Raw genomic sequence first — 121,896 nt, forward strand, 5'->3', positions numbered from 1 at the left:
AGAGAGACTAGAGAATATACGAAGCCGACGGTGCAGACGCTCGTTATTAGATAATTAGATAATTAGATAATTAGATAATATTTCCTTCTTCTCATGAGTCATTGACTCGTATGAATATGATATGGGCTCTCTCGTTTCATAATTCATAGTACCCATACAAATACAACCCAACCACTTCCTGACTTGCATTCATTGAACAACAACAAAGAAAATCGGATCTGAACCATTGGATCCATTTCCCAGTTTTATTGAGGTTATCGTGCATTGACGGCCGTTGATTCCAAGTGCTGCTAATTAGACGGTCTCTGATCAGTAATTTGGAAAATATAAGCATCAGACCCCTAATCCTGATTGGTCGATTCCAAGTGAACCACGCAAACCAACAAAGCAACGCTAAAGCCATTCATTATATCAACGAAGCGCCACTGGCCATTCTCATTTTCCGAAAAACACATTTGTTTCTTCTCCCCTTCTTTCATCTTGTTTTATGGGCTTCAGACTTTGTTGTACGGTCTGAGATTCTTCTTCCTCGCTTTTTGAGAAAGCAGAAGGAGAAGAACATCGCAGAAAGAAAGAACAAGCAGCAGGAGATCTCAAAACCAAACCCCTATCGTCCGCCAACCAGGATGTCGCAGTCGCGCAGCTGCTCGCAGTGCGGCAACAACGGGCACAACTCCCGTACCTGCTCCGAAGCTGTGGCCGCTTCTGAATCCACCGGTGGATTCATGCTGTTCGGTGTTCGAGTCATCGAGGGCTCGATCCGTAAGACCGTCAGCATGAACAATCTCTCGCAGTACGAACAACCCCAAGAGCCCAACTCCGACGTTAACGCCGGCTACGCCTCCGATGACGTCTGCCACGCCTCCGCTGGAAACCGCGAGCGCAAGAGAGGTGCTTTTTCAGATTTCCCATCTTGTTGTTTCTTTCTCCGTCTCTCTGTAAAGCTCTGTACGCATCTTTTCTTTGTTTAAAAGAAAGGATTTTGAATATTTCTTCGATGGTTATTAGGGGTTCCGTGGACCGAAGAGGAACACAGGCTTTTCCTAGTAGGCCTGCAGAAAGTAGGAAAAGGAGATTGGAGAGGTATTTCTAGAAACTTCGTCAAGACTCGTACGCCTACTCAGGTAGCTAGCCATGCTCAGAAGTACTTCCTTCGTCGAAACAACCTCAATCGGAGACGCCGCCGATCTAGTCTCTTCGACATCACCACCGATACGGTACTTGAGTTTAGACATAATTTACTTTATTCATATGTATTCAATTTGTTTTCTTTTTTACGTCAAGTTTATTGTTCAAACTTGCAGAATAACCTTATTTCTTAATTTATTGTTTGCTTGCTTTTTCTTTATTTGATTTTGATAGTTTATGGGATTGCCGATCGAAGAAGAAACTGTTCACCAGGAGACCGCAACTCAGCCACCGGCGCCGGTGAACTGTAACATAGCATATCCGGTGCCGGCTTTTCCGGTGACGCTCAGTCCCGTAGTATTGCCCGGTAGTGGCGAGAACCCTGCAGAGAGCCTGACGCTGGTACAAAGCGATCTAACTCGTGCGCCAACGAAACTCGTGCGCCCGATACCTGTACTGCCGATCCCACCTGCATCGAGAATGGCTAATCTTAACTTGAACCAACAGTCTTCAATGGATCCGTCGCCGTTGTCGCTTAAACTCTTCACCCCGTCATCCGATCAACAGCCATCGTCGAGACACTCAGCTTTTCAGTCCATGTCGAATTTCAGCGCCGGCGAGCTGGATTCCAACGGTGGAAGCATTATTAGTGTTGCCTGAGAATAAAAAATTCTATCTTTGTAGAGGAAAACGAGATTTAGTTGGGACTAGATTTTAGATTAGATTTGGACTCGAGAAGATAAGGTGATTCCTTGTTTGTACAGGTTAGAGAGAGTCCATAAAGAGATGCCTTGTTGTGGTAGTGGACTGTAGGGGGGGGGTTTATTCTTGTTTATTTTGTCATCTTCTGTCAAAGAATTCTGATTTCTATGTTTTACTGTCTGGTTCTGTATGGATGGATGGGGGGTAGTAGGTAACTCTAGTTGTAGTTACGTTTCTACAATGAATGGGTTGCATGTTGCTTTGCTGTCTAAAGATTTGCATGAAACAACTCAAATAAGGGTTGCATTTATAGCTCCCCTGCAACTGTTTTTTCTTTGGTAAGCAACCTATTTAGTTTTACTTGTTAAGCGCTGGAGAATGGAGATTGATTCACGTATTACTTTCTGTGCAATGGAATGTCTGGATCAAACCCACATGCACACAGCTGCTTTCCTTAAGTGAATTACAGGGAGAACTTCGGGGGTTTATAATTCTGGGTTTCTGAATATTGAAATCCACTTATGGAGATCACTAACCAGGTGGAATTCACCATCATTGTTGCAGTATTTTTTCATCAGATTCAGAGCTATCAGCTTGGTTCACGGAAAGATTCTACTTTAGCATGTGGATTTCGCAGTTTCAATAAAACATGTATGTTATCTAGTCTAGTAATTAATAAGGGGATCGACATTCATCTGGTTTTCGAATTGGTGAAGAGTGAAGAGCATGGAGTGATGCAGACTTCTTGTTTTGGTGGAGAGAAGAATCTTCTTTATTTTATTTTGAGACGCCGGTTTTTAGTGCGCTGGAGGAATAAAGAGAAAAGACGACCGTCTTTGTTGGAGATCAATTCTATCTGGACCTTCTTGCCTTTTATTCTTCTTCTTTATTGGACATAAATTGGTATAAGTAGCTCAACAACAGATTGCCCTTTGACCTTTCGTTAGTTGTTAGGTATAAAAATCTGATTCCACGATCCAATCTTAAATTTCAACAAGTGGCTTAAGATCCTACTTTTCTTCGAAACAGGAGGGAGAGAGAGAGAAGGTTAGATAATATTTACGTCAAAGAAAGAGTCATCCAAACAACACTTGCAATTGTTTCCAATTAAGTTTGAAGACCATAACCATCATAAGTCCTAACTTGTGAAGCTGTGGTGTATACCAATGTATATTTTCCACCACAAGGCACAAAAGGACAAAAAGGCTGGAAATTTTGTTTCTGAGATAAAAGGTAATCCTAATCCACCCCCTCTCTTGTAAAGCCAAATTGTACTCTTGGCTGTGTTTGATTTGAAGGAAAAGAAAGGAAAACCTGTACACAGCCTTAATGTCTACTAATGAGAACAAATATTAAGTCGATAAGGAGTTAGGACTGCTATGCGTGTTCCAACTTCCAAAGCCATGAATAAGACTGGTTTATTTATGCAAGACTTTCACCAATTATTTCAGAGGCTCCAGTTAATTTTCTCGTCTACACCATTGAAATTAGATCAGATTGACCTTCTTATAATGGGACGAAGCGCTACGCTTTTTTTTCCCCTTTTCAGGATTGAAAAGAAAAAAAATGGTAGGAACCATCATTAATGCACCAAAGTGTTTCAGTCACTACGGAGGGTGCTCAATTGGTAACGTTGACGAAGTTGTTCACCATTAGATGAAAATGGAGCCTCCGTCCTGCCTCCCTCTCTCCATGGATGATGATGGATCCGACTTGGCCACTTAGTAGTATATCATTCTCATCAAAATCTCTCAAACATATATGGAACCACAGATACAGACCTGTTGTACATATTCTTTCAAATTTTGAATTATTAGAAGAGCAGTTTGCAATCACTACTCACAGCAGTTCATCGAATTGATACAAGGTGGATTTTCGCAGCATATTGCATTGCTGGAAACCTTTAGATTATGTTTGGTTTGAAGGAAAAGGTAAGAAAACCTATACAAAGTTTATAAAGATTTTCCTATCAAACACAGCCTTAGGTTTAGTATTGACAAAAGACACTGACATTGCCTGAACTATATCCCTCGAACTCGATAGAAGCTGTTTGGTAATGGTTAGTAGTTTCTCTTTGATCTACAAAGGTTAAAATGCAAATCTTGCAGCCTTTGCTCTTCTCTATTACACATTTTTCTTTTGTTTTTTTTCTATTACACCTTGATGTTCCGGATCTCCTATCAACAATATACGTTCCAACCCCCAACCAACGTACATCTCATTCATGGCGGGTCTCACTTTTGTGGTGGCTCCCAGGTGAGATGAAGTTGGTAGGGGGTTGGATCAATGATCCAGGTCAACAGCTAACAGCCCTGAACCAGTCTGACCCTATTACATATGTCTATGTATTTTAGGCTGAATACAAAATATGTGGAGTGTAAAGAGTTCAGTGGCACCGCCAAAGAAGTCACTCCATCTAATGTGGGGCTATCACAGCAAATCAAAGGCTTTGATTTACTTGTTTCAGCAGAGGGCTATAATACCGTACACTGTCGTATAGCAATGAAGTGTAAAACCTTGTATTTTGTATTAATTTGTATGTATTTGCATTGTGTATATTTGTATTTGTACTCTTTTCTGGTCATGGGTAAGAGTGTCAATCGGACTAGATTTGATCCAATCTGAAATGGTCCAATATGAGTCTATTACATATGGATCAGGTCCAATCCAATCTGATGAATACTTAATTTGAATCGATCCAAATCAATGTCTGGACCATCCAATCTCTTTAAATTGGTTTTAATTTAGATTAGTTCTAACCCAAATTTGATCCATTGACACCCGAATTCTTATCTCTATCAATGGATTAGATATTGGTTCAATCAGAACTAATCCAATATAAATTCATTACTGATGGACCAGGTCCAATCCAATCCAATAAATACTTTTATTGGTCAATATGTCTTATTGATCCATCCAATCCATCCAAATTGATTTTGATTTGAATGGGTACATTAACATAATGGGATTGGTTGTGGGTATATATTTGGAGTTCCAATATGTATATTTAGCACATAGAAAATATACCTCAGCCTCATCGGATCAGACATGATAATCTCGATTGGATAGGGCTGGTTCTGTATCTATTCGGAACCGGGTCTACCATCATTCAGCCCAGGCCCAACACATTGGCATTCCAGCTGATCCCACCAAAGAGATTGCCTCTCTATCTGGAAATCCAATTAGACCGATCACTTCGACTAATTAATCTTAACATGTTAATTTTTTTAGTGCAACTTGCAGCAAGCTTTCAAGTGGGACGACTGGTTTAGTTGAAGAAAAGAAAGCGGAATCGATAATCCAGTAACTACTGGTGATAAAACTTTCTTAGGCCGTTTCTTTCTCTTTCCCCTTTCTATCACCAAAGTTCACTTGCTCAAACCATTAGTCTATGCTGGGCCTATTGCAATCTATTGGTCTGGAGCACTCGTTGCCCAGAAATTCGTATACCACCTGCAATTCTACAAATGGTCTCCGGAAACCGTTTATTTGGCCATCAACCTCTTCTCTTTCCTCCATCTCGACTTGCTCTGTTCAGAACTTCTGCACCTTCCAATGAACTCCAGCGATCAAATAAACGCCGTTATATACACATGCATATATCATCACTCTTCGTTACTTTTCATGCTTGTTTGATCCCGCACAGTGAATAGTTCACAGTTCACAGTTGTTGGCCACTCAGACGGCAATTCTTACAGTTATTATTTAGATAATGGTGGGGTTGTGGGGGTGGCTATGGAGCTTCTTCTAAATTCTAATATAAACTTCGATGTATATGACCAAAAGCAGCGAAATTCGCAGAAAAAGAGAAAATTAATGAAAGCCTCCTTTGACTTAACTTGTTAGTGGTCATCAATTTATGACAGTGTTAATTTTTCTTGGATCGACCTTGGGTTCTAAGTCACTGTTCGGCCGGTAAACGTGGCATCTAAGGTTCCCAAAAGAACAAGTTTTTCCATGATTCTGATGCTTGTTCCTTGTTTTGATGTCTAGTCTTTTTTGAGTTGAGTTCATCTCTAGTACTGTAGCTTCATTCCAATGGAGATTAAGCTAATTAAAAAACTTAATTTGGTCTAGATCAATCCTACAAAGCTGAAATTTCCATAAATAATTGCATACGTACAGAAGAAACATCCACAAAGTATATGCTTGTATACAATCATGTCCAAAACGAAAGGGATATGGAATTAATGTGGAATTCCATTTATGCTATCTGTAGTACTCTGTAGAAATTCCGAGTCAAAAAGGAGGAAGAAAAAGAAAAATTGCCTTCTTAAAACTTGTGCCGTGCGCTTCTGATATCCTTCCCAACTCTCAAGCACAGAAATTTCGCTATAAATAATTCAAAGAAGAAGGGCAAATTTCTTAAACTATCCTTATAGTTTAATTAATTGACTAACTCTAAACCATAAGGATAGTTTAAGAAATTTTCAGCTCTAATCTCGCACCTATTACATGCTATAAGAAATTGACGTAGTTTGATAAGGTGCACTGATCGAAATAGCTTCTTTTGATGCAAAGTAGCTTTTAAGATGAGATAATCTGGAACCCATTAATCTATAATTTCTGACACAAAACCATAAGAGCACTTGATCTCATTAATTGATTGATAAACACGGAAATGGAAAGTTGGAAAGGAATATGCACAAGAGACGACCCATATTTTACAAAGCAATGCTACAAAAGAGTCTAATTTAAATAAAGCCAACAACCCCTTCAGCTATAGAGAAGGGAATAAAGGAAACCAACAAACAGACAAAAGGACTCAAAACACTTGTTCAGGCACAAATATATATAGTATACATAATATCCCTATTACCATACTGATTTTGCTCTAATTAACAAAGCAGTTGATGAAGAAGAAACTAGAGATGAGATGAGCTATTTATAAATATATACTACTTCACTAGAAGTGGTTGTGGTTGGGGTGGCACTATCAGGGGATGTGGATCAGACTTTGGCATGTTGTGTGTTTTGTTTCGGTTCTTTTCATGAAACCTTTGAATAAAATCGGAAGCTCTGTCGTCAATGTTTGATCTTTTACTGATCACAAGTGAAGATCCATTGCCTTCAAACATCAAGTATGGAGGGGTTGTTGGACCCCTTTCTGGCTCTTGCTGTGACGACGACCTTTGGCTGCTTCCAGGATTAATGCCATTCGTCTTGCCATTAGCAGGAATTGCCCTGGTCGTAGCCCCAAGGCTCGCCTTTGATAGAGAGAAGGATGACACTCTGACGATGTTCATGGCCATCTTCATGGATTTCTCCCAGAGGGAGTACTTGTTGCGTCGTGGCTTGGTGGTCATGCCCACTCACTGCTCTGTAGCCTGTGGCCTGTAGGTAGGGAGAGATGAGCTGATTGCGGATTAACTGAGAGATGGATATTTTATATTTACATCAGCTATACATGAACCTTGTTTTTGAAGCAAATGATGAATAGACTAGAGAGACCATGCAGCTGACAATTTGTGGATTGAGTTGAGTACCAACACTACATAGCACCAAACACATTAACTTCTTCCTTACATCAGAAGAGAAATTCCCACAAGATCTTATTCCTGTGGGTCCCTTACGTATCTTTCCTTCCCCCTGCCTGACACGTGCTACCATGTAATTGGCCCACGACGAGATGGTGTGGACCAATTGATCTCACAGGCCAAATGTGATCCAATCAAATGACCCAAACAATCCCATCTTACGAATGCCTAAAACGGGAAAGATCGTCAGGTGATTAGAAAATTAGTTCTATATACACATTATTGGATGACTACGACATACATCATCTGATGGGCATATTCCTGGATGAACTTTTCTTTTCTTTTCATTTTTAGGGGAAAAAAAGAAATAGATTTAGATGGGATGTTATATTTATATTTATATATTAATAAAAAGGTACCCTAAATGCAAAACTGTATTCTAATTAAAAGAATATATAGATTCTTATTGGTTCAAATATAAAGGAAAAGGGAGTTCCGTTTCAACTTTATGTCGTTCATTCAGGACAATTCCAGCCCAAAGAGAAGGGAACTGATTCTGGGTTTATTAAGTTAGCTTTGTTGCTAATCACATGTATAATTAGCTCAGAGTTGGTGAACGCACATGTTGTTTCTTGATTGTATATAACTAATATACTTAAAATACATTATTTACTTTCAGTAAAGCGGCTGAGGGACGAGATTCTCCTCTAGTGCTTCTTTTCCTTTTCTCTACATTGTTGGGTTGGCTCATCTTTGTGGAAGGTCTCTCTTTATGCAGCTTTCAAATTGCCTTCTCTTTTGTCACCTTCTGCGGTAGGAAGTTGTAAATGGAATCCTGTTCCGTGGACTCCATCAATTAATGGTCCCTTAGGTTATGTTTGGTTTGAAAGAAAATGTAGGGATAGAGGTTTTGTTTTGTATAACTGATATATTAGATTGGTCTAGAATGTAACATCTTTGGTATATATACTTGCCTCGGCCTTACCTCCACTTCACTATCCAAGACTTTTAGTTCATTTATTTTTCTCTCTCCACTATAAAATATAGAAAAAATTCCCGATTAGTACCATATACTTTGGGCCTAGTGTTACTTTGGTACCTGAACATTAAAATGCAATAATTCAGTACCTGAACTTTCAAAGCATGACAATCTAGTACCTCAAGTAACATTTAAAAAATAAATAAATGCCCTTCAAGTGTCATCTAATTTTCTTTATCAACAATCCAAACATTGACAAAAAATTAATAGTCTAAAATCCTTACCTCTTCTATTCAAGAAAGTTTAAATCCTTATATTTTCTATTCAAGAAAGTTGGAGTCACAAGAATGCCCACTCAAGCGTGACTCAACTTTCTTGAATGGAAAAGGCAAAGATTTGGGTCTATTAATTTTTTGTCAACGTTTACATGGCATGGCTGATAAAGAAAATTGAATAACACTTGAAGGGTATTTGTATTTTTTTCAAATGCCACTTAACGACTGATTAATAGCTAGTTAACGACAAGTATTGAATTGTCACGTTTTAAATGTTTAGATATTGAATTGTTGCATTTTAAAGTTCAGGGATCAAAATGGCACTAGACCCAAAGTATAAGGTATTAATCGGGAATTTTCCCTAAAATATAACATGTTGTATACTATGGGGTATTAAGTATTGACTGTTTAGACCTTTGTCCAATCCATCCCTGGCCCATGGGTCCAAACCCTCCAAACATCAATAATTCAATATAAATAAAGCGGTCAGTTTTCATGGAATTGGGTAGCGGTTCAATCGATATGACATTAAACGGGATAGAATGAAAAACCATGATTCAAGTAACTGATCCCATATGATTAGAATAAGACTTGGATGATGGTGATGATTTTATGGTTAATCATGGCCTTAGATGTATTGTTATGACCCCACCGAAAATGGACCACAGAAATACATCAAAGGCTTTGATTTCATTGTTTTAGCGTGGCCACATTACCACAAGAGGATTTGGTTCAGACTGGATTCACATAATATGAACTCACCCAAACTTAGAACTCAGAAGAGCTTATATATGGGTCAGGTTGGGCCAATGACTATAACCAGGAACAAGTAAATGAAGACAAACTTAGAAGTATATGCATCAGGCATTAACACTTACAAACTCAATGAATTATTGCTACCCTAATACTTGGAATGGGACCTCAATTGTTCTTTCTTTACTAACAACCCCACTCTTGTTCTTAGTAAAGAAAGAAAGGATAAGCTAGGAATCCATTTTTGATGGCTTATAATATTGATGATTTAAGGGTTATTTTCTTTCCCATTCACATTTTGTCCCTTTTAATTGTCTAGACAAAATAGTTGGAATAAAATAAAAAGAATATATGCCATGTAAATTGAATATTAATAGGAGTGCAACAGGAACACCAACTCTGTATAGTGAGAGTTAGGAGAAAAAACTCAAAAAGGAGAGACTCTTGTCATCACTACGATGTAATTCCTCATAGCTTTGCATTGAGGACTGTAAGCATCAGACCTTGTTTAAATAGCCCGATAATCTCTGAGCTAGTGTCCTACCACCTCAATCATTTCACACGGTCACACCCTCTTTTTTGGCTGTCTTCCTTTTCATCGACCAGGAGATTGCTAGAGACAAAAACAGGGGAGACTATTGGTCCCGTCACAGTCAAGGGAGCACGAAAGATTCAATCTTTGAAGAGCAATAATGAACAAAAGAAAGCGAGAGAAAGAGAGAAATGTCAGATAGATCAAACCAGAAAGTTGCACCAGCGGTAGTCCAGTGCATCTTGTCCTTTCTCTACTCTTAAACTTACTTTCAATTCAAGCCTCTGTCTCTTCGAGAAGATCTTTGTGACTTTCGTTCACTGTGTTGACTTCGACTACTCATTGTTCTCATCGCCTGCTTTGCGAATTTCCAGAGAGAGAGAAAAAAAGGGTTCATCAAAAACATTGTTGAATTCAGACCACCCCAGCTTTAAAGAACCTCATAACGAAGAACCCCACAAATCCAACAAGAGTCAACAAAGCGCTTGTCACAAAAAAGCAATCTTCTGTGAGATCGCCATTCCCCGGGAACCTTGTACCACCTCTTCAGCTTTGGATACTTTCTCTCGTGAATGTGAGCCAACATTTGGGGAAGGAGGGGGTTAATAGTGGTTTGGTATGGATTCTTTTTATTTGATAAGCTATGTCATTGTCATCGTCAAATAACACTATTTATCCCATTATGTTGATTCGTATGCATAGGTATTAATAAAAGTTGGTCTCCATTTATGTGCATTCATTTTAATGTTTTTCCCAATGGCTAAGTGTTCATTTATTGTAGTTTCGCTGATGTGGTGCCTAATGGTGTCTAATGTCATCTATTTGTCAATAAATCTTAGAAAAAACGTTTACAAATCACTTTTTCTCAATTTTACAGACAAATCATATACAAACATTTATTTAATAAACGCCCACAAAATTAAACATATACAATATTTACTTGTCCAAATTTTAATCAGCCCAATTAAGGCGATCCAAATTCCACTTGTTTGTAATTGAATAAAAATTGGGTTCATCCCAATATGTTACAATCCTACCTGATAATTTTTAAGTATATTTCATTTGAATCTACATAAAATTAGAAAGTAGGTTTGAACATTTTTTGTTTACCAAACAAGTCTCATAGAAGTCATTTTTAAGTCATTGTGTTCATGATATACCGTATCAAAGCCATTTAACCATTCATATAGTTCGTTCAGTTGTTGGCAGGGGTGTCAATGGAACGGGTTTATATGACATATTGAATTGGATCAGTTCAGACTTAATACTCTAAAATATTTATTATTTATTGAATTGGATTGGACCTGGTCGATCTCGGATTTATATTTGACTGAGTTGGATAACATGAGTTAAGCCGTTGTTGGATATCTTTCTTTTAAAATGGTGTTATTTTTTGAAGTATGGGACCAAAAATATATTTCTGGGTTATGACAGTAAATAATTACATGCTAATCTATACTATATTTTAAAATGCGATTGTCCATGTCAGATTCCTTATATTGCTTTCCAACCTTTTTAAGAATTTTATGATTTTTTTTTAAAAAATAGAAAAAGTAAATATAAGACTATTTAATCACCCAACACCAAGAAACAAAATGTAATATAGGTATATAATAATAATAATAATAATAATAATAATAATAATAATAATAATAATAATAATAATAATAATAATAAAGAGTAATTGACCTTCCCAACCAAAAAGGCTAGAACCAACTTAAACATCATTTTGACTGCTGATTCCTTGTTGCAAAAGTCTGATTATCTACTCTGGTTTGAGTTTAGCAACATCCCTTCTAACTTGGGAGAATTCTAATGAAAAAGTGGGCTTCTGAAAACGTACAATTGTCCAATTTCAATGGCCTACTTAATTATATAGGACAGTTATGGACTTATGGTAGAGCTCATTAGCTCATTTTGGCATGTTCACTTTTGCTTACAACAAATCAAGATGGGAGTCGGGATCTCCTGCACTTAGTGCACTTACATTCAGTTTGTATGACATGTCCCGTCAAATGTGAGCATTTTTCTCACATGTAATGTTAGGGGACACCTGTCACAGACCCAATGGAAGTGTATGACAAATGCAGAAAGAAAAAAAAGTGGAGCAGATCCGATCCTGACCACCCCAAAGATGGTCATTGCATGTTTTGATTGACGCATTGCATTGGATTTCAGCAAAAGTGAATTCACCTCAGCCACTTTGTGAAATGTTTACATTCTTACCCCTATGGCTGTATGGCAAATGCTAATCACTCATTTGATTATGACATGGAAAAAGCATATATTTGGCTCGAGTAAGAATTCATTGAGAAGGTATTCCTCTCAAGGTCGCATTCCCTGAAAAATTGGTGTCCTATAAGATTTTAATTAATGGATCTCTAATGAGAACTTTTTTTCTCACTTAGAGGAATTAGGCAAGGAAACCCTTTCAGCTCCTATATTTGAGTGTCAAGTCTGGAGAAGTGGTCCTCATATTTCGACCCTTCAATTTATATTTATAGATGATTGCCTTATTAACTTAAAAAAAAAAAAAGTACTATTCCAATGTGTTTAAAATCAAAGAAGTTTTTAATTTGTTTATCAATGCTTCTGATCCTTGCCCAAACTTTGCTAAGTCGGCTCTTAGATTCTCCAAAAACATCCTTTTTTGGACAGCAAAAAGATGTTGTCTAGATTGACAAGAATTCTTCTCGATTCTAAGTTTGATTCTTATCTAGGTGACCCCATGAATTCAAGAAGGGTGATAAAGAGAAACATTTAGGCTGTTTGGTTTGAAGGAAAAGGAAGAGAAGAATAAGGAAACCTATACAAAGTTTGTAAAGATTTCTCTATTTTTTTCTTCAAACTAAATATAGCCTTAATGGGCTAAGAAAGAAAACCAATAATAAGCTTGTGGGATGAAAAAAAAAAGTCTCTCTCTCTCTCATGAGTTAGAATAAAGTGTGCATGTCCAAAAGATGGGATGGTTGGGAATTGAAAAATCTCAATTTGATAAATGATGCAAACCTAGAGAAGATGGGATGAAAAATTATCAAAGATAGCAATAACCTATGGGTGAGAGTGGTGACAAAATAAATACACAAGGAAAGATGACTTTTGGAATGCTAAGAAGAAAAATGGGATATCTTAGACTTTGAGAGGTATTTTGCAATCTAGAGCTATTCTTAAAAGAGGTATGGGCTGGGTTGTGGGGGATGGCAGATTGATCCATTTTTGGAAAGATAGATGGCTGGATGATTCTTTTATTGTTGAATTGATGGACCTTGTAACCCCGAGCAATGAAGAGCTTAGTGTTAATGAGTACATTGATCATGATAGGATGATTTGGAAGGAAAATCAAATATGTAATATTGGAGCAAGATTAAAACCATTTTCCTCCCATCTGGATCAAAAGAAGATAATTTAATTTGGAGGCTTAATTTCAAAACGTAAATTTACCATAAAATCAGCCTATAATAAAGCCTATTTAATGGGTTGGGGTTCGGGTGGTCCTTGTTTGGCTCTTATCAAGATTTGGAGTGTAAAGCTCCCCAAAAATTAAAGCATTTTTATTCGTACTTCTTAATTATAGGCTTCCTTCAAAAGCCTTTCTCACTAGTAGTCTAGTAGAGATGATGAGGAACTTGACCATATTTTTAAAAATTACATTGCTCCTTCACAAAGCAGATTTGGATGTTAGTGGGGCCGAATATCTTGGATCCGGAAGATAATGATAGATCAGATCTATTTTGGAGCGGTGGAACAAGATGGTCAAAAATATAATCATTCAGATCCCTCGATTATTCTAGAGCAAGCTCCCTCTACCTTTGCCAATTTAAATTTAAGCAATGTTTCAAATACTGTGATTAGCAGTAATAGAGAATGGAATCGATTGTCAAGAAATATCCTAGAGAGGGGATGATCAAATAAAATTTTGATGCTTCCCGAAATGAGAATGGGTTTTGTTCAATTGTTTCTATTGTCAGAAATCATCTTGGCAATGTTTTGGATACAAAGGCTTATTGTTATTGGCATCACGACCATTAATTTTGATGAAGCTTGGACTGCTTGAAAAGCACACAATATTGTCATTTTCTACCTTCAAAAAAAAAAAAAGATCGAGATTCCATAGAAATTAAAATTCATAGTTGAATAATGTCTCTACTCTTCCTAGTTTTGGTGTGGATGGTTGGACCGGAAAATCAGAAATTGGTTTCGTTTTATTCTAGAATTATCATTTTGGCCAGAAAACTGCTGATTTAAGTGGTCAAACCATTCGAATCATTAATTTTCTGTCAGAACGAGTTATTCATTCGGTTCAAATGATTAAACCATTCAACCTAAAAACCAATCCCCTAAATGGTTCATTGTCTGATTCAATTTAAAAAAAAAAAACTTGTATGACATGATGTTTTTGGTAATCACACCACATTACATGATTAATGGTAAAATCAGATTTTAGAACAATTCAAAATATTACAAAGCATGAGGACCCAATACCAAAGTTTAAAATTCCAATATGACATGTACGGTATGGTATCTTTTACTTATCGATGTGCCTATTCTAAGGCCATTTTAAAGAAATTTTTAATAATCTTTTTTAATAATTCAAGAACATAAAAATAACACCCTCTGAAATTTTGAAAAAAAAATAAAAATAAAAGTCAAAATATAAATAATAGTAGAGTGTATTGGTGTTTTGAACCTTGCCCACAACTATGCCTTTTATTGATATTTTTTTTTTTCATGCTAAAACACCAACGCAATAGAGTAGTTGATGGTCCAATGCCGTCGTGAGGGAAGAAAAAAATAGAAAGAAATAAAACCGCTTTCTTTAGGGGGTGTTGCCATCCGAATCGGGATCTCCTGCCCACGCCTATTCATAATACACTATTCCCGTGAATTAGGAACATTTCCCTCTGCATAATATAATACTATGCATAGGATGAGATCTATGTATGGCTGCAATAAATATGGGCAGAAGATCCCGACTCGTTGCATCCATCCCTGATTATATTGCTCCATATTTTTTGATGGATCGACTATGCTTGTATCTCTAATTATTTTCTGTGAAACCAAACACATTCTAATATGCCACCACCTCTTCACTCTTCCCCTCAACTCTCTATTTCTCTCCTCTTGGATCAAACCAAGAGAAGGATGGTCCCGGCAACCAGCATAAGCAGTATCTGGACCCAACAATAGGAAGAGCTGAAGAGTTGAATCCTACAGGGCTACACGGCCTACACCCCAGGGTTAGAAAGTTAAAACCATGGTTTTTATAACTGGATCGGACTAGATGATTGGACCGAAAAAATCAGGAATCAATCAAGTGACTGATTTCAGTTTTCTCCAAAACCAGAAATTTGCTCAAAATCGTTGATTTTGGCCAGTAAAATGTTGAATCGAATGATTAATCCTTCGAATGATTTTGACTGTTTTTTATTTTTTTATTATTTTTTATCAAAACAGACCAACCGTTTGACCCAATAACCAGACCCTTGACCGGTTAGGTCTCCATGTCGTTTTTAAAGACCATGGTAAAAACACAAAGGCCTCGCACGTGGATACGAGGGGAGAGAAGGGCAGTAATAAGCGATTGGACTACAGTTACAGGATTCTATGGTACTAAACTGCAAAAAGAAAGAAAAAAAAATACTCTGACGAAAATGTCGCAAAAAGTTGAACCTCATCACAAGAGCAATGAATCAAACCTTTCTGGCCCTCCAGGATTTGTAGATCAAGTGGTCCCCTTGAAATGAAACCCAGACTGCAGTTTTTTGAAACTTTTGAACAATTGATTGGGTGCTTCATTTTCCGCATCTGTAATTGGGAGGAAGGAAGAAAATGAGAATCATAAAAGATAAAACACCCACATATTCATCTCTCTTGTTCGTGCATCTGTAATTAACTCTCATTTTGTTCCTGTTTCAAGTGTATCTTGAAATGGGAGGAAGGAAGAAAATAGAAATCATCGTTTTTTTCACCAATAGCATGGACTTAAGTTTGAGGGGACAGATTCACCATTTGCTGCTCTTATCCAAGGGAGTATCCGATGCCAAAATCTGTCCATTCCTGATTCGAATCCATTAAATTTGATTTCTTTTATCCATCATTGGAATAACTGATGGGACCTACTAATATATTATTCCAATTCAGTAGTTCTTTTTTTTTCCCTTTTGCCATTATGAATATCAAGAGGGGGAAATGGTTGGACCAGTGTGGCTTCACCAAACCAAAGGACGCTATTAATCTTTGACAATTTAACGCAAAAATAGCTGCTCTTCAATTCAAACCCGTATTCTTTTCCATCAAGCAAGTGTCTTCTGCCTTTAATTTTTTTCTTTTGTTAATTTATTATATCTGAGATTGAATAAAATTCTGGTCAAGAAATCAGGGCGCAACTAATTGACTTTATTTTTTTTTCCCTTAAAATTATTGTTTAGAGAAACGGATATATAAGAGGAATATGTGTTTTAAAAAGAAATTGTGAGTGTATTTTTGTGCCAAGGTTATGTTTGGTTTGACAACAAAAATAAGAGAAAAAAGAGTAAGGTGGTATCTGATAATATTTTTCATATGTTGAAGTGCAAACCATTTGGTAAGATACTACTATTTGCTTAATGTTCTGTGTCGGACACATTTCAAAGCAAACCACTGAACATGATAGTTGCTCAGTGGACTGTGAAAGGTATACATCCCATATATTTTGTTAAACCTCATCACGTTCATGGAGAGACAGGATTCGATCATGAATTCTTCTCTACATTCTGAGGAGATTCGAGTCTCATTCTTAGGGGCAGGCAGCAGGCTTCTCCTCTGTTTTGTAGCCTTTTTTTTTCCATTTAACTAGCGAAGAAAGAGAAATCTTTCTCTTGCGGTCCTCTTCCTTCCATGAAACTGCCACATTCCTTGACAACCACATGTCAGTTATTAGGTCAATATTGCTTATTTGCTGCTGGTGCTTAATTAATCGCCTACGCTCACCCCTGGACTGCCACTTTGTTACGGTTCAGCACAGGCTTAGCCTTGCCTACGCTTGGCAGGCTTACGTTAGGGACATGCCCGTCATTTTCGCCTGTAAGATTTTTGGGAGAACTGATGTCATCTTCAGGCAGACCACCAGAAGCTTAACGTACTCTTTGAGGAGGGGTGGTCGACCTCCTTGGGTGCCTAACCTTGGCACTCCTAGACCTTCATCCCCTTGCGGGGCGGCCCTGGTTAACGGCTAGCATGGCTACCAGGGTTCCTCATGGGCGCACACTTGCTCATGGGGACAGTGTTGGACCGGCACTGCGCTACCGATACTCAAGGGAGGCTTGGCATGCGGGCCTGGCTCAAGCATGTCCCTTCACTTCGCCAGCCCCTTGCCCAAGCTGAGTGAGCTACCCCGTTGCCCTTAGCGCACGGGTGTGTTCCGGCCCAAGCGGTTGCCTATCATCAGGGCACACAGGTGCCTGTCATCACCGGCATACAGGAGACCCTTCACAACGGTGCCAAGTCACCTTATCGGCGCATGGTCGCCTTCCATGATGGTTGTCCCCCTTTAGCACGTAAGCGGCGCCTCCCATGGACCGGTCTGAGCCAGGAGAGTGCCCCGGCCATTGGACTTGAGGTCATGATCCAGTGCTACTGACGTTGGTGGAGCCATCCCATCGGGCAACTCCTAGCCTCTAAGCACAGAAAGGCTTGTCCTGGCCTGCCTTGGCCAGGACGCCGCACGGGTTTCTTCCGCTGTAGAACTACCCCCGTGACAGTTGGTATCAGAGCAAGTTGGCTAATTGCAATAGCAGTTGGTTTTCAGCAGATTAGCCCAGAGCCAGTTGAAGCGGTCATTTCGACAAGCAGCATTTTGTGGGGTGCGGTCCCTAGTCACCTCCACCCAGGATCGAGCAGAACTCAGATCAGGCCTGACAAGAGGCCATTTCATAGTTCGTGTCCCCATTCCAATGACACTAAAACAGCTTCCCTTGCGGTTGCAGACGCTTTGGTTGTTGTCCTCATGCGGTGGCAGACGCGTGAGCCTTGATAGGAATGTGGGTACACTACCTGAGCAGAATTCAGATCAGGCCTATCAAGAGGCCATTCAATGTTCGCGTTCCCATTCCAATGACCCTAAAACAGCTTCCCTTGCGGGTGCAGACGCATTGGTTGTTGTCCTCATGCGGGGGCAGACGCGTGGGCCTTGTTAGGAATGCGGTTACGCTAGCCGTTGGAGCATGGCGGCCCTACACCGGCAAAGTTTCAGGTGGACATGCTCAGTTTTCAGGTTGAACACTTGCAGCAGTAGAAGCTCATCTTAAGGCGAGTGCATGTTCGGCAACTCATGGGTAAAAGTTGCCACACTCGCGTTTGAAGCGGTCAGGTCTCCTTGAGGCAGCAGCAGTGGGGCCCCCTCGGAGTGAAGATGTAGCCCGAGTCGGCGAGGCGAAGCGTAGTTTCGAGGGCCCAGAGTGCATAAGCCATGGCTAGGTTTGAGTAACCCGCGCAGGGCGAGGTGAAGTCGGCAGGCCAGCATGGTGAAAGGGTACCCGTGTCATCGCCAACATGAGGAGTAGACCTATCAACGTGTTCGGTAGCATCACAGAAAAGCTACCATGAAGACGGTTGAGCCTTGAGGTAAGATGATACATGGGGCGGACCTCCGCGAAGCACCACACACATTTCTTCGAGGGCCCTTCTTCCACAGTCAACGGCATAGCCATTGCGCGGTTTGAGTAACCTCGACACTGGGGGTGAAGTCCAGGCAGGCCGGCATGGTGAAATGGTTCCGTCCCCATAAATGGACACCAATATAGGCAAGACCCAGGTTGGCCAGGCGAGCCCCGAACTGGCAGAAGAGTGGATGGCGCGGGACTCAAACGCCCATTCACGGAAGGAGTCATTGTCGAGGACGACAATGAATTGAGTGGGGGAGCCTGTTACGGTTCAGCACAGGCTTAGCCTTGCCTACGCTTGGCAGGCACATGCCCGTCATTTTCGCCTGTAAGATTTTTGGGAGAACTGATGTCATCTTCAGGCAGACCACCAGAAGCTTAACGTACTCTTTGAGGAGGGGTGGTCGACCTCCTTGGGTGCCTAACCTTGGCACTCCTAGACCTTCATCCCCTTGCGGGGCGGCCCTGGTTAACGGCTAGCATGGCTACCAGGGTTCCTCATGGGCGCACACTTGCTCATGGGGACAATGTTGGACCGGCACTACGCTACCGATACTCAAGGGAGGCTTGGCATGCGGGCCTGGCTCAAGCATGTCCCTTCACTTCGCCAGCCCCTTGCCCAAGCTGAGTGAGCTACCCCGTTGCCCTTAGCGCACGGGTGTGTTCCGGCCCAAGCGGTTGCCTATCATCAGGGCACACAGGTGCCTGTCATCACCGGCATACAGGAGACCCTTCACAACGGTGCCAAGTCACCTTATCGGCGCATGGTCGCCTTCCATGATGGTTGTCCCCCTTTAGCACGTAAGCGGCGCCTCCCATGGACCGGTCTGAGCCAGGAGAGTGCCCCGGCCATTGGACTTGAGGTCATGATCCAGTGCTACTGACGTTGGTGGAGCCATCCCATCGGGCAACTCTTAGCCTCTAAGCACAGAAAGGCTTGTCCTGGCCTGCCTTGGCCAGGACGCCACACGGGTTTCTTCCGCTGTAGACTACCCCCGTGACAACTTGCCAAACACTTTATTCAGAATCATGGCACCAATGGAACTCAGCCTAAAAAACTATATAATATCTTTTAGGATTGACTTCACATTCCAGTTGTAGCAGGGAGGGAGACGAGGTTGAAAGCAAAACTGGAACATACGTGGATGATGCAATAATCAACATCCTTCCTTTCTTTTGGTTTCTCTGCCTTCGATTTTCCTGGTCCTAGTTTCCCAGTCCCAGATTATGATGAACCGTTGTTTGCCAGATTAATAAATAATACAATCCGGTTTGGGGCAGTGTTTTACTGTTTTTTGTTTTGAATGGACTTTTCATTCATTTTTACTGGGTGAACCGTCCGGTTGAGCCACTTCCATGTTTCAATTGACATTTTTGCCCTTCCAGCGTACAGCCCATTCCACAAGTAATAGGAATTAGGAAAGATAAATGGTTAGTCACTTAGTCGCATTCGCAGGCACGATAAGAATACAGTGGCACCACCACCTACGTACTCTCGTCTACCACTCATCAAGTCAAAACTCAAAACTCAAAACCGAAGACCCCCCCTCCAATAATCCCAAGTGAAGTCTCAAACTCTGAGTCGGACCCAAATGTTTCCTGTGTCCAACTCTCAACTCCCTACGTGTTTCCTTTGCTTTGCTGTTGTGAAATGTAACAACATGGATGGTGGATCACTCCTCTTCCTTGCTCCTTTGTGTCGTCCTATTGCCTTTTTAAAAAACATTATCCTGATGAATTTCCTGTTTAAAGGCCAGCACCCCCCCCCCCCCCCCCACTCCAATGAACGATGCAGCTGCATTGTCACCAGTTCAATTTCTCTGTCAAATTAGCTAGCTGCTACGTTGTTGTTGATTGGTACTCGTACTACATCTTGTTTCGGGTTTACATGCTGTACCTCATCTCACGCCTCACGGGATTCATCCCGCCCTCATTCACTTTTTTGTTTTTTCATATTAAAATTATATTGGAAAAATGAATGACCAATTATAATTTATAAATATCCCTTTGTACTATAGGATTCGTGATTTTTCATTTGTTATAAAAACCTTCTAAGCTTTCTCACTTTACCACAAATACCTCCTAATCGTTGAAGTTAAGTTAGATGATGAAATATGTTCAATTACCAAAACGTTTACCTATACTTTTTTCTTCTCTTAAATCATTACATTGGCATAGAAAAAAGTTGTTGATTCATTTTATTGATACGAATGCCTTTCTTCATCTAAAAATATAAAAAAAATTATCCACTCTATTCTCTAATAAATCATTAAGAAACGAAATCATAAATTTATATCTATTGGAGTGAAATCGCTACCATTTCATTTGAATATTTAGCCAGCAAGGATATAGGACTTCAATGTCATATTTAGAAAATTAATCGAATTTAAGGGGATATTTATCAATAATAAAGGGGGAACTTGTTAATTTTATCAAAAATGAAAATTCGTAAGTGTGGTCCAATGGCATATGCTGCAGTGCTGCATGCTTTATTTTTGCCTTGTTTTTATTATTTTACGTGGACGCGTGTCCCAATGCACACACCCAATTAAAGGGAGCTTGTAAAGTTGTAGCCTTCGCCCTTCGTACTGTTACTACTACTCGATGGTTGTTGATAACTTGAAACGAGATAAGACGCACAGAATTGCAAATATGAAGCGGATCACAACCCAATTAAAGGACCACTTTCGAAACCGAAACGGAAACAGTTTCCAAAAAATAACCCGGGGGTACTGGGATACTGCCATACTGGGGGGATTCCAGTTCCACCGAATTGAAATTCCATCCCCACACGAATGAAATGATGAAAAATTGAATGGGCTTTCGGTAATTTTGTACTTCCCAAATCCGAAACACTAGATTGGTTGTCTGAAAAGCAGCAAATATGGGACTCATTATGGTTCGTGAAAAGTGGGAACTTGAAAGAAGGAAAACAAAGTTTCAGTTTCGTCACGAACGGCCGAATCGGCAACCCCTCGGGTTTTTTTTTTTTTTTGATTAATTTAAATAAATAAATTCCTCAACAAAGAAGAAGAAACAGTCCACGTTTGATAGTCAAAGCTGTAATTATCAATTGCACCACATCGAATTCAACAAAAACAAGCCTAAACCCGAAGGCAAGATACATTCCAGTCCTTCCCTCAAGAGAGAAGACTCTCTATTTCTCTGCTTCTCTCTCTCTCTCTCTCTCTCCTGATTTCAGAACTGAAGTCAATTCGCCGCTCATACTTCTGTTCTTCGACTACTCGCCACCATCAAAAACTGCCATCGGATCATTCTATAGATTTTGAAACCCTAGCCCCAACCTGAACTGCTCGAGGACGAGGAGAAGAGAGTCTTCCTCCCTTTCGCCATGGTGAGATCGAGAGATCGATCCCAGCTGTTTCTTCTCCTCCTCTCCGCCATGATTTTCGCCTCTATGGCTATAGAGGACGATGTGAAGTGCCTTACTGGCGTCAAGAATTCGCTCAGTGATCCTCAAGGAAAGCTCAGTTCTTGGATTTTTTCCAATAACTCGGTCGGTTTCCTTTGCAAGTTCGTCGGCGTCTCGTGCTGGAACGAGAGGGAGAATCGTCTCATCCGACTCGACCTCCCTACAATGAATCTCGCCGGGCAGATCCCCGATTCTTTGCAGTACTGTCAGAGCCTCCAGGGTCTCGATCTCTCCGGTAACAAACTTTCTGGTCAGATCCCTTCTCAAATTTGCACCTGGATGCCCTACCTCGTTACCCTAGATCTCTCCAACAACGACTTCTCTGGTCCGATCCCTCCTGAGCTCGTCGATTGCAAGTTTCTCAATAGTCTTAATCTTGCCAACAATCGTCTCTCCGGTTCAATCCCTTATGAGCTCTCCCGTCTTACTCGTCTCAAGAAGTTCTCGGTTGCTAATAACCGTCTCTCCGGTACGATTCCCTCCTTCTTTTCCGATTTCGATGCCGTTGGCTTCGACGGCAACAACGGGCTCTGCGGTAGGCCTCTTGGGTCCAACTGTGGTGGTTTGAGCAAGAAAAATCTCATCATTATCATTGCTGCTGGCATTTTTGGTGCCACTGTCTCTTTGCTGCTGGGTTTCGCACTTTGGTGGTGGTGCTTTGTTAGGTCAAGTCGTCGCCTTCGCAGGAGGAAGTATGGGACTGGAAAATATGAAGATAGCAGTTGGGTGGAGCGCTTGAGGGCTCACAAGTTTGCTCAGGTTTCGTTGTTCCAGAAACCCCTTGTGAAGGTCAAGTTGGCGGATTTAATGGCAGCTACCAATAATTTTGATCCAGAAAACATTATCATCTCCACAAGAACTGGTATTTCCTATAAGGCAGTTCTGTCGGATGGGTCGGCCCTTGCCATTAAGCGTCTCAACACTTGTAAGCTCACTGAGAAGCAATTCCGCTCTGAGATGAACAGATTAGGGCAGCTTAGGCACCCGAATTTGGTACCCCTTCTGGGTTTCTGCGTAGTAGAAGATGAGAGACTTTTAGTTTATAAACACATGCCTAACGGAACTCTGTATTCTCTGTTGCACGGTTCTGCCATTACAAACACTGAGCACAATTCGTTGGATTGGCGAACGAGGCTTAAGATTGGCAAGGGTGTGGCGAGGGGCCTCGCTTGGCTTCATCACGGCTGCCAACCCCCTTTCCTGCACCAGAACATAAGTTCCAATGTAATTCTCCTTGACGAAGACTTCGATGCTCGGATTACTGATTTCGGACTCGCAAGGCTCATGAGTTCTGCTGATTCTAACGATAGTTCTTTCGTCCATGGGGATTTCGGAGAGTTTGGTTATGTGGCTCCCGAGTACTCGAGCACCATGGTTGCCTCACTGAAAGGAGACGTTTATGGGTTGGGCATAGTGCTTCTGGAGTTGGTGACTGGACAAAAGCCACTTGAAGTAAGTAAAGCTGAGGAAGGGTTCAAGGGCAATCTTGTAGATTGGGTCAATCTGCTTATAGGTTCTGGTCGAATCAAGGATGCCATTGACAGGTCTCTCTTTGGAAGGGGCTACGACGATGAAATTCTGCAGTTTCTGAGGGTTGCATGTGGTTGTGTGGTTTCTAGGCCCAAGGACAGATCTTCTATGTACCAGGTTTACCAGTCCTTGAAGAACATTGGTGAAGGCCCGGATAGTTCAGAACAGTTTGATGAATTTCCACTTATCTATGGTAAACAAGATCCAGACCATCAGGATTAACTTTGAGGGTGAATCTATGAGATGCTTGGAAAAGAATTTCAGGTTTTGAAGATTTGCAGTCTTACAGCATCAAAGCATCATCTTATTACTAGGTTGTGCAGCCTTATTGAGTAAATGGTATGATTTTCAATTCACTAGGCTTTTCCTGTTACCATCCCCATTTGTTGGATTAAGTTGTATAATACAAGAAATTCCGTGGACTGTATCTTTCCCATCCCTGGAGAACCCCTTTCTCTCATTCTAGCAAAGGAACTTATTAAGGACTTTGATGATTGAAAAATGTACCTGCTAGAATTTTTAGAGATCCATGTTGGAGATTATTCCAGGAATTTTTATGCATTTCCATGTTGATATATTTTTTTTCTTTTGCTTAAGGGAAGCTTATTTATCATGCAACATAATCTCGATTTAACGTGATTATCTCTCTCTCCTTGATCTTATGAATGTTTATTTTTATCCTACTGCTTTATGATTCAATCATCTCTATTTTCATGCTATTAGATTCTATGATATTTAATGCATTCTCTAGGATCATTGGATTCTTTCACTATAAATGTTCAGATTGAAAACAAAACGGTGTTTGGCCTACCAAAACAAACTTGACTCCCTTTGCATGCTCCTATAGAATCTGATCCCATATGGTTCTCAATAAGTTTGTCTATCAAGATAATTTTACAGAACATATTATTTCATCACTGAGTATCCAACCTTATTAGTATTATCTTCTAGTGGTTTATTTTCCCTAAACATTGATCTTTGTGTCTTTGAGTTCAATCGATACCTTAAAGTCTCTGTACTTTGTGGCTATGCATGCTAAGCTTCAAATGTTGGGTCTTCACTGTTGCATCTTCCGTATCTGTAGGCTCAGTACCCCTAAAAGGAAAGAATGATGCATCAATGCCATCTAATAGGCATTTTCTGCCGTTCAATGATATCATGAAACAGGCAATAGAAAGATCAAAAGAAAAAACTTGTACCTGTAATCAGGCACAATAAGATGATTAGAACCATTTTGCTTGCTATACTTGCTAGGCAGAACAAATAAAATGTATCCAGAAAACAAGGACTGATGGGGGTCGTTTGATGACTGCCGATTTAGCTGAATGGGTTGCATATTGATTTGTTTTTTAGTGAATAGCATAGTCATATTAGTGGAAGTTGTAAACCTGGCATGCCATTCAACAATTGAGAACGTGTGCCCAACTTAAATACTTATTCACTAAAAGACAAGCTGAAAAGCCATTCGGTTCAGCCTATTCAGCTGTTTTCAAATGGTCCCTTCATCCCTTGGTGATTAACAACTACCTTGCCTTCTGTTAAGGCCACAGTAATTACTAAAGATTACATCCTGAGCCTGAAAAACATAATTGCCCGTGCAGGTCTAGTTATTTGGATCAAAAGCAATGTTACGTTACTTGAGGGTATTTCCTGTGGCATTTTATATTCGTTCTAGCCTATATTATTGTTAGTGAGTTAGAATACGAAGCAGTTACCGTTTCGGCCAGATTGGGAATTCTTTTAAACATAGTGAAGATTAGTAATGCTGTAATGCATTGACAATTGTTATCTTATGACCATTAGACAGTGGGGAGGGGGAGGGATGTATTTTGTATTTTGGTCCTGACACAAGTTTTGTTTGGAAGGGATATATTTGCCTGCTCTAATTTGCAGGTAATTGAATTTTCATGTTTGAATATTGTTCACTAGAACTAATGCTGCATGGACATTGCTTTGTTAAATGGATGGAATAATGCCTTGTGTATGCAATATTTTTCTTTTCCCCCCTCTGTTCTGTGTTTAACATAAATGAACAGCTAATACATATTCTAATAATAGAATGTGACCAAGTACTGAAGGTTTACTGTTAAGACCTTTTCAGTCTCTACCGGCACAATGCAACCCTTTAAAAGCAGAGCTTTTAGCCTTCATCCAAGGCTTAACGTCTGTTTTCCATGCAAGGATGGACAGATTTAATAGTAAAGCGCGACTGTCAAACAGAATATCACGGAAAACTGAAGATATAATAATTCCTTGGGCTTTATAGATATCATTAGTGAGACGGGCACAAGCCCTAGGTAACAATCAATTGTACTATTATTGTAGTGCTGTCAATTGTCAAAGTATCAATGGGTCGGGTCGGGTCTTTGCCGAGTCCGGATTCCTCCTCACAGCTAGATCTCATAGCACTTGAGCCATGAAAATGAAAAACATACGAGTAGACGTTCCTGATGCGCAGCCACCAGGGGCTGTGAGGTGGGTGTAAGGACCAATTCTGAGGAAACCCTTACTGGTTCAGTGCCTGCCTGCTGGCTGCTGTGTAGATACATACCTGCTCTGCTCTAAACACGGTTCCAAAACCTATATATTTAACAGCTCTACCCCCTATAATTTCACCACAGACAGACCAGACCTACTAATTAATAATATTACAGTTACAGGTATATATCATACGAAAAATAATAGGTATTTTAAAAGATATAAATGGACTGGGGTATCTTTGTAATACGCCGTAATTACAATTATACACATTTCCGGATCGAGTCTTAATCCGTTTGGAACAACCAAAACCGATGCTGCCCCAATTATATAAAGCATATCCAGATTCCAGACTGCCCGATCTGGATCTGTTACTTGGGTTGGATCGGTTCGGCCCTGAGTTTGCCCGATCCATTAACTGCCCTGTTCTACCGAGTGCCTAGGACTGTAGCTGTCTTCTTGTTCTTTTTTTCTTTTTTCTGTCATATCCAAAAACAAAAGCCCCCCCCAACCCGGATGCAGTTGTCTTGACTGATGCTCTAACAAAAGCAGGGGAAACAAGAAAGTGTTTTGATTCGGGAATGCCTGGGCCGGCCGGCATTGAATGTGTAGATTTTTCTTTATTTAAAGTCAAGGTGTACTTTGTATGCTTACTATTCCAACTTCCAACATAGGGGCTTTCCTTCCATTGAATAAAATCACTTCTCTTCTTTATAGATAATAAATAAATAAATAAAAGTGGGTGTTCGACAACTTGATTTTGCTTTTCAAATTTCTGATGTCAGTTATTTTTGTTTTCAAAAACGAAAGCAACTATGTTGTGGAACAGCCCTAAATAAAACAAATACTAATAAGCCTACTTCTATATGTATAATCTGCTATGATTCAACAGAGTCGGTAGTAAAAAGTGTCCCATAATTTCTGCCCCAGGAGACAGGAGTAGTTTTAACTTTTAACTTCCGAATGAATTCCTCCAAAAGCAGGCTTTAGCTTGATTAGTATTGTAGATGAATTGAGATGAGTGGATACCTCTGTCGCTGATGCTTAATTAGGATATGTATGTGATTACTTATTTGGTACCTTAAAATGGCTACGTCAGATAAGAAGTTTCTCATTATTCCATTTTCTTTGAATAGATGGGGGATTTAGGAGTTGGATTTTGGAAGTCTTGGTTGGACAATCAATCGTGAAAAAAGAGAAAGAAAGAGAAAAAAACAATAAAAAAGTGATAGCGTACGGAGGCCACAGGTGTTGTCTGGCCGTGCCTCGTGATTTTAGAGTTTGGAGTAAATCTTTTGTGCCAAGTTTGCAGCAGCACATGCAATGTTTTGATCGTCCATGTCTCGCTGATGGAGTGGTTTGGAATTGGAATAAATGGGATTTCACTTGGGACTGGGAGGCAGGCCTCCAGACTCCCAAGAGAAGGTAATATTAATTCAGATCTAATTCCAATAAAAAGGAAGCACATTCTGACACTGGGAACGTGGTGTATATTGTGGGATTATTATCTTTTAAGGAGCGAGTACTGATACTACTGAGGGCTGAGTAGATAAGAGTAGTGTGGAGGATGATGCATGGGCGATGGCTATTGGTAATTTGGTTACTTTCATTCTATTTCCGACAGTCGGACAGTCGACACCATTAATGTTTTTCTCGATCATTCTTGTTACGTCATTGATAAGACAAAAAAGAAACGGATTCTCACTTGTATTGTAGGCTCCATTTGATTGCACGTAAAATGAATTATTTCTGCCAAAACAAAATAATATAATGCTATTTTGGTTTCATGTAAAATGACTGAAAATTTTTATCAGAAAATCGTAGGCTCCATTTGGCAGTGTTAACGAAATTTACCAAGTTAAGCCGAATTCCACACTCACACCACTTATCCCAGTCTAGGCTCTAGGGATAGGGATTTGTTTCCTTCGCTTCTTATACCAAGGTAACAACCACTACTGCTCCCTCAGATATCAAATATAACGTAAGAGAATCATTTTCCGTTACTCTTCTTTTATTTCCCTCTCTCAAGTCTGAACAAGTACTGGAGCATCATCTGTTTTCTTTCCTCCTCTCTCAACATCAATGGAAAAGGACGGTTTGTCACGAAGAAACACCAGCGTCGTGGTTCCAAACGATATGGATGAAGTTGAGCAAAAGTGATGACATCAACCATCCGCATTACCCATGTGCAATGAAAAGAAATTTCAGCTCTGCTCTGCATTAACTTTGTCGACCTGACTCCACACAATAAACATGAATGTTAAATTCATCCTTTACTCGTTTACAATTTTACAATGGAGCCCCACTTCTCCCGTTTGTTTCAATTTTGGCATAGAATATCTCACAGACTTCTTTTTTTTTTCTTACTAATTACATCAAAAGGAGGGGGGGCAGAAATAATAGCTGAAAATGAAATAGTTTCCTCTTAGAAATTTTACATCCAGTTTACAGAGAAAACTAAAGCAGCCTTCTTCTTATACCCACACCAACTAAGGCTGCGCTTGAAAATGATGCAAAGAAGTGTGAATGCAAATAAGTGTAAAATGATTCGTATAAATTGTAAAATTGGATTAGTTTTGCATTGACAAATTTATCTTCTTACCAAATAGATTTTTAGCTGTAATGGATGCAAACGATTCAGAAGCCCACTTGAGTGCAAATTTACTTCTTTCTTATTGATGTACTTTTACATCTTATTATCATTGTAAATATAGCATTGGTCTTTCATTTGTCAATGCATAAATGTAATGTTGTCAAATACAGACAAAAATGAACCAGAATGCAAATTTACACTCTATTTGCATCGTTTCCAAACGCAACTAAAGGTTTAAGTATGGAGCAAAAACATAACAAAACAAAGAAAAGGAAAATTGTGGGGATGGATGAAAATTCAAAACCAATCAAAGATTGAATTGACTTGTGTCTGCTAAGGTGGGGGCCATCCAACGGCGGGTCTCCGACTCTTCCATGTGGGTAAAGCGTACAACCAACGGAACATCCCTTCCCCAAGCCAGAATTATGAACGACTTTTGTACCCTACAAGTGGATGCATTTGTCATTTGCCCTACATGTGCATGTGGATGTGCATGTGCACAGCAAATCTGCTCTCTCCCCTCTCCCCTTTCCCCTCCCAAGATTGAGAATTGATTGATTTCTCCTCTAGGTTCCAACATAAATGTCCAGCTCAAACATCATCATCATCATCCCTTCCTCTGCCTGACAGTTGTATATTGTATTGGTCAAAAGAATCTGCCAACAGATGATCTTAAGTTTTTGGATTATTTTCCATCTTTTCAGCAGATCACCTAAAGAGCGTATGACTCCCTCCACGCCAGCATCCACCTTTGCCAGGTCTTCATGAAATCCCTCCAACTCCATGAATCTCATCATCATCATCAATTAGCTCACCTTCGCATATTCAGTGTAACTTACCATCCACAATGACCCTACGGCGAATTTGGTTGGCAGATCATGCTGTTAAATCTCACTCTTTTAAATTTCTATCAAACAGTTGTCAACAATCTACAATCTTGAAATCCATGTCTGTTAAAGAAGAAAATCATGGTACAACATTACACACAAGACACCTTTTTCCAAAATAAATACTAGCTCACAGCTCTGCCTAAAAGTGTGTATCTTTTGTGTCAGTACTTTTATTTCTTCATTTGGTGAAGTGTTCACCTAGCTTGCTCCTTGGAGCCAAGGAGCAGGTGCGACGTAAGTATAACCCCTGAAGTGTTCACCAGTTGTTGTTGGTGTAGGAGCAGGGGAGTCGTCTGCAGGCATTTCCGTCCAGCACTTGTCAAAGTTGGCGGTGCAATCTCTTCCATTCACATTTGGCTTGAACTTGGGTTCCAATTGTCTAGCCTCCAACTTCTTCCAGTTAATGGGTCGAAACCATTTATGGTTTTTTATTTCATCACTTCCACTTGGGCCGCTGCCTAACCTCTTCGATGGTTCCTTTTGCAGTAGCTGGAAAAATACACACACATTAGATGTTCCTGCCCCCTTTTCAAAAAATACATGCACCCAAGCACTAGCATCTGCTTACCCCTTTAAGTAAAGAATGAGCTTCACTGCTTAAGAATGGCGGGAGCTTCACTTTTTCTCTGATGATTCTCTGTTGAAGCTTTTGTCTGTTTGCATGCGTGAAGGGTGGCTGAGAGAATAAACCCGGTTTCAATGTTAATTAGAGCAACAATCACTCAACTTTTAAAGTTAAGAACAAGTGCTTGCTAGATCCTTTTGTAGTTGTAGTGTTGTACTCTTTCCCAAACTGAGCTTCGGTTTGGGAAGAGTACAAAAACTACAAATACAAATATGTACAGTGCAAAACCTTGTATATAGTATTTGTAAACCTTGTATTTGCACTGTATATATTTGTATTTACACTCTTTCCAAACTGAGCCAGGATAATCTACTGATATCTGATGGCACAACACAATATGTTGGCTTGCAGGTACTTGGAATCCCATCACATAATACTCCATGGAATACATCCCAGAGAACATCAAAATCATGTTAACTCCAACCTACTCATTTTTGGCTTTCCATATATTCTTCATCACCGTCAAAAAGAATGAACTGGGGATGCAACTCAGGCTAGATTTGAACTAATTCAAGCCGGACCCTGGGTCTGAAATCTCAACCCTAAAAAAACCCAGCACATGGTACAAAGCTCCACAAATTTCTCAACCCTACCCAAACTTTCAGCACTATCTTCCAACTTAAGCTTAAAAGAACACACACAGACGAAAGTTACTTGTATGACAGTGAAAAGAATGCTGCAATTTAAGAATGAGAAAGATAAAGAGGAAAGCCCACCCAGATTGAGAAGAAAAAGCATTTTGCGTATCTATGAAAATAACACAATTTATGAAAACAGGTAATAATCAGAACTTCAGAATACCAAACATGAGTGGTAGAAAAAAAAGGGGAAGGGGGGATGGAGCTGTACAGAAAGAGGCAATAAAATATTAACTACTACAAGTTTTTACCAATCGGTGTAAATAATCAAGCAGAGTGATCCAATCAGCACATGAATGGGCCATGAATCTATGGGATCTTTGACCAGTTTCGATCAGTGTTTTAAAAGGCATGAGAGGCGTATGCCTGGAGGAACGCCTCCAGGCAAGGCACTCCCAAAACACCCTGAGGCGTATGCCAGAGGCGCTGACACTTCTGAGGCGTACGCCTCTTGCGCTTTTTTCATGAGGCATGCTAGAGGTGTACGCCTCATGCACCTCATGCACATCTGATATAAAAAGACAAAAAAATAGAAAAAAGAAAAAAAGGAAAGGAAAGCAAAGCAAAGGAAAAGAAAAGAAAGAGAAGAAAAAAAGATAGAAGGAAAGAAAAGGAAAGGAAAGGAAAGGAAAGGAAAGAAAAGATAAGGGGAAAGAAAGTGGTTTGCCCCCTACCCCTTTGGCTGGGGGGCTTCGACAAGACCCCCCCTTTCGATTAATGTTATGCATCTTTATTCTTCTTAATATAAAAGATTTTTATTAAAAATAAAGAAAAAATGAGATCCCCCCTTCCTCTTCATCCTCCTCCTAACCCCCTCCTCTTAAGGAGGCGTAAGCCTCCTTGTGTTCGGGAGGCTTACGCCTCTTGCGTTCTGAACTATACCTCACACCTCTGGGTAGTGGAACGCCTCGCGTCATGCCTCCGCATTTTAAAACATTGGTTTCAATTTCTTGCATTGGAATCATGTGGCAATTTGGTGCTTTTGCCTTTATGGACTCCCATAGAATAAGAATATCAAACCATTGAAAGCACAAAATGTATTGAAGATTGAATACATGCATTGCATTTAGACAGCAAACCAGAATGGTTCAGGTTGCGTTGGGCTGTTGAATGCCCTAAAACAAGTACAAACTAAGAGCACAAATCAATCCCACCCCATAAAAAAAATTGTGCTGTGCCAATAGGGTTCATGTTAAATCTGATCAAAATTCTAACCCAGGAGTAATAAATGCACCTGAACCAGACATGTTGGCCACATCCAGCAATTACTATTGTTGCACGATCTTTAGGATATATCTGGTATGTTGTATGTAATTCAAATTGGTCAACTTTCTATGCTCAAGTATACCTTAAGGATTCCAAGGATCATAAATATTGCCTAGTAAAACAAGTTTTGGCAAATCCAATGTACTTGAGAGAATCAAATTAATTAATGAGCATATTTACCTGCCCTGTTAACATTTCATACAATAATATGCCAATACTCCACCAATCTGCATCTTTGTTGTGGCCCTTTGATGATAAAATCTCTGGAGCCATATATTCAGTAGTTCCACACATAGAATTTGATCTGCTTGATTCTTCAATTTCCTTTGCTAGTCCAAAATCAGTTAGCATCACCTGTGTGATATAGATCCAGGTTATAATCATGAAACTAAGTCAAAATGAATAATAAGCAAATGAAGGAAGATCACATTCTATGACTTTTATGTATATGTCAGCAACAGCACTAGATGTATGGGCATGGCCCTTACATGCCCGTCAGCATCCATGAGAATGTTTTCAGGTTTTAGATCCCGATGCACGATCCCATTCTTGTGAAGATGTGAAACAGCAGAAACAATCTCGGCAGTATAAATTCTTGCCTGATCCTCACTACTCAAGACATACCCGAGAGCCAGAATCAAAATTTGTACAATTTAATCAAGACCAGTTGTTCAAAGGCTCAAAGGCAAGATACCTGAAAATCCCTTGTCGATACAGATGAAAGAATAGATGCCCTCCATTTATAAAATCCAAAATCAGATAGAGTTTAGACTTTGTCTGTAATCTCAATAAAAATAAGAATGATCAAACACTGAATAAATGACATAATACAGACAAAAGAAGTTTCAAAAGGAAGTCAGTTGTTAAGCATAAGCCAGTAAAGCAGGTAATCAACAGAAAAGAGGAACCAAGGGAGATAAAATATAACCAAGTGACAAACTTTTACGTCAAATCTGCATTCATAGTGTAAAACAATCTCTCACTTTCTTCCAACATCTGATTCTCCATATTCTTTGAGTTGGGACTTTGGGTTTCGTAGGGGTTTGAGGGATCATGAACTCTCCCGTGTCTCAGACCTTTTGTCACTACTGAAAGTGTTTTTCTGGACCCTTCTAGTTCTGATGTGAGACTTTGGTCTCCAAACCCAAAAGGTTACTTCACATGTGCTTCCTTCTTTAAGTCCCTTTACTCTCCCTTGGGACAAGTGGGTTTCTCAGCTAAGGAGATTTGGTCTAAACTTGTACCTCCTAAAATTATTATGTTCTGCTGGGAGATGTTCTATAGGAAAATCAACACTTCAGACTTATTGCAGAAGAGAAGGCCTTCTATGTGTTTGTCTCCTAATTGGTGTGTACTTTGCAGGGCTAATGGTGAGGATTGCTCTCACTTACTTTTAACCTGTTCATTTTCTGTTGCTATTTGGGGTTGGATCTTTGCTTTGTTTGGTTGCAGATGGAATTTGACCACAGCCATAGATCAGATCTTTGACCCTTCCTTCTTTGTGTGGCCCACAAAAATTGGTAAAATAATGTGGAGGAGCATTAGAGCTGCTGCTTTGTGGACAATTTGGGAAGAAAGAAATGTGAGGATATTCCAAGAGAACGAGAGAAATGTTCAGAATGTAAAGGATTGCATTATGACCGGGGCAATCCATTGGCTGAGATCATTAGATTCCTTTAAATTATATTCCCTTGACGACATGTGGAGGAACTGGATGGCTGTGGCTAGTAGCAGTAACAAAAAGAACAGGGTACCAGATGTGTGGGTACCTCCTTCAGAAGACTGGACAGAGCTGAATTTTGATGGTAGCAGCCAAGGAAATCCGGGTCCATCAGGGATTGGTGGGGTGCTGAGAGATAAAGATAGTAATATTTTAGCTTTATTCTCAGGCTCCGTGGGTATAGGAGACTCTATTAGAGCTGAGCTTCTAGCGGCAGTACAAGGCATTCAGATTGCGGACCAGTTAGGAGTTCAAAATTTGATTATTGAAGGAGATTCCAAAGTTGTGGGTTGGTTAAAAAATCCAGATTCAGTGATTTGGTGCTACAGGGATATTATGAGGAAAGCTAAGTGGTTTTCAGGAACATGAATGTTAATTATCAGTGGATAGGTAGAACAGCTAACACCATAGCGGATGGGTTAGCTAAACAAGGGGTATCAAGGGAACATTTATTCTGGGCAGCTTTGTAAATTTTTGTTACTAGTCTGAGGTAGTACATTATTGTTGTTGTGGAGAGGCACCAGCTCGTGCCTCTCCTTTGGGCAGGCTGTATTGTAATATCTTTTTGAACTTATTGAATAAAATTTCAATCATTTATCAAAAAAAAAATCTGCATTCATAGTGGAAAGATTCTTGCTAACCATTTTATGCTACTTAAATCGCCTCTTATAGAGTGAAGTACATCCTTCAACCTTAAGTCCATTCACCCCAAACTAGAGGTTTGAAAAGCATGAAGCTGGTCCACCATATTTCTTCCTCATTCATTCAAGGTGAAAGAACCCCTCCCCCCGCCCCAACATGCCCAAAAAAAAAAGCAAACTGACCAAAATATTGTGATTCAATCATTAGCCTCCATTTAATGGTCAGTGGTTTTCATATGTTCACATGGCTAGGAGGGGTTTACCTCTAATGCAGCCCAAGTCTTAACCCCCATGTTAATTAACATTTAATATGACTAAAACTCCTAAGAACCCTAACAAACAAGCCTATAAGTGCTCATTAACCACTATTTAATAATCCCTTTTGTTCTAGTATGCTTCATCCTATTATAGTGTTCAATGCTCCTACATCAGACTCCCCGGGTTGAGAATAATTTGTCCTTGAGTTTTGGCAACTCCATATGACCTTTTGGTTGGAAATTGATGGTGTAAACCTCCAATATGAATTCGAATTTCACCATGCCTTCTAGCTATTGAGACACAACTCTTACACTTGTAGTGTTCACTCGGAAATCTTTTGTCTGTCCTGATGTCACCTTTTTTGAGTCCGTACCATTCTTTTCAGGGCCTGAAGTACCGTCCTCTCCACCATTGGTTCCTCTTCCAGTTGGTGACCCCATTCCGGTTGTTCCTGTTATGGCTGAACCTTCACCTCCTCCTGTGTAGATTCCTACTGAATGGCCACCGATCCAACATGTGTATACTCATCAACAGACACTGGCACCTCCTCCGGCTTCTACCTCACCTGTGGATCCTGTCGTTGCTCCTGTCCCAGAACCTTCTAACCTTGATCTTCCCATTGTTTTACGGAAAGGTAAACTTAGGTGTACCCTACATCCCATTTCCTTTTATGTTTCTATCTCTCACCTTTCCACTTCACATCGCTAGTTTGTTTCTCTGTTGTCCTCTTATATTTATACCTAAGGATGTCTATGAGGCCCTTACTTCACCCGGGTGGCGTCAAGCAATAGAGGAGGAACTCTCTGCTCTTCAGCATACTCACACGTGGGAGCTCACCACTCTTTCTCCAAGTAAGCATGTTGTAGGTTGTAAATGGGTGTATACTGTTAAATATTTACCAGATAGTAATGTGGAGCGGTTAAAGGCTCGACTAGTTGCTAAAGATTATTCTCAGTTGTACGGAGTGGACTATATGGAAACCTTCTCTCATGTGGCAAAGATTGGTTCAGTTCATGTCTTAGTCTTCTTGGCGGTTATGCATGATTAGCCTCTGTTTCAGCTTCACATTAAAAATGCCTTCCGCCATGGTGACCTTGTGGAAGAGGTATATATGGAGCAACCACCAGGGTTTGTTGCTCAGGGGGAGGTTGGTAAGGTGTGTAGATTGAAAAAGGCAATTTATGGGCTGAAACAATCTCCTCGTGCTTGGGTTGGGAAGTTCAGTGAAGTAGTGAAAAACTTTGGAATGAAACAATGTCAAGTCGACCACTTAGTGTTCAACTATGATTCTAAAGCCGAAAAGATTTTATTAGTAGTCTATGTGGATGATATAGTCATAACTGGCAGTGGCAGGTTAAGGATTGACAAACTAAAGGCCTTTCTACAAGACCATTTTCAAATAAAGGATCTTGGGAAGTTGCAATATTTCTTGAGTATAGAAGCTACCAGGTTGAAACAAGGTGGGAATTTGTGCCAAAGAAAATATGTTCTTGATCTGTTGGATGAAACGGGATTGTTAGGTGCGAAACCAGTTGAAACACCCATCAAATCGAATGTTAGGTTGAGCAGTGATGCAGGTGAAATATTTGATGACCCTAGAAGATAATAGACAGTTAGTGGGAAAGTTGAACTACTTGACCATCACAAGACGAGACATCTCCTTTGTTGTTAGTGAGGTGAGCCAATTTATGCAGAATCCCCGGGTACCTCATTGGAATGCAGTCCTTAGAATTGTAAGGTACCTTAAGGGAGATCCAGGCCAATAAGTTATTGTACAAACCAGGAGGAAGACTTGAGATAGTTGGGTATATAGATGCCAATTGGGCAGGCTCAATGTCCGATAGGAGACCTACTACAGGTTATTGCACATTTCTTGAAGGAAACCTAGTGACATGGAAGAGTAAGAAGCAAATTATTGTGGCAAGGAGTAGTGTTGAAGCCGAATACAGAGCCATGGTACACACTACATGTGAGCTAGTATGGCTGAAAAATCTTCTACAAGAGATTGGATTCTCAATGGGCAGACCTATGAGATTGTACTGTGACAACCAAGTTGCAATCCACATCTCATCTAATCCAATCTACCATGAGAGAACAAAACACATAGAGGTTGATTGCCATTTTGTGAGGGAGAAAGTTCTTACTGGAGAGATAATCACAGAACACATGAGTTCAGGTGATCAATGGGCAGATTTATTTACAAAAGGTTTGAGCTCAAGGAGAGTGAACTATATATGTAACAAGCTGGGATTATATGACACGTATTCTCCAGCTTGAGGGGGAGTGTTAGAGCTGGTCAGGTAGATTAGTCATTTCATTATGGTTTAAGTTATATGATGATGTGACAATTCTATTTTGACTTTTGTAGTTCACTTGTTCCATACTTAAGTAGGGGCAATTTGGAGATTGTACACTAATTACATTATAATATAGATTATAGTTGACTAGTAGGGTTGAACCTCACTAGTTCGACAGCTTCCTTTCCTTCTTCTTCTTCCACTTCTTCTCTCTCTCTCTCTCTCTCTCTCTCTCTTTCTCTCAAAACAGAACTGGTTTGAAACCCTAAAACAGATCCTTAAAAACTTGTATAAAAAAGATGCAATCAAAACCTCCAACATGATAAGTGTTGTCTCTATTGCTTTGAAATTCGCTTAGGAAGATAGAAGATTCTTCATAAGCAATGGGTTCTTCATCAAAGATTGGAGAATTATCCTAATCAACATACACTTTCTCAATAAATTTTGTTGATAAGAATGGCCACATAAGATTGTCATCGAAATCTTCCAAGACTTTGCTCCATGAACAAAGTTGAACCAATAATAGCTGCCTATAGGAGTTTGTTTGAAGTTCTCTTCAAACATCAAGATTGACACCTTTCTTTCAACCTCTAGATAGTGATTGTAAAATTGAGGCATATGCTCCTCATAGACCTTATCATCTAGCTCTTCAAGCAGAGCACATTGATGAAGAGGGTTAGGGTTGACATCATCCTTAGAGGTGAGACCATCATCTGCACGACTTTGAGTTTCAAGGCATTGTAAATGCTGTCAAATGTTGTACTTGTCTTCTTAATTCTTCCATTTTGATATCTCAACGATTATGTTCCCACATTGGGGCATTAGCATTATTGGCACAGGCACGCCTTGGAGCCATCAGACCAATCTTTCCACAACCCAATGAATGACGTTGCTCTAATACCATCCAATGCAGCCCAAGTCTTCCACCAAGGACTAGGGGTGAAAGAACTTGAATGCTCTTTAGTATACATAGAGGATTAATAAAGGACATCAGAAAACACCCACATTTACTCAACTAAGCTCTAGGCTTCACCAACTCCAAAAGCTAGAGAGGAGGAGAAGGGGATAAGATAGCTCAAAAGCAAGGTTCAAAGTATTGATATGCCTTTGTGTATCATATCGGCAGAGATGTATCGGTACTTTGAATGATACTGCTTTTATTTTTTTTTTCAAGTTTCAGTTTTAAACATATTTTATATGTATTATTTTAAAAAATGGGTTCTCGAAAACACCTATAAACATGTGTATCGGGGACCAAAGATCTGATACAATATGCACGATATGGGACGTATCGTATCAATACTTTGAACCTTTCTCAAAAGCTACTCAAAGAAAGATTTCAACTCAAATTCTTGTATACAAAACTAACTTACTTAAGGCTACAACTTGTGGGTATTTATAGATGGAGAGATCCCCCTGTCTTCCTTGCTAAGCAAACCCTTAATCAATGCTTAATTACACCCTTTAACTATCTAACAATTAAATGCACGACTTCTAAGCTAAGAAAGTCTAGGTTCAATGCTACCTTAACCCCCATGTTAATTAACATTTAATATGACTAGAACTCCTAAGAACCCTTACAAATAAGCTTATAATGCTCATTAACCACTATTTAATAATCCCTTTTTTTAATATGTTTCATCCTATTGTAGTGTTCAATGCTCCTACATCAATCTCCTTGGTAACCAATTTATATGAACTATAAGATAAAGTTTGGCCTTCATTTCCACATCATCTGCTCATCTAGAATCAAAATATTTGATAAGTTGGAGAAGTTGAAATTCAACTTAATGGCTTGCATTATATTACAGTCTATTCGTAACCCAGATATGGCAAAAGATGCAGCTGAACAAGTTGTCAGGTACATATGCAAACTGAAAATTGAAGTAGCTGACATGATTCAGCACCCTTGTACAAGCATCCAGGTATCATAGATTCCAGTGGGGTGTAAATTTGGCTTTTTTCATGCTCCAGTTTCTCTTTAGCATAGTATCTGTGTTAGAAAAACATCTTGTAAATGTAATGGAGTTTACTGTTGTTAACCCATAGTTGTCAAGGCAAAAACCTAGGTAAGTAAGCATTTTGGGATAACCTTGTGCCTTATGGCCCTTACCTTGGTGTTTCCATATCGGATGTGTATTAATTTTATGTATAACACAGCCAAACCAGTCATATTACATAAATAAGGTAAAAGGGTGAAAACAGGTACCATAAAAGACCAATTTAGAAATAATACCGAAAAAAAGACCAATTTTGAAATTAGCCATAAAATGGTTTGGCTCTTCTTTTGTTCTTTTTTAAATCCTTTCCGAACATCTTCTCTTTATGTGACTAGAATAAAAGTCTGGCCTTTCAGTTTTCTTTTCCTTTCTCTGGAATTAACACAGTTTCATATTCTCTCTTACTCTGCTAATGAAAGAGAGAAATGCAAAGACCAGAGAAACAAGATGTCACCCAGCCTTGACTTAGCACCCTAATAACTTTGGCAATAACCCTTTTTCCTCACAAGAAACACAAGAAATGCTTCAAATGAGTCTTCTCATGGACACTGTATTTAAGCATGCCTCACCCTGAATGGTTGTACTTACACCAAAATAAATGTATAACAGTATAAGATACACAGTTTTGGCCTGAAACCACTGAATGGAATATCCCTTCTTCAAACCAGAAGGTTCTTCACCACCCGTATTTCCTCCCCTTCCTCGCAGAAAAGGGATTCACTTCCAAGAATGATGCATGATGTATGATGCAGGGTTACTTATTTTCTGTGTGCTTCTCTCACCCATTGCCAATTATAGCATTCTTTAATAGGCTAAAATGGTAAATAAAACACAGATATACAGATATGACATATCTTGAACCTGTATCCTTGTGCGGCAAATGGCAACTGAAACAGGAAAATGATAAAATAACAAATATAACATGTCTGGAAAAGTCACCTGAAAGACAAAGTTCTTTGTTTGTTTATTTATTTCTCATTAAGTGGACAGCAATTAGGAAGCACATAAAGGCTTGTCAGTAATGAAAAAATGTCTTGTTCTGAAATCTCCTTGACATTATGTTAGCTTTATGGTCATGTTTCAAATATGATCTAACCGATCAGCTACACCATTACTTGTTCTCAGATGTCACCATTATTCTTATCAACTGATATATCCATCAATAGGAAGAGTTGATTTATGATTTTTAATAAGCAGTCAAGTTTTAGCCCTCCACCAAACAATAAACGGATATGGACATGGATAAAGTGGAACCGCATACCAGGATTCAGGTAGTTTGGCCCTGGATGATAGGAATATGGATTGAAAGAGCTGAGTAGAATCAACCATGTAAGCTTCAGCATATCCCTTGGACTGCTTTCCCTAATTCATGCATCAAATCTATTTTTCCTTATGTAGTACTTGGCAACCTTCTATCAGAATCTGGAAACCCCGATCCTAAACCTACCCAATAGCATACTGCTGTAATAGAATATGTGGTTATGCATCAGACACTAGGATGGCCTAGAGGTACGCTGATTTGCCTGTACACTGAAACAAATCATCTTCTAAAGTTGACAACTGGGACCCAATTTACTGAAAACCGTATTCCAATTGGAGTGTATTAGGAGCTTGCTCAAAATGGGAGTTACAGTATGTTCCTACTGCTTAAAGATTATCCTCTAACTACTCATAAAAAAGATTATCCTCTAACTTGTTACAAATAAAAATCATCGTGCAAAGAAAGATCCCATAATTCAGAATTATTGAAAATTTTTTCATTTTTTTCCAATGTTAGATGAAGTGCATGAAATGAAACAAACATAACGTGTGGACGAATAGGCTCTACGCTTGGAACTCTACTCTCTTTTATTTTCATGGCTGTTTATCGATTTTGTAATATTTATTCGGGATATTTATTTGTCAATTTTAGTGTCCCACGATATGTCTTACACCATAACCAGCTTTCATATTTGCTTCTAACTGGAAAAAAAAAAAGTGCTGAAATATTCTTTCCCAAGACAAATCTTAATAAAAACGGACAAATTGAAATTACCTCAATTCAATCTTCCTACCTGGAAAGAGTATCGGAGCTGCACAATGAACGGATGCACCACCTTGGTGAGTATATCCCTCTCGCCCTTCATATAATCCACATGATTCTTCTTTATAATTGTATCCTTCTTCATCACCTTCATTGCAAAAATTCCATCGCCACCACCACCATTGTCCTTCTTCCTGACCTGAAAAACTTTACCGAAAGCTCCCTGCCCAATAACTCCCAAAATCTGAAAATCGCCGGGACCCATCTTATTAGTCAGAGACGCCTCCTCCTCTACTTTCTCCTTCAACTTCTCGGCATCAACATGTTCTTCTTCATTCTCTTCTTCTCCTTCAGAACCCTGTGAACAACTCTCTCCATCAACGACCTTAAACGGGAGGGAAGCCGAGTTGGCAAATCGAGGCGAAGGGCCCACAAACGAGTGGGATCGGCTGTATATTATTTCCGGGTCTCGAAGAAAAGGTGATGAAGCAGACTGTGAGGTTTGAGGGCCGAAGACATCTGAGAAATCGAAGTCCTCGCCAGGCGTCGATGTCGAAGATGGAATACTAAGTTTGTTGAGCTTCCCGGCGAGAATGGAATGGAGTGTTTTCTTCTGAACTGTGGAGGCCATCTTGTGATCTTAGAGAGATGGAAACCGAAATTGACAGTGCGAGAGAGTTGGAGAATTAAAAAAAAAAAAGATAAAAATCCCTAAAAAGAAGAAGAAGAAGATGATGATGAAGAAAAAATAACCAGAAACAAACAGAGGAAAATTTCAACAAAAACAACCATACAATAATAAAAGGAAGAAGAAGAAAAACCGGCCAAGAATTACTTCCAGGCGGTAAAGGAAGACAGTCGATTACATGGCTGCTAGCGCGGGGGGAGAAAGAAATGAGAGAATAGAAAAACCGAAACTGCTTAAAAAAAACAGGCTCCCGAAACCAAAGCCTCTGAGAGATACAAGGCAGAAAGCTACAATGAGGGCGCCTTGAGATTCAGGTGAACTCTTATTCCGCCACGTGTCTTGGCCAAGAGGATCGGGACCTGCTTTCTGATAGATGATCCCACGCTAACTAATAATAATCAAATGGACCAAGTTGGATGATTCCGATTATACATCTTTGATTAAAAAGTTACGAAGAAGGACACCCTCATTGTATCATTCTCTTTCTGCTTCCTAAATTCTATGACTCGCATTCTGATTGGTTAAATTGAATTGACCATATACAATGAGGGATTAGATAGCAGAAAATCTATGATGCCGGAAAGGAGAACGGGCTCTACCGGTTTAAGTATCCAATAAGGCACCAGGATGACCCCGACCCATGACCCATGACCCAGACCCATCCCATCCTGGACTTAACCCTTTTAGAAAGCAACAAGAGCCATTAGTTTTTCGGCTTTTGGAATATATTTATGGAATCTAGCTTGGACGGATCCTAGCTTAGGGCTGTAAATGGCATCCATTTGTTTGTCCCCATCCAATTAAGTCGATTCAAAATTTGAGGATGAAATATGGATCAATCCTTGACTTTATATTATCTTCACCCTTCATGCCTTATTCTGCTCTATTTAAAGTCATTTAAATTTATAATGAAAATGGTTTAGATGAATGAGAAAATTAGAAAATATAAGATTAATAAGTCATTCAATGGAACCCGGGAATAATTCCAATTAAGTGAGAGGATATATTTAGACGGTTTGATTATGTGCATAGGAAACCATCAACATCACTAATAATAAGAATAAGTGACTGAATTGTTAGAAATGGTAGGGAGTAGAAGGGATAGGGATAAACCAAAAAGGATTTAGGTAAAAATAATAAGAAATAACTCATGCGTTCAAAATTTAACAATGGACATGACCTTAAATAGAATGAAATGGTGAAGCAAGATTTTCTATCTCAAGCAAGATTCATGTAACTGATCCTATATAGTTGAGACAAAACTCGGATGATGATGTTGCTTTAAATGTGATAGGTCCAAATCTCATAGAAGTTATTTCGTTTTGCCCAACCTAAGCTTTCTAATGTATCAATGGATCTTGTTGTGCATCAAGATCAAGATAAGTTATATATGGGCAAATTTCTTAAATTGCCCCTACTGCTTAGCTAATTACAAATTATACCATTATTGTTTATATATTGTCTTGCACTATCTCTATTGTTTTTGACAATTGACTAGCTCTACCCCTATCGTTAGCATCCATTATTAGTATTTTGTCAAAATCTGTATACATCTGACACCATGTGAATTTAAATTTTTTTAAAATCTAATATTACCCTTATCCCCTTCTTAGGATCTAATCCTGATAAGCCAATCTATGTCTTCAACCTGTAAATCGAGCTCTGATTCTTCAGTTGCTGATTTGCTACTTCGAAACAACACCTTCAAGTTTCATTTATACGGAAAAGGGAGACCAACCATGGACTGGCCCACCAAATCGAAAATTGCAATAGGCTCTGAACTCAGGTCCAAAACTAGAAGCTTGTCTGAAAACATAAGCATCGGAGATTTAGTGATTCAAGGTAGAAACCGTAGAATAAGTTGAAGCTCAACATTCACCACCGGTGGACGTAGTAGGCGACGGTTGATATTTGGACATTAATAAATACAGCTCCAAATTCCTTTGCTGTGGCCTTAGCAAGCACTGTCTTTCCTTTTCCAGGTGGCCAATATGGTAATACCTCTTTATGAGGCCTGAGAAGCTTCCCAAAAAATAAATCAGGTCTCCGTAGTAGAAGAATCACCAGTTCAAAGAGTGACTTCTTGACATCTTCTAAGCCTCCAGTAGAATCAAACTCCACATCAATATGATTTATAACATCACATGCTATTGTGGACTAAAAAATGGAGTCATCATCCATCAAATACGGAATTAAAGGTGATGAGACCTTCGAGATAAACATCAGAAAGCGTGTTCAATTTAATAGCCACTCCAAAGCCCAAGTACTAATTACACTAATCCGAGTAAATTCGGATAGGAAAGAGAATGGGTTAGGCACCTAATAGGTGGGTCCACATAGGATATGGAACAAGCATAATAAACAATTATGTAAACAAACTAATAAAGAAGGCATACGATAAGAAAAAACCATCACAAAATAGAATCTATCTTACCAAATACATTTTTTTTACTATTATTTGTTTCATTTTCTAATATTTATTTTATCATTTATTCATTTATCTAATTTAATCCCAACAATCTCTTTTTTTTTTGCTATTTTCTTATGAAACATATTTACACATTTATTTTATGGAATTATTTTTCTATTTTCTTGCATCTTTATCTTTTTATATATTTTTTCTTTTAGTTAGTTTTATTAATTATATCTAAATTGTCATTTTTATCATTTTATGGAACCCTACTTCTATGTTTACTCGTTGGATTTATTGTCTATTACTCTATTTATCTAAAAAATTCTCAATTTCTTATCCCTGAGGCCACTCTGAGACATCAGATTGGAATCTATGCACTGATAACCCTATATACATCCCATCAGTAGATCTCGTCTCCGACTATACGGGCTACGGCTTACTCCAGGAGAGGACCCTTCATTTTACGCTGTTCTGAATTTCTGATTACAGTTTCAGCAGAGAAGAAGAAAAGGAAAAGAAGAGACGAAGGCGAGGCAAAAGGCCATGGCCATGGCGTCTTCAACTCCATCGTTATGCCTCTATATTCCTGTCCTCGTCATAGCCGTCTCCCTGATCTTGACTTCTCTCCGGAACGTAGAGGCAGCTTCACTTTTAGAACACGAGAGGTGTGTGGGAATTCTCTGTTATATGATTAGATCGATCTGTGTGATTATGACAATTGGACAATTTGGTGTGTGATTCATTGACGTTTTTTATCTGCTTTGGCAGAGAAAGACAAGTTGGAAGAAGAAGCGAAGCAGGAGGACGTCGGTTGCTGCTGAGTTTCAGGGAAACCCCAGGAGGAGGGAACGCCACTTTTGAATGCTCACCTTCAGGTCCCTGTGTTCCTTGCCTCTACTCCGAAAAGGTAAAAATTTAACCATTAGCGGGGGGGGGGGGGGAGTTCCATATTTTCAGGTTTTTTCTGCAATTATTCAATTAATTAGCGTATGCTATGATAAATGCCATCTTAAATTAATCCAGTCACAAGAACTAATTCCAACAGATTACTATTTATGGATTCTTTTTATGTGGTAATCACATCCATCGTTCTCCATTGGAATATCAAAAAAAACCATCTCAGACTAATTAATCCTCAGGCCTTTCGACCATTTTTTTATTGATTCTGTTCCCTAGATCTTCCATTCATCCATAGGCTGTAAAGTGACAGTTGTAGCTGAAAGTTGTCCAACAGTAGCGCACCTTTATTCAATAGCTTGATGATGAATACCCATGCAGACTAGACCACCTATGTTTACATCATAGATCAACCATGGTAGTCTATACTTTAAGGTGCTTTAGCTGAATGGAACGCACGAGCTATTAATCTTTTCAGCGAGGACGTCCACGTATCAGTTATAAAAGAATAGTTAAGGTTAATAAGAACTAAGGTGAAACATCGAGAAACATTACATAAGCACAAGTAACATACTGAAACATTAAAGGCTCACCTGTCTCCTATTTGATAGATGGAGAGAAAATTGAAATTCACAGGAACTTTCTGGTTGTGGTCATATATAGAGTGGAGGAACAAGTGTACCTGCTACTGATGCAGCTTCTATACACGGGTTTATATTTGCTGCATGCTACACAACTCTCTGTTGGTATAGTTTTACGCATATAAACCATTTTTGTCCTCTTGATACATGTCATCACCCTGTGCTTACTGCTTATCTTCTATAACTTTTATCTTGTAGAATGATGAGAAATATCACTGTAGCGAGACTGGCTACCGCATTCCTTTGAAATGCGTAGAAACTAAAGACAGCTCACAGAAAGAAAATGGCAAGAAATCTCAGAAAAGCCGATCAGTCTTGGAGAATTTGCATGAACTTGCTATTGCTTTAAGTCATAGAAGGTTGCTGGATGATTCATCCACATTGGAGGGTAGAAGGCAGGCTTACATTACTTATAGAAGCTGTATTCCAGCAGTAAATGAAGAGAAGTTGTCAGTGCTTGGTTTTGAGGTAAGACATTCACTGTATATTCTTTTCCAATAGAGTAGCTGACTTTTTTTTTTTTTTTGCATTCAGGTCTGATTTTCTTCCATGTTTACCCAATTGATGCATAGTGTTTCTTTGTCATCAGCCCCATTCTCTATTGATCCTTTTGGATTTGAGCTATAAGAGGATTGGTTTCAATTTGGTCAATTGTTTGTGATTACTTTCCTTGCAAATTGCAATACATCTATGTTCAGTAAATTAATCTTTATTATTGATCAAAAGAGGAAAAGGGAAAAAATGGAAAAAAAAATCATGTTCCTTATTTCTGTTGAATCAGAGAAACATGACATGCACTAAAATTGAATCATATCAACATACTTGGATAGCACAAGGAACACAGAAACAAGAATACTCTCATTATTGTTGAGACTGATATGAACCGGGCAATTATTGGTAAAACCAGTAGAGAGACTTTATATTAAGAAGATTGAGGAATAATCTCTGATCAAAGAAGCTATAGTTTAGGATTGAGAGCTACTTTTTCCTCTTACAGCAAATAAAGTAGCTCTATATGGGTATAACCTCCTTATATATAACTTAAAAGCTATATGTCCTGCCTTTTATGTTTACCTCTGCCTAGATTTTTGTTTCCAGTCTAGTAAAATCATTTCCAAGGACTTGGAGAAAAGGTGGTCCAAGTCCTGTCTTTGGAGCTCATAATGCTGATATGCTGATCCTTATGTAAAACATAAATAGAAGGATTTTTTTTTTAATGTAAAACATGAATGCTCAGAAGGTGTGATCATTGGTAAAATCAAGGGACTAATATAGTTCTTGGCTGTGATTCTTGAAGAATTCTATGGTATTAAGTATGATTTTTTTTGAGTATACAAATTAGAAGATGTACAGATCTGATTGGGCACTGCACAGCTCCTTGGTGTGCAGATTTGAATTGTTTTTTGAGTAATATAATACTTTACCTTTTATCAAAATAAAAAATATGGTTGTTTTTGAAGACAATGGGATCATATTATTATTTTTTCCAACTTGTTTTGTTTATGATCAATCATGGTGATCTTTTTGGGTGGAAGTTCTCCATATTTTTGTGATATAAAGCTATTTAAAAAAAAAAAAACTTTACATATGTGTTGGTTCTCTTGCAATTTGTATTCAAATTCCTTTTTTTTCTTATAATTGCTACTTAGGTATGTTGGGTATTGTGGTTATTGCTACTTGAAGTGCCGCCAGATCAGTGCCACCTAGGCATTTTGAGTTTGAATGCCAATTTTCTGTTTGGTTGAGACTGTTTTGAGTTAAAACAGTCATAAAATGTTTCTACTAGAAACAGAGGTTTTAGGGGAGAAATCAAATTGAATTTTCCTCCATCAGCTGCCCATTTGAAGAAACAGTCCAATGACCTGGTGGTTCTTAGTTGGCGTCCTACATGCAGTGTAAAGTATATATATTCTGCTGCATCTCATACTAGCAAAGATGGATATATGCCATCAAATACCCATAAATCCTACCTCTAAAACAAAGGTTCTCTTTTGTGTTCTATGCTTCTGATTAGATCTGCATCTAGATGTTAATCTTTGTGTAATAATGAGCCGATAGAACATTTATTTTTAAATTTGACCATTGAATGAGAATTAGTATAGGTGTCACTTTGAATATAAACATGCAATGCCAATACCAAACACCCTTTTTTTAATCAGCAAATACCAAACACCATATTGCTCAAAACACTTGTTCAACACCTAGTCAGCATAAGTAAAAAAAAAAAGTAAGTTTCATGTCCAAATACCTGTGTTGGCATTTTGACATGAAATGTCATTGCCTCTCTAAAAATTTGAGCCTGAAATGGCAGTGGTACCAAAAACAACCTTAAACATTGTTCTGTGTGTTTATACTTTTATGCTAAAACTTGACACTTTCCTCTATTGCATCTTTAATGGACATTGGACAATGGTTTATTGATACTGGGTAAAAGGGCTTTCTAGTTATGTGCTCATGGAAGACCACAGGAGAGCAGGTAGATAGTTATGGGTTTTCTGCAGTGCACTAATTCTCCAAATACTGTTTCAGAAGTAGAATTCTTATAATTGGATTTTTTTTTCAGGATGACTGGCTAACGTGGTTATGTGATATAATTGCCATCCCCCTGCATTGTTACCTTTGACATCATGACATGGGATTGGGCATATGATCATAATAAAATGGAGCCGGACCATCAAATTTAGACTTTCTTTATTCATCGTGTTTCACAAATTATGAACCTGGGCATGTTGAAACAAGAACTCTATTTGGAAATTTTCTCTTATTTACATTGTGCATAACTACGTAGCATATGCTGTGTTCCTGAAGTTAAAGGACATTTATCAGTTCCAAACCAAGGGGGATGAAAATTTCATCCTCTTATTCCATTGTTTTGTCTCACCTGTGATGGGTTTCTTATTATTTAGTATATTACTTGAAGGCGTATGAACTTCATTTGGCACCTAACCACCTTTATTTTTTCTTTCAACAGGGGATTATGTTATGTCTGTTGATGGTTAGCAGTTCAGTTTTTTATTTCAGACGAAAACGAACTTTTGCCATGTCTGGAGTTGGAGCAGCAAGAACACAAACCAACTCTAGGTTCTAATGCACACTGGAGAACATGATAATGAAGCAGCCTGCATATTCCTTTGCTTTGATTTGTTTCCTCCATCTTAGTTTGGCCTTTTTCTTCTCCTTTTTCCTTTTTTTTTTTTTTTTGCATAAATGGTACAAAAGGATCATGTACGCATTAGCATTCTCTTGTATGACAGTCGAATACAAAAGATGGTGTTAATATAGACATCAAAAAACATATTGTAAAAAATCGTTTACACCAACGCATAAACCTTCAATCATATTCTACCACAATGGAATTCAGAAAACGAATACCATGCCAACTTATTGTTGGGATTTAATAAGATTGAGAATTAAATTGAAGTTACATAAACAAGACAAAGATGCTAAGCTAATTTTTTGGTTCCTCACATTTTAATCTTTGTAAGATTCCTTCTTCCTCTGACATGTTAAGATCAAAGGAAAATGTTACTTTTCACAGATTGTGTTGTATCATACTATCATTGTTGTTTTAACCAGAAACATTTTGGATTGATTAATATAATTGTCACAGAACTGTTGTTTGAGGCTGTTTATAGTTAAAACAGGCATACCTTAAAAATGCATTTTTGGGACTGATCATTGATGTCTATTGCTGAATGTGGAAATTTTTTCGGTATTACATATTACAGTATAGAACATTGCAAGGGATTAAGTGAAAGACGAGACTTTATGTGGGCTCAACTGACCTACCACGGGCACAGAAAGTCTGCAGTTACATGGGTTGGATCCTGCACCTCCATATTTGGAGGAATGCTAAGTGACCATCTTATCTGTTGGGTGGATCGACCCTAAATGTTTCATGTAGAAACAGCAAATTGTATATTGGTACCAAACACAACCTTAGAAAAGAACTACCATAATGACCATCAACTGCAATGCTGGTGGATTTACAAGGTTTTGACTATGATTTAAACCTGAAAGTATTAGTTGGCTCAACACTGATTTTCAATAAGAAGCAACTAAAATAACTGATTCAAGTCTACTACCATGTTGATACTGTATTAGCTGATTTACGTCAACTACCATCTTGCCACCATTATTGCACACTTGAAAGTTGAAACCGTATTTCAAACTTCACAGATGTCCCGAATTCCGTGCACTTAGCGTATCATCAGTTTAAAAACCAATACTTAGTGTGATATGGTAAATTTTGAACTTGACGTCGTACTCGATTCCTAGTACTATTACAAGTCAAACCTTGAAAAGAACTCGGAAATTAAATAGAACTTTTAAAGTAACAAATAAGCAGAGATGAGAGATCGATGTTAAGCACAGACAAAAAAACGCGGTAAAAATGCACATCCCCATGAAGAGACAGGAGATACGCCTATTTGGGGTCTATAATGATATTACTAGGATGTGGGTATGATACATCGGAGTTTTTTCTCCACATGGCAGATCCCAATTCTGTAATGAAATCAACCCTAATCATCACCCAGAAGGCCATAACTAGGGCAGCTAAATATGCATTTCTTTATTGAGGTACCTTTTATTCGCCTGTTGAATGGACGGAGGACGGATGAACACAATTTTTGCTGTGAAAGAGGGACAGCTAAAATGCAACTGAAATGTTGAGAAAAAAATTTACTCTGTGAAATAAAAAAGAGCCTAAACTAAGTAGTAAATACATTAACACTGACAAGGGTAGATATAGTATAATCTTAATATTCAAATTCAATTTAAGACAGCCAAGGGTAAATTAATGAAGCAGACACGTACCGATACTTTGAACCTTAAATATATGAAGTTCGATAAATCACATAAATCAAGGAAGAAAAAAAAAAACAAAAAAGAACAAGTTTTCTAACCAGAGAAAAAGAGGGCATATGCAGATTACACCGGAAGTAGGATGGAGGAAAGAAATACATACCATCCCTCAGCTCACTCACAAATTACAATGACGAACTTCGTAATAAATGATGATTAATACACAACTAATGATGATGATGATACACAATCAAATAATTATCACTGGATTGACAAATACCAAAAATTTCTGCTATACCGGTAATACCCTGCTAAGATACAGGTGAAATGTTCAACTCTAGAGGCCTTAAAACTCCCTGAACAATCTCTTGAACTGTACGGTTACGTCGGCAAACATCTGAAAGCTCCTCAACAGGAGCTGTTAGGGCATTAACATCAGCCCCTGTTGCTGCTTCTGATAAAGCTTGGAGAAATCTTGAACGTTCTGCCTCAGTCACAGCTGTAGGTGGAAGCAATGAAACGCTCTCTTTCGCCCACTCAAGCGCCTTGGCTCCATATGCTCTGGTTAGAGCTAGCAGTGCGTACGTTACCTGGCGTAAAGGTTATGTAAAACCATAATTTCTTCTAATATGAGAATACATGGATAATAGGCAGCATTGTTTATGCATTCCCAAATGCATGTTTTGGACTACAATCATAGAAATGGGAACATTAATTTTAATTAAAGCCCAAAAAGAGTTCTTTGCCTACATTGTAGGCTGAATTTTGCCATACCAATGGGAATAAAGGGGAAGAGCTTTCAGAAGTACGAGATTGACACATCATGTGAGGAGCTTGAGACAAGAGAAACAAAAGAAAGTCATTATCCCTCCCTTCCAATTACCCATGAAAAAGTATTCTCTTTTTAGTGGTCTCTTGGGTCTATGGGCATGCAGTTGCCAGAATCCCTATCCCCCTCTCCCACCATTGTAGAGTATGACAAGAACGTTCAGGGAATAGATTCACCTGGAGTTTGATTAATTCATTAGGCAATCAGGGACCCAAGAAACATACATTGAGCATATCATGGTTCTATTGGAAAGTCCAATCTTACAAAGTTTGGTCAATTTTCTTACAAAAGGACCATTCTGTTTGATCAAAATCATTCGATTTAGGTCACTAGGCTCCTCTATTTGGCCTACCCCGTTTCTTCCAGACAGATGATGCAGCCAACCCTGACCATCCATGAGATAGCACACCCTTTAGAAAGGTCATGCTTTCACTGCCCATGTCCACATTACCTCTACATCCTAACATGTATTGCAGCTTTCCCAAAAGGTGCAAGGCATCTGAAGCCATAACCTTTTAAGTTCAAGAGGTGCTATAAGAAAGGGCATAAAATGCATATCAAGAGCTCTCTTCGCCCATCAAAATAAGATGGTTACAGAAACATACAGAGCCGTTATGGATCCCTAGCTAGGCTCATACGGTAGATTCCTGGATCATTAAACCCTTCTAAAAAACTAGTCACAAAAGCAGAGACACATCAATGTTTTCAACAACCAAATCTGGTTACGTATAATTACCGCTTCTAGTCGAGAACTTGGGAGTGCCCCTGTCAGTGAAGCTATCAAAATTCTGGCAAGGGTTGCACCCCGGGGAAGAATCACGCTATCCCTGATAGATTGGTACTGTTCTCCTCGACTGGAGTTTGAAAGATCAAAGATATCTGACAAGAATGTCAAGATGGAATTGCAGGCCTCCCTGAAATTTAAAAAGGAAAATTTAAACAACAAATTATTTGTAGATAAATGCAGAAAACAACCCAAAAACATTGGGAAGGATATGGTTATCAAAGTACAGTTTCATCCCTCAAAACTATAAAATAATTGTCATTAGTGAGTCAGCAATTGAATTGTCACATGATACTAATCCAACCAGGTTATTTTTTAGCTCTGTTCAATAATCCCACCTTGCACATATTTCCTTGTCAGCTAATGCTGCTTTCCTGCGTCTAAAAACATTCATGCTTACCACAAGCATAGTCCAACAAAGCCTGGTGCAACTTGATTTGCACTAGCATGAACCCACCCATCGCAAAAAAAAAAAAAAAAGGGATTTGATTGGGGTTGAGTTGAACATTGACTTAGGGTTAAGTTCGGAAAATACCACAAGTAATTTATGATTGGGTTAGGTTGGGGTTGAGGTCATGCACATCAATGAAATATTTATATTATTCAAAACAAGTTATCTGTAAATCTTCTAGTGGCATCAATATTTTGATGAATCATCCACTTACAAATCTCAAACACCTCAAACCGAACCCTAAAATTCCTCCATCTCATCCTTATTGCCTACAGCAGTCTAAATATTATAACTCCAAATTCCAGCGTGCTCTCATTCTTATGTCGTTAAGCTTCCTCAAACATCTTCAAGGTCAATAAATGGAAAATAAACCATCATCTGCAAGAATTGTCCATATAGAGTATACAAACACAAGCTATTTGAACAATTTTCATTTGTACCTTTTACATTTTATTGAGATATAGATAAAAATAAAGATGTAAAGCGAAAATGTATGTGCAGGTGTAAGGCGGCACAAATCTGCTCCTCCCTAGAACCCACATTGGTGGGAGCCTCGTGCACTGGGTTGCCCTTTATGTAATGCGCAAATCAAGTGTTATGGACGCCTTCCTCGGGAAGACATACCATCGCCGCCGGCAGCAACAGGCCCCGGGCCCACCGCCAGCAGCAGCAAGGATTCAGTGATGCTCATCCTACCCAGTTCGGCAACAGCAGCCTTATCTAGATTAGATTAGCTCATTTTGCTTGTTCTTATCTCTTATCTTATCTTGTTAATAGCTTATCAGATTAGGATTAGCTTAGCTTATCTTATCTTGTTAGTAGCTTATCAGATTAGGATTAGCTTAGCTTATCTTATCTTGTTAGTAGCTTATCAGATTAGGATTAGCTTATCTTATCCTTAGCAAGATAGAACTGGAAGTCTCCCTATTCAGCAAGGAGACTCCCCTTGATTAGGACTCTTGTAATCTCCTATTTAAGGAGACCCCATTATTGAATGAGATATCAAATTATTATGTCAAGAGTGAGTTAGGAGAGTTGGTGATCTCTTGGACAAATCACCAAAGGCGCCAAGATAGGTTCATCACAAGCAGGAAGGAACAAGGGAAAACAGGACGAGATCCTATTCCCGGGCCCTCAACAACTTGGTATCAGAGCAAGGCGTCATGGGAGATCTGGAGCAGCTACTTTCCAGGGTCCATGACCTCGAGCACCAACTCGTGGAGACCAACTCCGAAGTTCGTGAGATCAAAGGTGAAGTGCGAGAACTGCGGCGACTAATAAAGATGTTTCTTTCCAGCAGGGAAAGGAACTCTGATGGAGGGACAGCAGCTAACGACTGCCAGCCAGATCTGCCGGAGTCTTCCGGCGAACAGTAGTCCGTCGGCCATGGAGCAGCCATCATCCCCAAGTACAGCAGGCTGGAGTTCCATCGTACAACGGCAACGGAGACCCCCTAGGCTGGCTGTATCGCTGCGAGCAGTTCTTCCGGAATCAACGGACAAATGACCAGGACAAGGTAAGCCTAGCCGCCTTTCATTTAACAGAAGAACAGCTTTGGTTTTATCGGTTAGAGCAAGAAGAACCCGGGCTCATTTGGCCCCAGTTTAAATCCTATTGCCTTCTTCGGTTCGGACCCCCATTGACCAGCAACCCACTGGGCGAGCTAATTAACCTTAAACAGACCGGAACAGTTGCTGAATACCAGCGACAGTTCCAAACCCTCCTCGCAAGGGCATCCTCCGTGCGACCAAACCAGCAAGTAGATATGTTCACAGCAGGGTTAGCAGAACCCCTGCGAGTGGATGTCGAGATGCAGAATCCCCCAAATTTGGTCACAGCCATGAACTTAGCCCGCGCATTTGAGCGCAAGCTGCAGATCAGCCGCGGAATTTTTAATGTGGGTCGACCACCGAACTCGTGGGTGCCCCCAAGACCAGCAGCAACGACCCCCTCTTCTGTTACCAGTAGGGAAATGAAGCCTCCCACGCCCACCACCTCTAGAGCAGTGACGAGTACAGGCAGTAACATGGTCACTCCTCCCATCAAACGCTTGACCAGGGCAGAAATGGCAGAGCGCCGAGCGAGAGGTCAATGTTTCAATTGTGATGACCTCTACTCGGCAGGACATAGATGCAAGAGGCTTTTTTGCCTTCTCATAGATGAGCAAGAGGAGGAGGAAGGGGAACCCGTCACATTCGAACCAGAGATTTCTCTCCATGCGATCACCGGTATTAAAACCTCTCATACCATGCAGTTACAGGCACAGATCGCAGGTCAGCCGGTGCGCATTCTCATTGATTCAGGGAGCACACACAACTTCATAAGTGAACATGCAGCCCTGCAGTTAAAACTACCAATGGAACTCCGGCCGCGACTACAGGTAGCCGTCGCAAATGGTGAAAAAGTTCACAGTCCAGGGATTTGTAGGGACGTCCCAGTACAGGTCAATTCTGAACTAATTCTTGTTGATTTATTTGTACTCTCATTGGATGGGTTCGATATTGTTCTCGAGGTCAAATGGTTAATTACCCTAGGCCCGATTTTGTGGGACTTCAGCGCACTCACCATGACCTTCCACCTGAATGGCAAGCAAGTTTCATGGCACGGTTGCAGGGTTAAAGAAAAGACACCGCAGGTTCATGCACTCCAGACAGAACCGACAGCCATGGAAAAACTTCTCGCCGAGTTTTCAGATCTGTTCCAGGAACCGAAGGGCCTTCCCCCTTCCCGAGGTTGCGACCATTGTATTCCTTTGGTGGCGGGTTCGGCACCAGTCGTTGTCAGGCCTTATCGCTACCCTCACTTACAGAAGGATGAGATAGAAAAACAATGTACAACGATGCTGAGCCAAGGGATCATACGCAAAAGTCACTCCCCCTTCTCTTCGCCGGTTCTGTTGGTGGCGAAGCAGGATGGAACATGGAGGTTCTGTGTTGACTATAGAGAACTCAATGACCGGATGATCAAAGATAAGTTCCCTATTCCCGTTGTGGACGAACTATTGGACGAGTTGCATGGTGCCCAGTATTTCTCTAAGTTGGACCTCAAGTCCGGATATTTCCAAGTTCGCATGGCTCCCGGTGACGTGAAGAAGACTGCTTTTTGCACCCACCATGGCCACTTCGAATTTTTAGTCATGCCATTCGGACTCTCCAATGCACCATTTACATTTCAGGCACTAATGAACGAGGTATTCCAGCCCCATTTGCGTAAATTTGTTTTAGTTTTCTTTGATGATATCCTCGTTTACAGCAAATCATGGGTAGAGCATGTCCACCATTTGAGGACCGTTTTCGTACTCCTACGCCAACACAGCTTATTCCTGAAACGGTCCAAGTGCTCCTTCGGGGAACGACAGGTTCTTTACCTCGGCCACATCATCCATGGGCAGGGTGTAACAGTTGACAGTTCCAAGATTCAAGCTATAACAGAATGGCCCAAACCTCAATCCGCCAAGGCCTTACGCGGGTTCCTCGGTTTAACGGGTTACTACCGCAAATTTGTACAGAACTATGGAGTGTTGGCAGCCCCGTTAACCAACCTGTTGAAGAGAAACTCCTTCCGGTGGGACGACGCAGCTGATGAAGCTTTTCTGTCACTGCGAAATGCACTGTCTTCAACCCCTGTCCTGCAATTACCTAATTTCGCCCTCGAATTTACAGTCGAGTGCGATGCTGCCGGAGTGGGTATCGGGGCCGTACTACAGCAGCAAGGGCATCCGATCGCTTTCTTCAGCCGCAGATTGGCCATCCAGCACTGAAGGCCGTATTTGTGGGGACGGTCGTTCATCGTCAAAACGGATCATTACAGCCTCAAATACCTGTTAGAGCAGCGTCTCACCACTTCCCCTCAGCAGCATTGGGTTAGCAAACTGCTCGGGTTTGACTTCCGGGTGGAATATAAGGCGGGATCCTCTGATCGCGCAGTTGATGCCTTGTCTAGGCGAGAAGAAGATGCGATGGTCCTATGTAGCATTTCCCAACCTCGGATCTCTCTGTTTGACGACATTAAGAAGGCAGCACCATAGTCCCCGGAATGGTCGCTCTTACTGTAGAAGATCCAGACCGGCACGACCGACCCCGATTGGTCACTTCACGACGGGTTGGTTCCCACCATCATCACCAACATCCATAACTCCACCCATGAGGGCATTCAAAAAACACTACACCGCATCCGGACTGATTTCCATTGGCGAGGTATGAAGACTTTTATTCGAGATTTTGTCCAGAATTGCTCCACATGCCAATAGCACAAATGGGAAAACCTACACCCGGCAGGCCTCCTTCAGCCCCTTTCCATCCCGTCGCAGATCTGGGCCGACATCTCCATGGACTTCATTGAGGGACTTCCCAAGGTAGGGGGCAAATCAGTTCTCTTTGTGGTAGTCGACCGCTTCTCTAAATATGCGCACTTCATTCCTCTATCACACTCGTACAGTGCCACTTCGGTTGCCCTCGCCTTCTTTACACATATCTTTCGCTTACATGGGTTGCCGGAATCCATCGTCAGCGATAGAGACCCGGTCTTCACTAGTGCCTTCTGGAAAGAGTTATTTCGACTACACGACACCACCCTAGCCTACTCATCAGCTTACCGGCCACAAACCGACGGTCAGACGGAAGTGGTTAACCGCACTATCGAGATGTACCTCCGTTGTTTTGTAAATAAGTCTGCCCACTGGTTCTCTGTGTTAACATATGCAGTGTCTATCACTCCATTCAGCACCTTCTCTCTCACAAAGTGACAATCAACCTCTATGTGCTTGGTTCTTTCATGAAACACCGGATTAGAGGAAATATGAATTGCAGCCTGATTGTCACAATAGAGCTTCATTGGAGTGTTAATATTGTATCCTGTCTCCTATAGAAGGTTCCTTAGCCACACTAATTCACAAGCTGTATGTGCCATAGCTTTATATTCTGCCTCTGCACTACTTCTCGTCACGACTGTCTGCTTCTTACTTTTCCATGTTACCAGATTACCCCCAAGAAAAGTGCAATAGCCTGTGGTAGACCTCCTATTAGACATAGAACCGGTCCAGACAGCATCAGTATACCCTTCTATTTCAAGTTTTCCACCACTTTTGTATATCAAACCATGACCAGGGGCCCCTTTTAAATACCTCACAATTCTTAGAACTGCATCCCAATGAGGAACCAGAGGTTTCTGCATGAACTGACTTACCACACTAACCGCAAAAGAAATATCTGGCTGAGTAATGGTTAGGTAGTTCAGTTTACCTATAAGTTGCCGGTATCTGCCAAGGTCTTCAAACACTTCACCCATATCACTGCTCAGCCTGGTAATTGTTTCCATAGGTGTTTCAGTTGGTTTAGCACCTAACAAACCCGTTTCCTCCGGCAAATCAAGCACATATTTCCTTTGACACAAATTAATAACATGCTTAGATCTTGCTACTTCTATCCCCAAGAAATATTTCAATTTACCAAGATCCTTTGTTTGAAAATGTTCCTGTAGAAAAGTCTTCAACCTGTCAATGCCCATTTTATCATTCCTTGTAATAACAATATCATCTACATACACCACCAATAGGATTTTTCCTGCCTGAGTCATGACTAAAGACGGAATGATCAACATGGCACTGTTTCATACCAAACTTCTTTACCACCTCACTGAACCTACCAAACCATGCTCGAGGAGATTATTTAAGCCCATATATAGCCTTCTTTAGTCTGCATACCTTACCATCCTCCCCCTGAGCAACAAACCCCGGTGGTTGCTCCATGTAGACCTCCTTGAGCAAATCACCATGCAAAAAAGCATTCTTGATATCAAGCTGATAGAGGGGCCAATCATACATAGCTGCAAGAGAGATCACAATACGAATCGAACCTATCATAGCAACTGGGGAGAAAGTCTCTATGTAGTCAATACCATAGGTTTGGGAGTACCCTTTTGCAACCAATCGAGCTTCCAAGCGCTCAACACTACCATCAGGCAAATACTTAACAGTATAAACCCACTTACAACCGACAGCTTGCTTCCCAGGAGGAAGAGCGGTGAGGTCCCAAATATGATTATGAAGTAGAGCTGAGAGTTCTTCTTCCATTGTACGACACCACCCTGGAGAGGCAAGGGCTTCCTGGACATCCTTAAGGACAACAACTGAGGATAACAAAGAGATAAACTGGCGATGGGAAGCAGAAAGGTGAGTGAGTGAAACATAATTAGAAATAGGATGAAGGGTACAAGTGCGTTTACCTTTCCGCAAGGCAATGGGAAGATCAAGATCAGAGACTGGGTCTAGGGCTGGTGTGAAGACAATTGCCGGATCTGTCGACGATGATGGAGCCGAAGGAGTAGCAGCCGGTACATGTGGGGCGATGTGTATACGCTTGACAGATAGGTGGGCGTTCAACAGGGGTAGTGGCACTGGAGGCTAGGACTTGGTCACGACTAGAACAAGGGGAACAGAACCGACAACTAGAAGTGGAAGAGGGGGAGGTGATGAGGAGGAAAAAGCATCACCAGACCCCAAGAAAAACGGAGTAGACTCAAAGAAGGTAACATCAACACACACAAAGGAACGTCGAGAACTAGAATGGTAACACTTATACCCTTTTTGGGTCCGAGAATAGTCAAGAAAGATGCACTTAATGGATCGTGCATCTAACTTGTCCTTCCCGGGGCCTAGATTATGGATGAAGCAGACACACCCAAAAACCTGAGGAGAAAGAGGAAACAGAGACAAGGTGGTGAATGGGGAATGGCCATCAAGGATAGACGTGGGCATCCGATTAATCAAGAAGCAAGAAGCACCACATCACTCCAAAAGGGTTTGGGAGCATTCATGTGATGCATGAGGGATCGTGTTGTTTCCAAAAGATGACGATTCTCTCTCAGCCACCCCATTTTGTTGTGGAGTGTAGGTACATGAGGTCTGATGTATAATGCCATGTTGGTCAGCTTACTAACAGACATAAGGTTAAACGAAAATTTAAGGACATACAAAACTGAGGATAAAGATAGGGGGGTTAAGTGAACCGCCAACACCACAAATCGAGGATGTAGAACCATTAGCAAGAGTAACAGATTGTGATGTTGAGCAATGAGAGAGGGAAGAAAACACACCTGGAGTCCCAGTCATGTGATCGGAGGCTCTAGAGTCAATAATACAGGGATTGGGTGTAGATGCCAAACAAGCCATACCTGAATGTGCGAAAGTAGCCGGGTTCTACTGAGATATGGATTGGATAAACCTCTGTGGATGTAGGAGGCATCTGATCAGTTGAACGATTCTCCTGTCTGAAACTGGTGTCACTAGTCAAGGCATGATTGGCCCAGGTTGAGGGTGGACCATGCAAGTCATAGCAATAATTAATGGTATGTCCATCCATACCACAATGAGTACATCTCCTCGGACCCGAGCCACGTCCTCTGCCACGGGCTCCCCCTGAATCTCTACCTCCAGTATGACCACCACCACGATTATATGTAGGACCACCACCACCACTTTGGCCATATACCGGACCACTACTACCACCACGGCCAGATTGAGCTCCTCGAGCTCCACCTCTAACACCACGGCCCCTTGACATTGCAAAGGTTGATCTGAGACATTAGAGTTCTCAGTAGATCCAATGGAAGTCCTCCGAAGTCGAGCAAACACCTCTTCTAAGGAAGGGAGAGCTGACCCTCCTAGTATCTGAGCCCGCATTGGTTCATACTCAGATTTCAGCCCCACCAAAAATCGAGTCACATCCAGTTCTCTCTATTGTTACTTAACTTTGACATCAGAAGTGAGGGGGTGATAAACATTCAACTCATTACGAATGTTTCTCATACTAGCATAGTACTCCTCAAGACTTTGATTGCCCTGTTGCAGATTAAAGTATTCCTGATACAGCTGATATACTCTGGTTGTATTGTCTTGACCAGAATACAACTTCTTAGAATGGTCCCACACATCTTTGGCAATGTCAAGAAACATGAAATTTACACTAATCTTGGGTTCCATACTGTTCCATAACCACGTGATAATATGTGCGTCCTCTTGTTCCCAGTCTTCATACTCATGAGAATCAGTGGAGGGTTTCTCCTCCCTTATGTGTTTCACCTTCTTCTTTGCCTTCAAAAAAACTTCTACAGATTTAGTCCAAGGTATATAATTCTCTTCATTCAGTTTAATGGAGGTCATTTGAACATTTAGGTAGTCAGCATGTATCATCACATTAGATTTGCTATCATTGTTATCTCCCATTGCTGAATTCTGTTACTATTGAATTCGGCACATTGCACACTACTTGATCACACGAATCACACTGGTTTCAACACTTGTTATTGCTGAAGGTTGCACTCCTTACACCACAAACCCTACCCTACGACTACCTGAAATCTCACCACTATATGAGAACCACTCCCCCTTCGAATCACACAAAAAAAAACAGCATAAACCCTAGCACACAGTCTGAAATCCCATCATACGATCTGAAACATTCTTCCTATTTGGTTCATAACAAAAAATATGCATAGAAAACTCTTACCTCATCACCCAAAAAATAAACCACACAAGAAGAAAATCAGTCCACACAAGACACCCACTGCACCACACAAATCAGCCCTCTTCTCTTCATCGATTAGGGGAGGGCTTCTTAGAGACCACAGCAACCGACCACGAACAGCACAACTGGAGGCATAAAAACCTCCAAGGGAAGAGGGCGACCACTCCTTTTCAGCCCTTTCCCTTATCTCCAATTGATGGCAGAGAAATCAAGAGAAAACCCTAGATTGAGTGCACAGAAAACATAAATCTGGGCAGATCCGAGTTGCTTAGTTGAGCTCTGATACCATATTATAATTCGGCCTGCCTTTGAGTTCTGTTAGTCTGATAACAGCCAAGAAGAGAGAAGAAGAAAGAAGAAAGAAAGAGGGAGAAAGGAGGAGAAAAGGAGAGAAGAAAAGTCTGGTTCGAATTAGGGAAAAATTACTTCTCCCATTCGGCCAGACATGTTTTATATTACAAATATAATGGAAAAGAAACATGTACCCTTATTTAAGTGAGGGACACTAGTTCTAATATAATATGACAGATCAGCAACCTCAACATAAGTATAAAGACAGAAATACCCCTACACTAACAACCTCAACACTTGTCCATTAGTGATTTAAAAGCAGCACCTAGGCACACAAGCAAGGTGCATTTCAAGGCATGTGCTTCGCCTAAGCCTAGGCACAGCACCTTTGAAGAGGTGTATGTCTGATGCACCGCCTGTTCAGTTTTGCACTTTTTTAAGCATTCACTTGCTTGCCAGTACTCCACAGTGGCCACCAGAGTTTCGGAGGGGGGTTGGACGGTGGTAGAACGAAGGAGAGGGAGGAGACAAAATCATAGCTGTAGAACTAAAAGGAAATCCAACAGCTACGGGGAACCTCAGTCAGGGAAAGGGGGTCAGAAAACAGGTCATGTTCAAAATTCAAATACCCCGCCCCTAATGGGGTCAATGTGGACATCGTGGATAAGTTAGCTGAGGCAGTAGTAGCCCGCTTCAAAGTAGCTGAACAATCTTTGGGCCAACTAGGCCTCAGCTGTGCTCAAGGAAATAGGAAAGTCTCTCTGTCAGCCCATCAAGACCCCGGCCCAGTGCGAATCAAAAGCCCAGAGAAGAACCCCAAGGTAGGCTCAAGGCCTTCGTACGGGGAGGGAAAAGGGAAGGGTAAAGCCCAGACAGAAGTATCATCGTCTTCTTCAGAGTATGAGGGATCTGAGTTTGGAGAAGGGTCAAGCTTTTCTAATATGTGGAGTGAAGATGGAAGGCAGGAGAGCGAGGAGAAGTTTTGTTCAGAGAATGAGACACATCAAGGAGAGTTCCCTGCGTAAGGTATCTCAGGAGATGAGCATCCCCGTGATGCTAGTCAGCCAGTTGGGGGTTCATTTGAAGGAGAGGGGGCGAGCTTGGCTCCTAAGGAGCTAATCCCAAAGATAGATTTCTTGGAAAGGAGGAGTTTGGCAAAAGTTACAGTTGCTCTATCTTCCCCTAGTGCAGAGAAGCAGGAGACCCTAGCAATAGCTGTTGCAACACCTGAAGATTCTGGTGAGCTGGATGGCTTTCTGACTTTAGCTGAAGCTCAAATGCAGCAGGCGCCAGAACTGCTAGTGGTTATCCTCCCAACCAGCGAGGTCCAGCAGACCCAACCTCAGCATGTGAATAAAAGGTACGTAACAGAAAATGAAATTTCAAATTGGGTTCCTTCCAAAATTCTCAGTTTTGGGAAATTCCTAGGGGTGTCCTTTAAAGGGCTCAAAGAGGAAACAAAAGCCTTGTTGGTGGCCATCGAAAACAGATTTCTGCTAGAAAAAGGAAAGAAAAATAGGAAGCAATCTGAGTTGTTGAGGTTAGCCTGGGGATTAACTGACTGTGTGGGAGGCGCAAGAAAGAGTTTAAATTCTTTAAAACATCGGTAATGGAATCTTTAAAATTAATCACTTGGAATGTCAGGGCCCTAGGGTCAAGCAGAAGGAGGATGGTAAACGGGGGCTTCTTAAGGGACAAGAAGCCAGATTTCCTGCTATTACAAGAAACAAAACTACAAAAGTTAACCTTTGGAGCTGTTAGGACCATTTGGGGTTTTGATTCGTGCGACTGGATTGGAATCACAGCTATAAACACGGCAGGAGTGGCACTTATCTGGAATAACAGCTCTTTCACACTGCTAGATAAACAGGTGGGAGCTTTCTCCATCTCAGTGAGGTTCATGTGGGAAGCAAATAATCTGCACTGCAGTTCACTGTGACAGGGATCTATCGGCTGGTGGAGTCAAATTTAAAGGAAGACCTCTAGGAAGAGTTAGACTCAGTCAGAGTAATGTGGGGAGGACCTTGGGTGTTAGGGGGGACTTCAATGCTATATTAGTCCTCTAGATAAAAAGGGTTGTAACAGGATAAACAGATATGTGAAATCTCCTGTGGATTTTATCCAAAGGTGGAATTTGATAAACTTGCCTCTTTCCGGTGCGAAGTACACTTGGACTAACAATCAAGAAGAGCCAACCTTGGTAAGACTGGATAGATTCCTGATTTCTCCTGAATGGGAAGAGATTTTCCCCAATTCTAGTCAGGTAGCTCTGCAAAGGGTGGTGTTGGATAATATACCTCTCCTACTAAGCACAGGAGGGCTGAAAAAGAGGTCATACCCCTTCAGAATGGAACACTGTTGGCTGGATTCAGAGGAGTTGGAGGCAAATGTAAAGAGGTGGTGGTCTGAATTTTCAGTGGAAGGGACAGCTAGCCATGTATTTTTTAAAAAAACTCAAAGGGCTAAAAGAAAAGATAAAGGTTTGGCAAAAGGAAAAGTGGATGAGTGATGGGGAAAAAAAGAGTGTCTGAAAATCATTGTTGATTTAGACAGGGAGGAGGAAGGAGGGCGTTTGGATGATGAGAAAAGAAAAAAGAGGTTTTCAGCCAAGAAATTGTTAGACTCCCTATTATACCAAGAGCAAGTAAAATGGAGACAGAGGTCAAGAGCTGTGTGGCTAAAAGCGGGTGATAAACAATACTGCTTTTTTCAACAAGACTGCCAATGCAAGAAAATAATTAAACTTCATAAAAAGCTTGGAAATTGAAGATCGAGTGGTGGATCAAGAGGAAGACGTAGCCAACTCTTTTGTTGGCATTTAAAGAAACCTTTTTAAAGAACCTTTCAAGAGAAGGCAAAAGCTGGATTAAGGTTTGATATTTGGCAGATCAACAGATAGCAGATTTGGAGAAGCCTTTTTCAGGAGTTCGGCTTTGGTCAGGGCAAAGCCCGTTCGAGCACTCTTTACAGCCTTGCATTGAGAATATCTTCGTATTTAGGTGCTTTATTTTATGGAGAGGCATTCCCAATACAAGGTTGCAAAAGGTGGTTGGAACGATGTGGGCACGGGCTTGCCCTGACGGAAGCCGATCTCCTTTTTCAGAAGAGGAGGTAAAGAAGGCCTTAGTTGATTTGGAAGGGGAAAAGGCTCTGGACCCGGATGGTTTCGCCTTATTATTCTTTAAGAAAATTTGGGAGCTTCTTAAGGCTGATATCTTAAAAGTTCTTGAGGAATTTCATAATTCTGCAGCCTTGGAAAGAATCTTGAATGCAACTTTCATTTCCTTGATTCCAAAGATGAAAGGGGCTTCCGAGCTGAAGGACTTTAGGCCAACAAGTCTGGTTGGGAGTATGTATAAAATCTTGGCCAAGATTTTAGCCACTTGGTTAAAGAAGGTGATAGATTCTTTGATATCAAAGTACCATGGAGCTTTTGTTCATAACAAGCATATTCATGATGTGGCTCTCATAGCAAATGAGCTAGTTGATTCAAGAAAGAGAGCTGGGAGGAATGGTTTGGTTTGTAAAATAGATTTAGAAAAGGCATATGATCATGTTAATTGGTCATTTCTGGATTATTTGATGGAAAGAATGCACTTAGGGTCAAAGTGGAGGAGCTGGATGAAAGTTTGCATATCCGCTCCAACATTCTCTGTACTTGTTAATGGTACTGCTAGAGGCAATTTCAGAGGTTCGAGAGGTTTGAGACAAGGGGACCCCTATCTCCTCTTCTATTTTTACTAGTAAGGGAAGGACTCGGCAGAATGGTGGACAAGGCTGTGGAGTTGAATCTGTTGGAAGGTTTTGAAGTCGGCCCAAATGGTACTTCTATTCCAATCTTGCAGTATGCTGATGACACTCTATTTTTCTGCAAGGCATTGGAGGATCAAATTCTGAATTTAAAGCGCCTCCTTTTTTGGCTTGAAATTGTTTCTGGGAAAAAGATGAACTTAGTAAAAAGCGAAATTATAGCAGTGGGAGAAGTGTCGAACATTCAGAATTTGGCTGAACTATTGGGCTGCAAAGTAGGACTTCTTCCCACAAGCTACATGGGGTTGCCTCTGGGTGAAGTGCACATCAAAATCCATTTGGAACCCAATTTTGGAGATGATGGATCAAAAACTGGCCACATGGAAGGCTATGTATCTTTCCAAAGGAGGGCAAGTAACTCTTATAAAGAGTGTCCTAGCCAGCTTGCCTACCTATTTTTTGTCTTTTTATCCAATCCCTTTGGAGGTGGTGAAGGCATTAGAAAAAAAAAAAAAAAAAAAAAAAAAGACGAGATTTTCAGTGGAGGGTTTGGAAAGACTCACATAAGTACCATCTAGTGAAGTAGGAGCAAATATGCAAACCCTACTCACAAGGGGGCTTGGGGATATGAGATTTAAAATCCTTCAACTTAGCTCTGTTAGGCAGCTGGCACTGGAAGCTTTATGCAGAAACGGTATAACCTGTGGAGGAAGGTAATAGCTGAGAAATTTGGGCAGGACAGTAATGGTTGGGAGTGCGATCCCCCTCCTTCAACTTAAGGCTGCAGCCTTTGGAAAGGAATTTGCAGAGCTAGCACCAAGTTCAGGGTATCAGGTTCAAAATAGGAGATGGCAAAGGGATCAGATTTTGGATAGACCCTTGGAATAAAGAGAGATCCCTTAAAGAGTTGTTTACTACCTTGTTCAACCTGGCAGCTGACAAAGAGGTGCTGGTAGCCGATACTTTTGTAAAGAGGGGAGAGAACATATGCTGGAACAAGCGTTTTAAAAGCGCAAGGCGCAAGGCAAGGCATGCACCAATTTCCTCCTTCCTTGTACCTTCTAATTCACCTTCTGGTTTTGGCTGGAACCTGGGTTTGAGAAGAGCTATCAGGGACACAGAGTTAGATTGTCTTTCAGCCTTATTATCCGTTCTGGATGGGGTTTTCCTTGCTCCAACAAAGGCAGATAATAGAATCTGGACTCTCACTCCTTCGGGGCCCTACACTTGTGCCTCCTTCTTTAAGGCCCTATTACCCCCCTCTCCTATTGGTTTGTCCTTCCCGGTTAAAGAGGTGTGGTGTCAACCTATTCCTCCTAAGGTTGGGAGTTTTTGTTGGGAAGCCTTCTTGGAAAGAGTTAATACAGGGGATTTACTTCAAAGAAAAAGACCCAATAGATGTTTATCTCCTAACTGGTGTGTCCTCTGTAAATCTGATGGTGAGTCTGGATACCACTTACTAATTTCTTGTCAGTTTGTTAAAGGTATTTGGGAATGGTTTACTTCTTTGTTTGGGTGCATGTGGACCCCTCCTTTGAATGTGCAAAGTTTATTCACATCTATGCCTCGCTGAACAACAAAAAGGGCCAAGATCATGTGGAGATGTGTTAGGGCTGCAGTATGTTGGACTGTTTGGGAGGAGAGATTCACGGATTTTGTCAGATAAGGAGAGAAGCTTGGAAGCAATCTTGGAGAGTATCCATGTTAGGGTGATACATTGGTTGAAAACTTTAGAACTGTTTACAGACTTCTCAGTTGATCAAATGATAAGAAATTAGAAGGAGATTGCAGATTCAGCTCCAGTGAAGAAGACCTCAAGTTCTTGTTGGACACCTCCACCTCAAGGGTTTACCAAACTGAATTTTGATGGCAGCAGCATGGGTAATCCAGGACCTTCCAGAATAGGGGGATTGATAAGAGATGAAAAAGGGAACTTGTTAGCTATGTATTCCGGTCCAATTGGGGCGGGCGATTCTCTAAAGGCTGATATTCTAGGAGCTCTTGAAGGGATCCAAAGGGCTAAGGACATGCATATTAAAAAATTGATCATAGAAGGCGATTCTGAAATTGTGGCGAATTGGCTAAAAGAGGATAGCTCTAAGCTCTGGATTTACAACAATGAAAAGAGGAAGTTTTTCAAGGGGTGAACAAAAACTCTCTCTTTTGGGCTGTGTTGTAAGTTTTTCATGGTTTGGGTGTACATTGGTATAGTAGGGAGTTAAGATTCTTTAGCTCCTTTTCTATGTAACTTCCTAAGTTCTCAATAATTAGTAAAATTTACTGTTATTGATAAAAAAAGCACACAATTTAAAAAAAAAAAAAAAGAAAAGCTAAAAAATCAAAAAAATGCAACAAAATAAAAAATATATAAAACATAAAATTAATAGAAATATAAACTTAAATTTTAAAATAAATGTTTTAAAAAACCTATTATATAAAATTAAAATACATAAACATAATTTGTAAAGCATATTCAAATGAAAAAACATATAAAACATTTTCAAGCATATAAAACCCACAATCTCTTTTTTTTCTCAATTGTAGCAAGTAGCTAATGTGATATATTACATTATTAATTCTACGAGCTGCCTTTGTGCCACGCCCCTCAAGGCAAGCCCAAACAAGTCCATGTTAGGGTCTTAAATTCTAAGTTTTCACACAAAAAATAATAATTTTATAGTTTTAATTTTCGCTTGCTCACTGAAGCTTCAAGAACCCCCTATTTAGTAATGTTGTCCATTCATTTGTCCTAATAAAATATCTTCTTAAAAGCAATTAAAACTATAAAATTATTATTTTTTGTATGAAAACTTAGAATTTAAGACCCTAACATGGACTTGTTTGGGCTGGTCTCGAGGGGTGTGGCACGGGGGTCCGGGGACGGAGCCCCCGGCCCAGCCGCCAGACTCAACAAAAAAAAGGAAAAAGCAGCAAATTTTCAAAAGGCGCACGCCTGGGCTAAGGCGCAAGGCGCACCAGGCATACGCCTTTTATGGGCTGCACCTAGGACCTGGGCGAGGCGCCTACCCTGAAATGCGCCTCGCCTGTGTGCCTAGGCGCGCCTTTTAAATCACTGGCTGGAACCCATCCTTCAGAAGGGATTTTAATGATTGGGAGATTCAACAGATATCTAGCTCTGCTTCAAGATCAGATTCTGAACTTGCAAAGCCAGGATTCAAGAGTGTGGAAATGGGAGAAATCAGGAGTATTCTCAGTTAAATCCTTCTACAGATATTTAGCATGTGGAAATGGTAAATGACTACATGTTTTCCTAGCCGGGTCATTTGGGGAACAGTAGCACCCATGGATGATAAAATGCTTGAAAGAAGACAAATTAAGATTATCTACCATGGGTGATGGTACCACAAGCCCTTCTCTGTCTTGCTTCATCTTTTTCTTTGTCATTTACAAATAAATAAATAAACCTCTTTCACCTTTGCTAGTTAGTGTCCACACCCCATTTCCCGCTAAAATCCTGCATAAATCCTAAAGTTTTATCCCATTATATGGTACAATCCTGTTGCTTGTAGTTCCAAGTGCTTAATTGTTTTTCATTCTAGATTTTTTTTTTCAGTAACAAATCAGGTGATACCATGATAGTACAGAGACTTCTAGTCATATGCACAGGATGCAAAGGACGAATATTTCAACTTTTTTTCCATAGGTCAGTGATAGAAATAGCAGAATTACATCGATAAAGAATGAGGATCCACAAATTGCATACACATAGTGTCCACTTCCCACATCATGCATTGGATGAAAGAAAGGTTAAGTTTGAGATCGGATTTGCAGAGTGGACTACAGATGTTCTGGGTGTGAGGGTGATCAAATGAGCTCTCACTTATCAGTGTTGTACTTGAATTCAGGAAGAATGAGAAAAATTGTCTTATATTTTGACTCATGGATCTGGTATATTTCCATGGAAAGGCAACAAAATCATACACTGAAACCATCAAATTGAAAAAAGAGAAATGGCAAGATGGTACCTGTGTTGTATTGTGATCCCAACCATAGAACAATCAACTAATGAAGGGAATATAGCGGAAGGAACAAATATATGAGGACAATAACGTATACACCTTGATGCCAACAAAAAGCAGTCATCTGCTATGTCTGGTCTAGCCGTAAAATCCTACAATGTGGATTATAACCCCAAGATTAATATCTATTGGCATAACTCAAATTACCAACTTTATATCAGTCCAGGAGATCATAAAGAAGCAATTACCAAGTGATCCCAAGGCCATACCTGAATTTTAGTCAGAAGATGTGTTGTATGACTGAAGAGAGATTCAATTAAACTTTTAAGGTAGTTCGCACAAGATGGATCAGACCCAAATATCTGTCACCCAAGACATCCACTAAATACTCAAAATGGAAGAATTAAAAGAATCGTAAGCTAGAAATGTTCAATTATTGACCCAAAAAGATGCACATGCTCAAGAAACAAAGAAGAAAACCAACCTTTATCACTTCACTTGAGAGGTAAAGGAAGCATGGTTGATGGTGTTGTTGATAAAGGCATTGTATCTCCTCAAGCATTGCTCCTATAGTGACACCCATGAACTTCCCAGAGGTTCTCACCTTGATAAGAATCAATAGCATGAAATAATTAAGATAACTAATTTTTAGGAAAGCTATCATGCATGTAAATTGTTGTCTCCTTGCATCATCTTTTGCTAACATAGCACGGAAAAGATTGAGGAAAATGTTACCCATAGAACCAGAGCAGGATGAGCAAAATGGGGTGTGAAGTGTGATAGGAGAATACCACTCAGGCTAGAAGGAAAATTTTATAAGCAGTTACAAGGCAAGCAATGTTGTATGGAGCCGAGTGTTGGGCGGTGAAGAAACATGTCCAAAAAATAGTATAGTGGAAATGCGAATTTTGAGATGGATGATTGGGAAAAATGGAAAGGAGAGGATAAAAATGATCATATTTAAAGGCACCTATGAATTGCTCCAATAGGTGATAAAACAAGGGAAAGTAGACTAAGATGGTACGGTCATGTACAGAGAGGACCATCCATAGCACCAATGAGAAGAAGTGATCTGTTACAAGTTGAAGGATCCAGAAGAATTAGAGGCAGACCAACAATGACATTGGTTGAAGTAGTGAGAAATGATTTAAGGACACATAATTTAACAATGTGCAGAACATAGGATTCATGTAGCCAACTCCATATACTTGGGACAAGGCTTAAATGAGTTGAGTATAGAAATGATAGGAATCCATCAATCTTGTCAATGCAGTAAGGTGGCTAGTCTTGGCCTCCCCAGGCAATGTGGCAAAGGTGCTAACTAGTACACCACCAAAAAAAAGTTCTAAATTTAAGATATTGGTAATATCATATATTTAAGTTAATAAACCATAAATCTGCAATTAAATATTGGTCTAAAACATATACTTTACAATCTCAGGACCTGTTTGATAACGGCTAAGGTGGGAATGACTTTTTTTTCTTTTAGTGAACAAGGGCCTGTTTGTTTGCTTTGACATCTGACATTTGAAAATGCAATAATTACATTAAGAGGTGTATTAGTATTGGTGAACTTTTCTTTCCTCTGAACTCAGAATGCAATAAATACAGTAAGAGGTGTGACAGAACATTTGCACAAGCTGTCACAGATGGCATTAAAACCAATTCCTTAAACACACATGGTCGTCTGGGAAAAGGTGATAAGGAGGTTGCAAGTTTGCTTGAATTAAAGTCACAAGACAAGTGGGAAGCTGAACCGTTGGGCCACTTAAAGTTATTTAGGGCCCAACCCAATCCAGGCAAGGTAATAGGGAGTGGGCCTTCTTAAATAGGTGGGCCCGGGCCAAATAATAGAAGAAAGGACAGAATAATTAGTGGGCCGAACTCTATGGGCTTATCTAAGGGGGGACAAAGGGTCCACCCAGCAGGTCCACATACTACTCTAACTTGCAATTCTGGGCCCAGTAGGCCCGAAAGGTTAAGTGGGCTATACTTAACTGACCCAAGATCCAGGAGGGCGCGTGATGACTTAAAGGTGCACATGACAAGGCATGAACCTAAGGCAGACAGTAAAATGGGTATACCATCGTCTTCATCGAGCTCTCTCTCTCTCACTTGAATAGTACAGCGCAGGTATCCAGTTCTTTACAGTGGAGACCCTCGAAGAAGATGGTACAATGTGACCTGGAGCGCCGTAACCCGAGGTGTGTGAAGAGCAGTGCGGATTCCGACTCAGATTCAGACAGATTGACAGATGTTGAAGAAATCTCTCAGATCAGAAGCTGGAGAAACCATCAACTTGGGAAGTATCGACCTTCAAAAACCAAAAGATATGATGGAAGAGGATAGCTTAAACACTGTTCTACTATTCCTAGAGGAAGAAACGGATCTGCAAGACCCTGGAAATGTCCAAATGCAAAGAAGATTGAGCCTTAACAGCGGCGAACAGAGATTTCCCAAACCGGGTATGCCAGACAAAAGTCAGATGGAGTTGGAAACAGTTAAAGAGGTGCGGCAGATAACATCCCTGCCAATAAACCAGTCTATTCCATGGGCGCAGCATAGTCAGGTTTTCAGGCCAGAGAGACAGGAATCAGACATGGAGCCTTACCTAAGGATTCACGCAGAGGGAAAGATTAGTGAAGTTTCTTTGACTGTAGAGGGCGAAAAAGTACTGGTTGAACCTAGTCCAATTCCACAGCTGAGTCAGGAAAAGGGGAAGGGCCAAGCCCTGACTCCAAGAATTGATACTCAACATCCGGTCCACATACTACCATATCTGTTACATTCAGGTAAGCCTGTCCATTTGGGTTTAGATACTAATATGGGTTCTTTGCCTGTAACAGATGTCCGGGAATCTCAACCAGACCAACTAATTGGCAGCAGGGGAGTGGCGATTGATATTGATGGAGTCCGTACTGAGAAGGGTGTTGGATTGGTAGAGAGAAATCAGAAGGAATTAGAACAGATTTGGGAGCAGATTTGTGTCCTGTTGGAGGAAAGATCCAATGGATTGGGGCAAGAATTAGGAAATACAGGGCAGAACAGGAAGTTAGTTGGAAATAAGGATAGGAAAAAGAAGAAAAAGTCTGAAGTAGAGAGACTAATAATGGACATTGAAGGGGATATCGAGTTCAGTGGCATAGGGGAAAGGAAAAAGGGTTCTAAATGAAGGAACACAATACTGGAGGGGTTTGGGCAGTGCTAGAAAGAGGAACACATTCCAATCAGTTGGAATGTAAGGGGTTTGGGCAGTGCTAGAAAGAGGAGATCGATTAAGGAGTTACTTAGGAGAGAAAGACCTGATGTTGTGATGCTGCAAGAGACAAAATTAGCTGAATTGGATAGGAGATGGGTTAGAGAGGTTTGGAAAATAAGAGGGGTAAGATGGTGCTCAGCTCCGTCATGGGGAGCTTCGGGGGGAATAGTTACGTTGCGGAGGGAGGACTTTGTAGAACCAGTAGAGGAGTTAATAGGAAACTTCACTGTATCCCTAAAATTCAGGATGGTGGAAGATCGTTTCACTTGGGTGCTAACAAATGTGTATGGTCCAACTAATTACAGAGAGAGGAATGAGTTATGGGAGGAGCTTCATGGAATTCAAGGTTTATGGGAAGGCCCTTGGTGTTTGGGAGGCGACTTTAATGCAATAAGATTCACAACTGAGTCAAATAATCCCAGACAGGTCATCACAACCAGTATGAGGAAGTTCAATGAACTAATTAATTCTTGTGAGTTGCAAGAGCTTCATTTGCTACAGGCTACCTACACCTGGTCCAATTTCCAAGAAAACCCAATTTGCTCGAAGATTGATAGGTTCCTATTTAATAAGGGTTGGGAGAGCCATTGGAGAGGTTTGGTGGCTAAGGCCCTACCTAGGATAACCTCTGATCATTGCCCTATAGAAGTAGGAAAAGAACCTTTTGGTAATGGGCCCAAACCATTCAGATTTGAGAATGTGAAATGGAATGGGGTTAGATTCCACAAAAAATTAAAAAGGTTGAGAGGCAAAATACAAGAATGGAATAAGGATCAATTTGGAAGAGTGGAGGAGGTAAAAGCTAGATTATTGATTCAGATTGAGGATTTAGATGCAAAAGAATCCAAAGGAATGATGGATGAGCAAGACAGAGAAATAAGAAGGAAACCGAAAAAGGAGTTAGAGGAGATTTCATGGAGACAAAAATCCAGACATAAGTGGATCAAGGAAGGGGATGGGAATACTAAATTTTTTCATGCTATGGCTAATAGGAGAAGAAGGAAAAATTTGATACTAAAGCTGGAGGCTGATGGTGTGGAGATAACCTCTCAAGAGGAGATTGCTAGTAGGATTGTGGATCATTTCAAATCAATCTTTCAAAGACCTTTAGAGAATCGGTTAATAGTGGGGGAGGAGAATTGGCCAACTTTGAACCAAACAGATAGGGTATGGCTAGAAAGAATGATTGAGGAAGAGGAAATTAAACAAATTGTCTTGTCTATAAATAGGGCTAAGGCACCAGGTCCAGACGAATTTACAATGGCTTTTTATTAGGATTGTTGGGACATAGTCAAAGAAGATTTAATTGGAGCCTTTAGAGAATTTGAGGACAAACATGTTGTGAGTCCTGGAATCAATGCCACCTTTCTAGCCTTAATTCTTAAAAAGACTGATGCCAAACACCCCAAAGATTTTCGGCCAATCAGCCTGGTGACAAGCATCTATAAGATTCTGGCAAAAGTGCTCTCTAGGAGGATCAAAGCAGTTCTACCTTCTCTCATTAGCCAAGCACAAGGAGCCTTTATACGAGATAGACAAATTACGAATCAGATCCTTATTGCAAATGAGAGTGTGGAAGAGATTAGGAGATCGGGTAGAAAAGGATTTGTCTGCAAACTGGACTTGGAGAAGGCCTATGATTTAGTGGATTGGAGTTTCCTGCTAGAGAGGTCAAGAAGACGTGGATTTGGGGATAAATGGTGTAATTGGATAAGAGGATGTTTAAATTCTTGTCGTTATTCTGTTTTGGTGAATGGGGTTGTTAAGGACTTCTTTCCAGCCAATAGAGGTTTAAGACAAGGTGATCCACTTTCCCCTTTCCTCTTTACTCTAGTTGCTGATGTCTTTAGTAGAATGATCTCCAAAGCAGATGAGGAGGGCCAAATAAAGGGATGGAGAATGGGGAACAGAGGCATCCCAATAACTCACCTTCAGTTTGCTGATGATATTGTTATTTTATGTGAAGGGATTGAGTTGAGCAAAGTGGAGAACCTTAAGATTTTAATAAGTACTTTTGAGAGGGTCTCCAACTTGAAGGGTAAACTTTGATAAAAGTTGTGTGGCTAGAGTAAATATGGAGAATAGGGAGATTGAATCCATTGCAGAGTGCTTAGGTTGCAACATTTCTTCTTGGCCTTTGGCATACTTAGGACTACCCTTAGGAGCTAACCCTAAAGAAAGTAGTTTATGGGCCCCTATTGTGGAGAAATTTTATAAATACTTGGCGGCTTGGAAAAAGAATTACATCTCAAAAGAGGGTAGGCTGACTTTAATTAAGGCTACACTTGCCAATCTTCCAACCTACTTCCTTTCAGTGTTCAGGATTCCTCCAAGGGAGGCTAAGAAATTGGTGAAGAGAATGAGGGACTTTTTGTGGGAACCAGGAGAGGTGAATAAGGATCATTTGGTTAGATGGGAGATAGTTAACAAACCAAAGGAAGAAGGGGGTCTAGGGATAGGGAACATAGTGCTGAAGAATGTAGCCCTTTTAGGGAAGTGGTTATGGAGATGGCCCCGAGAGAGAGAAAGACTATGGCATGAGGTGGTGGAAAGCATACATGGCTGCTCTGGAAATGGTTGGGATTCCGGGATATCTCGTCGAGCTACCCTCACAACACCTTGGAAGGTTATACATGGTATCCTCCCCCGCTTCCTCAATTTGATCAGGTATGGTGTTGGTTCTGGTAATGCCATTCTAATCTGGGAGGATATTTGGGTGGGTACTCAACCCCTCAAAGATTGTTTCCCCTCGCTCTATTCCCTCTCTTGTCACAAAAACGAGCCAATTGCAAACTTTCTCCCGAGCCCGTTAACCCCCTTGTCTTTAAACTAGGAATTCGGTTTTTGTAGAGGGTTAAGGGATGATGAGTCAAGTTGTGTTGTGGAGCTAATTCATTTGCAAGAATCTGTTTGCTTGGATCCCACTTCTTCTGATGAAAGAGCTTGGACTCCTCTTCCAAAAGGTACATTTACTTGTGCTTCCTTTCTAAAATCCCTCAGTTCTGACCCCATTTCCCAAGGTTTCCCTTTCAAAGAAGTCTGGGTGTGACCTATTCCCCCCAAAATTGCTATATTCTACTGGGAAGTCTACTATGGGAAAATCAATACTTTGGAAAACTTACAGAAAAAGAGACCCTCTCTTTGTCTTTCCCCAAATTGGTGTTCCTTGTGTAGGCCAAGAATGAGGACTGTTTCCATTTTCTGATCTCATGTTCATTTGCTACACCTTTATGGAATTGGAGCCTTTGTTTATTTGGAGGTAGGTGGTCTTTGCCTTCCGATTTAAGGCCGTTATTTAACCCGTCTTTTTTTGTTTGGCACACTAGAAGAGGCAAAGTCATGTGGAAATGTGTCAGGGCAGCCACTTTGTGGACTCATTGGGAGGAAAGGAATGGAAGAATTTTTTCAGAGAAGGAAAGAGGGTTAGATGAAGTGAAGGACCGCATCCTTATAAGAACAATCCATTGGCTGAAAACATTAGATACGTTTGATGATTTCTCCTTTGATGACTTGTGGAGGAATTGGTTAATAATAGCTAACACTTCAACAAAGAAGAATAGAATCTTGTCAGAATGGGTTCCGCCTTTGGAAGGTGTCATCAAGTTGAATTTTGATGGAATCAGCCAAGGTAATCCAGGGCCTTCAGGTATAGGGGGTGTCCTGAGAAATAAGGACAGCAACATAATCTCCTTATTCTCAGGACCGGTGGGAGTAGGGGACTCCACAAGGGCAGAAATCCTTGCTGCAGTACAAGGAATTCAGATTGCTAACCAGCTTGGGGCGGAGCATCTCCTAGTTGAAGGGGACTCTAAGATGGTAACGGGATGGCTTCTAAACCCGGATACTACCATTTGGGGCTACAAAGATCTCATAAAAAAAGTAAAGTTAACCAGCAATATGAGAGTTAAGGTAATATGGGTTAGCAGGTCTGCTAATTCTATGGCTGATTCTTTAGCCAAACAGGGGGTTTCCAGGGAAGACCTTTTTTGTGCTACTCTGTAAACTATTAGTAATCTGGAACTTGTACTTAACTAGCCCAGAGAGGTTGCAACTCGTGCCTCTACTCGGGGACTTTGTACTATTGTCTATTGCTCATTAATAAACTTATTTCAATCATAAAAAAAAAAAAACTCTGAATGCAGAGAATGTTGTTCTGAATTCTGAAAATTGTCAAATGTCCATTTTAACCCCATATATGAGAACTTTTGTTTGTGTTTTGGGGGTATCGTTAGAAAACAAAAAGAAAATGAACACCCATTTTTTTTCTCATAAAGTTTAAGATTCCTCTTAGGAGATAAGAGTTAAGAGGAAACAAACAGGCCCTAAGTTATGAATTTTCATTATCTTTTGGCCTTCTTGATTGAAAGATTAATAAATATATTGCATATTTTGTTTTTTTTCTTTTCAATAAGCAACAGTATGCATACAAATTAACAAGCAAATTATTACAAGCATTCAGGAGGCATCCTTAGCTTTTTCATTTCCTGTATCATTTTTAGGAAGAAATCACAAGCATGGAGACAAAGCTTTAAATTCAGAAATAAAGAACCAGAGTTGATAAAACAGTCTTATGAACAAAAGGAGGAAATTGATTGGATGTGTGAAAAAATATTCATGTAACAAGATTAAGCAGATGAAATTCTACTGAAATATCTTAGATTAGACAAGTGAACCAAAATTCCAGCTTAAACCACATCTTAGAAGACTCACCGCATATTTGCAAGCCCGGCACAAGGACTCCATTGTTCTCATGTCCCAAGGACGACTGTGAAAGAACCATTTCAAGTTCACGATTAGACGAGTTCAAAATTCAGGTGTATCCACATGAGAATTTTGTTTTGCAATGACAGAAATGCTTAAAGCCTTACTGATCAAAGATAGCTTTAAAAATTGGCCATAGCCTTTGAATTGCATCTCCTACAGCTTCAGGATGGTTTACATATCTAACAAGGTTTCAGTTTCAGAATCATGACAATTTATTCAATCAGTGGAGAAGTAGCATACTGATAAAAGAAATGCAATCTATACCTGAAAATGTTTGCAAGTCTATCAATGTTAACAGTAAGCTCGCGTGCAATTATTTGTTGCAATGGTCCTGGACCTTGATTAACAATTTCCTGGATTTGCACATGGAATAAATGAAGATAGAAAGGTAACATCATCTTTCTGAAAACACTAGTAACTAGTTCCTTAGAAATAACACTAACCTGCAAAGGGGTTACAACTGGCAAGCATAATGCTTCAAGGGCTTTCTTAGCATGATCTGGTGGAAGCTCTGTAATAACCATACTGAGACAGAAAGTTTTAGAACCACATTGAAAGTGCATAAACAAGGTTTTCTAACTTATTTAAAAATTGACCATGTTAACTGATTTGGAGCAACACAAATACCTAAAAGCTTCAACCAAGTGCAGCGAGTCTTCAGCAGAGACCTTATAACCACCTTCCCCACTGACTGCTCTATGGTAAATGTGGAAGAGACCATCTAATGATCCGCAAAGTTTTTTCCGGCAATCTAGCCATTAAAAGTAAACAATTACTTGACCACAAGTCTATAACAGTGATTGACACATGTAATCATGTTTGTGATGTTGGTCACTAGACTAAATGGCAAAGAGTTTCTCTAGCACATATCTTGTGTAAACAACTAAATAAAGATAGAATCCTATGAGAAAATTACTGAAAGGTTAAATGACAAAAGGATGAAAAGGAAAAAAAGCACAGGGCAAGAATAAAGTAAAAAAAAATTCAGAAGCATATGAAAAACCAACTCCATTTAATGATTGAAAAGTAAAATAATAACTTCCTTGAAGTTCCTAAAGCATTAAATAATAGATATTAATCATGCCCCCCACCCCCCACCCCAAAAAAAAACACAGTTATTACCAGCTAGCAAACCAAGGCTACAAGACCTACAGAGTAGTATCTCATCTACAGAAGGGATACCTGTCCACTACTAAAGGATGCTAAAACAGTGTATATCTGACATAAAAGAAACAAGGGTAAAATATAAAAACCTCCCCTGAATTTTCTGACAATCATATAAACCTCTCCTACATTTTAACCCTAATAAAATCCTCCCCTGTAGTTTAAAAAAAAAAAACGTACAATTACCTTCCTTCTGTTTGTTTTCCGGTAATGAAGACATTAAAGTTACCGAAATGCCCCCACCATTCTTTTCACTTTTTTCCCTCTTTCTTCATTTTTTGCTTCCTCTACCTTCATTCACGCATCCAACAAGCAGAGAATGACAGAACAATGGCACTCACAGCTCATCCTTCTTGCTTTTACTTTTTTATTCTTTTAACATCAAGGGATTACAACTCACAGTTGCAGGCGAACTCTGTGACAAATAACAAGTAATTGTTTGGCCCTATTCAATGTCCATTAGAAGGCCGAAATACAGCATAAACCATTAATCCTTGAAGCCATATTTGAATACTCTGTCACAGGCCCTATTCAGTGTGAGCAGTCACTTTAAGGATTAAATAATTTATTCATCTTCACCACTTCTTCTGTTCTACATGATCATTACCCAAAGCCCAAAGATCCATAGAACAGATAACACTAACGTATACTGAAAACTCCAAAAGCTAAATCAAATGGTCAAAGTTTCCTCACCACTCTGCTTGAACTTCCCATGCTGCCTCTTATCTCTCAACATCACTCTATGTACCTATTGGCAATGATCAATTGTTTCAATCTATTAAAACAGAAGAATATACTGTTGTTTTCTCTCTTTTAGGTCTACCAAATGCCGGCAATCAAATTATTTCAACCTATAACTCATCGGAAAATCTATACAAAAACAAATTGCAATATTCTTGTGGTCAATGGAGGGCTTTTCCTAGGGGTATAAACTTTAAATTCGAATCAAATCAGGCAATATCCAAATTCAAACCCAATTAGAAAATTCGATATCCAAATTCGAATTCGATTAAATATTCGAACGTTCAATTTGGTTCAAATTCAACCAATTAATTATTTTAGGTAATTATTTTATTTATATAAAGTATATAAATTATTTATATAATTTAATTATTATATATAAATTATATAAAACATTTAAATATTTTATATATTATATATAATAATTAAATAATCGGTCAAATTTGGATATTTATTGAATCGAATCAGGTCATATCCGAATTTGACCGATTATGATATTCGAATTATCCGAATTCAAATTCGAAATCGAAATTGGATTTTCGAATACCGTTGACACCCCTAGCTTTTCCTATGAAATTGGCTAGATTAGCTAATGAATTCATCTTCGTTTTCTTCAATTAGTCTACATAGGCAATCTAGGGATTGGAGGAGTCTTGATGGGATTTTGGAGGAAACAAAGGTGGATAGAGAGAACTTAGGCAAATAGCTTTTGCAAGCGAGATGGTGATTCAAAGACTAGTTCGAATGCGAAGAATGAAGGAAAGCCAAAATCCATCTTCAACTTCGACTTCTTTGCAGACCTCACCTTGTAGAGAGAAGCAAGGGAAAGGGGGTTGTGGAAGGGAGGGAAGTTGCAATGGAAGCTGATTATTCATGCACAAGAGGTTAGTAAAATTTGTGCTTGGAAATTTTAGTTTTAGTTTGTCTAGAGCTTCAGGAGATTCTCTGTATTTGTTTATTGAAACTTGCATGCTGATCAACAGCCTGAAGGCAAAACCAGTTCATGGCATCAAGTGGAATGTACATCGGGGTGTTTTAGTGAATGCCAAACAAAGTTGATTAAGGGTAAATTAGGAATTTAAAAGAATTAGAATATTATGTCCGCGTTTTCTTTTAAGAAAACAAATGAAAGGGAGGTAACTTACATTTTTCCAAAATTACAAGGGGAGGTTTGTAACAATAAAAACATAGGGGAAGTTTATATGATTGTCAGAAAACCTAGGGGAGGTTTTCATATTTTACCCAAGAAACAAAGGGTTCATTGCTAGGTTTGTCATTTGGTGCTCAAATATCCAACTACCAACATGTCTAGCCTGACTAATCTAAAACTAGGCCTTAAGTTAATCATCTGTACAATTTATACCATATTCCCCAATTTCCATTTACCACCTGGAAGCAATCCCTAAAAGGCTTATATGATTCATAAGGGTCATCTTCTAGATAATAATGATTAACTGAAAAGATGGCCAGATGGATTCAATGATGCTAACAAATTTGTGCATGATTTGATATCCCAAAGAAGGAAGAGGAAGCAAATTAGATGAAAATGCAAAACAAATATGTAACATCCAGATGTTCAATCAGCTCTAGGATGATTTCCAGACATCTGACTGGAATAAAAACTTTATCACTGGAAGGATCAGGACTACTTTATGATCCTTGGGTTTCAAGCAAATCATGTGGTGCACAGTGGCACTTTGAGTAGGACACTACAACTTCTAAGAGAGCAACCTTTCTTATTCTTTTCTTGTTGATTGGGCCGCTTTAAAAAATGATTAACCAGAGTGAAAAAACTGCCAAAAAAGTATTAGTGATAAGACTCCATACCATCACAGATGTGCCTGAATGCTAAAGCTGCAGCAGCTGCAGAATCTTCAGATAGGCTCATTCCACTCATGAGAATCTCTACAACTGAAGGCAGAACTGAGAGACCACTTGGTGAAGCATCAAACCATTTTGAATATGCTCCAATTGTTAAGCATACTGAAGAAGTAACCAAAACAAACATAAATAAATGAGCTAATGATGCAATCACAGCTAGAACTCAATACTGTGAAGTGCAAGGAAAACAAAATATCTATGCTCAATTCTGAACTGTGCCAACCATGCTAGAAATATCACCTGTCTGAAGCAACTGAGGTTGTTGAGGAAGTTTCGGAAGCAAAGCCATAACCTGCAGAAAATAAGCACATCTTATACAAAACAAAATTCTCATACACTTTTCATTAAGGACTAAAAACATACTTAAGCAATTGGGTAGAGAATCCAGAAAAACAGATACCACAACATAAAGATGTTGTCAGGAATCAATTTGCACACAAGAAAATTCCAGTGTAGGGCAACCGTACCTGGGGCATTACTTCAACTTCAACAATAGAAACATAATTTGCAATAGCCCGTATACAATATAGAGCAGCCTCTGCAGGGCGCCATTCACAAGGTTCATTATTTCTGCAGTTGCTTACAGCCTGGGATATTCACGTGTGTAAGGGAGATCTTCAAACCATAGTAAAAAGCTCACCAAATAAATTTACTACTATGCAGAGAAAAAGCACTGAATATATAATTCCATTAACCCCCAATAACTTTTACTAAGGTTTCCATCATTTAAACCACAAAGTGATAAATGAAGGTATAACCAGTAAGTAACATCAAAAAGTAAGAAAACGAGTTATGAATGCATTGCACAGCTCCCAAAGAGAATTGAAGAAACACATCATTCTTATAACTTTTTGTCCTGATTTAAAATTTACACCAAAATGTTTCCACTTCAATGTCAACAGAAGCAAAACTTACATGGTTAGAGATTTAGGTCAAATTTTGGTATACCCATAGAATTAAAAAAAAAAAAAAAAAAAAAAAAAAAAAAACACATGAATTCAATCAAAGCTTGAAAACATGCCATCTAAAACTCTAAAAAAGAAAATAGAAATGGCATTGACCACCTATTTAGAGTAGTTTTCTTATATCTCCAACACTTAAAACAGCATTTATCCAGCCCAGGCATCAACCCAACATTCATGTTGGGTGGCAAGTTGATGAGATTGGCCCACCAGGCTGAAAGCCAAACTAGCCATGTTAACATGTTAAATATATTATCATTATGAAAACCAGTAATTGTGCAATAATAACGATAATCATAAATCATAAAACCATTCAGGACATGATAATCAACAAACGAACCTCAGAAACCAAGTTCTGGAACATGATCACAAATACTAACATAGAATCTAAAGCTGACTTGGTGCAATTCCTTGCTATTCATGAAAGAAAACTAGGAATCTAACTTTGGAAATTATATTTGTTAGAGAATAAAATCCTATTCAGGGACCTGTTATATTTGAGATGGTATCAGAGCCTGTTTTGACCAAGTGGTCAAGTGTTGGATCCTCATCGACCCTGTTATAATTAAATTAAATTTCAGCACAAGGTATGGGTGGGCCTGTGCATGTCCATACTTCAAGCCTGATGGCTCTTTGCGTGAGGGGGCATGTTAGAGAATAAAAACCAATTCAGGGACCTCATCTCATAGCTTTTTTAGGTTGAATGGTTCTTTGAGAATATTTAATGACCTTCAAGACAACCAACACTGTCATTTATATGTGCACAACCTTCCTTTTTCCCCTTTAGAAAACTGATGAAAGTTTTTTTTTCAGCAGCAAGTGAATAATTTCCTCACCTCTACAAGCTTCATGTAAAGAATTTTCAATGTCGCTTCACCGCCTAAAACTGATGCTGTATCACTTAAAACATCCGCAACAGCTAGCCATACAAAAGATTTTGTTAGTGTTACTGGGAGTACAACAGGCCAGCTGTGCCCAACAAGAAATTAATAAATAAGGAGATGGAGGCAATAACTTTCAAATCCAAGTGACAATAGCCGCCTCACGTAGAATGAGAAAGTAATAGATAAAGAAACAATAAAATCTGTAAGCATGTTAAAAAGACAGTACTAGGTTTTATCCCCCTTGCAAATGAAACATGTAAAAACAAACTCCATCTCCTGAAATTTGGCAATCAACTAATAATCACATTCACGTCTCAGACATACATACTTAGACATGTACATTCATTTTTCAAGAATTTATCAAACAAAGAACCAAAAGATACTGTTAGCGTAAGGGGTATTTCTGTCTTTATACTTATATTAAGGTTGCTGATCTGTAATATTATGTTAGAACCAGTGCTCCTTACTTAAATAAGGGCACATATGTCTTTTTCATTTATTTTAATAATAAAAGCACATGTCTGGCCGAATGGGAGTTAGGTTTTTTGACTTCCAGTTCGAACCAGACTTTCTCCTTTTCTCTCTCTTTTTCTTCCACCTTTCTACCTCTCTCTACGTGACTGATCTCAGACAAATAGAACTCCAAGGCAGGCCGAATCATAACATGGTATCAAAGCCACTCGAATCTGCCTAGATTTCTATTCTCTGTGCACCCAATCTAGGGTTTCTCTTGATTTTCCTGCATTCAACTGGAGATAAGGGAAAGGGCTGAAAAGGAGTGATCGCCCTCTCCCCTTGGAGGTTTTATGCCTCCAGTTGTGTCTTGTGTGGTCGGTTGATGTGGTTTCTAAGAAGCCCTGCCCTAATCGATGAAGAGAAGAGGACCGATCTATGTGATGCAGTGGCTGTCTTGTGTGGACTGATTTTCTGCTCGTGTGGTTGTTCCTTCAGTGATAAGGTAAGAGATTTCTATGCATGACTTCTATTATGGATCGAATAGGAAGTATGTTTCAGATCATATGCTGGGGTTTCAGACAGTAGCGTGCTAGGGTTTATGCTGTTTTTGTGTATTTCGAAAGAAGAGTTGTGATCATATAGTGGTGAGATTTCAGGTAGCCGTAGGAGTAGGGTTTGTGGTGTAAAGAGTACAATTTTCAGCAACAACAAGTGCTGAAATCAGTGTGACGGGTGTGATCTAGTCGTGTGCAGTGTGCAGAATTCAGTGATAATAGAATTCAGCAAGTGTGCAGAATCGGTGATAACAGAATGGGAGATAACAGTGATTGTAAATCTAATGTGATGGTGCCTACAAACTACCTGAATGTTCAGATGACCTCCATTAAACTAAATGGAGAGAACAATGTGCCTTGGGCTAAATCCGTTGAAGTCTTTCTGAAGGGAAAGAAGAAAGTAAAACACACAAGAGAGGAGAAACCCTCCACTGACTCTCACGAGTATGAAGACTGGGAGCAAGAGGATGCTCAGATCATCACATGGTTATGGAATACTATGGAACCCAGGATTAGTGTAAATTTCATGTTTCTTGACACTGCCAAAGATGTGTGGGACCATGCGAAGAAATTGTATTCGGGTCAGGACAATACAACCAGAGTATATCAGTTGTATCAAGAGTACTTTAATCTGCAACAAGGTAACCAGAGTCTTGAGGAGTACTATGCCAGTATGAGAAACATATGTAATGAGATGAATGTCTATCACCCTCTCACTTCTGATGTTAAAATTCAGCAACGGAGAGAACAGCTTGATGTGACTCGATTTTTGGTGGGACTGAAATCTGAATATGAACCAGTACGGGCTTAGATACTAGGAGGATCAGCTCTCCCTTCTTTAGAAGAGGTATTTGCTCGACTCCGGAGGACTTCTATCGGATCTACTGAGAACTCTAATATCTCAGATAGATCTGCCTTTATTGTGTCGAGAGGCCGTGGTGCTAGAGGTGGAGCTCTGGGAGCTCAGTCTGGCTGTGGTGGTAGTAGTGGTCCGATGTATGGCCAAAGTGGCAATGGTGGGCCTACTTATAATCGTAGTGGTGGTCGTACTGGGGGCAGAGATTCAGGGGGAGCCTGTGGTAGAGGACGTGGCTCAGGCCCGAGGAGGTGCACTCATTGTGGTATGGATGGACATACCAATAACTATTGTTATGATCTACATGGTCCACCCTCAACCTGGGCCAATCATGTTGTGACTAGTGACACCAGTTCCAGCTTTAGACAGGAGAATCGTTCATCTGATCAGATACCTCCTACATCCACAGATGGTCCCGTGAAGGAGATGGTGAGTGTTCCCCGTGATGAATATGAGAGGTTTATCCAATCCACATCACAGCAGAACATGGCTACTTTCGCTCACTCAGGTATGGTTTCTTTGGCATCCACACCCAATCCCTGGATCATTGACTCTGGAGCCTCCGATCACATGACTGAAACTCCAGGTGTGTTTTCTCCCCTATCTCATTGCTCAACATCACAATCTGTCACCCTTGCTAATGGTTCCACATCCTCAATTTGTGGTGTTGGTAATGTTGACCTAGACCCTGTATCCCTATCCTCAGTTTTGTATGTTCCTAAATTGCCTTATAATCTTATGTCTGTTAGTAAGCTGACCAAATCACTTAATTGCTCCATTACTTTTTATCCTTCTATGTGTGTTTTTCTGGATCTCAAGACAGGGATGAAAATTGGTGGAGGGCATGAAGCTGGTGGACTGTATTACCTTGACAATGGTGGAAAAACTTCAACAGCTCTCCAGTCATCCCTTTCTCCTCTCCAGTGGCACTGTCGATTTGGTCATCCATCGCTGAAAGTTTTGAAGGCTTTGGTTCCGTCATTGAGTCAACTTTCTGTTTTGGATTGTGAGTCGTGTCAGTTTGGGAAACACCATCGTGTTCCCTTTAGTTCTAGGGTTGATAACCGTGTGTCAAGTCCTTTTTCTTTGATTCACTCCGATGTTTGACGTCCTTAAAAAGTGATGTCATATAATGGGTATAAATATTTTGTCATTTTTTTAGATGATTTTTCAAGGATAACGTGGCTCTATCTAATGAAAGAAAGAAGTGAATTGTTTACCATTTTTCAGAAATTTTATACTGAGATTCGTAATCAATTTGGTATTCACATTAAAGTTTTCCGTTCTGATAATGGCCGTGAATATTTATCATCATTTCAAGAATACCTGGACCAACACGGCATTATACATCAGACCTCATGTACCTACACCCCACAACAAAATGGGGTGGCTGAGAAAAAGAATCGCCATCTCTTGGAAACAGCACGATCCCTCATGCATCACATGAATGTTCCCAAACCCTTTTGGAGTGATGTGGCGCTTACCTCTTGCTTTCTAATTAATCGAATGCCCACGTCCATCCTTGATGGTCATTCTCCGTTTACGATCATGTTTCCCGCCTTGTCTGCGTTTCCTCTTACTCCTAGGGTATTTGGGTGTGTCTGCTTCGTCCATAATCTGGGTCCCGGGAACGACAAGTTCGATGCCCGTTCTCTCAAGTGCATCTTCCTTGGCTATTCTCGGACCCAGAAAGGGTATGTGTTACCATCCTAGTTCTCGACAGTCCTTTGTGTGTGCTGATGTCACTTTCTTTGAGTCTACTCCGTTCTTTTTGGGGTCCGGTGATACTTCTTCCTCCTCGTCACCTCCTCCTCTTCCACTTCCCGTTGTCGACCCTCTTCCCCTTGTTCCAACCGTGACCAAATCCTTGCCTCCAATGCCACCACCTGTTGAACGCCCACCTATCCGTCAAGTGTATACACATCGCCCACGCGCATCCGACTACATCACCGTCGACAGATCCGGCTCCAGACCCGAACCCAGCATCTAATCTTGATCTTCCCATTGCCTTGCGGAAAGGTAAACGCACTTGCACCCTTCATCCTATTTCTTATTATGTTTCACTTACTCACCTTTCCACCTCCCATCGCCAGTTTGTCACCTTGTTATCATAAATTGTTGTCCCTAAGGATGTCCAGGAAGCCCTTGCCTCTCCAGGGTGGTGTCGTGCGATGGAAGAAGAACTTTCAGCCCTTCATCATAATCATACTTGGGACCTCATCGTTCTTCCTCCTGGGAAGCAAGTTGTTGGTTGTAAATGGGTTTATACAGTTAAGTATCTACCTGATGGTAGTGTTGAGCGCCTAAAAGCGCGATTGGTTGCAAAAGGGTACTCCCAAACCTATGGTATTGACTACACGGAGACCATTTCACCAATTGCTAAGATAGGGTCAGTTCACATTAGCACGACATGAGTCAAGCTTCGACCAAGTGAACGCTGTTTTGCAAGCAGTGTTAACCAAACTCCAAGCCTTTCGAGCCTCACGAACCACTCCCGAGACCAACCCTTTTGCACACGAAGAGTCCTCACACCCGCACACTTCCCGTTACAGCTCCACCCATGATCACCCTCGTCAGCATGTCAAATTGTCGTTTCCGAAAGTTAATGGGGACGATCCGAGCGGCTGGATTTACAAGGCAGAGCAATATTTTGACTTCCAAAATATTGTACCGGACCAACAAGTGCATCTAGCTTCCTTCCATCTAGAAGGCATCGCCTTGCAATGGCATAGGTGGCTGACGAAACATCGCGGACCACTCACATGGGAAGAATTCTCTAAGGCGGTGCTACAACGATTTGGTCCAACCGACTACAAGGATCCGTCGAAAGCTTTAACTCGCCTCAAGAAAACTACAACTGTGGCAACTTACCAAGAAGCCTTTGAACGACTCTCCCATCGAGTTGACGGCCTACCCAAGAGTTTTCTCATTGGTTGTTTTATTGCAGGACTTCGCGATGACATTCGTATAGACGTGAAGATTAAGCAGCCTAGAACCTTGATAGATACGATCGGAGTTGCTCGACTAATTGAGGAACGGAACCAACTACAACGGAAATCGAACCAGCAAGTTCGATCCCAACCAACCGTAGTATCCCAGAGGGGGTCACCTAACCCAATGGCGGGTGTGCTCAGGCCTCCACCAACCCAGCGCACGAACCAGGTTCCCAGCACTCCACCAGCAACATTCCGACGACTCACCAACCAGGAGGCGCGAGAACGTCGCGAGAAGGGATTATGTTATTACTGTGATGAGAGGTTCACCGCTGGCCACCATTGCAAACGACCACAATTATTCATGATCGAGGATCCCGTAAAGGCGGACACGGAGAATGTCGAGCCAGAGGCAGAGAACCAAGAAACGATTCCTGAGATCTCCTTCCATGCAATTGCAGGAGCTGAGCACCCGCAAACCATACGCGTTCTAGATAAGCTGAAAAACTAGAACGTGACGGTGCTTATTGATGGCAGCAGCACCCACAACTTCATTGATCAAGCCATAGTCTCTAAGTTCGGGTTACCAGTGAACCGAGACAGAAAATTCGAAGTCATGGTCGCCAACCGGGAAAAGATAGAATGTGTGGGGTAGTGCCGGGCTCTCACTCTCGCCATCCAAGGGCATCCCATTACTGCTGACTACTACGTTCTTCCAGTTGCAGCCTGCCAGCTGGTATTAGGAGTACAATGGCTAGAAACTCTTGGACCCATCGAGATGGATTACAAACAGCTGACCTTGACGTTTAAGAAGGGGGGAGTCTCTTGCACCTTCCAGGGAGTGGGACGAGCCAGCATCGAAGCCTTAACCGACAAGGAGTGCAATGGATTACAAGGTACGGGGTTCCTTTTCCAAATAGTTCCTTCAAACTGCAGCAGCCAGCCCAGTTGTTATCCACCTGAGATGGACCACATCCTAACCGAGTTTTCTCATGTATTTGAGCCGCCCACCAACCTGCCTCCTAAACGACCACATGACCATCAAATTCCGCTCCTTCCCGACAAGGGACCAGTTAGTGTGAGGCCATATCGGTACCCATATTATCAAAAGACAGAAATAGAAGAAATGGTGAAGGAGCTTCTGCAGTCAGGATTGATAAGACCAAGCAACAACCCATTTTCATCACCGGTTTTGTTAGCCAAGAAGGCTGATGGACTATTTGATGAGCTCCACGGGACCAAATTCTACTCCAAACTGGATCTACGGTCGGGGTACCATCAAATTTGGGTGCGAGGAGGTCTACATGGAGCAACCTCCAGGGTTTGTTGCTCAGGGGAAGATGGTAAGGTGTGCAGACTAAGGAAGGCTATATATGGGCTTAAACAATCTCCTTGAGCATGGTTTGGTAGGTTCAGTGAGGTGGTAAAGAAGTTTGGTATGAAACAGTGCCAAGTTGATCATTCTGTATTCAGTCATGACTCTCCGGGAGGAAAAATACTTTTGGTGGTGTATGTAGATGATATTGTTATTACCGGAAATGATAACATGGGTATTGACAGGCTGAAGACTTATCTACAGGATCATTTTCAAACAAAGGATCTTGGTAAACTGAAATATTTCTTGGGGATAGAGGTAGTGAGATCTAAGTATGGTATTAATCTATGCCAGAGGAAATATGTGCTTGATTTGCTGGAAGAAAAAGGCTTGTTGGGTGCTAAACCAACTGAAACACCTATGGACACAAATACTAGGCTAAGCAGTGATATGGGTGAAGTGTTTGAAGACCCTGGCAGATACCGATGACTTGTAGGTAAACTGAACTACCTAACCATTACTAGGCTAGACATCTCATTTGTGGTTAGTGTGGTAAGTTAGTTCATGTAGAAACCTCCGATTCCTCATTGGAATGTAGTTCTGAGAATTGTGAGGTATTTAAAAGGGGCTCCGGGTCGCGGTTTGATATACAAAAGTGGCGGAAAACTTGAAATAGAAGGGTATTCTGATGCTGATTGGGTCGGTTCTATGTCTGATAGGCGGTCTACCACAGGCTATTGCACTTTCCTAATGGGTAACCTGGTGACATGGAAAAGTAAGAAGCAGACAGTCATGGCAAGAAGTAGTGCAGAAGCAGAATATAGAGCTATGGCGCATACTGCTTGTGAATTAGTGTGGCTAAGGAACCTTCTACAGGAAGTAGGGTACAATATCAATACTCCAATGAAACTCTATTGTGACAATCAGGCTACAGTTCGTATTTCTTCTAAACCGGTGTTTCATGAAAGAACCAAGCACATTGAGGTTAATTGTCACTTTGTGAGGGAGAAGGTGCTAAATGGAGAGCTAGACACTGAATACGTTAATACAGGAAACTAGTGGGCAGACTTATTTACAAAAGGGTTAGTGGGGAAGAGTGAACTACATATGTAACAAGCTGGGATTATATGATATATACTCACCAGCTTGAGGGGGAGTGTTAGCATAAGGGGTATTTCTGTCTTTATACTTATATTAAGTTGCTGATCTGTAATATTATGTTAGAAGCAGTGCTCCTTACTTAAATAAGGGCACATATGTCTTTTCCATTTATTTTAATAATAAAAGCACATGTCTGGCCAAATGGGAGTTAGGTTTTTTGACTTCTAGTTCGAATCAGACTTTCTCCTTTTCTCTCTCTCTTTTTCTTCCACCTTTCTACCTCTCTCTACGTGACTGATCTCAGACAAATAGAACTCCAAGGCAGGCCGAATCATAACAGATACAAATATAAATCTAAACTTATATTTTCAGGTTCAAAAAGATATACTTGGCATTTTAAATGTTCAGTGGGTAAGCTTAGTCTCTAACAATTTGCAGCTATGACTTACAGTAGCAAATGGCATTACCACAGAGGAGCTAAGAAGCACATATAACTTAATGCTAGAAAACTATGCAATATTAACATAAGAGCTCTCTTGGCGATTCCTTTCTTTTAAAAAGAAAGGTTCTTTAATATTTATTTATTATAACAAGCAAGATCATTGAATTGGCAAAATGACCTGAAAGAAGTGAATTGAATAGATAGTTTTAGATTGGTTCTTTGCCCAAATTTTCTTCTTTTCAAATTTAATTGGCAAAATGACAACCCTTTATGATGTATGAGTAGGAGTGACTGTTCTGATACCAATTTGATGTACAACTGATGTGATCTAAGGATGGACTGGTAACAATTTGAGAGAAACTGAAAAAGATGATGGTAAGGATTAGATTTAAGGTTCGGCTTCGAGGGGATAAAGGTAGGTCTGGGCAAGGGGAATGAGGCTTTGTATGGATTTTTTCTGATAAATAAGGCTTTGTATGGTTTCATGGTTGTATGATACAACTAGGAAGTTGGTATACTGCTGAAGAGAGAACAAAATTTTCAATATCTAAAAACTGGAATCGAATTTCTTCAAATTGTGTTAGAGGAAGGCTTAGTTAAGTGAACCAAATGAGATGATTGAGTTCGGAGGGATTTTAAGAAGGGTTTTTTTTTATAGATGGATTTTAAGAAGGTTTAACACAAAATATAAGAGTTCTCAAAATCAGAAACTACTGAGAACAAGGGATTTTAGTGGGTATTTTTGAAAACTGTTTCAATGGGATGAAAAGGAGTCTTAGATATGGGGGGACGACTGAACCATACCTGGGTTTCCCCTAGTTTTGATGGTTAAGGTTTAGAGAGAGAAGTTTCTTTCTCTAAAAAAAGGCTTGTGGATGTTGAGAACTGAAGGGAATTGAGAGGAGACTTACAAGGGATCAGACCCAGTCTTTTAGGCTATGTTTAGCATCGATCCCCAAAATTGTCTGGCAATTCTCTTGATTTGGAGGATCAGAATGATGTTTCGCATTCCCTTTTCCGAGGAAACATGTGCATTTTGAAAGTAAAAACTAATCCCATGGATTGCTTTCCATAAGAAATTTCACTTCTAGAAAGAAACGTGTCTTTAGAGAAATGTGCATCTAAGCATTAGTTAAAAATAACAAACACATGTGTCCAATTTACATGTGAAAAGAGGGACACTCTCATCATTTTGCATGCAATTAGAACTCAAGCAATAAAAAAAAAAAAAAAAAAAACTAAATTCTTCCTCTTCCTTCAACACCTCTTCTCTGTGAACATTTTGTCACGCTGCTAGCTTCCACTCAATCAAAAATGGAGCACCTTATATCTTCCATTGTCCTTTATGGTGATAAGAACCAATCGGTTGCAGTCGTCTGCCTCATGTAGACAGATATTGTGATGTATTTTTCGTTTTTCTTTTTTATTCATTAAATGGGATAAATAACAATTTTAGATCGACTGTATTTATCAGTCGTCTTCTTCAGCTTGCATTCGCCAGCTTCTACTCGGTCAGAATATGGTGCTCCTCACAGCTTCCATTCTTCTTTTTACTGTTAAATTCAAGAATATTTTTTTTTTACACTTTTATTATTACTTGTGTTTTTGTGAGGAATTTCCAATAAAAGATTATTGCTATCTTGTTCTAATATTTCTTGTAAGATTTGTTATTTTGAACTCAACCTAATGATTATTAAACCAGATCTATTAAAATACCTAACAGATCAATGTTTTCTTATATGGTTATTAACAAAAAAAACATAGCATGTTAAACTAGAATCAAAATGTGATTCTCAGGAGTGCTTGTCCAAACATAGTATACAGTATTGTATAATCGGAATCTTTTTCTTTTGGAAAAAGGTAAGGTAATATTATATAAAAAGACGGAACAACCCCCATGCATAGATGCTGTACAAGTATAGGAGGTTGCAGAGAACATGGGTGGATGAAGGGACATTTATGATTCTTTTGGTAATATTTTCCATGGTAAGGGATTTCCCAAGGTCTGCAATCCAAGCATCAAAAGCTTTTATGGGGAAAATCTGGCGATGTGGAGAACTGAGAGTGTATCATGGATTTTACTGTAAAACAACCAGAACTGCTCCATTTCCAAGATCTGCTATCTTCAGAGTTTGGATCCAGATGGAAGTTGTGAAGATGAGATGGAAATTCTTCTATAATATTTAATTTCCAATCTAGAAGTTTCCTTCACAGAATCTGAATCCTAAACAAATGGTTCTTTTCTAACTCATCCTCAAAATCAGGAATACACAGAAACAATGCCAAACACAGCCTTAGTTGACAATGAATGATAGTTTTTTATCACTTTTCGCAGGCCTTTGATGGTTGTGGGTGGCTGAGCTCAAAACCTTGAAAGAGAAGACCAGAGAGAGTGAGACAGAGAGTGAGAAGGCTAGAATCATTCCAAAGCCTTGGAAATCACTCACCAGTCACCGCAACTCACAGAAGCAGGGAAAAAACTCCAAAACTCATTATCACATCTTGCAACTTTACATGCACATATAGACTGCCAAGGGTCAACTTTACATGCACATATACACTAAACTACGACTAAACTGTGACTAGACAAATCAAATTAACAGGTTGAACCTTACAGACATGCAAAATGATCAAAATAACCCTAATGCCTAAAAATACAAAGACATGAAAAATTAACAAATTTCCAATTTTCACTCTTCGGCTCCTGCATCACTTATCTGATGCTCAAAGAGAACAGTGCATGCAGATGACCTACTAGGGTAACATAGTATAAAAAATTACCAAGAATTTGTAGTAAAATCTTATTAACAGATGGCTGTTAGAACAAGTTCTATATGGGGCTTATATCTGGCATATGATGCAACTTTGGGAGGAATGTCCACTAAAAGATAACCAAAAGCTGATAAACATTACTTGTAGACTAAAATAACTATTTATTACCATATCTAGTCTGCTTAAATTCCTTGAGGTCTTCTCTTGAAAGATCCTGGTAATCTTGGGGATATTGAACACGGAAGCTAACCTGTGCAGGAGCACTTCAATTCTCAGGGAAAAGCATGGATAATATCAGATCAAAATTCAAGTAATACATATACAATTCAGAAAGGTGCATCTTCCCCCCATTTCTTAATTGGGTCAATTAGGACTTCTCTGCTAATTTTTTATTCTCCTTTTTTTGTCTTTTGTGATGACTAACAAGTATAAGTTGCAGCGACATAAAAATAAAGATGCAATTTTAGGAATAACAATCTCCAATGAATGGAGATCATTTGACATTATGACTTCAAAAATCTGAACATCCTAAACCAAAAGCATACCAAAGATACAAGTGATTCATATGATGAGCGAAAAATTTGCAGCCTCCTGCTTCGCTCTGCTTCAATGGATGCTTCATTTCCAAATGATAAGTAGGACTCCCTACAACATTAAATCACAATAATCATACTTTGTTTGATAGTAATCCAGCAAAGTGAGCATGATTCCAAGATATTTACCTTTCAGTCAAGTTAACCTGAAGGTTGTGCCAGAAGTTAAATGTCATAGAAGCAATGTTATATTCTGGGTGTGAAGCAACGTCTAGCAAGGCATGCACAATCATCATTGATTCATCAGAACCTGAAGAAAAAACAAAATGAATGATATTTTAGGTGAGTGGACTGCACGAGCGTAAATATTTATTAGTAGAACCCGATCAAAGAGACAAACAAAATCTTTCTGGATAATCTGACACATGGAAGGGCACAACAATTTCTAACATAATGTCAATGCAACATTAAGGAGCATACCATTTGCAATCAACTCCACATAAGAATCACCCATATCAGCAAATAGGCGAGCAATGGCCTTCACATCTTCCTCATCCTGATAATATATCAAGAACTATCATTGCTACAATTACTTATCAGAAGGATAATCATTAAAAGACACGTACTTAAAACATAAACTGAAAACTGGTCTTTTGAGCCCCTTATTTGATGGGTACGATGTATTTGTATCAAAAGTACCAGAAACTAAACCCCTTTACAACTAAGTACATGAATTATCTATTTCAGCTCATACACAGGCCAAAAGTAACATTTACCTATTCCCAAACACTGGTCTTTTGAGTCCCTTCGTTGATGGGTAAGATGCATTTGTATTAACATCGAATTTACCAATAGTTGACCCCCTTTACAACTAAGTACAAGTATTATCTATTTCAGTTCATATACAAGCCAGAAATAATATTACCTAATTATTACAAAAACAAGAGATTTTTATCTTTCAAATTCTGCTAATATAGATGCATAAAAGTAAATTGTGTTCCACCTCTAAAATGGCAAAAATTTCTTCACTTGAAATAAAAATAAAAGAAAAAGCTATCATTCCTTTCTTTCCACAGGCACCAACAGATAGTGAACAGGGATAGGTTCCAAAGAATAATACCTTGCTTGCTAAATACCTTCACAACCCGCAAATCAAGACAGCCAGCAAAGAACCCAGTACCACCCATTGCCTTCCAATGGTTTAATAAAACAATTCCATATTAAGTTCTAATTTTTTTTGTGACAGGGTAAATAATGAAAATTACAAAATGCCTGAATACTGCATTTAGTATAATTCCTAGGCAAGACAAAAATCAACTTCTTCCTGTCATTAATTAGCCGAGTTCAGCGCCAAAAGTTGGAATTTTTAAGAAAACTTGCTACTACCAACAAAACAGAGTTGCTGCAAGCCTGCAACAGCTACTCATCCCTCTGTCTGTTCCCTCAAATGATGGATAGTGTTCCTCACTGTTACTGCACTGACTGAGTTCAGGGTATAAGCACCCCCAGCCTTCACTTTACCACAGTTCTTGCACCCCCAGACTCCAACTACTTTTCTCTTCACAGCACACTTCCCACAAAACTCGCAAATGTACTTTCCAAGTTGACTTACTTCCATGTTCTTAATTTGCTTTTGTAAACTGCCACCATATCCTGTGCCATATTTGCCAACAATTCTGGCCTTCTTAGTCTCTTTGTCATGTTGGTGAACTCAGCTGACGAAGAGTGAGTACCGTGAGCAAATATGAGAGGGATGAGTAGTTGTTGCAGCTACAAATATATGTAATTATGTATAATATACATAAAATGCATTTATGCATATAATACAATACAGACATAAACAAAGAAAATAAGTTATTATATAGAATACAAGAAGTACAAAGCAGATACAAGAAAATAGAATAAACAGATATAACATGCAAATAGGCTAACTAATCAACCCTCAATACACCTGAAACCCAGCTACATTGGGAGAACTTGGCCCAAATATATCTTCCCCCAATCTGAAAGTATAGCAGATAAAAACCTAGGAGTAGCTCCATTGGGTGATAAAATGAGGGAAAGCAAACTAAGATGGTTTGGTCATGTGCAGAGAAGACCATCTACAGCACCAGTAAGAAGAAATAATGTGTTAAAAGTTGAAGGGGCTAGAAGAGCTTGAAACAAACCAAAAAGGACATGGGTTGAAGTAATAAAAAATGATTTAAGGGGCTATAATGTAACAATGGATAGAGCACCGATGACCGAATAAAACAGAATGGAAGAAGAGGATTCAAGTAGCTGAGCTGACCCATATAGTTGAGACAAGGTTTAGGTGACAATGACTTTGGAAGGGTTACATCAGAGACCAGCCACACACAATCTCACTGGATGGTACACTACTTGTACCTCTTAGTTAATCTCCTAGAAAGCAATTCGAAAACAGCATTAAAATCACTTCTAAGATGGAACCGTTCCCCATCTTTATGGTCTATGCTGTTTAGCCATGAGGTCATAATACAAGTTACAACCATAAGAATAAGTAACGAACCATGGACCTTTAATTATCCATCTGATGCAATACCTTTGAGGAATCTCTAAGTTGCTCCTTCAGATTCATAACTTGAGGGACAAGTACTTGAATTAAGGGCAACTGCAAGGAAAGACCAACAGAGCTTCCAGCCGCTGTGTAATGTATCAGTTCAGAAATTACTGCATAAACAAAAAAGACACATTAAACACAAGAAATGCTAGGAGTTCTATAGATTAGAAAGAGTATCATCATGAATGCTTTTATCAAGAAATTGCATGGCATCAGAAAATATGCAACAGTTCCCAAATCTATAAGTAGAGTGACTAGTCAAAGTCGGCATAGAAGTTTAAACATATAATTTTGGAACTGCAAGCCCTCAATCCTTTATAAAGTGATTCTTCCCTATGAGTACATTTTTCTATTGATAGCATGATATCTGTTAAGATCAAAGAAGAAGAAAGATGAACATCCCCATACAAAAGAAGTGTAACAAGAGCCATTGAGATTAAGGCCAACTTCAGATAACAAAGTGATAACATGATTTTTCTTTTTTTTTTGATAAGTAAAAGTGACTTCTTACATAAATTTCTGCTTTTGCCTCTTTCATCGACAGATGAGGAAAAGCATGAAAGAACCATGATTGCAAAATGACAAAAAATCTACATAAAGCTTAGGATGAAAGTTTATATCTACTAGAAAGCAGATAAACATAAAAATTCTACGAAGTTAGCTCTCTTGAAATAGCATGTTTGAATTGACATACCATCTACAGCTGCCTCTGAGAGCTGCTCAGAGTTCAAACCAGAGAGAGCTGTAAGCACCAGAGGATGTGAAGCAAGAACAGAAGCAGGAATTCTGAAATAAAAATAGAAAAAACAAGTTCAACATCATATTCAACATAAGGCAAGATAAATGGTAGGAGAAGAAGGGTTCTAAGCCCAGTTCTGTAGCACCAATAAGAATAAATTTTATCAAACTAGCAAGCTACACTCACAATCACTCCACAGCCCACTGAACTAGCAAACAGCCCTGAATTTTAAAATTGTTCTCTTAATAACCCAGGAGAGGAGGGTAGAGCAAAAAGTAATTACAGGAAGAAGTTTCATATATATGGCCTCTAGCCATAGATCCAGAGGTAGATCATTAACCAGAATTAAAAAGCAAAGACCTTACCCATTTACAACCAATTAGCACTAAATAATTGTTAGGATTGTCGGGGCAACATAGTCAAATTGTTTACCCCAAGAATTTTGAATCTAATCACCTCTGCACATGGGGAAACGAAATAGTGGTTACTGACAGCAGTGGGATGGTAAGCTATAATTTTTTGATTGTCAGATAAGTGTCATTAATAATAACAGTAAATTTTATTAATTTATAATCATGGAAAAAATCCAAACATCCCCAAAAGCAAAGGAAGAAAGAAACTAAACAATAGCATACATATGACTATGCCATAATTGATGCCATAGGGTTACAGTCTTAAAATTCCCCTTTGACCTGGTGTGCCTCCGACACCCCCCCCCCGACAAGGTCCCTCTTGTAACCCATGTTCTAGCTAGAGCATCTGCCCAACCTAGCTATTATTTTTTCTTGGGGAATCCACCCAAACAAGCAGTCAAGGATGGCTGCCAGAACTTTGGCTCTCCAAACAATGATGCTTTTAGAGATATTCCTTCACCAGCAGACCAGCTAGGCCTGAAAAACTTTGTAAAATATTTCTCCCTTGATCTCCAAGAAGCCCCCTAATATGGTAATACCTGATAGTCCAGAGTTCCTTTAACAGCACCCATCAAAGTTTAACTTTATTTGTCCCATTTCTGGAGTTCGCCACTTCGCCATCTTGTGATGTTTTCTAGTCGCAGAAACAACCACCATTTGCCAGCCTCTTAAAATGTAAGCCCATCAAGACCCCTTTGGTTGTTGAATAAAATTTCTAGATTTTTATACTATAAATGAACCTTAGAACTCAACTGAACTCCACTTAACTTCTAACCCCAACCAATTGAGGTTGACTAAACAAACTCTGTCCTGCCATTGTGCTCTATCAAGAGCCATGTTTTCTGTCAAATTATAAATTCATAAATGATTATCTTTCTGTAATAGTAAGTTACAGATGGGCTGATGGGGACTATAGAGCATAATGATAAATCAACTCAACTAAGTCTTAATTACAACTATTTGGAGTCACTCACCAGTGGGGAAGACGAAGTCTGTGGATGAGAGGATGGAGAGGATGGGATCGATGAAGTCTGTGATGGTTCACATTGATGTTAGGAAGGTGGGGAAGATGGAGGAGAGGATGAAAGTCCTTCAAGTTTAGTTGGAAGATTTTGGCAAGCAAGGTGAATGCAGAGAGGATAGAAGCCTGAGCGGCTTTGGAATAAAGGAAAGAGTGATGGGCATGAGAAAGACTCAATGGATTGGTTTCTGGGTACAGGAAAATTAAATCCAGAGAGGTAGACTTACGGTTGTGGAGGTAGTTCCCAGTGGCAGGGGTGAATAGTAATGTGAAGAGAATAAGTGCAGTGTGGCTAGGAGTGGTAGGCATTCATTTGCATGCATGGAGTGGATGAGTTCCTTGTTTTTGATAATAGAAATGGAACATGGGATAAGTTGGACATGGTGAGAATCCTGGTGAAGGTGGATGAGGTCTCTTGTATCCCAAGCATTTTGAGATTTCAGTTTGCAGGGGAATGGACTGAATGGTATGATCTCAGAGTAGTGGTGGAAGGGGAAGATAGGATGTCTATGCAATCTGCAAGGTCAACGTAGACACCAAGGATGTGGAGGTTACACGGTAGGGGTGATCATTTCAGCCCAGCCCAGAAATTCCGGGCATGGGCCTGGGTTTTGTGTTCAGGCCCAGCCCGGGCCCGGGTCCGGGCCCACATCAGGCCCGCAAATTTTAGGGCCGGGCTTGGGCTTAATACTTCAAGCCCGGCCCGGCCCGCATATATTTAAAATTACACATTTTGTGTATAAAGTACACATATGTATACATGTTATTTTACATTATATTATATATTTTATATATAAATATTATAACATGACATGTATAATTTATATTATATGTAATATTTTATATTATATAATGTATAAAATAAGTTTATACGCATGTTATGTCATTTAATATAAAATATTATAGATATGTAATGTTTTATATATGAGTGACATTGGCCCAGAATCAAGCCCAGCCCGGGCCGGGCTCGTATAGACTTGGGCTAGGGTTTATGTTTCAGGCCCAGAACCCTGGGCCAAGCCGGGCCCGGGCCTAAGCTATAGCCCTTATTATAAGTGCAAAGCCCGGACCGGCTCGGCCCATGATCACCCCTATTACACGATAGCCTGAGGAGGCCAAGAGAACTGTAGCAGAGGAGGATGAGGAGGTGAATCGTCACTTGGAAGAGGAAAACAGGGGAGAAAGTTGGATTGGCAAAGAAGTAAATTCAAAGGGATGGTGGGGGCAAAAGTGTCCATAGAGAGACACATGGGAGCGGAGAGCAGCTATGAATCCCATTGAGGGGGAGCAGAATGCTTTATTTGTCTAAGGGTGAAAATAAGAAAGGTAAGGTACAGAAGAAGGGAGGAGGAGACAAGGAGAAGTCATGGTGCAATCATTGCAAGAGATTTGATCGCACAAAAGAGTTTTGTTGGGACTTACATGGTAAAGCCTAAGAAGTATGAAGTTTCAAGGGAAGCAGAACAGAGGATTTAATGCAGATAAACTATAAGAATGGAGGATTCAAAGGTATTCTGTAGAGATGTAGAGCAATAATGTTTGCTGTTATATTGCTGTCAGTTATTTATTGTGGTTCCCACTGCTGCTGTTACTTGTTTTCTGTTTTATATTTGCTGTTAGTGATGTTTATTATGTTAGTTATTTGCTTATGTAAGCAGTAGGGGCATTAGTGTAATTGCTGCCTTATTTATGTTGTTAATATAAATAGTTGAGTAGCAGTAACTATAGTCAACCCACATTCTTCCTCTCATCTCTCTCTTCTCTCTATTCTCTTCTTCTTTTCTGTTATTTTTTTCTCATTAAACTCACATCAAGAATTGGACTGATTACAGTCCTCATTAGCCAACTTGGTATCAGAGCCAATCTAGGGTTTCTCATGTGTGTCTGATCCAGCCGACTGCATGAGAACTTCCTAGGGCTGGAGGTTTAACAAAATCTATCCATCAGCTGATTCTTGGAGGTTACTGGAAGGGTTTAGCAGTTGTTCAAGGATTTGCAGAGTCTTGGAGAGTGTCTAGTAATCAGGAAGAATCAGGGAAAAACAAGAAAGATCAAGATTAGGGTTCAGACTGGGATTGGAAGTGGCGATCAGCTTTTTCAAGTAAGTTTTTCTTTTCCCTTGAGATCGACACCAATCAGAGATAGATCAGACCAGTGATTTAAAAGGCGCATCTGAGGCGCGCCTAGGTGCACAGGCATGGCGCATTTTGGGTTATGCACCTCGCCCAGGTCCTAGGCGCACACCTGGTGCAAGGACTGAAGCTTGCTGAACAGTTAGGGGAAAGAGAGTTAGAAATTGAAGGAGACTCCCCTCTGATCATAACATGGGCAAAGCAAATCAAGTAAGCACCTTGGAAACCCAGATTCACTTTTAGACAGATTAACCAACTTGCAAAGAAATTTAACTATACTTTCAAATGGGTTAAAAGGGAAGCTAATGGGTTGGAGGATGTGTTAGCCAAGCAAGGAGCTTATAGACACCATCCTTATTTTGGGCATTGTTGTAACCTAACCTTTGTTTTGGGAATTGTTGTAACTTAATTTCAAATTTAAATCAATAAATGAATTTCTTTTCTGATCAAAAAAATATATTGCTTCCTCCACACCTAACCACAATGGTCAACAGAAATTGGCTCAGGGTAACACTTCTCCAGTTCAGCCACCTAAGGAAGGTCGTCTAAGTACTATGCATGATCAGATTGAGTAATTTGAGTGTGTCCTTAGGCAACTAGAGGAAACCTCTATTGCTCCCTCCACGTTTCATCACTCCCTTCTCAGTCACCTCAGATCATCAATTCAGGGGCTACAAACCATATGATTGGTAAGTCTTCACTGTTTTCATCTTATCATGTTTTATCTGGTAAGGATAAGGTTAAAGTTGCTGATGGAACCGTATGAGGTTCTAGAGTTCTCAGTCTCCCAGTCTCTTGTTGCAGGCCCATACTTGGCTGAGAGTCTGAGACTAACCTCCTCCACAAACTGTTCGGCTGATCATTGAATCTCTAGATTATAATCAAAAAATTCAACATCCAACCCTCCAGAACCTTTACTATCAAGCAAAATCCTCTCACTATTTCAGTATGTTAATCATAGAAAAAATATTGGAGATGGACTAAATCCTTGAATGATGATGACCAACAGGATCTCATCAAGAAAGGTAACCCGTAACCATAACATAAGAAAAAAAAGAGGAAAAGAGAAAAAGAAAGAAAAAAACCACTGGCCACTTTTATATAGGAGCCCATACACTGGGGTCAGCCTTCCTCAGGCCCACATTCATTTTTTGTACTAGACCCATGGCTCTATTATTTAACTTCCTTGTACTCAATTATATACTTACCGTTGCTAATTGGAAAAAAAGGGAGAAAAAAGAAGAAAAAGAAAAGCTCCTTTGGATGGAACATGGTTATTCCAAGTAAATTCTCTCAAAAAAAAAAGAAAAGAAAAGACTCCAATTGTACTGGCACTAAATACAACTATTTAACCATAAATAAGCCTTTGGGATTTGCAAGATAAGAGATGGGGCATCTTTCCAATCTATGCAATAGGTTAACAAGACTAAGTTTATCGTAATTGCAACATGTGTTTTCAGTAATTTGGATACCAGGTTTATAATCATGCCCATTTCAACATCTTCCAAGTGTCATGAGAAAATTCTTGTTTATCCATTATTTCTCCAACATTTTACTTTTGTCCAAAAATAAAGTGTTTAAGCCATTTGAGAACTTTTAACTTTGGAAGGAAATAAATAATTTTTTTTCCTGAAGCCAATACTGTGAATCTTGCTGTGTGAGAGGAGGTGGACATACCCATGTCTTAGCCGAAGCCAAGAAGCAAAGGCCTCAAGCACCTGTCAACCAAAACAGCAAACAAACTAGAGACATGAAAACATCCACAGAAGTAAGAAATCAAACGGAAGCATATGCAAGTATTAAGCATGATACTTCTAACTCATATAGAAGCTTTTTAAATAAGGCTCTATAAAATGACATTAACAAAATTTTAGAATTAAAGACGAGAGATTATTACCAACATGAATATGAATATAGAAGATAAAAATGGTTTATTGTAAGAGCTACAGTCGGTAGTGAGCTTATAAAAGAAAACTAAAAGACAAGGGCAGAAACATTCTGCACTTAACATATCAGGGAAGAGGCCAAGCATGTTGACCATGTATAATGAGATTGAATGGATTGTCTTGAGTTTAGAGGCAATAAATAACCCCCCCCCTCCCATGCAGCTAAAAGAATAGAAAAGACATTCATAAAGCTTTTGAGCTTCAGTTGTTGCAAGGGTCATAAGCTAGGAGGTGAGGCCTGAATAGGGTGGAGGGCTCTAATTTGTATTTGTCCAATGTTAAGTTGATGAGTTTGTTATTTTGATATTGGGGAGGGGGATTGGGGGAGCCTTGTCCTTTTGTGGTGGTGGGTACTGGTGCCATTTTTTTCCCAGCCTCTTGTCCTATGGAGTACTTGCATCCCTCAAACCTGGTTATCACCCACACCCAATCTCCGTCCTGTTTTCTTGAATCTTCTCTGCCTTTCAAAATTTTCAAAGGACCTTTTTTACTAGATTTCTTTTCAATTGTACCCTTACCCCTCCTGACCCCTAGCCCACTTGAGGAATGGCCCCTTCAAAAATTGTTAAAATCTCTTCTTAGCCTGTGGGCCCCATGCGAACTTAAACCTCAATGGATTCCTCAGCTTCCTGTGTCGCTTCTTCTCCACCCTCCCCCACTCTCACACATCCCTTTGGTTTCAATACTCTCTGCCTTCTTCCTCTGGACGACTCTTCACCTTCCTACTGTCTGCACTGTGAACACTGTCCCTGCTATCAGATCCTTCCTCCCCCTCATCCAAAACTTCGCTTTTCCCACTATTCTCTTGAGCCCAACTCAAAGATGTGTTGTTTTCCCCTTCCACGACTATCCTTAATTCATCGCTTTCCCTGCGAATAACAACTTCATTCTATTCAAAATGTCAGCAATATCCTCTACTTCTACCAGTAGTCTGGCCATATCCAATCTATCCCAGCTCCTATTCTTATCATCAAATTTCAAATACCCCCTACAGAACTTCCCCAACTCCTCAAACGTAATGACACACCAAGCATGTAATGGTAGTCCAACTAGAGTGATCCAAATTGACCTTCTCTTCCTCTTTCCTTCTTTGTTCAAGGCACCTGCTGCAGGAAACCACCACCCCAATCTGAGGTCGAGATCCCTCTCCACCCTCAGTTCTGCTTCCGGCACCTTCTCAGCCCAACCTCTACAGTGGAACATAAAGAGGTATAGCCCTGCATTCAACTTCCTATTCTCCAAAACCTTGTCACGTCCCCATTCAAGACTCACCCAGGCTTCCACCTTGTCTACATCTAGATCCAGTCCAACAAATTTTCCTACCAGACTGGCGTTCAGCACCCTCATCCTTTCCTCCAACTTCCCAACATCAACTCTTAACACCACACCTCTCCTTCTTTCCTCCCCGATCCATTACAACCTATCCTTAGCTTACTGCAGGCAGCTTAATACTTTGTTGAGTATTTGACTATTGAATCACAAATCATATTATTCCAGGTTCGTTTTTCTTATTATTCTTATGTTCATGCATTTCTGGGTTATCTCCTCAAGATCTTTCCTCTTATTACTTTCTCATTGTTTTCCTTTCCTTCACTTTGCATCTTTTTATTACTAAATTTCTGCAGTCCTCTCTCTAAGTAGTACAACATCCATCCTCACCAGCTCTTTCTATTTGTTTTAACAGACCTGTAAGCTCTATTTGAACTTATCTTCACTCTTTTATCAATTGTGTTTTCAGTTGATCTATTGATTATTTAATCACTTCAATATCTGTCCAACCTATTTTGTTGGGAAAATCAAGGCTAAGTTTCAAACTAACAAGCTGAGGGCTTTGTGGCTTGTTTCCAGCTTTCTTAAGGCCTATTTCATCCACCTAATGAGATGCTGTTTGGGTGAGGCCTGCATCATTTGGGCTTTAGGTCTTACTGACAGTTCTCTCATACATCCTTTTTCAAATCCGTATCTTCATCCTCCCATCCCCTTTTGGTGTTTTCAACAAGAACAATACAGTTTGAGCTTCAATAAAAAATTAAAGCATTTTGTTGGGAGGTGATGCAGAAAAGTCAACACTTGCAAAATCCGGGGGGGGGGGGGGGGGGTGAAGAAACTGTATGGTTAGCTTTCACCCCATTTGTGCTTCCTTTCCAAGTTAAATTGTGAGTCCACTTTCCCTTTGATAAACCCATATTCATTTGTAACCAATAATTAAGAGTTTCTCCTTTCTTTGTTTGGTTCTGTGAGTGTACCTCCACAGGACACTGATAATTTCAGTTTTTGTTCACCACCAAGGAAAAGAGGAAAGATCACGTATTCACATGGGAGTATAGTAGAAATGAATCTATGATCTATTTGGGAGGAAGAAATGCCATAACTTCAACAAAAAAACAAACCCAAGAAGCATTTATTGAGATAATAAGCATTAGGGTGGTGCATTGATTTGAAACAATGGAGGAATTGAAAGCTTTCACCACAAATGATATTCTTAGAGGATGGCAGTACATAGCTTCATCATCATCTAGAAGAAAATTAGCTCCTCAGCACTGGCTTTCCTCTTAACTCCATTAAACTAAACTTTGACAGCTGTAGCTTCAGTAATACCCAGAGGTCAAAATTGGTAAAGCTTTTTGAAACCATCAAGGAGACATCCTGGATGGTATACTCAGTACCAATGGCTATTGGAAATTCAATACAGGCTGAACTATTCTCTCTCCTACAAGGACTACGGGTGAATTGCTCTTTAGGGTACAGAAATATAGAAGTGAAAGGTGGAATATGACTCTTTACTTATCAAATATATATATATATATAGAAGTGAAAGGTGACCCAATAACGATCATAGGATAGATGTATAAAGGATCCAGTGGACCATTGTAATTACATCATTATATTCAGGAAGCTAGATCTTTGGCCAGGAATATGAATAGTTCAATCAGATGGATCCAACTATCAGCAAACTCACTGATGGATTGACTTGCTAAGGAAGGAACTAATAGACAAGGTTTTAATTGGGGCTATAACACCCCAATCCAGGGTTAATCTTGTATAGGAATGGGGTATCTATCAGTGATTGAAAGGCGCACCTAGGCGCATAGGCACGGTGCATCTCAGGGCTTGCACCTTGCCAAGGCGCGTCTAGTGTGCCTGGTGCACCTTGTGCCTCAGTCCAGGCATCCAGCATGCCTTGGTTAAACTTTGTGCTTTTTTTGTATTTTTAAGCACAGTGGCTGGACCAGGGGCTCTGCCCCCAAACCCCAACCGAGCCCCTTGAAACAAACCCAAACAAGTTCATGTTAAGATCTTAAATTCTTAACTTGTACATAAAAATGGTTTTATAATTTTAATTATGGTTCCACATCTATTAAAATTTGTCTTATATTAAGAATAAAGGATGAATGATATTAACTATCCTTTTAGGGAATTCCTTTTCCAACCTTGTTGCCATTCATTTTCTGATTTTAATGAAGCTTCTGATCCACATTACAAAAAACAGAGAGAGAGAGAGAGAGAGATCAGTCACCTGCTCCTTCAGTTCATTGAGACTCAAACAAGCAGTCAATATATTAAGAGCAACCTCCATTGATGAAATAAGTTCCTTCTCAAATTGGCGACGTCTTTCTGTGCGAGCTGCAATCTTATAGTTGGATGCTTCCTGATTGCAGAAGCAAAAAATGTCATATAACAGAGAGAGAAAGGAAAAAAATAAATAAATACAATCTCTTGGGAAGTATGTCTTTAAGAGTACAAATGCACAAACTATTAGATAAAGATACATCATACTTCTTATAGAATGCAGTATGGCAGACGTCTAGAAAGAAAATAGAACCTTGCTTTCATTTATATTCTGGTATAATTATCAGTTTCACCTGCAGCTTCCAACTTTGCAAACTTGCTTTTTTTATAGGAAACGGTAACTTTCATTAGAGAATTGAAAAGATTACAGACTTACCACCCACAAAATGGATGGGAAAAACAAAAATAAAAACTTACAAACAAGCCCAAAACAAAGCCTCCCTAGTAGCTCCTTGCTTAGCTAAAGTGTCAGCCATTCCATTGGCTGACCTTCTTACCCATTTAAAATGCACCCCAATCTCCCTTGCTAAGCTAATAATCTCTCTTAGAGGCTGTCTAAGAGACCAAACTCCCAAGTTTCCAGCTTGCATCCACCCTATTACAAGCTTGGAGTCTCCTTCCACTTCTAATTGCTGCATTCCCCATTGTTTCGCCAGTCTCGAACCTTGAAGTAAGGCCACTACTTCTGCCCTTAATGAATCTCCAACCCCAATTGAGCCCGAGTAAAGGGCCAAGACTTTTCCTTCCTCATTTCTGAACACACCCCCAACTCCCAACTGACCTGGATTACCCAAGGAGCTTCCATCAAAGTTTAGCTTCACCCTGAACTAAGGCGGTGGTACCCAACTTTCTTGTACCACAGGGGAGGAAGGAGAGGATACAGTTATAGCACTCCAATTTCTAATTAAGTCAGCTGAGGAGAAGTCCTTGAAGAGATGATGTATTATTTTTCTATGCAACGTAGTTGATCAACCAGATGGAACAATAGGATGGGGGAACAGGGAGCTTGTGTGATGGATGGAGGTTAAGTAGCAGACTGTGAGTGAACTAAACAACTGTGCTAACAAGAAATACTGACAGTTAAATTTTGCAATTATCCATCAAAAACTTTTACCATTTTCGTCATATTTTGATAGTAAACTAAAAGAAAATTACAGAGTATTTTCTTTTTCCTACATTTTTTTCTTTTAGAACTTTCCTTACATATGATCTCTTTTTATAGTAAAATAAGAAGAATAAAACCATACAAACAATATAGAGGCTTTATGGCCCAAGCAACCAACATAATAACACCTACAAACTCACAAACCAAAAACACAAAAATAGTGAAGCAGGCCCCTAAAACAACCCAATCTCTATCCAAATTGAACATCCTATTTAACTATCCATTCAAATCTATCTGCCTTAACCAAACAACAGGATATGCCCCTCTAATATACTTTCTAAAGCAACTCAAAAACCCTACTCAGAATTCTTAAGAAAATACCAAAGTTTTTTTTGAAAGGTGAAAATCAAACTCTTATTAAGATGGAAAGAAAGAGCTAAGAGAGAGATTACCTTGATACAACAGCACCGAGATTAACCACACAAACAGCAAAAGAAACAACAGAGAAAAGGTCAAATGGCAAAGTTTTCATCCCAAATGATTCTATCCAAATGACTGCAGAAATGACTAAGTTAACGCCTCCAAAAAGACTGGACGGAAGCCCATTTCACCAGAAACCTCTCCACTTGGCCACAAATCCTCTCGACTGGAAGTGTTTGATTAAGAAAAGTCCTGTCATTTCTTTCCTTCCAAACCTACCAGCAGATTTCCCCAGGTACCATGCTCCAAAGGACCTTTCCCCTCTTTGATAGGCCATCCAAACTCAAAATAACACAGGCCATGATAAAAAATTAAAGAAACATCAGAAACATGTAACTACACACAATCATCATTATCGTCTAAGCATTGCCCCCATGATAAAAAATTAAAGAAACATCAGAAACATGTAACTACACACAATCATCATTATCGTCTAAGCATTGCCCCCATGATAAAAAATTAAAGAAACACCAGAAACATGTAACTACACACAATCATCATTATCGTCTAAGCATTGCCCCAACTATATGGAGCCAGCTACATGAATCCCATTCCACCATTCCATTCTATTTAGTGTTGTTGAAGATCAATTAGTTTTAAGATGTTTTTCTGAGTAGATGTTTATGTTAATTGTTAGATAGGGGGTGGGGACCACAGTAGTTATGTGAGTCCAAATTTTATTATGTTTTTTGAGTGTTATATATGCTGTTTTATGTTTTGCCGCCCTATAAGGGCATAGTTGTCTTTGTACTGTTCTATTAATTTAGTATAAATAATAAGTGAAGGGGGCGGCCAGAATTATTGCTCTCTTTTCTTTCAACTTCTCTTCTTCTCTTCTTCTCCTTCTCTCTTCCTTCTCTCTTCAAGAAACTACTTTCTTTCATATTTTTTTTAATTCAGCAGATTTCTACTTGGTATCAGAGCATCGGCTAGGGTTTCTTGAAGCATTCTCATGCAGCCCTAGATCAGCCGATTACATGAAGAAGTAAAGGGCTGATCGATCTGCTATAGATTACCTAGTTCTTGGAGTTTTTTGTGGGATCTAGACATCAAGAAGGTGATCTACTGTTCGGCATCAAAATCAGGAAGAACTGGAGTACAGAGAAGAGTCCCAGAAAAGTTGGACTCTTTGTTTTTTATCTGATCTTGGGCGCCCAGGTATTGTTAGTTTTCTTTTGATTTTCTGAAGAGGGCAGTTTGGTTTCTGAAATTTTCTAAACCTCCCGGAGTGATCGATTCCCTTTTCTCTCTGTTGGGAGGCGTGGGGAGGAGAGAGATTTCCCTCCAGCTAGGGTTTTCTTCTTCCAGAAGGGTTGGTTTCTGTGTGTGTGGTATTAAATTATTTTTTGAAGGTCTCCAATCTATTTTTTTTCTTACTGTTGAACTGTTTGAAGTAAAATGGAGAGTTGGAATACCGAGATGAAATCTACCGGTATTGTGGGACTGGGTATTGGAGGTAGTAGTGATATTTTTTGGTCTGGGATCATTACTACAGTAAAACTTGATGGCACAAATTATTTGGAGTGGGCACAATCAGCTAAGATGGCTATTGGTGCCCGTGGAAAATTAGGGTATCTCATTGGGGAGGAGAAGAAACCTGATACAGACTCTTCCTGATGGGTGCAAGAGAATTACATGATAATGTCTTGGCTGTGTAATTCTATGTTACCTCATATTGCAAAAAAAATCCTATGGGCTAATACTGCCAAGGAGATTTGGGATTGAGTGACTGAAACCTACTCTCATAAGCAAAATGAAGCCAGAGCCTATCAGTTAAGAAATCAAGTTATATGTATGAAATAGGGAGAAAAACCTCTTGCTGTGTATTTCTCCATGCTGAAAACCCTATGGCAGGAAATAGATCACTTAGAAACTATGGTATGGGAAAGTGTAAATGATGCAGCAACTTATCACAAACTGGTAGAGAGGAATAGGGTTTTTGAGTTCTTGGCAGGGTTGAACCCAAAATTTGACATTGCTAGGCAGCATATTCTTTCTAGGGAGAGTATGACACTCTCTCAAGCCTATGCTTTTGTCTCTAGAGAGGAGAGTAGGAGGAATGTAATGCTGAGACAGCCTGGGATTGACCAGTCGGCTATGGTTGGTACAACAAAACCTAAGCCGAATGGAGACAGGGGCAGTAATGAGACTAGAAGGGAAGATAAGAAGAACTTGGTGTGTGATTATTGCAAGAAGCCTAAGCATACCAGGGACACTTGTTGGAAGCTTCACCCAAATCTTATGCTTGCTCAAATAAGAAACAAGAAGGGAAATGCAAATGTAGCCACTACAGGAGACTTTTCAGCTCCTCTCTCCCAAACTGATTGGGAATCCATTGCAGTAGCAGCAGTGAGAACAGAATTGGAGAGGTTTGGACAGCTTATGAGTAAGAAAGATTCACCCAGCCCTACCCTTCCAGATGGACAGCAGAATGCAGGAGCCAACTACACCACTTCCTTTGCACATGCAGGTAGTCCATATGCAATTGCGAATCTTGCATCCACTTCAGGTAAGGAGGGACCTCCCTGGATTATAGACTCAGGAGCATCTGAGCATATGACTAATAACCCTACCATTTTCAGTTCCTATCAGCTGTGCTCTGGTAGAGACAAAGTCTCTACAACAGATGGTTCACATATGCCTATTGTTGGGAAGGGAACAATTAGAGTGACCAATGATATAACTCTGTCCTTTGTTTTACATGTCCCTAGACTTCATACCAACCTACTGTTTGTTAGTTCTTTGACAAAAAATTTGAATTGTTATGTGACCTTTCTTCCTGGTAATTGTGTTTTGCAGGATCTGGAGTCAAAGAAGATGATTGGGAGTGGTCGTGAGGTGAATGGAGCCTACCTTCTGGATGAGATTCCGAGACATCAGGGCCATCATGTTAGCAGTAGTAGTTGGTCAGAGTCAGTAAACCAGATTATGCTTTGGCACAATCGCTTGGGACATCTTTCTTTTAATTCTTTGAAATGCCTTTTCCCAAAGTTGTTTGAGTCTGTTTATTTATCTACTTTGGAGTGTGAGAATTGTCAATTAGGAAAGCATTGTAAACAGTCTTTTAAACCAAGTAATAAAAGAAGTACTTTTGCTTTTAATATTGTTCACACTGATGTATGGGGGCCATATCAAATCCCTTCCATGGGACGATTCCGTTACTTTCTCTTGTTTGTGGATGATTATACACAATATTCTTGGCTAGATTTGATGAAATCACGTGACGAGGTTCCTAATTTAGTACGACAATTCCACCAGATGGTTCCCACACAATTTGGAGTGAGAACTAAGGTTTTAGATCAGATAATGCCAGAGAGTACTTTGAGAAGGATCTAACCACGTATCTCTTAGAACATGGTGTAGTTCATCAGAGCAATTGTACATATACACACCACAACAGAATGGAGTTGCTGAGAGGAAAAACAGACACATTGTAGAGGTGGCAAGGAGTCTTATGGTGCGCGCTTCAGTCCCTGTGCAGTTCTGGGGAGATGCAGTTCTTACAACCATACATGTGATTAACCGTGTTCCTTCACGGACTTTGGGGTTCAAGGTGCCATTTTGCCTCTTTTTTCCAGATGGAGAGATATTTCATATACCTCTGAGGGTTTTTTGGTGTGTTTCTTTTGTTCACATTCTCGGCCCTCATCGCAAGAAATTTGATCCTAAGGCCGAGAAAGTGTTCTTGGGTATGCTCAGAACCAAAAGGGGTATTGCTGTTATGACCAAGTATCGAGGAGCAAATTTGTCACTATGGATGTTACCTTTTTTGAATCCACATTCTTCTTCTCGAGTGGTTCTCCTCAGGGGGAGAGTTTTGGGGAAGAGAACTCACAATATGTTCCTCTTCATGTTTCTGTGGTGCCTCCATTGGTTCAGCCAACACCAGCACCATCAGTTCAGCCAGCATCGGTTCAGCCAGCACCTGCACCTCTATTTTCATTACCTGAGCCACTACGGACAGCCTCACAACAATATCAGTGCCGGCAAATGATGGTTGACTCCACGCATCCTCGACCCACACTACTCTCTGTCAGTCCTTCTGAAACTCCAGATTCGGAAAATACAGTTCCAGGTATTCCTCTTGAGCCTGTTATGTTTTCTAATGATAATGTTTCTGCCCCTAACACCACTGTTGCAGCTGATCCCACTGACCTTGATCTTCCCATTGCACTTCGTAAGGGGAAGAGAAAGTGTACAGCCCACTGCATTTCACACCATCTTTCCTACAGTACCTTATCACCCTCCTACCGTGCTTTTCTTTCTTCCCTGGATTCTGTGTCTATACCCAGGAATGTTACTGAGGCTCTCTACAAACCTGAGTGGAAAACAGCCATGCAAAATGAGATGGATGCTTTGGTCAAAAACCAAGCTTGGGAAATAGTTGATCTTCCCCCAGAAAAGGAGACAGTCGGATGTCGATGGGTATTCACAGTGAAGTATAAGGTCGATGGCAAGATAGAGAGGTACAAGGCAAGGTTGGTAGCAAAAGGGTATACTCAGACCTATGGTGTTGATTATCTGGAAACCTTTGCACCAGTAGCTAAGATGAGTTCAGTTCGTATTCTTTTACCTCTAGCAGCCACCTATTCATGGCCCTTGTTCCAACTTGATGTCAAAAATGCTTTCCTCAATGGTGACTTACAGGATGAGGTATATATGGACATTCCAACAAGCTTTTATGAAAATGTTGGTAATGGAAAGGTGTGCAGACTTAGAAAATCTCTGTATGGACTGAAACAGTCACCTAGGGCTTGGTTTGACAGGTTCAGAGGGGCACCATCCGTTTTGGATACACACAGACAGTCTGATCACACCCTCTTTGTAAAGAGGAGAGATGCTTTGGTGTCAATTCTGATTGTGTATGTGGATGATATAGTGGTGACAGAAAATGATCTAGAGGAGATTGATGATCTCAAAAAATCATTGCAGCAAGAATTTGAGATCAAAGATCTTGGTGAGCTCAAATACTTCTTAGGGATTGAAGTTGCAAGATCCAAGCATGGGATCTTCATTTCACAAAGAAAGTATATACTTGACCTACTACAAGAGACTGGAAAGTTGGGGACCAAACCAACAGACACTCCTATTGATCCAAATCATAGAATTAATGGTGTGGATGGTGAATTGGTAAAGGATGTGGGGAGATATCAAAGAATGGTGGGCCGACTGTTGTATCTGTGTATGACACGACCAGGTATTTCTTATGCTGTCAGTGTTGTGAGTCAGTACATGCATGCACATTGGGTTCAGCACTGCGAAGCTATTGAGAGAATACTTGCATATCTAAAAAAACACCCTGGCAAAGGTATTCTTTTCTCAAATCTTGAGAATCTGAAGCTAGAATCCTATACAGATGCAGACTAGGCAGGATGCTTAGATGACAGGAGGTCTACATCAGAAGTGTGCACCTTTGTAGGTGGAAAGTTGATCTCCTGGAAGAGTAAGAAAGCAAGCGGTTGTGGTAAGGTCAAGTGCAGAGGCTGAGTATAGATCCATGGCTCATGGTGTCTCAGAACTTCTTTGGGTTAGATCTCTTTTGAGTGAGATTGGGGTGAAAGCAGAAGAACATATGATGTTATACTGTGACAATCAGGCTGCAATCAATATTGTCCACAATCCAATTCAGTATGATAGGACAAAACACATTGAAGTTGATAGACACTTTATAAGAGAAAGGGTAACAACAGGAGAAGTTTATTTGCCTTGTGTCTCTTCAGAATTGCAACTGGCTGATATTCTCACTAAAGGGGTGGAAAGGAACAAGCTTGAACATGATCTATACAAGTTGGGAATGTGTGACATTTACTCCCAACTTGAGGGGGAGAGTTGAAGATTAATTAGTTTTATAATGCTTTTCTAAGTAGATGTTTATGTTAGTTGTTAGATAGGAGGTGGGGACCACAGTAGTTATGTGAGTCCAAATTTTATTATGTTTTTTGAGTGTTATATATGCTGTTTTATGTTTTGCCACCCTATAAGGGCATAGTTGTCTTTGTACTGTTCTATTATTTTAGTATAAATAATAAGTGAAGGGGGCGGCCAGAATTATTGCTCTTTTCTTTCAACTTCTCTTCTTCTCTTCTTCTCCTTCTCTCTTCCTTCTCTCTTCAAGAAACTGCTTTCTTTCATATTTTTTTAATTCAGCAGATTTCTACTAGTGTCATACACATTGTTAAACTATGGACCCTTAATCATTGCTAACTACTAGTCACACAAGACAAACTAAAATAACCAATCCACCAATCTGACAGAAATATAATCTGCAACTCCTAAAGGAAATGAACCCACCAAAACCTCTAAAGCTGTCACTTTATCAGCGTCATCCAAAAAGTCTTGTTCAGACAGTGCTCTGGATTCATTGGTTAAATTTTCAGACTTGTGTTAACTCACTCCCTAACTTGAAATTCCATAATCATTTTTCTAGCAGATTCCTCTCCACCAAAAAGATCAAATAATGTCTTTTAGACTGAAACATTTACAAAATTAACATTTTTCAGAAATTAAAAAAAAAAAAAAGCTCAAGTATTTCAGTATTATTTATTTACGACAACCCAATGTCTTAAAATGTTGCAACACTCCACGCAACTCCAAGTTAATATCTTGCCTTTTACTTGCTGTACTAGCAAGCTCCTATTACTTTATCAGCAAAAAGAGGGTATATACCATGCCAACCATGACCAACTAGCCACACTGATGAAGGAACAACCTGGAGATAAACAGGGGAAGGGGAGAAGAATGAACTGTGTCTGCTTCAACTTTTGTTGATTATTAGGTTCTGTTTACTTCAATCATGATTCTTAATATTGATATCGATGGCCATGAGTTGGAGAAATTTTGGAGATATTTTGCTAATTTCGCTAAGATATTTGGAAATCTAAAAGATCAGGAAAGGTTTCTAGAATCATTAAATTAGTTAATAAACCTTCAAGACATCAATACAAGAAATATAATTGCACATTTACAGCTCAAAAAACCATAACAAAGAACTACATAAATCAAATAGGAAAAACTTAAACAATTGTAATAGACTAATAGCTATGTTTTTCTTTGTCTCCCTTTTGGTCTTTATATATGTCAATTGTTTGCCATTTTAATATTTGTCTTTATTGCTACTATATGTTTTGATTAGATTGAGAACACTCTTTTCTAGAATTCTAGTTATATCCATTTTTCTTTTTCCTTTGAATTATAGTGACTAAGTAAGTGAATCATATCAAAGAAATAGTAAGTCAATTATCCAATCACTAATTCCTTGTTGGTTCTTTTAAGAAAATATTTTTAAAAAACTATGATAATTTTAGTGAAATATTGAAAATTTTAAGTAATATTCTAAAATTTTAAACTTTAAATATATAGTCTATCAATGAAATCTGAAATATTGCTGATATGTTGATAAAATATTGGAGATATTTGGGAAAAAAATCCTGGAAGATTTCATACCACCACTTAGCAAATAGGGATATGTCGGGGATATTTCACCAAATATCGTCGATATTGCGAACCATTACTTCAATTACTGAAAGGACTTGATTGCAGGGCTTTTTTCCATCTTTACATACCATTTCACCACTTTTTTCTCAACATGATATGACTAAACTACAGAGGTTATTTTCCTTGCCAAAATCAACTGAAAAGAGCATGGCAACACCTTTTTTTTTATAAGTAATGAGTTGTGTTCATTTCATTTTTGTTGATTGTTATGAAGGAACTTGATTGCAGGGCCTATTTTCCATCTTTACATTTCACCATTTTTTTCTCAGCAAACATGATATGACTAAAAAAGTACAGAGATTTTTCTTTCTTTGCCAAATGCAACTGAAAAACAAAGAAATAAAAAGGCATGTGGGCTGTGACACAGAAATTCACATGTAAATGCCTTCAAAATTCATCAATCATTACATCATACCTCAGGTAGAACAGTGAGCAACTCCAGAAAACTTGGTATACACTCCGGACGAGAGTTCATCTCATCCCGAAGCCAATTCACGATACCACCATCTCCCCAATCTTCCTTGGGAACATGCACAGCCAAAGCTGCAACCGCAAGGCTAATCTGGAGAGAGGGACATTGGAGGTCAGTACAGTAGAACCCTGGTACAAAGAAAACAATAGAAATTTTCACTTATTCATGAAGACTGCTTCCAAATATAAGTACCTGTGTTCTAACTTTAGGGGGGCCTTTGTGTAAATTTTTCAGCAATGCCTGCAATTACCACTCACCATAGCAATCAAAAACCAGATTTAATATAAATCAACTTATCAACATATCTTAAAAACCACAAGACACATAAAGCTAACAATGGTTAACTAGAAAATACAAAATCAATTATATAAATTGAATAATACCTCTTATGCTGTAAAAATTGCAAGTGTGACACTATATATTCAAATTACAGAATTTATGTTGTGAAACTACTCAAATATAAATGTATGCACTTACGTTCAAGGAATCGCGTAAGGGGCGAAAAGCTTCAGAAGGTAGTTCTTCAAAATCTCGTTGTACCTGTAAATCAGATGCAAAATAGCAATCAAAGAATTGAAGACTACAACCTCAAATCTGAAAATGTGTATGCATATAAGCATAAACAAGGATACAAGTAAGCACCTTGCTTCTGAGAGTCTGAGAACAGAAAATTAGAGTTTCTAGATTGCTGCTGGAATCATGAAGCAAATTATCAGACACCTGAAGGAAGATATGACAATCAATAAAGTTATGATGGAAAAAATGGATATTATTTTTAACTCAAGAACACGTGAAGTTTACTATATAAACAAAGAATCAAATTCTATGAAATATTGTTTAGATTTTAAATGAAGGCAGTCTGAGCATTTAACAGAAATTTATTTAAAGATTCACATGAAATGATTATAAGCTAGGTAAAACTTATAATTAATCACCCCTTTGAAGAAAAGGCATACTAGAACAAGATAAATCAATCATTTGAAGAAAAAACAACTGTATTGCATCTATAATAAAATAATATAAGCATATTAGAAGCAATAATTAATAGTTAATGATTTATTTGCAGTGTACTGTCAAAAGCCATCATAATAAAATAATATGAGCTTAAGCATAACTTTGCAAGACGTCAAGCATGGCCATTGTAAGAAAGAAAAGAAGTTTGGAGAGAGGGAGAAAAGCTATAGCACAGCCCATACACCATCAAATCCCACTTAAAATGTAAAAAGAATATATTATAAAATACCATCCCATCCTTGTAATTGGTCCACATATATCAATAACATTCAGTTCACATTCATAACATGTAGCCTACCTCTTCCAATGGATAAGTATATACTGCAAGTTAACAGTCTCATCCACAATATTCTTTCTGAAAATCTTGCCCATGATGAGTATTAACAACCAAACCTCTTCTGCTATTATCATTCATGAAAAGAAGATTATAGCTAAACAGAATATCAATAATTAGTGTGCTGGGATTTGTTTTATCTAATAAAAGAGGAATTATCCCATCAATAAATAGTATAAGATTTTTTTGCATCTTGAATTGGTTGGTCTGTATTGGACCTTCCCAAGCTTGTGATCCACAAGTGATAAGCTCTTTTTTTTTATCTGGCTAAGATTTGATAAGTGGAAATTCTTGATAGGTTCAGTCTATGAGCTTATAACCTCAAACTTCAATGTTCTCATTTCTAAGTTGATTTGGAAAATGAAAAGTGTGAAAGCATCAGCATTGAAGAGTATAATGTACATATTAATCTTTATTTTGGCCAAGTAACTATCGAGATTATCACCATATTACCACTGATCAGATTGGACCGGTCACCAAGTTCTAAAGCTCAAGCCACAAGCAAGGTTACTTTCTAAATCCTTCAATGACAGTTTCCTCGATCCAGAAAGGTTCAATAACACAACTCCTTTGGCACAAGTACTTTCTAACCTCCTCCATTGGCACAAGAAGAATTCTGAATATTCCAGTTAAGTGAAAGGGCAGCACAAAAGGAAGGGAATATGGAAATTGAATTCTTAACAATCTAAATTTCAGCTAGTGGGGTATCAATATCATGGTCAGAAGCTCATTAGTGATCTCAGTTTGCCCTTGTTTCCATGTTGATCTTCCTTTTTTCTCCGATACAGTTTCTCCTCTTGGCCAAGAGATAATAAAAACAACAGATAGGTAATAAATGAATTGAGATGCAGCTGAACCAAACATTATTTCATTATTGGAACTTCCCTGGCATGCAATAAAACGCCAACAAGAATAGATGAACAAAAAGGCCTCAAATGCATCTTTTCAAGGCGTTTACATGAGATATTAATCAAATGTGCATGAATAAACACAACAGTTCGAACATATAATAGTCCACAACGATTCCAGTAGCACAAATTGCATGTCCAAAATAACTTCAATCCAGCTTTCAGAAACTGTTTACTATCAAAATATCAATCACTCCGTCACTAGATATTCCTCGATCACATGCGCCGACAGGTCAAATTATAAACTTGTTTACTCGCACGGAGATGAAGATTGAGAAATACTTCGTAAACAGACTAAGTTGGATTAGCTATTGACTGATAGGGGGGAGAGAGAGGGGGAACTCGGATGCGTTGTTTGGGTTTAGGAGGGGTGATGAGTACCTGCCAAGCATCGATGGTTCGTTGAAAATCTTGCAGCCATCTATCAGCCTGCATACGAACTGAATCATCGGGATGGTGGTAGAGAGCGTTTAGGGCTTCCTTCACAGTATTTTGAAGCTCCATGCTAGACATTCTTCCCACTCCGATGTAGACAACCCAGACGGCTATGAAAAATAGTTCGGTCTTCGGTTTTTAATTTTCTTCTTTTTCTCCCTCTTTACTTGATTTTCAGCGATATGGTTTCGCGCCTGGTAAAGATCCCTCGCCTCCCAAAATCTAGATGCACACTTTATAGGATTCATAGGGATGCATATTAGAATATTAGATATTACTCCCTGTACTTTGGGGCTGGTAGTGACACTTAGCCCCCAGAATTTTTATTTGGGATAAATTTAAATACCCCTGCAGGTTTATATTTCAATACTTTATCATTATATCAGTTAACTCCATAAAATATTTTCATGCGATTGTCTAAATATTTAATCATTTTAAAAACCTTAAATCACCCTTATATAAGTTTTTTATCTTTTTTTATCATTGATTTTTAAATAATTATTTTAAAAAAATAAATTTAAAATATAAAATATTAATATATATCTATAATTAAATCAAGTTACTTTTGATACATTTACATAGAAATGGGCCCAATCTCTCGACTAAAGTTAATTGAAAATAGTAAATAACCAACCAACTTGGATTAAGATGGGTCAAATTGATTGGTTAAGTGAGTTTAATCAATCTTATCAACAGCCCTATTACGAGCATCTTTAAACCCCTCTCCCAGATAAATAATAATAATAATAATAATAGATGAAATCACTGTTTAATCATATTTGATGTAGGGTGATTTGGTCCGACCTAATAATAGGGGGACACGTGGACACAACATAACTAATAGGATGACAGTTCAATCTGACACACCAAGTTTGCAACAAATCGAGCTTGAAAAACCAAACCACCTCGGTGCACGATCGCATCAGGACCACCTCGGTCCCAAGGCACTTCAACATTCGTACCAGGTCGGATCTAAAGGGCACTAGCTCGAGTAATACTGACCGGCCACTGCATGGCAACCCCGAAGATCTCGCCACCAGATTCTGCGCCTCACGGGATCACGCCTTGTAGCAGCTAACATTATCTCCCCCGTCCGATTCGAGCGGAAGTGATGAATCTTATCAGTTGGCAGCATTATCCCCAATTAACGTGGAAACGGACCTCATCGTGACGAGGATTTCGGAACCGCTCCGCGAAGGCTCCACCCCCCGGGGGTGAAAGGTACGTGTAATCTCAGCTCTCTAGCTCTCTTGCATTCTAAGCTATTATCAGCTTGCAACCAAGTACTAACTTAAGCATCGGAGCGACCTCGCCAAGTAAACAACCCCGGGTTCCCTAATTCACTTTTTACAGATCAACCGAGTCCGTCGTCTACTGAAAGCTAGATCACCTCTAACTAAGAGCAGCTGGATTGCGCTACATCAATATTGGGCAAACCATTATCGTTGTGCATTAGTGGTGTTATAATTTCATTATGAAAATATCTTTTATGTTTGTTATATAATGCAGATATTTAATTTTGTGTGTAGGCCATAAAAATTAAATTAAACATTATAATCATATAATGTCATGTCAAAGTTTTCTGGATTATGGGGTTATCCAAATATTTTAATATTTAGATTTAATAAACAATATAGGACATTTACAATACAGCTTTTGTTTTCAAAAATAGAATGTCTTTTTCATCTTTTTACCCTTTTATCTTTACTCTTTGCATGCATACCCTTACACCAGTTATAATAAAAGAATAACATATTAAAAAGTTGCTAGTTTTTATAAATTTCATTGTGGCATGTCAAAACAATGATCCAAACTCAGTATGGTAATTCAAGAAACATTTGTTTTTGTTTTTTGATGATTCAATATCTCCCCATTTCACAAAACTCAATGCATGATTGTTGAGGAAATATTTATCTTAAAAATGGCTCACCAAATACAATATTTTCTCAGTCATCGTCTATTATCCACTTTGTATATTATTAAGGTTCACTTTGGAAAGAGTACAAATACATATATGTAGAGCGCAAAAACTTATATTTTGTATGTATTTGTACTCTATTTATTTGTATTTATATTCCTTCCAAACTAAGCCTAAAGGAAGATTGTTACATCCCTCTTGTTGCATTTTTTAATTATTTTTTCTCAATAAAGTATAAAATTTGATTTACACCTAATAGCATCTCCCGTCCACTTTGTTTATTTTCTTTTCTTTTTCCTGCCTGAAAATCCCCTCTTGTCTCTCCTCTTAATACTAACTTTTTTTCAATTAAGGAAAATAAAAATATATGTAGTGTCCCAAATCATGTTGCGGATGCTGCTTCCTATCAAGTTAAAAAATTGGTTCAAATTCTCTAATAATAAATCAAATCTTAATTTCAAACATATATATATATATATTGAATATTTTCAAAACATCACACTTATATTTAGATAAAATGGGTTAATTAATTACAAATCAAAGGATTCAAAACCATTTTCCCTTTGGATAAGCTTCTTTTTTAGGGGTAAAATACAAAAACTTCCCATGAGGTGTCTGACAATCATAAAAACTTCTCTTGAGATTTTACTTTCTCAAAAACCTCCCCTATAGTATTGGTAAACCTGCAGTTACCTCCTTTTCTTATTGTCACTGGATGGAAAATGTTTACTTAATGCATTATTTTTTTTTCAAAATTACTATTTTACCCTTACATCTATTAATTTAGATGGAAATTTATTAAAATACCCCACAAGAAATTTTCACTTTTAATTAAAATCTATATGTTAGATTAAAAAGAATAAAGTAATTTTATTCTATATTTAGAAGGGCAAATTTTATATTTTGAATTATATTAAAAGATGCCCTAATAAGTTGTAAGGGTATCATAACTTTAGGCTGTGTTTGGTTTGAAGGAAAAGGTAGGGAAAGACAGGGCAACCAATACAAGGTTTGTATATGTTTTCCTTCCTTTCCTTTTCTTTCCCTACCTTTTCCTTCAAACCAAACATAGCCTTAAAGTATTCATTACTTGAACAAATATGGAAGAGAAATAACTGCACATTTTTTGTAAACTATAGGGGATATTTTTATGAATGAAACATCGGGGGAGGTTTTTATGATCATCATAAATTTTATGGGAGGTTTTTATATTTTACTTTTTTTTATATGAGCCTTTGGATAAGCTTCAGGATTTGTGCTTTTCGAGCCAAAAAAAAAAAAGAGAAAGTAAGAGCTTTGTACTTTGGGGAGGTTTCAAAGTTAAGGGCAAACCTTAAATTTGAAAGCAGTTCTCATTCAAATACACTTAAAAAAAGTAAAAATGCTTTCATCTTATTTTTCAAAAAACACAGAGGTGTGTTTGGTATCGAAGAACATCCTCATGGTTGTCCATGTCATACTTCAGATCTGCTAATTAGCTACCCATTTGCTAGGATCATTGCTAGATCCCCAATAAAACTACATCACCTGTTTAGAACTCATGTGTGTGCAAAAATACGTGTGGACATAGTTTTTAATTTCTCCTTTTTCCTTTTTCTTCATCTTCCCTATCTCTTCTCCTGCAACTTTTCAAGACTTGATTCTAAACATGGTCTAGGTTTCATAGAAGATCTGCAGATTTGTGAAATTATCACCCTTCCCTAATTATCCCACCCGAAACTTACCAATTCCCCTAATAGAAAAATATAAGATCAAACAACCCAGATTGATTAGTGTTATTACTACCTT

At 39.5% G+C, this 121,896-nt stretch overlaps 5 protein-coding genes and 1 pseudogene across 10 annotated transcripts; 3 read left to right on the plus strand and 3 right to left on the minus strand.

The window, feature by feature from the left end:
• Positions 1–441: 441 nt before the first annotated feature.
• On the plus strand, positions 442–2,103 carry LOC104608008 (transcription factor MYB1R1-like). Its single transcript, XM_010273842.3, has 3 exons — positions 442–891; positions 1,009–1,217; positions 1,363–2,103. The coding sequence occupies exons 1-3, from the start codon at positions 627–629 to the stop codon at positions 1,786–1,788; spliced, it is 900 nt and encodes a 299-aa protein (XP_010272144.1). The 5' UTR covers positions 442–626; the 3' UTR covers positions 1,789–2,103.
• A 19,439-nt stretch (positions 2,104–21,542) lies between these two features.
• Positions 21,543–24,071, plus strand: LOC104608009 (putative inactive receptor kinase At1g27190). The gene has a single exon (XM_010273843.3). The coding sequence runs from the start codon at positions 21,838–21,840 to the stop codon at positions 23,668–23,670; it is 1,833 nt and encodes a 610-aa protein (XP_010272145.1). The 5' UTR covers positions 21,543–21,837; the 3' UTR covers positions 23,671–24,071.
• A 5,327-nt stretch (positions 24,072–29,398) lies between these two features.
• LOC104608010 (serine/threonine-protein kinase AtPK2/AtPK19-like) lies at positions 29,399–41,859 on the minus strand. 3 transcript variants are annotated; one of them, XM_010273845.3, is made up of 6 exons: positions 40,909–41,859; positions 32,633–32,715; positions 32,427–32,547; positions 32,119–32,292; positions 29,978–30,085; positions 29,399–29,898 (listed from the first exon to the last, which is right to left on the minus strand). In XM_010273845.3, exons 1-6 carry the CDS (start codon positions 41,506–41,508, stop codon positions 29,608–29,610), a joined length of 1,377 nt encoding a protein of 458 aa, XP_010272147.1. In that variant the 5' UTR covers positions 41,509–41,859; the 3' UTR covers positions 29,399–29,607. The 3 variants fall into 3 exon arrangements, with proteins under 3 accessions (XP_010272147.1, XP_010272148.1, XP_088759295.1); XM_088903169.1 differs by lacking the exons at positions 29,399–29,898; positions 29,978–30,085 and adding an exon at positions 31,706–31,968 and having other exon boundaries at positions 40,909–41,853; XM_010273846.3 differs by lacking the exons at positions 32,427–32,547; positions 32,633–32,715 and having other exon boundaries at positions 40,909–41,853.
• A 2,501-nt stretch (positions 41,860–44,360) lies between these two features.
• On the plus strand, positions 44,361–48,917 carry LOC104608011 (structural polyprotein). Of its 2 annotated transcripts, none has more exons than XM_010273847.3 (4): positions 44,361–44,643; positions 44,747–44,885; positions 45,715–45,984; positions 48,488–48,917. In XM_010273847.3, the coding sequence occupies exons 1-4, from the start codon at positions 44,522–44,524 to the stop codon at positions 48,602–48,604; spliced, it is 648 nt and encodes a 215-aa protein (XP_010272149.1). In that variant the 5' UTR covers positions 44,361–44,521; the 3' UTR covers positions 48,605–48,917. The 2 variants fall into 2 exon arrangements, with proteins under 2 accessions (XP_010272149.1, XP_088758537.1); XM_088902411.1 differs by lacking the exon at positions 48,488–48,917 and adding an exon at positions 48,080–48,436 and having other exon boundaries at positions 44,384–44,643.
• A 1,397-nt stretch (positions 48,918–50,314) lies between these two features.
• MOS14 (ARM repeat superfamily protein) lies at positions 50,315–118,424 on the minus strand. Of its 3 annotated transcripts, none has more exons than XM_010273848.3 (27): positions 118,137–118,424; positions 116,142–116,219; positions 115,977–116,039; positions 115,692–115,739; positions 115,443–115,589; positions 105,896–106,027; positions 102,110–102,150; positions 96,822–96,913; positions 96,110–96,237; positions 94,027–94,102; positions 93,736–93,856; positions 93,559–93,658; positions 93,182–93,263; positions 82,537–82,619; positions 81,206–81,325; positions 80,979–81,030; positions 80,685–80,840; positions 77,580–77,703; positions 77,396–77,477; positions 77,217–77,305; positions 77,057–77,131; positions 76,899–76,953; positions 69,414–69,533; positions 69,199–69,291; positions 68,936–69,081; positions 51,888–52,065; positions 50,315–50,912 (listed from the first exon to the last, which is right to left on the minus strand). In XM_010273848.3, the coding sequence occupies exons 1-27, from the start codon at positions 118,266–118,268 to the stop codon at positions 50,634–50,636; spliced, it is 2,892 nt and encodes a 963-aa protein (XP_010272150.1). In that variant the 5' UTR covers positions 118,269–118,424; the 3' UTR covers positions 50,315–50,633. The 3 variants fall into 3 exon arrangements, with proteins under 3 accessions (XP_010272150.1, XP_088759252.1, XP_010272151.1); XM_088903126.1 differs by having other exon boundaries at positions 116,142–116,190; positions 118,137–118,345; XM_010273849.3 differs by lacking the exons at positions 115,443–115,589; positions 115,692–115,739; positions 115,977–116,039; positions 116,142–116,219; positions 118,137–118,424 and adding an exon at positions 107,506–107,815.
• On the minus strand, positions 94,832–96,007 carry LOC104608059 (large ribosomal subunit protein eL43z pseudogene; annotated as a pseudogene).
• Positions 118,425–121,896: the final 3,472 nt, after the last annotated feature.

Source organism: Nelumbo nucifera, chromosome 4, assembly GCF_055504915.1.
Source record: "Nelumbo nucifera cultivar China Antique chromosome 4, China Antique-T2T, whole genome shotgun sequence".
Lineage (NCBI taxonomy): Eukaryota > Viridiplantae > Streptophyta > Magnoliopsida > Proteales > Nelumbonaceae > Nelumbo > Nelumbo nucifera.

Coding starts and splice junctions, on each gene's coding strand:
- LOC104608008 (XM_010273842.3), top strand. CDS start 627: ATGTCGCAGTCGCGCAGCTGCTCGCAGTGCGGCAACAACGGGCACAAC. Junction 892..1,008: donor AAACCGCGAGCGCAAGAGAG/GTGCTTTTTCAG, acceptor GATGGTTATTAG/GGGTTCCGTGGACCGAAGAG. Junction 1,218..1,362: donor TCGACATCACCACCGATACG/GTACTTGAGTTT, acceptor TGATTTTGATAG/TTTATGGGATTGCCGATCGA.
- LOC104608009 (XM_010273843.3), top strand. CDS start 21,838: ATGGTGAGATCGAGAGATCGATCCCAGCTGTTTCTTCTCCTCCTCTCC.
- LOC104608010 (XM_010273845.3), bottom strand. CDS start 41,508: ATGGCCTCCACAGTTCAGAAGAAAACACTCCATTCCATTCTCGCCGGG. Junction 32,548..32,632: donor TATCGACAAGGGATTTTCAG/GTATCTTGCCTT, acceptor TGTCTTGAGTAG/TGAGGATCAGGCAAGAATTT. Junction 29,899..29,977: donor CTCATTCTTTACTTAAAGGG/GTAAGCAGATGC, acceptor GTATTTTTCCAG/CTACTGCAAAAGGAACCATC.
- LOC104608011 (XM_010273847.3), top strand. CDS start 44,522: ATGGCCATGGCGTCTTCAACTCCATCGTTATGCCTCTATATTCCTGTC. Junction 44,644..44,746: donor TCACTTTTAGAACACGAGAG/GTGTGTGGGAAT, acceptor CTGCTTTGGCAG/AGAAAGACAAGTTGGAAGAA. Junction 45,985..48,487: donor TGTCAGTGCTTGGTTTTGAG/GTAAGACATTCA, acceptor TTCTTTCAACAG/GGGATTATGTTATGTCTGTT.
- MOS14 (XM_010273848.3), bottom strand. CDS start 118,268: ATGTCTAGCATGGAGCTTCAAAATACTGTGAAGGAAGCCCTAAACGCT. Junction 93,857..94,026: donor TGTGGAGTTGATTGCAAATG/GTATGCTCCTTA, acceptor TTTTTTCTTCAG/GTTCTGATGAATCAATGATG. Junction 69,292..69,413: donor TCTCAAGTGAAGTGATAAAG/GTTGGTTTTCTT, acceptor CTTGGGTGACAG/ATATTTGGGTCTGATCCATC.